We start from the raw sequence: 132,762 nt of genomic DNA, 5'->3' as shown, positions 1-132,762 counted from the left end.
GTTTAGGGTTTGACATTATATTAGTCATAACCTATAAGATACAGCAAAGACTGGGGATCTTACAGATGGCTCTAGATGTATTAATAAATAAAAAAAATAACTAATAAATCTAGGTCATCCACAGCAAATTGGTACAAATTAAAGATATAAGCAACATCTCTCCAAAATCCTAACATATTAAAAATTAACCAGTGCTGATAATCTTTTTCTTCAGATTTTTTGCTTGCTCTAAACTCCAGAAAGGTTCCCATTAATGCCCTGTGTGACAAAGAAAAGCATCAAATACTGTCTTAATTTTTTTTTTTTTCTTTGATCTGTAAAAATGCTGATTAACAGGAAGTCGTCATCACCGGGTTATTCTGGGTTGTATCAGATCAGCAGGTGAATCTTGTCGATCATTAAATTCATGGAAAGACTAACAGGACATCTGCAGCCAATCACACCTCCATTCACCTGTAATCTTCCATAATCCCTCCGACCTCGGAGCTGAAATGACTAAACTCAGCTGCCAGATAGTTTCCAGCACAGAGGAGTCAGTGAACGCCCCTTCACCCGCCAGAAACCATCTGCTGCTTAGTGTTATGGAGCGATTGTGGCTCAAGAGTTGGCAGTTTGTCTTGTAATCGGAAGGTTGCTGGTTCGAGCCCCGGCTCGGACAGTCTCAGTCGTTGTGTCCTTGGGCAAGACACTTCACCCATTGCCTACTGGTGGTGGTCAGAGGGCCCGGTGGCGCCAGTGTCCGGCAGCCTCGCCTCTGTCAGTGCGCCCCAGGGCGGCTGTGGCTACAATGTAGCTTGCCATCACCAGTGTGTGAATGGGTGGATGACTGAATGTGTAAAGTGCTTTGGGGTCCTTAGGGACTAGTAAAGCGCTATACAAATACAGGCCATTTACCATTTATGTTGATTCATCAGTTATTTATACATAAAGAAAATAATATATAAAGAAGAAAAACTAATTAAGGAACAAATATTAAGAAGAGTAGCCTTATAGAAGGTTAGAAAAGTGACCAAAAAAAATTATTTTAATGTTTTTAAGATGGACCAATTTTATTATATTTTACTATTATATTATTTAATATTATATTATTATATTTTACTATAACAGTATGACAGGTTTGGATAGGAACACTCCCCTTAATTTGTTTGTCTCAATTAGGTAAAATACCATTCAGGTGAATCAGCCATGCAATGAGCACATAATGCCCATCCAAAAGTCACTGAATAGCTCCGTGAAATCACCTGGCCTAAGATGATGTTTGGATAATGTTGGTTTCTGTTTTTACTTCTTCTGGGCCTCAAACAAAACCCATAAATATCAAAACGTTACATTCAAAATGTAGGGTTATTGTCTCAAAATTTTAGGTAATTGTCTCAACACTGTCAAAATTTGGGGTCATTATCTAAAGATTTAGGGTTATCTCAAAATTTGTGTTCACTATTCCAGATTTCAGATAGTTTACTTCAAATTTAGGGTTAGTATGTCAGGATTGTGGGTTATCTCAAAATATTGGGTCATTATCTCTTTTTTTTGTTTGTTTAGATTATCTAAAATGCTTGGTAAATGTTCTAAAAAATTGCCATTTATCTAAAAGGCCTGGGTTACCTCAAAACATGGGGTTAATATCTCAGTATTTTGGGTAAATTATATCAAATTTATAGATCATTTATCCCACATGTCTAAAATTTAGGGTTTTCTCAAGATCTTGGGTGAACATTTCAAATTTTTGAGATAGTTTACCCCAAATTTATGGTATCTCAGAATGTTTGGTTATTATTTGAAAATATTGGGTAAATAGCTCATAATTCTGGGTTATGAAAACCTTTTGGTCATCATCTCAATATTTTGAGTGAATTATCTGAAATTGTTTGGTCAATTGTCATCTCAAAATTTTGAGATTTACCCAATAGTTCTGATTAGTATCTCAAATCTCATTTTAAGATTATTGTCTCAAAATACTGGTCAATTATCTCAAAATAATAATTCACTACTGCATGTTTTTGGTTCACCAGAATTTATCAGGCTTTCTGTGAAGTGCAACCTGGTGGTGGAAAAAAAGGGATAAAGTTGTTGGGCCATTTCAACAATATAGTTAATGGAAATTTGTCTTGGTGTGCTCACACATACAGCAAAGTCAAGTTTATTTATACAGCACATTTCCAAAGTCCATGATGCAAGTGCTTAACAATGTAAAATGCCACTAAAATAAATAAAATGCACAACAACAATGCAGTAAAATATAGAAAAATTAATTAATAAATAAAATAGTCAATAAAAACAACAAAAACAACAACCACAAAAACCAAAATGTTTAGGTCAATGTGTTTTAAATGCTAGACTATAAAAATGTGTCTTTAATAAAGGTTTAAAGTGTTTGAGCATTTGTATGATCTAATATTAAGAGGAAGACTATTCCAGAGTCTGGGACCTGCCACAGAGAAGGCTCTGTCACCATGAGATTTCAGTTTAGCGCGTGGAATAGTTAAAGGGTAGTTTTGACCTGGACCTCACGGTTCTTTCTGGAGCATAATTAAATAGGAGCTCAGACAGGTAAGAAGGAGTTTGGCCGTTAAGTGATTTAAAAACAAAAAGTAAGATTTTAAATTGGATCCTGTAAGGAACAGGAAGCCAGTGTAGAGAGGCCAACACTGAGGTAATATGCAGCTGCATTTTGGACCAACTGGAGACGATACAGTAAGGCACATAACAGCACAACATGATACAAAACACAAGTGCATGCAACCCTGTCATACTACAGGGGGTGTCCCTATCTTTAAAGTGCTTTTCAGTGCAATGAGTTGCAGTCAAGATTGCAGGAGTGAAAAGCCCATACTGCAGAAGGTACAGTTAATGTTGCAAGTGCATGATGCATATGTATGAGATTCAGGGCATAATACACTCTGACTTCAAAATAAAAGCCCAGAGGGTTTTTTAAAGAAGGCTGCCAGGTAGTAAGACTTACCTATAAAGGGACTGGATTGACGCCCGAAAACAACATGCTTGATCTAAATAAAACAATGTTCTAATTTTTTTTAAATCTAAAATTGTTTTTTATACATTTTATTGAAAGTTAAAGTTTCCATTCATTTAATTTATTGCAGTTTGTCCTCTAACAGACTTCAATAAAAATGTCAGCAGGGGGCGCTGTGGTAACACCACTGTACACACACACACACACCTCATATCACTGTGCAGCAGAGTGAGTGTGTGTATGTGTCTGTGTGTGTGTGCGTGTCAGAGTGCCAATTAGTGTTTGGGAGGTTGGGCCCAGAATAATTAACACACACATACACACACCCACACACAAAAACGGTTTTCATTAGTTTGTGTGTAAATGTTTGCGTGCAGAGGAATGAAGGCAAAGTGTGAAAATTAAAGGTCAAAGGTCAGCAGCAGGAGGGGGTGGAGGAGCGTGTTTAAAGTTTTTGTGTGATTGATTGCTGATCAGTGTGTGTGTGTGTGTGTGTGTGTATTTGTACTTTAAACCTAATCCCAGCCCTCCTCTTTATGTGTGTGTGTGTGTGTGTGTGTGTGTGTGTGTGTGTGTGTGTGTGTGTGTGTGTGAGTGTGTGTTTCTTTGTGTGCGTGTCTCCGGCGTTGTCGGTGCTGTCAGGCCTCGTTTCCGTGACGGCCGGCGCTGCAGCTCTGATTATTCACCTGTCACGCCGCTTGCTCTCTCTCCCACACGATGTTTCTCGCCTGCGCGCGTGTGTCTCCCTCCTCCCTCTGCGGCTCACTGCTTTGACAGACAGTCGGAGGTTTCCACAGCCTGTACACACACACACACATGCACACATCCCAAATGTCTCTGTTATGACAGCTTTCACACATTTTCTAGGTAAATTTTTTTTTTTATCACAATCCGACCACCAGGGGGCACCAAAACAAGAACTGTATTGTTACACTAAAAAAAACACCTTTTTTGCCAAGTTAACGGCAAATAATTTATGATAATAAAAAGTAGAAGAATAAAAATTATGTTATTTATTTTACTCAAGTATCTGACCTAACATGACCTTCATGTTTGTAGCTACTGTGGTCAATATTTTTATCATCTTTCTGCCATTATTGGATTGACTGACGGATTAAATCTTTCGGGTCAATTTCCTATTTGTTAATGGGCATCCAAATGTCCAGAGTCAAGCATTGCTTTGTCACTGGCAGATGATCGCTGGTGCCCATCGAAGGTTCTAGGTGGATAAGTAACGTTTTCATTTGTCACTTAACTGTATCCCTTACTCTTATTAGTAGTCACTTAAGTCGCTTTCCTTCAAGCTGAGAAATGTTTACTTCAATTGTTCCACTTTGCATCGCCGGAAATTTCTTCACCTGCTATCTTGTGGAGCTGCTGAACATCATAAACTTTTAATGGTTCACAATCCAGCCTTGACAACCTGGCCAGAGTGTGTCCCAACTCTTGCCCAGTGACAGCTGGGATAGGCTCCATCACCCAGGCGACACTGATAAAGAAAGGAGAAAGAAAAGCAGAAGAGAATGGATGGCCGTATGGATGGATGATCATGGATGATTCATGAGCACAACATCTCTGCTAGTCACTTCCTGTGTGGACTTCCTTTTAGATTGTGTTTCTTCAAGCTAACATTACTTTAATTGCTAAGAGGAGAATGAAACACAAATATAGCTTGACATCACCCATTGGTTAGAGAAGCCCCAATCCGAAGCCTCAAAAATGAATTTGATCACCTCTGCCTAGTTTGCAGTCAAGTGACCACTAATGACATTAATTTATCCACCTTTTTGGGCGTATGACAATGTAAAGTCAATCCAGATCTGATCCATGACTGTTTGCTATGTGGTTGCTGGAGACTGATGAGAGTTAGATAGTGACTGATCAGTGAGAACCTGGTAACCTCTGCCTCCTATGGAAAAATTTGTATTCCCCGAATGGTTGGTGAATGTCTTCTGGCAAACACTTTGGTTGTTAGCAGATTGCCGTGGTTGTCTGTGCTTTCCACTGAAGACGGCTACTTTAGTGAAACACGAAAATGGAGAACATTTGCCTTCAAAGTCTAAAGTAAGTATGTAAGTAGTGGCACAATTTTACTCTGGTTGCCAGCAGAATTATTTTAAGTTTTAGTACCATTTGGCTAATAGTCAGCAAGTGCTTGCAGACAAATCACTCTCTGCCAGACAAACTATGGGAAACTGATAACCAAAAAGGGAGTGGCAAGTGTAACCTTTGTTTTTTTAACCATGGGTAGCTTGTGTTCAAAATAGTTCACAGTCACTTTCTGTTATTTAGGCAAGAGTCTGTTTGTTGACTAACATTAGTAAACATTAGTTAATGTTCCACTTGTTTTTGGCTTGTTATTGTTTTTTTTATTTATTTTTTTTTTTATTATATTTTATTTTCAGATGTTACAGACATGAGTGAGGGATAGGAAAGGGAGAAAGAAAGAGGAAGGAAAGGAAAAACAGAAGGGGAGAGGGACAGTGAGAAAGGGGGGGAGAAAAAAAATAAAAATCTCCTGGATCACCTGTTGAGAGAGGAATAGAAAACAAGCAAAAAAGACAAAAAAAAACAAAACAAAGCAACATACTAAACACAACACCATTGCATTAATCTAGCTAAGTGTAAACAGCAGTAAATACTAAATATTCAATGTTGTTGTGCAGCACGCAGGACAGATGTGCCTCGAAGTAGCAGCCAAGAAAGGTGTAATTTGGGTCTATGAGCAGTGAACACCCGTGTGCATACCTGTGTGGATCAGCGCGCTTGTATTCCAAAGGTTTCTCCATGTAACGATCTGCTAGGGAGTGTGGGGGGGCCACAGCCCTGTCCTCCAGGGTGTGAAGCGGGTATGGAGGAGATCAAAACTCCAGACATCCAGAGGCCCCCAGAACACAAGAGACCATGGAAGACCAACAGAGGGGCAGCCGCGCCACTGTTCCAGTAAGAGCTGAGGAGAGTCCCAGATGAGGGTTCACTCAGCAGCCGCGGAGCAGAAGCCAGGGGGAGTTGCAGTGACGCGCCCATGAGCTCCGCCGGCCGCCAGCTGTTCCTGAGTGACCGAGCCCCACCTCCGAAGGGGCCCGAGCGAGCCCCAGGCTCCAGGCCCCGATAAGCGGCCGCCAAGGAGTGAGCCGGTGTGTACCTGGACGCCCATCCCCAGACACAAAGAACCACCAACGCACCGACACCTGAGGGAGTCCGCCACCGGCAGGGGAAGTGGTGGTGGGTGGAGATAGGCCTCCAAACCTTGGAGGGCCTGAGATGTCCCCAGAGAGGTGGTGTCTGATACCCAACCTGACATATAGACACAGACATACAGGCACACACAGACACAAACATCCATTCCCCCCCTCATGCTCTCATATGTACTTACTCCACACTCAACCAACGTGGAGACAGACATAAAGAGACGCTGTACACACAATCACACTCCCCAAGCGTACTCTACAAACCGGGTCTAAGTACCCTTGCCCCTGGAGGGGGGAACTGCACCCAGACCCAGGTGGTGTTACCCTTTTCCCTGCGGTGGGGGGAGGCAGACCGCCCCGACTCCACAGCAGCAGGGAGGCCCCACACTCCAGACCGCAGTCGGACGGCCAACTCCTCCTAGCCCTCCCGCTCCAGCAGGCCGCAGAGAATGGGGGTGGGAGAAGACTCCAAACCTCCCTCCACCCACTCATTGTAGTGTTGATGCATATGTGTTCTAAAGTGCAATTAAAACCCAGGAGGGCATGGAGCTACCTGCCAAGGAGCAGCAGGTAAGCGCATAGTCCCTCCTGATAGCCCTCAATGTCTAAGTGTGTTTAAAATTGAGAGGTGGGCAACGACATCAGGGGTGGGGTGTACACCCTGATGGTAATTTGGACTCCGTGATTGTGCCCACCCCCAAGATCCTATATGTATGTGTAATGAGAGTGTGAATAATGTGAATGTCTAAGTTGTGGGATAAAATTGAGGCAGAGGCAGCCAGAAGGGGACAGAGGGGGGGTAGCCTCCTCTGCACCCTGGTGACATACCCCCACTCCAAGGCCCTGCATGTGTGGGTGGGTGGAGCGGGAAGAGGGAGGCAGCTGGAGATGGGGAGGGAAGGAAGGGAGGGGCAGGTAACCCCTCCCTGGGGCCAGCTCCCCCGCTGACCCCAGTAGGCACTCCCACACTCCGCGACCCGCCAGGGAAAGGGGGCCCAGGCCCATCCAGACCGGGGCCCAGTGCAGCAGCGCCCCCCAGCCCCACAGAGCCCGGGACAGTCCACCCAACCCCACCACAGAGAAAACTGCACCCACCCCACCATCCACTCATCTTCCAGACTACATAAGACAGTAAACGCCCAGGCTGAGATCTTCCTCCACCTCTCCTGTATCTCCCCCTCCTGCAGAGAGAGTTCCTGAAGAGAGGAAAGCTCCTGCAAGATGTGACCATCTCCCCCACCAGTTGAAGGGCCCCCCAGGTGGCTCGACACACCGGTGGCACCCTGCTCCAGGGCTGGGCCCCCATGCACCCACCCGCCCACAACCCTGGCAACACACCAACCAGGACCCAAGCCCCCCGAGGCCCGGCCCGGGCCCCAGCCCAGAGACGGAGCGCCCCCAGAACCTCACGCCCATCCCGGACCCACCCAGGGCCAGCCAGGCTACCAGGTCAGTAACCCACGTCCGTCAGCACAGACCCTCCCCTAGCCCCGCTGCACGCAGCCGCGAGGACACAGTCACCTGAGAGCCAACAGAGCCCCCAACCGGACATGACCGCTACCCCGGGTTGAGCCCCCCAAGGAAGATGCCTCCGGGGAACCCCCCGACGCCCTAAGCCTGTCCCTACCCCCACACCAATCACAACAGTGAATTGAGAGGTGGCTTGTTATTGTTGCCGCATCCATTTCTGCTCACCATTATGGATGTGGCTCATTACCGGTGGTGCAAGAGAAGAAGTCAAAACTGGAAATAATGTAATTGCATTTGAGTTTTTTTCCACAAACTGGATTTTTTTTCCAACCGTTGTAACATTTCTATCATGTATGATGTCAGATATCGACATTGTCAAAGCAACATCAGTGCGTCAAGTCGTAAAATCTGTGTACCACAAGTGTATGATTGAATCTCTTCAAGTTGGCAATTTCATGCAAACTGTGCAAACTTTTAATAGTGCAGTAGTATAGTAGCTACAGCCTTGTCTTTATACAGTAATATCACAGAAATACAAACAGCTGAGTTGAGTCCCATGTGGCAAAAAGGGATGATGAGTTGCTTTCATCTGAGTTACATTGATAAGCTGCGATCAGATTGATTGCAATGTGTTGGCATTTACAAATTAGACTGCAATTATTTGCACACCTTCAACAATCTGTCTGAGACTGAGCTGTAGTCAGTGTGAATCAGACCGTGATTGTTTGCAGACAGGTTGCCTCCTATCAAGCAACCTGTGCTAGTGTGTTACAAAAGTGGTCGCCCAGAGCTTCAGAGTGTTGCTCACTGAACTGTGGGATGAACAGGTGCAACTGGTTGCCTAATGCAGCGGTCCCCAACCCCCGGGCCTCGGACCGGTACCGGTCCGTGAGTCGTTTGGTACCGGGCTGCGAGAGTTGAGGCTCAGGTGTGAAATGTATAGTTTAAGGTTTTTATCGGTTTCCAGCGTTATTTTGTTATCGTTTTTATCGTTAACTCGGTTTTCCTGGGTCTTTTCACGTGTGTTATAAAATAAATCTTCTTTTTTTCGGTACCGGTACTAGTTTTGTTTTGTTGTATTTATCCGTGACACCTTAAAGGCCGGTCCGTGAAAATATTGTCGGGCATAAACCGGTCCGTGGCGCAAAATGCAATGAATTTCAATGCAAAAACAAGGCATCCACCAATTTCCCCTAGTTGCAAAGAGGTTACTGTCCTATTAGAGGGACTGAGCCATTAGAGGCAACACAGAGTTTGATCAGCCCCTCTTAACCTTTCCTTCAGTCTGTTTTCCATCTTCTTGTTTCAGTTCTTTCTCCTTCTATCTCTGCTGTATCCTGTTGGCTCCTCCTGAAAGCACACACACACTCAAACATGCACACAGTGCCTGTCAGTTGCTGCACTGGGGGAAATTTGCAGCACGGCGATCAATTTGTCACACAGAATGTGTGTGATTTATGCGACCCTGTAGACATCCATTAGCCTCCGTCTCTTTCTGTTTCCCTCCGCTCGTCCTTTCTTCTCACCTCTTTTCCATTTCTTTCCATCACCCCCTCTCTCTCTGCTACTGTTTCTCATGCCATCATCAGCGGTGATTAGATGCAAAATGAAATGAGCAGCAGAAGATCATAAAAACATGAAAAAAGAACAGCAGATTTTCACAGTTACAGTAAAGAGAAGTTTGCATGGAGAGTCGACACTGACATCATGCCGCAGCTCGTGTAGCACATGAAATCTGATAACACGTTCATCGCACAGAGAAACCCACTCCAAACACAAATCCTTAAAAGCAGGATGTAAATGTACACAATAAACTGATGGCCACATTAGTCTCATCATATTTGTTTTAAAACACCAAGATAGTGGTGGCAATATTTGACTTGAAGCTTTGTGACGGAAGTTTACTATCCAGTTAGTGAGATCACAGTACTTACATCCACATCCAGACCACATCCTCTGGTTGCTTTGGGAAGAATGTGCATTTCGTGAGTGGTTACTTACTGTTTCTAGGTAAAATCGGTAACTGAAAGGATGCTGCATCAATCCTTGCAATTAATTTTTCTAATAGATTCCCACAATTGCTCATGGTTTGCTTGGAAGATGCCAACTTGTCTGTGTAAAGTAGTCAGACTTGAACGTCAAGGAAGGTGGTAGGGAAGCAGACTATGCAGACATTTTAGGTTTCCAAGGTGAGCAATTTATTTACAGTGAACTTAATTTAATGTATAACTTAACAAAACTTCCCCCAAATCAATTCAATTAACAAAAGTCAACATAACATGGCTCTGGCGACACAGTTCTCCTCTCCTCTCCTGCATCTGGTAGAGACTGGCTTTAAATAGGGCCATCAATTTCCCTCCAATTGCCCAGCCAGTACCACTCACTCAACTGAGGGATCTAAAACTCTACACAGATTATCTAAAAACACAAAACCTCTACACACTTCTAACATGCACATTTACACAACTAAATGGCAGTATTAACAAAAGGAAAAACATTCAACAAATCTCTTTAAACATTAACACAGACAAAAGGAAGCATCTCTCTGGAAAAAGAAACCCCTCCACTTGGTTTGACCTGATGATGTCATGTGTGACATGATCAGGACTTTAAAATGAGGAAATGCCAGGCGGGCGTTTCCCCACACCTGACACTCATGATGACTGAAAAGACAAACAGCGTAAGTATGAACAAATGACTTAATCTGTAACATAATAAAGTATAAAGAAACATAACTTAGTATTTGTCTTAATTTGCAGAATGTTTGATTTGCCGGCAACAAAACGCTTACACAAACAAACCCGGGATAGTGAGTGAAGCTATGTTACTTGACAAATAGCAAATCATAGCAAATACCTAGAAACAGAATAATGTGTACAATGTGCAAAAAAAAGGTAAACACATATGGGACAAATGGAGAGAATTGCAACTGCTTCTCCACTTTGTCACAGTCTGCAAATAGTTGCCAACTGAAACTGAAAAATGCAAAACGTCAGTATAAAAGTTAAGCCTCACTGATGCGGCCAACACATTTCAAAGGCACAACTTTTATTTTGAAGGTTAGCTTTTAACAGTTTGTATTACTGCCTGGCAAGTAGTTAACAAGTCAGCAGACAAGTTGGGATCTTCCATACAATCTGTGGGCAACTGCAGCAACTTGCTAATGATAAATTCAAATTCAAATTTTATTTGTCACGTACACAGTCATACACAGTACGATATGTAGTGAAATGCTTGGACAACTGCTCGTGACCTAAAGAGAACAAAAAAGGAAAAGGCTATGAATAAGATAGGAAATAAATATGAAAAATTAAAAAGGGTAAATTTAACTAGGAAGGAATAAAATATAAATTAAGGTTAAAAATGAAATAACTGTACAACACAAATTAGAATGAAGGGTAAATTTAACTGGGAAGAATAAGATAAAGATAAATATATAAATTAAAGTTGAAAATAAAATAACTGTACAACAAAATACACAATACACAATATAGAACTATATAAGAATGTATGAAGAAATCTAAATATAAATAAATATATACACAATAACAGCAGCTGTACAAGTATTAACCGGAAATGAAGAATATAGTGACCAGTGTTGTGCAAAACCAAAGTCCAGAAAGTCCAGTGTGTGTGTAAGAACCATATGTGTGGGTCAGTACTGTGTGGTGGTGTGATTGAGAGACCGTATCGCCTGCGGGAAGAAGCTCCTCCTCAGTCTCTCTGTGTTGGTCTTCAGGGAGCGGAATCGCTTTCCTGACCTCAGCAGAGAGAACAGTCTGTTGTTGGGATGGCTGAGGTCCTTCACGATCTTCCTGGCCTTGGTCCAGCACCGCCTGCTGTAGATTGAGTGCAGGTCAGGGAGCTCGGAGCGGATGGTGCGCTCAGCTGACCGCACAACCCTCTGTAGAGCTCGTCTGTCCTGCATGGTGCTGTTCCCGAACCAGGTTAAGATGTTTCCCGCCAGGATGCTCTCTATGGTGCACGAGTAAAAGTTCCTGAGCACCTTGGAGGGCAGTTGGAAGTCTCTCAAGCGTCTGAGGTGGTAGAGACGCTGTCGGGCCTTTTTCACCATGGTGTTGATGTGACAGGACCATGACAGGTCCTGCGTGATGTGAACTCCGAGGTATTTGAAGCTGTCCACTCTCTCCACTGGGCACTCGTTGATGACGGGGGTCTGGTAGTTCCTCTCCTGCTTAGTGCTGAAGTCCACTATCAGCTCCTTTGTCTTACTGACGTTTAGAAGGAGGTTGTTCCTCTGGCACCAGTTCTCCAGATTCCTAATCTCCTTCAGGTAGGCCGTCTCGTTGTTATCAGAGATCAGGCCCACCACGACGGTGTCGTCAGCAAACTTGATGATGGTGGTGGAGCTGGTAGTGGCCACACAGTCATATGTGTACAAAGAGTACAGCAGGGGGCTCAGAACACACCCCTGGGGGGCTCCAGTGCTGAGAGTGGTGGAGGCTGAGACATGTCCGCCCATCCTTACTGCCTGTGGTCTGCCAGTTAGGAAGTTGGAGATCCACTGACACATAGATGAGCTGAGTCCCAGATGCTCCAGCTTGGTGGTGAGTGTGGAGGGAATTATGGTGTTAAATGCAGAGCTGTAGTCTATGAAGAGCATTTTAACATAATTCCCCCTTCTAGTGTCCAAGTGAGTGAGTGATGTGTGGAGGAGATGAGAGATGGCATCGTCTGTGGAACGATTTGGACGGTAAGCAAACTGTAGTGGGTCCAGTGTGTCTGGTAGTGAAGAAATGATGAAGTCTCTGACCAGGCGTTCAAAGCACTTTATCACTACTGAGGTGAGGGCTACAGGGCGATAGTCATTGAGAGAAGCAGGGTGGGGTTTCTTCGGGACAGGAACAATGATGGACTCTTTGAAGCATGTGGGGATCACCGACTGAGATAAAGAGATGTTGAATATCTCAGTGAACACAGGAGCTAGCTGGTATGCGCAGTCTCTTAGGATACGACCTGGGATGCCGTCTGGTCCTGCTGCTTTCCTGGTGTTCAAAGTAATCAAAAGTTTTTTGGTCAATTTTTACAATTTCACCTGGCTCCTAGATCATTACCCAACACGATGTTCACCGACTTCAGTGTTATCGTTGGTGTCTCAAAGTGATCAGGTCTAGAATCAAACTTTTTATCATTTTTGTGGTGACAGATTGAAGCGACTGTAAGTGACAGTGAAGGATACCAGCTTACAGAGTTACCCAAGCAACATGAACCAGAGACCCCCACATGACAATGCATTGTATGCTGAGTGAATTGCTTCATGAGTGGACGCCCGAAACAAAGAAGAGTTTAACCGCCAGGCTAAAACTGGGGTCAGTGTCAGCATAGATTGTCCGTTTTTGGGGATTAAATCCAGCTGTTGGAAAACATACATTCATGTATCAGTAAAGTAACCTGATAGAGCAGGGCAGCCTGTGGATGACTCATTAATGATTTGGTCGATGCTAGCACGTACACGGAGAGCAAATATCTGATGCGGCGTCATTAATAATGATTTATGATGGTTATGCAGAGAACCTTTAAATTCTTTCTCTCCGTCTCACCAACTAGTCCAATGTGCATTTCTATAAGGAGATGGAAAAAGGTAAGAGTGTGTGTGTGTTTGTGAGTGTGTGCGTGTGCAGAGTGATGCATGGTGGGAAATCGTTTAGCGCCCTCGCCGGTCCTCGGCGACAGCCCTCGGCGACGGGATGAGAAACGAGGCGGCAACGAGGATGTAATTTGAGAAGGAGAGAACGAGGGGGAGGAAGGAGTGACAGATCGGAGGACGAGAAGGAGGAGGAGGGGAGGAGGGGTGAGGGTGATGGAGAGAGGGATGAGGGAGAGGAAGAGGAAGGAGAGGAGGGTATAGTGAGTGACAGAGGAGACGGGGGCGGGAGAGGACAAAGGGACGGTGAATGACAGAACGAGGAGACGGAGGAGGAAGGCGGGAGGAGGGAGTGACAGATCGGGGAGCTCTCGCTCTGCCTCTCTCCCCCTCTCTTTCTCTGTTGAGGCGTAAACGAGGCGAGTGCGTCGTTTCTCCTTCGAGCCAATTTGAATAATGAGGCAGTCTAATTTCCCTCTCTCTCTCTCTCTCTCTGTCTCTCTCTCTCACACACACACACACACACACACACACACACACTTTTAGCCTTCCATGTGACGCCCTGATTGCCTGTGTGTGTGTGTGTGTGTGTGTGTGTGTGCTAATGCGCGCACACGGATGTTTTTTTTCCTCTGCAGCTGCGGGCGAAGCTCGGCTCTATTTTTCTCTTCCAGCCAGCAGCCGGCACACAGAAAAAGAAAACCCACCAGCAGGAGCAATAAATCCTGCAGGTTTGCTTAAAATACCACCTGCGACGCCTTAATGCAGCATAGCTAGGGGGCGCTACAGCGTGAAACTGTCATGTATTTAATGTTGCATGAGAGTAGCACAGCTCATTTGAATCTAAACTGTTTACAGGGTGAATAAACAACAAAAGAAAAATGCTAACATGAGCGGAACCTTGCAAAACACAGGACATTTTTTTACAAAACGTCCACTAAAACATTGTTGCACAAAGTCTGTTGTTAGCATTTTTTATGAGTACTCCAGTTGACTTCATGTTAATAAATTTGCACAAAACCTGTAGCACAGCAGAGGGCGCTGGTCCTTACTCTCTAGCTACAAATCCTTCTGCAAACATATGCCGTACCTGGCGTGCACCTCCATAGAAATGAAAGTACATGTCGTTCTGTACCTCCTACAGTGCTTGAACTGCCCATATTTCTTAAATTGACTACTAGATAACTTGGAGAGAGAAACTCCACCACCAAACTATTGTTTTGACCATGAAATCACAGAGCAACACAAGCACACTGACAGTGGCACTGGCCATGTGCACAGGCTACATCCTAGGTGCTATGATCGAGGTTTCATTAATCAGGCAACGATTATGTGTACGAACTGAAAGAAACAGTTCCCCTTTAGTTTTTCCTACAGAAAAGCTGGTTTTGACCATAAAACACTTTGTAATACATGATGATTGGCCGGTTAAAGATTTAGGACAGTCAGGACATGCTCTCTTGATTGGCGTCCATTTAGAAACGATAACTCCATAAGGCGTTCGGAGTGTTGTTAAAGCCCAGAATTAACCTCTGTCGAGTGAAACCCTGGGAATACACAAAGTAGACATCTTTGACAACAGGACTTCGGTGCAGTTTTGTTCCGTCCCTTTTCTTTTGAAAATTGCACAGATACGGCAAACTGTTCATGTGTCCAACTTCCTACTATCCTCACCTAGTCTGTGGATTGTAACATAAAAAATATACCTGCTGTTATTGTAAGTGATCTAGAGTGACAGGTGCTGCAGCATTGCATGCTGGTGATCCTGCATTGTTTTTGAGTGGGTGTGGTCAGCACTGGAGCTGGAAAGGAGGATAAGAATTCCCAGGTTGCAAAGCAGCTGGTTGGGGTGGTTAAATATTAGGCCATCAGGAGGCTCTTGCTTGCATGCCTTATACCAAAATGATGGATTGGTGGATACTATAAAGTGGCTTCAATGTAGTTCAGTATGCAAACAACATACTTGAGTTTTGCAGTGTGAATACTTACTGGAAATAATGGTGGAAAGGTGTGTCCATGATTGTCTTGCTAGAGGTCACATTTTGTAGAATTGAAGGCTTTTGGCATCTTCAAAGAGTCTTCAGTCCATCAATCCATCTTCTTCTGCTTATCCATTTCAGGGTCATAAAGGGTTGGGGGGCTGGGAGTGTGCACCTTAGTTGTCATAGAGCAAGAGGTAGGGTACGCCATGGATAGATCACCAAAACTATTGCAAGTGTAACCAGTATGTAACAAAATATATAAACAATGGGCAAATCAGAAGATTTCAGGAACGGCAGAAGCCTAGAGGATGGCTAACCACAATGAAAACACAATCACAAATGATGAAGCAATGGTTCAACTGTATTTGAAATTTGTGCACTGTATTGCATTTAACAATAATAACCAAAATTGTGTGTGCGCGCACAGATACCCAAAATAAAAGAAAAGAAAGGAATGTCAGACCAGGGTCTTTTAAAGTGTCAATAGAATCCAGTTCAGGCCTGTTTGGTGATCTGGCAGTTTATTGATGTGAGTTCAGTCCTCGATCGATGTATGTTTTGCACAGTTTTGTCCTACCACCGTTCAGGCAACCAGAAGTCAAGATTCAGTTCCATATGGGCTGTGGCTCGCCATCCATTGCAATGGAAAATTATTCCTCTTCTATGGATTTCCACAAAGTCTGTAATCCAAAGTTCTCCATGGAGTCTCAGCTCCTTTCTCCAAATCAAAAAAAAAAAACCTTACCAGTGCAAAGCACTTCGTAGTCATAAAATTAGCTTTGGATATCCAAATCTGGTGGCTAATCAAACAGCTTCACTGTTTCAACAGCAACTACGTTTTCCCACAGGTACAGCTATGGCGCGTGTGGTCTAAGCAGCCTTAGCAGCGCAACAAAACTGGAAAACACAAGGCGGGACAAACAATCCGATTGGTTGAACCGACAAAATATAACCTTTGAGAAACAAAAATAAATAAATAACACAAATAATACAATTCCATACAAAATAATTTGGGTTTTTTCTTTAGAGTCTCTCTCCAATTATGAGTGTTTTTAACTGAACAGAATAAAACCCCTTTAATAATAATTACAATAAACAGTCTCTAATTGCATCTGTTTGCCACTGGGCTACACTCTCCCCTCCTAAAGTCATGCAAGTCCCTTTGCATGGGAGATGGCTGTGACCTCACCACTTGAGAGAGTGGCTCCTGGCAAGTTCCAAACTCTTTACTCTCTTGCAAAGCATCAGTAAAAGCTAAGTTCAAGCCTTGGAATAAGAATTGCACAACAGATATCAGTGGATTTCTCAACTGGGTATACTGCAGTCTTTCTGGCGGAACTCTACTTCTCACTGAACGATGAAGAGTGTCCATTTTATCACCTTCCACACTTTGTTGCGAATCTTTGTTGTTAATGGCCTTAGGCTCAACGTCAGAGTCTTCTCTGCTTAGAAGAACATCTCCCTGAAAAGTAGATTTGTCTGCTAAGTCACTTTCACTTTCAGGAACATCAGCAGCCGAGCGTTCTTCACTCATGGCATCCAAGGCAGTATCCTCCAAAATGATTTCTGCATTTCCATGAGACAAGTCTTCTCTGACTTCTGTATCATCAACAGCTAAGCAGTCTTCAGTTAAATTCGTCTGTGCTGCCTCACCATCATCTGCATCAGAGCATGATTTTGGAACCTCGTACACTGTGGTGAATTGAATGGTTTCTTTGGGAAGCCTCTCACGAAACCAAATGGTATCCTCCTCTGTCTCAGAAGGTTCAGTCTCATCAGACTGTTTAGCTGATTGCCGTGTTACAGGCTTGCGTGTGAAGTTTGTCATAACAGGCTTCTCCTTAGTAGGTGTGACAAAACCACAAGGAAGTAGGAGGTCTCGATGGATAGTTCGCCAAGGAGCGTCCTTGTTCTCAGGTTTTGTGGTGTAAACTGGGAGTCCCGCCTGCTGTACCACATAAACATAAACATCTGATTCCCACTTATCAGCAAGTTTATTTTTCCTCTCAGGCATACAGCACGCACTAAAACTCTGTCTCCTTCTTCCAATTTAGAAGCAGTTACACGCAAGCCAAATCTGGTCTTATTCTTGTCAGCAATTTTTGCTACATTTTGTGCCGCGATCCTGTGACTCTCTTCCAGACGTGACTTCAAACTTTGCACATATTGCGAATGTGACTTGTAGCCGTTGTCTCTGAGGGGAAGACCAAAAGCCAGGTGGGCAATCTGGGTTTACGGCCGTACATTAATTCATAAGGTGAGTATCCTGTTACGTCGTTCTTTGTACAATTGTACGCATGAACCAACGGTTTCACAAAGCTATGCCACTGTGATTTGTCCTTGTTTTCCAATGTACCAAGCATGTTCAACACCGTCCTATTACAATGCTCTACAGCAGCGGTCCCCAATCCCTGGGCCTCGGACCAGTACCGGTCCGTGAGTTGTTTGGTACCGGGCCGCGACAGTTGGGGCTCAGGTCTGAAATGTATGGTTTTCGGGGTTTTTAATCGGTTTTCAGCGTTCTTTTGTCATCGTTTTTATCATTAACTCGGTTTTCCTTGGTCTTTTCACGTGTGTTATAAATAAATCTTCTTTTTTTCGGTACCGGTACTAGTTTTATTTTGTTGTATTTATCCACGACACCTTAAAGGCCGGTCCATGCAAATATTGTCGGGCATAAACCGGCAGAGGTGGGACCAAGTCATTGTTTTGCAAGTCTCAAGTAAGTCTCAAGTCTTTATCCTCAAGTCTCAAGTCAAGTCTCAAGTAATGTCAGGCAAGTCAGAGTCGAGTCTCAAGTCACTGGTGTAAAAGTCCGAGTAAAGTCACAAGTCTGAAATTTTGAATTTCAAGTCCTTTCGAGTCTTTAAAAAAAAAAAAAAAAAAAAAAAACACGAAAAAAGAATGTTGCAGTTATGCTAAATGTAAATATTAGACCATGTAATTTTTAAATCTGTGTTTTTCTCAACACATGACAAAATAGTGAACTTAGAAAATATACACAAATTGTGAAATTGCACCTCTTTAAAATGCAGCTCAATTAAACCTAGCTCCAAGAATAATTTTCACCGACAGTTCTGAGATAAGCTGCATGTTATTCTTGGATGCAGTTTGGCACGACATAGTAACTTCAGGTCACTGCAACAAGCCCAGGTACAGTTTACCGACGGATGGGTACAGGACCTTGAAATGCACCGTGTAGAACGAAAGACCATCGTACGTATCATAAGTTTACCAGTCTCACAAATCGTCTTCATAAATACACAATCGTTAACCGTTTATTAATAGGACCTTTAAGCTCAACGGTAATTAATTAGCAGTGGAAATAATTTCTGGTACGCGTTACAGAAATGTAGCAGTGACAATAATATTGTATGCTGTAATCGTACTGGGCAATTAGTGATACAAAAAACCTGTTTTATCCTGTGAATAAAAGTATATGTTTTTGTCACTGTACCATAATAACAGAAGCGAAACGCAATATTGTGTCAGGACAATTCACTATTTATGCACAATAAATAAAGGAGCATAGCGCGACAATTTCTGTTCAGCGCCAGACTTGCTTGTAACCTATATCACCAATTATGTTATGAAAATGACGCATTAACTACAACAGAAGATTTGCCTTTGTGTAAATGCTTGGAGCAGACTAACCTGTGAGCTGGAGTGTTCTGGGACGTTATATTTGGTCTTTGAATGGCTGCAATCCAGGCCACCCGTCGCGTCTTTGTTACTTCGGAAACATGGCTCGAACAATTTCTCTTCAACGACGTAATCCGATAACAGCCGATCTCTTTACCCGTCGGCTTTCCGTGGCTGTCATGCGACCGGCTATTGCAGTTAATAATACAACAGCTTCTTGCCATTTTTGTGTTTCTTTTTTATCGCTGTGATTTCAATTGAAAGCCTGCGTACGCTAGTACCTCTTGCCACGAGTTCCCAGAATCCTTTGCGGTTTTACCCCTGAATGACGTCACATTTTCAATCTCTATATAATATGCATGTTAAATTTTATATTTGGGGTAAAATATCAAGTCTTTTCAAGTAAACCGGTTCAAGTCCAATTCAAGTCCCAGGTCATTGGTGTAAAAGTCCAAGTCAAGTCACAAGTCTTAGAACATTTTTTCAAGTCAAGTCTAAAGTCATAAAATTAATGACTCGAGTCTGACTCGAGTCCAAGTCATGTGACTCGAGTCCACACCTCTGTAAACCGGTCCGTGGCGCAAAAAAGGTTGGAGACCGCTCCTCCACAGGGTTTCCCCTGAGATGGTAGGGTGTAGTATGGATCTTGTGAACACCCATGATGTTGCATAGTTCCTTGATGATGTTTGACTCAAAGTCAGGCCCTTGGTCACTATGCAAACGTTCAGGAATGCCATAGTGGACAATGAAATTATCCCACAGGCACTTAGCAACTGTTTGAGCTTTCTGATTGGGTGTTGGGACTGCAATGGCATACTTAGTAAAGTGGTCTGTAAGTACGAGAACATCCTTAATATTGCTCCTATCAGGCTCAGTGGACAAAAAGTCCATACAAACAAGCTCAAGAGGTCTGGTGGACTTTATTGTGACCAAAGGAGCAGCTCTTTCAGGGAGAGATTTTCTCAGAACACAGCGATCACAGGTTTGAACCTTTTTGTGAACATCTGCAGCCATCCTTGGCGAGTAAAACCTTGTTCTCACCAGGTCGAGAGTGCGTTGAATCCCTAAGTGGCCCATATCATCATGGAGGCTACGGAGGACTGTGTCTCGAAACTGCTCTGGAAGAACAAGTTGCCAGGTTACACAACCTCCATCTTGTTGTGTTCGGTACAGTATTTGATTGTGTAGCTCAAGGCGACTGAATTCCCTAATTAATAAGGGAATATCCAGCAGTTGCTTTCTAACGGTGGGTGGAACCTTGTTCCCAGTCTCAAATTGAGCAATAATTTCCCTCAAACATGGGTCAGCTCATTGTTCTGCTCTTAGATGCTCTACTGGCATATGGGGAATAACTGGTAAACCACCACACTGATCTTCATTCACAAACTCATCTGGTATAGCAGATGCAAACATGGCTAAAGAATCTACCAGGGTGAAAGCACAGTCCATCTCTTTGTTTTCACTTGGGCTACAGCCAATGAGGTGCCTCTCACAGATAGCTGGGACCACATCTGGGCCAAGAGTGACTGCTTGACCAGACAGATGTGTTTCAATGAACGTTCGTATACGTTCCTGCTTTTTTTGTGAAATGGTGTCATTGAGCAGTCCTCCATTTGGTCATCTTGAAAGACCGTTTGCATCAGAATTTAACCTCCCAGCTCTGATTCAAGTAGCTACTGAAGTCAATGATTTTTGTATATATTTGAATAACTCAGTGTAGCTGAAATTATGTTTTGTTTTTGTTGTTTAAAAGACGGATATTTTGGTAGAACATTTTTAACATTTTGTTAAAACTTTCAGGATAAATGTTAAAGGCTGATCCTGCACTCTTATTTCTGCTCCATATGATATGTTAAACCTTCATAAACCCTCCGCCTGCATCAGTCGCAGCACTTCTAGTTGAACATCTAAAAACTGAACGTAACAAAACACCAGAAGATCTGAAAGACGAGAAGTCGGGTCCGTGCCGGATGAAATCGCCCACATCAGAAAGGACTGAAGGGGGGAGGGAGGAGGCGGGGGGAGAAGGAGGAGGTGGGGAGTCTAATTGATTTCCTCATTTTCCCTCCCTGGAAAGAGAGCGAGCAGGTCAGACGAGTGCAGCGGCGAGCGAGCGAGCAAGTGTCTGCATTTCAGCGAGAGAGAAAAGAGACCGTTGAAGGCTTTGGCAGTGAAGCATGAAAACGTACGTGTGTGTGTGTGTGTCCTTGTCTGGCAGCGTGTGTGTGTGTATGTGCGATAGAGAGAGAGCAAGACAACGAGGGCGAGCGAGCGAATAGAAAGGGGGAGCCTTGAAACTGTCTTGATTCCCTCCTCCATTATTCTCTCTCTCTCCCACACACATGCAGACACATACTCGCTTACCCTCGTGCATTCCTCCAAACCTTTTTCCTCTCCTTCTTTTCTCTTTGTGTTTGTTTGTCTCCTGCTGTCAGCACCGCTTCGGAGGTCACCCCCACTGACCTTTGCCCTCTTGCCTTCCTGTTGACGTGTAAACATTAAACGACCTCCCTTCCTCTTTCTCTTTGAAAGATGAGAGAAGCAGCAATTATTGTGCCAGTGAAGCAAAAGCAGAGGGTGAAAGTGATGGAGGAAGTTTTTCATGACGCAAAGCCAAACTCCAGCATCCATTTCACTGAGCTGTATAGGCTGTGATTAATGGGTTTATATAATGGTTAATGCACCATTAACTTCAAATTTAGTCCCTTAATTGATGTGGAAATGCCTCCAAAAGAATGTTTTTAACTGAGCCTGATGAATCGCTATAATAAAGAAAGAGCCTACAGCTTCCACAGTAACAGTAAGTAACATTAAGATAAGTTACAGTTAAGTTACTAGCTTAGTTTAGCCAAGGGATTGTTTATAAAGATGGACGAAGCTCCTGCTTTGCAGCAACAAAACCCACATTTTTGATCACCCCTAGTGGTGGTTCTATATAGGTCATAAAACCGCATATTTAACATTCAGTTGTCAATCCCACCTCCTAAACTGGCATCTCAAGACTCGATTCAATGATTCTAACTTTATTTGCAGATTCACCCTCATGCAACTAGGCTGATTTGAAGGGATGTGTTTTTGTTGTTTGTTTGTTTGAGCTTGCTGAGCTTGTAGTAATAACTGGATGATATTGAGAAATAAAGAAAAACCCTGCAGTTTATCTAATTTCCATTTGAGGTAGACTCCTAAAGGGAGTCAGTTGCATGTTACCAGGAAATGATGGACCCGTCTTGCCTATCACCAACATCTCAGACTGCTGGTCATGTTATGGTGTGGGATATAATTTTGTGGCACTCTTTGCACTCATTAGTACCAAGGCAGCATTGTTTAACCACCAGAGCCTACCTGCTGAGTATTGTTGCTGACCATGTCCATCCCTTTATGACCACAGTCTACAACAGCTTCCAGCAGGACTCACTATTTCACAAAGCTGAAATCAAACTGGTTTCTTGATCATGTGAAGTTCACTGTACTCAAATGGCCTCCATTGTCACAAGATTTCAATTCAACAGAGTCTGTTTGGGATGGAATGTGAGACTCGCATGGATTTGCAGTTGAAGTAGCTGTCTAAGTAAGTAATCTGGGCGCTACAGCTTTAAGCAGCTGTGTGCACTCCCATGGACGGCAATCACTTTCTGGCAGACAATCACTGTTTGGCACAACACCTGGAGCTGAGGGGGCAAAACAATCGCATGAGTGCTGCTGTTTGAATGAGGAAGAATTAAAGTAATCGTGGTAAACCAATCACATGACCACTTCAAGATGACAAAGCAACAAGATGATATATACCAGTTTTTAAAATTGTGTTGATAGGCCACATAAAACCAGAGTCATGATAAACAATGTATACGCGGCGTTTTCTCCTGAATACTTTCGTCACATTTACTCTCTAAGGCCAGCGCTAGCAAGGACTCTCTGCTTATGACCAAAAAACAAAACAAACCTGTAATTTCTAACATTACACTGTGACAGGTTGCGGGTGGTAGTAACTATGTAATCAAGCTCTAAACCATTACATTTAATGAAGTCCAGGCTAGACATTCAGGACAACTGATTTGATGGTTGTAGGGCATTGCCCATGATGTGTAAATAGATTATAAGAAACTTGTCATGTTTTGACTCAAAATTAACAGAGAAAATAGACCTAAAATTTTTATTTATTTTGTTTTAATGCAAAAGTGGATTTACTTGGAAGAAGTTAATAGGTTGAAAGGGAGGTTTCACAGCAGGAACGTTACTGTAAGCTTTAACAGAGAAAAGCAAACCTGTTATAAGTGGCCAAGGTGACTATGAAGCGATAGCCTTGAACTTGTGACTTAATTCAAAGGTTACAGACTGGAATTAAAGTTTCAGAGGGGTTATCAGTAGGCAGGCAGGATTCTAACATGCCTGGGAATGCAATGGTAGAAGGTGGGCAGGCATGTGATTTACAGGTAAGTACTTTCCATTCCTTTGCAGGTACAGACATCAACATACCTGTTGATTAGGCTCAGGTTAGAGTGGCAGGTTTGTCCATTCAAACTGTCTTCCAATGGATGACTAGAAAGATAGCACAATAAACTGCTAGTTTCAAAGATTGCTTGATTACTACCATACCAGTGACGATAATCTGGTGGAGAACAGCAGTAGCCAGCCAGCCTTAAAATAGCATTCTAATGCGTTAACTCGGAGCAGGTGCAGGAAGGAAAGTACAGAAAAGAGAAGCTCCTGTGGACCAGGCCAGGCAGACCAGTGAGAAAATGCCAACCCACAACTTCATCGTGGCTCTGAGATAGGCTTCCCACGGAAGCCTATCTCAGGCCCATAACAAACAAACAAAAAAAAAAGGAAAACATCACAAATCTGGTGGGACCAAGAGAAAACTGGGAGATCTTCCACTTCTGGGGAAGTTCCTGGACATTCAGCTCCAAAGTTAATGCAGTATTTACTTTTTTAAAAACTTTTTTCATGGTTAATTGAGTCATTCTTATACAATTCTTTTCTATTCCACTTGAGCACTCAAATCACAAAATATCTTATACAGCAATTTACGCGCACATTTATACAAGCACTTTTTCCCCATGTCCAAGTGGTCTAACACATTCACACAACAATGGATTTACTGAGAGGAACTTGGGGTTCGGTATCTTGCTGAATGATACTGCAGCCTACAGACTGGAGCAGCCAGGGATGACACCACCAACCTTCCAATTAGTACCTCTAACTTCATCCAGAAAATGGAATATCATCTCCAGATGTGAACTAGCTAGCTAAATTCCTGCTAACGCTGATCTCTGTTAAACTTCATTAATTGTCTCCTTTCGTGTATGCCATGGTTGGCTGTGTGGCAGGCAGGCAAGCAGGAGTGGTGGACCCATGCGGACGGCAATGGGGAAACAGTTCTGGGGGCCGACCGTGCGGGCGGCAACGGCGGCGACGGGGAAACTGTTCTGGGGGCCGACCTCGATGGCGATGATGTCCAGCTGGTGGCCCGGAAAGTGGCCGGCGATTCCGAGGTGCAGAACGTGGCTTCGGCGGCGGCGTGGCAGCCGCAGGACCAGGCGAGGCCGACGCAGAAGCAGAGGCTGGACCAGGCGAGGCCGACGCAGAAGCAGAGGCAACGGCGTAGGCGCTGCAGGCCACGGCGTGGCAGCCCCAGGTGGTGGCTGGACGGGCTCCTCGGGCCCCCCAGCCGACGTGGCATGAGGCTGGACGGGCTCCTCGGGCCCTCCAGCTGGTGTGGCATGACCAGTAGGGGCAGAGACCACTGGCTGAACAGAAGGCTGAGCAGGTGGTGGAACAAATGACTGAGCTGAACACTGGGGAGATGGCAGAGCTGCACAGTGTGCTAAGGGCTGAGCTAACGGTAACACAGGAAATTGAACTATGGACTGGGCTGCTAACAGAGCTAATGACTGAGCTATAGACTGAAGCAGAGGATGGAGTGGTGGTTGTTGTAATGAAGTTTGTGGTGGTGGTGGATAAGCATTAAGCTGTACTAGTTCTCCTAAGCCTCCAAAACATGAGGCACCTGCTGGACACTGGACGCTCCCACCTGAGGAGTAGGTACGGGTGCGGAGACGGGCTGTATCCTGGCTGACCTCACCCTGGAGACCGGCGTGGGTGCAGGGGTGGACTGGTTCACGGCCCCCCCTCACCCTGGAAGCCGGGACAGGCACCGGCAATGGCTGGGCAGCTGCTGTTCCCACCCGAGGAGCTGGTACGGGTGCAGAAACGGACAGAGCCTCAGCCGGCCTGGAAACCAGAGCAGGGACCAACTGGACCTCAGCCTCCCTCACCCGAGGAACTGGTACGGGTGCAGGGTTACGCTGGGCCCAAGCTGCCCTGGAAGCAGGAACACGAGCAGGCAAAGGAGCAGGCTCAGAAAAAACAGTCTTAGAATGGGCAGGCTCAGGGTTAATATGTACCGGGTCAACAAAAACAGGCCTATCAAAAATACATTTTGCATCTTTCCCACCACATTTTACAGTCTTTGTTTTAGTAGAGTTTGAAGGTTTTGAAGTGTGTGACTTGTCCTTAATTAAACCCCCATCCCAGGGAGCTAAATGAAAGTAATTTTCCCAGTCAATTTCATCATCCAAAAAGGAGATTCCAACAGTGTCTGGGGTGAGTTTATTGTTCTTTTCAGTTATGGCTTCAGGTGAAATGTGTAAAAGGCAGTCATTATAACTCACCACTGGGAGTTGCTCAGCAGGTGAAAAGTGACGGCGGCATGAGTGCCGCTTCCTCTGAGGTGAGGAATATGACGGGGTGTACAGCTGAGCCTCTGACTTGCGGGACGGCAATGCAGAGGCTGGAGCGTGAGCATCAGAAGAAAAACGGAGCACTCCCACCTGAAGCGGCCCAGGCTTGGATGCGAGCGGGGCAACAGGCGGAGGCTTTTGGCAACTTCGGGGACCTCCAAAAGCCAGCCGAGTTCCACGGAATATGTGCTCAAAATCTGGAGCGTGCCATGGCTTCCACCGGAGCTCCTCCTCCAGCTGGGCAATGGCTGCTTCCTGGCGCTCATACAGCTCACTGTCTGCTGGGTCCATGTAATGGTCGCATCGTTCTGTCATGGTTGGCTGTGTGGCAGGCAGGCAAGCAGGAGTGGTGGACCCAAAATGCAGGACTCAGACTGGAGGGATGAACTCAAAATACTCAGCTTTATTTGCTGGCACGGGAAAACAAGCATACCAAGCAAGCTAAACTAAACTGGGAAACAACATAAACTCACAGGAAACACAGGGAGATCCACACAGCATGAGGGTGGACTGCCGTTAACAACGCAACAACAAGAACTAACTGACAGGGACTAAAATACACTGGCAGGCACATGAGGAAACGAGGAACAGGTGGGCACACAGCTGGGACTCATTAGGCTAGTAAGGACAAGGAAGTAAAACAGAATACGCTAACATGAGACAAGACCTTCAAAGTAAAACAGGAACTCCACAGGCAGGATTCAGAGACAATACTAACACAGTACAGAGGAAACAGGAGGAACATGAGGGTAGAACTAAACCTAAGAGCTAGAAATCACAACTCAGAAGGACAAGAAATCTAGAAAAGCAAAACAGAACCCAATAAACAATAATGTAGAATCAAAACACTGGGCCACAGGCCCAGGACCGTGACAGTGTATGTCTTTTCATTAAACTTTACTGTAACACCTGGGAGAACAGCTACACTGATCGTAGTCAAAGGATCTGACTACGATCTGACTATGACCTGGATGACTGAGAACCTTCACAGACATAGCTACACTGATCATTTTATTGGAATGTAGACTGCTTTTAACTGTTTTTAACTCTTAGGAACTTTCAGTTTTAATGACTGGACAATTGAGCAATGCTAATAACCAACCAAAAGTTGTTTATTGAAACATCTGACTTTCACAAAGTTTATGTCAGCAGTGGAACACTTTTTTGATATCAGCTCCAAACTTTTGGTTGAAACTGGTGAGTCTGGATTCAAAACAATGCTCGTAACAAATTCTTAGATGATCTAAGAAACTTTTACCAAATCTTGCAAAGATCAAGAAGATTCCTGTTCTGAAGCCTCACATTCAGGCTTCTGCAGTTTCCCATACAGCCTCAGAGTCGACTTGCGCTCGGATGCCGGCTGTTTCCAGCACACACTCCTCTCCAGCGCTGTGTACACAGACAGGCTATTCATCTTTCCCTTCACCAACATCAATAAATGATGGCTGCTCTCTCTCTCTCTCTCTCTCTGTTTAAATATTCATCGGCAGCGCTGCTCGTCTCGCTCGCTAAACAGCCTCGCATGCTTGCCAGCCAGACGAACCACATACACACACAGATACACACACGCACACAATCCCTGAGGCGCATTAGCAATTCAATCCGTCGTCTTCAGCATCGTGTTAGGCAGCCACACACACACACACAGACACACACACACGGATACGTTTAGAGACACACAATCACGATTACACACTCATTATACACACACATACACACACAGAAAACCACACACAAAAAGCCGGAGAGTAAGCGGCAGCTTTGACAGAGCTGCATGAAAGTGTGTGCCTCTGATGGGGGAGGTGAGGGTGATGAAACCCAAAGCCGCTGGACGCCTCGTTTATCATCACTTAAAGGAACAGTCCGTCACGCTAGGAAGTTTCCCAGAATTATTAATTTTAAAAAATGTATTCATGTTTTAACTCTAAACTGAATTAGTGACACAACTGAAACTGCTGCTGGAGTCATTGTGTCCTTTGAGAGGAAAAGGTGTTTAAGGCTTTAATAAAAACACTATGTGTTTGAGCAGCACTTTGAAGCAACGAAAAAAATGAAGCTGAAGCTGGAGTGCTGAAGGCATACAACATATTTCCACCAACATTAACGCCCAAACACACACACACACACACACACACACACACACACAGCTGGTTCATATTCACATCACTCTGTATTCATCTCCACCTCTTTCACTTGTTCGGTCTTTAAGACTTTTTTTTCCCCCTCGCTAATTAAGCTCAGTTTGTTGCCATGGAGTTTCACAATAATGGAATATGTCTGTGTTCATTGTTGGCGGGTCAGTGAAAACCACATTTTAAAAAGCAGGAACGCACATGAAGGTTCCTTCACAAACCAGCTAGATCACTGATTAAATGCAGGAACTAATCAATATAAAATTAAACCAACACGAAATCATAGTAAGAAAGGACATAGCCATCATTACATCACTTGCTGGTTTGTGGACTTGGCTTAATGGCTATCACCATGTTAGTTGGAAGCCAGAAGTGACTTTATTTGGAAGAGAAAATGGAGTGCTAAGTTAACAGCTGTTGCTAGCAAACTTAGTACGCTGCATCCATAAACTAATAACATTTTATTTTCACTCACAAAAACTAGAGTACAGACTTCCTAGTGAGTCTGTTAGTAAATTAACCTCACAGCATCCATATTTCTTGTAGAAATGGAGCCTTTTGGAATATCCAAAAGGCTCCATTAGGACAAAATCAGTCCAGATGTTGAGTTCAGGGACTCTGGTTAGCTGAGGTGAAGCCTAGAAGATGGCTGGGGTTCAGGTGTAACCATTTTAATTACACTATTGTTTATATATTTAAATAAAAACTTGTCAGGTGCTGTAAGCTTCCCCGCCGCGAATCGCTACCTCATCGTGGTGGAGGGGTTTGTGTGTCCCAGGGATCCCAGGGGCTAGGGTTTTATCCCCTGGTAGGGTCTCTCATGGCAAATTGGTGGTCCTGGGTGAGAGACAAGACAAAGAGCGATTCAGACCATCGAGGAAACAGTTCACCCTGCCCGGGATAGGGGCCTTAGTCCATGGGGCCCAGCCGGGCACAGCCCAAAAAAGGGACATGGGCCCACCTCCTGCAGGCCCCCCACCCGCAGGAGGCACTGTAGGGGTCAGGTGCAATGTGATCCGGGCGGCGGCCAGGAGGGGAGGTCCTGGCGGACCAATCCCCAGCTACTAAGACTGGCAATTGGGGCATAGAATGTCACCTTTCTGGTGGGGAAGGCGCCTGAGCTAATAATAATAATAATAATAATAATGGATACTTTATTGATCCCCATGGGGAAATTACTTGTTTTTCCTCTGCATTTGACCCATTCACTCAGTGAAGCAGTGGGCAGCCCACTAAGCAGGCGCCCGGGGAGCAGTGTGTAGGGACGGTACCTTGCTCAGGGGTACCTCAGGGTAGCCGTTAAGTGGATTCGAACCGCCGACCTTCCGATCATGGGGCGACCACTTTACCTACTGAGCTATCCCTGCCCCAATAATAAGCTAGTACGTGGTAGGTTGAGAGGTACCGGCTAGATATAGTCGGGCTCACCTTAAGGCCTGGGTTCTGGAACCAGCCTCCTGGAGAGGGACTGGACTCTGTCTCAGTCTGGAGTTGCCCTTGGTGAGAGGCAGCAGGCTGGGGTGGGTATCTTGGTATCCACTTGGCTTGCTGCTGGTATGTTGGGGTTTCTCCCAGTGGACGAGAGGGTTTGTTCCCTTCACCTTAGTGTCGGGGAACGGGTCCTGACCGTCGTCTGCGCTTATGCGCCGAGCGGCAGTTCAGAGTCCCCAGCCTTCTTGGAGTCCCTGGGTGGGGCAATGGAGGGTAATCCATTATTGTAAATTTAAATGTTTTTAGGATATAACAGGACAAAAGAGGGTTTTCAGGAAACACTGTTAAATGTTCAGGTTCTATGACATATGTTAGAACAAGATCTAGAGTGTGATTAAAGTGGTGGGTGGGTTCTTTTATATGTTGAGAGAAGCCAATTGAGTCTAATAATAGATTAAATACCGTGTTGAAGCTGTCATTTTTAGTATCTACATGGATGTGAAAGTCACCCACAATATTTATTTTACCTGAGCTGAGCACTAAATCACATAAAAAGTCTGCAAAATCAGACAGAAATACTGAGTAAGGTCCAGCTGGACAATAGATAACAACAAAACCAGGCACATCTGGTCCAATCATGTGGCTAAAGGTCATATTAGGAAAAAGCTTTAGTTTTAGTATAGCCCTTGCTCTTGTTTAATCTGAGCCTCCCCTCACCCCTCTCCGAAAACCCCCCAAAACATCTGCTGCAGTAATACTAATCAATATAATACTAACGGTTATGTTTTTCAGCAGAATAAGCAGCTTTACTTTTGATAATATGTGTACAATTTGCTAACAGTACAGTTTTTATATGTAGTTCTTCACCCAGGAAGGAAGGAGTGAAGAAGAACTGTATCTGTCAGCAGTGTGGTCATCGTCTCTGCTAGTCTTTGTGTAAAAGTCATGGCTCACCACAAATGTGTAGATCTCTGTTGATCTAGACTAAAGTATCACCAACAAATTAATCTAATTAACGAGACTGACAACTTCCCAATTTATTGATCCACCAAATTAATATTTATCACAAGCAAGCCCACTAATTCATCACCCAATGCTCAACTACCATTCAACATCCAACAAAATGACATCAGTTTAATATACCAAGAGATTCACTGTCAACTGACCAACAAAATGAAGTAATTTATCACACAAAATATTTGACTCAGGAACTTTTATCTTGTAGTTTGTATGCGTTTAAAAGACTGGATATCTATAGTTTTAGTTTTATTCTGACAAGTCTATTAGTATTCTCAGGGAGAAAACCACAGATTGTGTGAGTGTTTGCTTTCTCCTTCCCACACCTTTGTATTGTGTTTTGTGAGTACACCTGTGAGGACATTGTTTTGTGAGGACATTGTGTGTGGTTTCAGACTGATCGATGGGCCTCACAAGGAGAGAAGACCAAATGCGTGTGTCTTTGAGAGAAAAGTGAATAATGTGTGAATGACTCATCTCTCTCTCTCTCTCTTTTTCTATCAGGATAAATAGGGTGTGGGCGATCAAAAGTGAAGACAGCTGAGTGAGGGAGGGCGTGCGAGGCCAGCAGACACAGAGGAGAGAAAACATCCAGGATGCATGAATGGCCTCGCTCTCTTTCATATAAGAGAAAGTAGTTTGTCCCAGTTTCTGAGAATCCAGTGAGTCACCTCGTTTGCACTTTCCGTGTCTTTGTGAGGAACATCGGTCTCTGACTATCACAGCTAAACGTTGAAGGCTGTTAATGTAAAGAATGCAGCTTTAAACTTCCTGAATAAAATGCATTCAGCATGTCTGTGAGGCTTTGAGGACACATTGAGTGAGCGCGGTCAACAACTATGGGGTAAAAACTTCACACGTGTTTACATTCTTTTCCGTCAGCAACACCACGAGGAGGTGTCTGATCATTCCTGATTTCCTGTCCAAGACAGGGCCTGACATCGAAAAACACGACAGCCACTGTTTGAAAGCCAGATTTTAAACCAGTTCAAATGCCAAAAAAACACTCCAATATAGTGTAAAACCTAGTTTGAGCCAAAGTCAAAATAGTCTGAAACAAACAAATGAACCAAAAAAGTGCATAATGAGTCTCAAACCAAGTCTAACGCTAAGTCTGACAAAAAGTCTCAAAAATGAGTGTAAAACCATCCCAGAGCCATATTCCAAACTAATCTAATCCACAACTGAAGCCAAGGAAATGGTCAGAAAAGAAACTGGACATAAGGTCCCAAAGCTTCAGTATTAAACAGCCTGATATCAAACTGGTATTAGGACCACTGTGGGTTAATCTTTGTAGTGATACTCACTCCTTTTTTTTATTTAGACCTGGTTTAATTCTGGGATAGTTGAATATTTGTATATAATCACCACTGACTGTTTTAGATTATATCTAATATATCCTTATAATTACAAAATGTTTTATGTAAGATTTATGTTTTGTAATTTGTAATTTTGTAATTTCAATAATGTATTTTGTAACTGCAGTACACATAATACTCATTTTAAACAATTTTGTCCAGGTTCCTTGCCACCGGGGACTCCTTCAGGACCATCGCGTTCAGTTTTCGAGTCGGTGTGTCCACGGTGAGCTAGATCATCCCCCAGGTAGCGACAGCCATCTGGGACTGTCTAGTGGACGATTTCATGGCTGTGCCTTCAACTGAAGACTGGCGGTCCATCGCAGAGGGATTCCAGGAGCGCTGAAACTTCCCTCTCTGCTGTGGAGCTCTGGATGGGAAGCACGTCCAGACGAAGGCACCCCCCAACTCAGGATCCATGTTCCACAACTACAAGGAAACTTTTTCCATTGTTCTCCTTGCAGTTGTGGATGCAGAGCATCGCTTCCGCGTCATTGATGTTGGGGGGTACAGGAGGACCAGCGACGGTGATATTCTGGCCAACTCCACCTTTGGTCAGGCTCTTCGGGCTGGGACTCTCCATCTGCCTCCTGACCAGCCTCTACCTGGTGGAGAACACCAGGTAGAGGCTGGAAAGGCGTGGGTCATCGCGCCTTTCCATTGACTTTACATGTGAACCTGACGCTCTTCATCAGCCCCATGTCTTTGTGGCTGATGAAGCATTCCCGCTGCGGCGTGAGCTCATGAGACCTTTCCCTGGACGCCTCCTCCCTTTAGAGAAGAGGATCTTTAACTATCGCCTTTCCAGGGCCAGGATGATAGTGGAGGGTGCCTTCGGTATCCTCTCCTCACAGTGGAGGTTGTATCGGCGCGCTATGGAGCGCCGTCCTGAAATTGCGGAGAAGTGTGCTCTGTGTGGACGAGAGAGGGGCACCTGCTGTGAGAGGTGTGGCACCTGCTGTGGTGGAGCCGTTGCAAGGCCTGGGTCGTATGGCAGCAAACAACTCCTCCAGAGAGGCTGTCCTGGTGAGGGAGAAATTCATGGCTCACTTCTCGACAGAGGGAGCTGTGTCTTGGCAACCAAAGGAGTAGCCTGTTTGAAGTCCGAGTGACTTCCCCACAACGGCTCTTTTAAGAGCCACCCACAAACCTCTAAAGAGTGTTCCTGTCTTTTTAAATTTTTCATAATAAATGGAGCTCTACTCCAAAATAAACTAACCTCTTTTTACTCTCTTAAGTAACTTGTCTTCACTATGTTCCTATATACAGTGTGGTACGCTAACCAGATAATGCGTTTATTCAGAGGACATCTGCAGGAGAAAGTGGAAGAGCCTCAGGGACACATATAATAAGGAGAAGAGGACAGAGAAGGAGAAGAGGAGTGGGTCTGCAGCAGGATCGGGGAGGAGATGGAAGTTCTTCGCGGTCATGGGGTTTCTGGACCCCTTCCTCACCCCGCGGGAGACTAGCGGCAATATGGTGCGGACCGTGGAGAACTTCTCCCCCGAGGACCAGGGACAGCCCGAAGAGGCAGCAGGGGTGTGTCAGTCAGAAGGTATGTTTACAATGATGTAAGATGTAAGATGGCGCCGGTGAGGTCGGCTGCCGTCACGACTGCTCTGACCACTTTTTCTTTGTCTTTGTTTTTTAAGTTAGTTTTCAGCGTTTCTAAATCGGCAAAATCATCACCATTGGGTACATTAGGTATGACAGTGACACTCTTGTTTCTATTGGTATACAATGTACTCATAATTCGAAGTTTTTAACTCCGGATCCGAGCTGGCCGAGTGAGATCTTGAGGGAGAACAAAGGGAAGCGGCGGCGGCCTAGAGGGAAGCGAGCCGGCGTCAGGAACAGGCTGAGAGCTCGTGCACACCGCACACCTCTGCCTAGCATCCTGCTCGCCAACGTCCAGTCACTGGAGAACAAGCTTGATGACCTCAGGGCCAGGATAAAGTTCCAGAGAGACATTCGGGACTGCAATCTCCTCTGCTTCACCGAGACATGGCTGAACCCAGCGGTGCCGGACCACGCCATCCAGCCGGCCGAGTTCTTCTCGGTTCACCGCATGGACAGGACACGGGACTCGGGGAAGTCAAGGGGAGGCGGCGTATGTTTAATGGTGAACAACAACTGGTGCAACAGTGCGAACGTCGTTCCTCTCACACGCTCCTGCACACCAAATCTGGAACTACTGTCCATCATGTGTCATCCTTTTTATCTACCTCGGGAATTTACATCGGTCATTATAAGTGCCGTTTATATTCCACCACAAGCGGACACGGTCACCGCCTTATGCGAGCTGCATGAGGCACTCACACAGCATCAGACACAACACCGGGACGCTGCGCTTATTGTGACGGGGGACTTTAATAGCGCCAACCTCAAACGCACAGCGCTGAACTTTTGTCAACACATCACCTGCCCCACCAGAGGTGAAAGGACACTGGACCACTGCTACACTACGGTCAAGGATGGCTACAAGGCACAATCCCGCCCTCCGTTTGGCAAATCTGATCACGCCGCCATCTTCCTCATGCCAAAATACAAACAAAGGCTGAAACAGGAAGTTCCGGTTCAGAGGAAGGTCGCGCGCTGGACGGATCAATCGGTGGCCGCGTTACAGGACGCACTCGATGACGCAGACTGGGGCATGTTCAGAAACAGCTCCGATGATGATGTCAACGTGTTTACGGAAGCGGTTGTGGGATTCATCGGGAAACTAGCGGATGATACCGTGGAGACAAAGACTATCACAACGTTTCCCAACCAGAAGCCGTGGGTGGATAAAACCATCCGCGACGCTCTGAGATCCCGCACCGCTGCCTACAACACGGGACTCACGATGGGGGACATGGACCCGTACAAAGCCGCGTCATATAACGTGCGGAGGGCGGTGAAAGAGGCGAAGCAGCGCTACGGGAGGAAACTAGAGTCACAACTCCAACAGAGTGACTCTAGGAGCCTATGGCGGGGACTAAGGACAATAACGGACTATAAAGCACCAACAACCGGTATGACGAACGCGACCGTGACTCTGGCAGACAAGCTGAACACTTTCTATGCTCGCTTCGAGGCTGCAGCTAAGGACTCCAACAATGCTAGTGCTAGCGGCGCTAACGGCTGCAGACAGGAAGATACTGCCAGCACCGGAAACGTGCTCGTCATCTCCGAGCATGAAGTAAGGAGAGCCTTCAAAAGAGTGAACACCAGGAAAGCAGCAGGACCAGACGGCATCCCAGGTCGCATCCTAAGAGACTGCGCATACCAGCTAGCTCCTGTGTTCACTGAGATATTCAACATCTCTTTATCTCAGTCGGTGATCCCCACATGCTTCAAAGAGTCCATCATTGTTCCTGTCCCGAAGAAACCCCACCCTGCTTCTCTCAATGACTATCGCCCTGTAGCCCTCACCTCAGTAGTGATGAAGTGCTTTGAACGCCTGGTCAGAGACTTCATCATTTCTTCACTACCAGACACACTGGACCCACTACAGTTCGCTTACCGTCCAAATCGTTCCACAGACGATGCCATCTCTCATCTCCTCCACACATCACTCACTCACTTGGACACTAGAAGGGGGAACAGAGGAACAACCTCCTTCTAAACGTCAGTAAGACAAAGGAGCTGATAGTGGACTTCAGCACTAAGCAGGAGAGGAACTACCAGACCCCCGTCATCAACGAGTGCCCAGTGGAGAGAGTGGACAGCTTCAAATACCTCGGAGTTCACATCACGCAGGACCTGTCATGGTCCTGTCACATCAACACCGTGGTGAAAAAGGCCCGACAGCGTCTCTACCACCTCAGACGCTTGAGAGACTTCCAACTGCCCTCCAAGGTGCTCAGGAACTTTTACTCGTGCACCATAGAGAGCATCCTGACGGGAAACATCTTAACCTGGTTCGGGAACAGCACCATGCAGGACAGACGAGCTCTACAGAGGGTTGTGCGGTCAGCTGAGCGCACCATCCGCTCCGAGCTCCCTGACCTGCACTCAATCTACAGCAGGCGGTGCTGGACCAAGGCCAGGAAGATCGTGAAGGACCTCAGCCATCCCAACAACAGACTGTTCTCTCTGTTGAGGTCAGGAAAGCGATTCCGCTCCCTGAAGACCAACACAGAGAGACTGAGGAGGAGCTTCTTCCCGCAGGCGATACGGTCTCTCAATCACACCACCACACAGTACTGACCCACACTCACAGTTCTTACACACACTGGACATTCTGGACATTGTTTTCACTTCATCACTTAACCTCTGGGTGGTCTTGGGTCGATTTGTGCCATTTTTCATTGTTCGTATACACGCCATTTGCACTGTGTTGAATGGAATATAGCGAAAGTCTGCAAAAAAAAGTTTGGTCACATTTACTGTTAAAATTTCAGTATGACTTCCGGAAATTAGCTTCAGTGGCTAAGCTACAGACAAACTTACACTATTGGTCTTAGTGGTCGATTTGTGCCCCATTGAAACCCATTATAAACGCTATTTTTCACTGCAGATTAATTACGGTTAAAGGGATCGTGATCGTTCCACCTTCAGTCTTTGTGGGGAGCTTGCCAGCAGCTGGCCGCCTGGAGGGCTTTTTATGCTCCTGCAAAAAAAAAAAAAAAAGTGGATCGAAATACATGTTGGTGCTAACCCTAACCCTAACCCTAACCCTTACAACAACGAAACTATAATTAAAACTTTGTATGAATATTTCAGGGAGAAGTAGTTTTAAAAGACTGGCTAATTTAAAGTGGAAAGAAATATTAATATATAATCTTTTTATAGCACTTTTTATGGCGTGGTCGATTTGTGGCTCTAAGACCAATAGTGTATGCATTTTTCTAGGACCTCCCAGAGGTTAAATCACTTTAAGCATATTTGCACTGCACAAGACATAATGTGGATTGCACAACACTGGTCACTACATTCTTCATTTCCGGTTAATACTTGTACAGCTGCTGTTATTGTGTATATATTTATTTATATTTATATTTCTTCATACATTCTTATATAGTTCTATATTGTGTATTTTGTTGTACAGTTATTTTATTTTCAACTTTAATTTATATATTTTATCTTATTCTTTCCCAGTTAAATTTACCCTTCATTCTAATTTGTGTTGTACAGTTATTTCATTTTTAACCTTAACTCATTCACTGCCAATGGCTGGCAGTGAATGAGTTAATTTATATTTTATCCCTTCCTAGTTAAATTTACCCTTTTTAATTTTTCATATTTATTTCCTATCTTATTCATAGCCTTTTCCTTTTTTGTTTTCTTTAGGTCACGAGCAGTTGTCCAAGCATTTCATTACATATCGTACTGTGTATGACTGTGTACGTGACAAATAAAATTTGAATTTGAATTTGAATTAATGTAGGCAGTTAATTTATGCGTGTTGTCATACAGGAATATATTTTGTTTATTAATAAACAGTATACAGTAGTCCCGCTGATGGACCGTCACTGCCTCGCCTTTTCGCTGATTTTTTTTTATTGCACCGTACAGCTTTCAACAATGCGCATTGCATTCTGCAGCCCAAATGACAAATGTCCTCCGTGTCGTGTCTCCTGCGCTTGCCAAACTTATCATGTTTGGTTTTGATAACCATCACGTCCAATAGGAAAAAACAGCACAAAAACACTCTTAACTATGACCCTCATTCGGAAATAGACACCTGCACCGGGAGCGAAAAAGGCACACAAAAGTGGCGCCGCAGACGGAGAAAAAGCGCGGCATAATACTTTTACGTTTTAACATCGACAAAGGTTTGCACTTTGAGAATCAACTTGTGAGAACTGTGACTACTGTTCATGTGCTGCAATAAATGAGAGACCACTATATATAATAATAAGTATATAATAATATAATATTCTCTATGACTATTGTCTTCAACCTGTTAACATTTAATATTGTCTTGATAGAGTCAAGTAATCATGCAGCAGAGTCCTCCCCTGTTGCTTCTCCTGGCTCCCCAGTCCCTGGTCCCTCAGCTCCTGCTGCTGCACCCACAGGTATGAACATCAAGCACTGATAGCTTTTTACTTGCTTGAATCCCCTTGTGATCACCTTTACTAAATATCTACAACCAATCTGTTCATATCCTGTTTTTTTTTTTCAATTTTGAAAATGAAAATCTGGTTGCAGCCTTCTCATTACTTTGTGGTGTTTTGTGCTGTGTTTTACAGGCCCACAGAGGAGGACAGCTCGAAGGCGGGCGAGGGACGGGTCCCAGGACGGTCCATCAGCGGTGGAGCTGACTATCCTGGAGTCCCTAAAGGCGAGGCAGTGACGGTCCATCAGCGGGACTACTGTATACTGTTTATTAATAAACAAAATATATTCCTGTATGACAACACGCATAAATTAACTGCCTACATTAATTCATTGTAAACATACCTTCTGACTGACACACCCCTGCTGCCTCTTCGGGCTGTCCCTGGTCCTCGGGGGAGAAGTTCTCCACGGTCCGCACCATATTGCCGCTAGTCTCCCGCGGGGTGAGGAAGGGGTCTAGAAACCCCATGACCGCGAAGAGCTTCCATCTCCTCCCCGATCCTGCTGCAGACCCACTCCTCTTCTCCTTCTCTGTCCTCTTCTCCTTATTATATGTGTCCCTGAGGCTCTTCCACTTTCTCCTGCAGATGTCCTCTGAATAAACGCATTATCTGGTTAGCGTACCACACTGTATATAGGAACATAGTGAAGACAAGTTACTTAAGAGAGTAAAAAGAGGTTAGTTTATTTTGAAGTAGAGCTCCATTTATTATGAAAAATTTAAAAAGACAGGAACACTCGTTAGAGGTTTGTGGGTGGCTCTTAAAAGAGCCGTTGTGGGGAAGTCACTCGGACTTCAAACAGGCTACTCCTTTGGTTGCCAAGACACAGCTCCCTCTGTCGAGAAGTGAGCCCTCCCTCACCAGGACAGCCTCTCTGGAGGAGTTGTTTGCTGCCATACGACCCAGGCCTTGCAATGGCTCCACCACAGCAGGTGCCACACCTCTCACAGCAGGTGCCCCTCTCTCGTCCACACAGCGCAGAAAATTGTGGAGAACACAAGTTGCCTTCACACACTTCTCCGCAATTTCAGGACGGAGCTCCATAGCGCGCCGATACAACCTCCACTGTGAGGAGAGGATACCGAAGGCACCCTCCACTATCATCCTGGCCCTGGAAAGGCGATAGTTAAAGATCTTCTTCTCTAAAGGGAGGAGGCGTCCAGGGAAAGGTCTCATGAGCTCACGCCGCAGCGGGAACGCTTCATCAGCCACAAAGACATGGGGCTGGGCTCCACGGTGTTCTCCACCAGGTAGAGGCTGGTCAGGAGGCAGATGGAGAGTCCCAGCCCGAAGAGCCTGACCAAAGGTGGAGTTGGCCAGAATACCACCGTCGCTGGTCCTCCCGTACCCCCCAACATCAATGACGCGGAAGCGATGCTCTGCACTGTACAACAGTGGGAAAATCGCGGGACAGTAGGCGGGCTTGCTAGCTTTTGCGTGGCTTCATCGGGTCAGTCTGAAAATTAAAAAGAAGAAGGAATGAACTTACCAGGTTGCCCGATCTCCTCACTTATGTGTCTCCAAGCTAGGTCCTTTTTATTCCTGTCTCGGTAGAAATAGTATCTAGCATCATAGAGCTCGGGATGATTTGCCACGGCACTGATTAGCTTTTCCTCCATATTGAATGAAGAATGAAGGGCTTTGGCTGGATCTGCCCCTTTGACCTAGGTCAGAGCCATGTCACCAGCAGTGTTGGGGAGTAACGGAATACATGTACCGCCGTTACGTATTTAGAATACAAAATATGAGTAACTGTATTCCGTTACAGTTACCGTTTAAAAAGGTGGTATTCAGAATACAGTTACTTTGTTGAAATAAATGGAATACACTGGGGTACTTTCCTGTTTCATTTTGTCGCGGGTCAGGACTGTTTGGGTTTTGTTTGACAGCTACGATCTGTTGTTCCAGGCGGCAGCGTTACGGTTGCCATGGTTACAGGGCGACGCTCTCTCTCTCTGCGACTGTGTGTTTCCTGGGTGAGAGAGCGCCCTTTCGTTGTTGTTGTTGTTGTGCTAAGCTAACAGGCAGAATGCTACAAGCATAGCTCTAAAGAATGTAGCATCATGTTCAGTGTAGTCCGTGCTGCTGGGAGAATGGACTGCCATACCTGTTATGTGTCTGTGAGCGCTAGGAGGGAGAAAAAGGGGAGTGGAAAGGTACGAGCAGTCATCGAGCAAAAACGGGAGCTGGAAGCATGTAAATATAATAATAACCACTGCAGCCAAGAAGAGTGCCTGACGAGCCCAGTTGTAAGTAAGCTATTAAGACTCGACTGTACACTGTGTTCGTGTTTTCCTCCGAAAACAACAAGTTCCGTTGGAGCAGCCTTTCAACGCCTCTCTCTGTCTGTAGAAAAGTTGACCCACACAACAAAGTAGAGCTATTTTTCGGCTACCAGCCGACAGGGACCCCGCCGTATTATGCTGGGCTTACACTGTGCGATTTTTTCAGTCGCGCGATTCAGCTCCTGCTCAAACTGTACGATTGACTCGCAGGGGTTATTAGTTCATAGGTCACGATGCAGGGTCTCACACTATACGGCCCGATGCTCTGATGCGACCTGAGTGCTCACACTGTGCGTCCATAAAAATGAAGGTTATAACAGAAATTCTGTCGCTCGCTCTCCCTCTCCGTCTTTCACTCACACAGACACACCACCACCATCAACTTTGCTAAATTGCTAATGAAAAACATTGGTCAGGCAGCTGTGATTGAGCAGCAGTGTCGATCCAACTATTTTCACGGTTGTTGTGGTCGTGATAATTTTGTGAGGCCACATCGAAAGGGCTCGGATGGTTCTACAGGTTGTGCCTCCATCGCTTGTGTCCAGATCACACGCTGCACTGCCGTGCTACGCAGTCTTTTTCGCTGACATTTGTGTTTGCGCGTGCGCAGTGTGGCAAACTGCGGTGACACCCTCACGACCAAGCGATTGATGATCGGGAGCTGGTCGTGAGGTGTCAATCGCTTCTCGTTACCCCACGTATACTACACAATGCACGACGCACGATGAAGGCCAAAATCGGGCCGATCGCCAAAACGATCGCACGACTCAAAAATCGGCTCAAAATGGGCCAAAAATCGCACAGTGTGAGCCCAGCATTAGTCAGAGGTCCCTTTACTACAGTTCGGAGTCGCGGACCTTCAGTAATAGTAATAAATCACACAGCAATAGTACATTCACGTTGTTGTAAAAAGCATGATAATATTGTAGCGGGTCAGGGCTGTTCGGGGTTCTGCTTGTACAGTTATGTTTTGTGTATGTTGCCATGGTGACGGGTGACGCCCTCTCGCTGCGACGGTGTGTCCTTCCGGGGTCAGAGGGCGCCCTATGTGTGTTGTGGTTGCCGCGCTGAGCAGTTAGCTAGTGGCAGTGTGTTCTTCTGCAAATGTAATAAACGGCTGTGCTCCCTGGCTAGCTCACGGGAAGCAAGACCAAATACCTCCGTCTCCTCCTTGTCTGAACTCGCCACAATATATTAAGTAATCCAAAGTATTCAGAACACGTTACTGTCATTGAGTAACGTAACGGAATAGGTTACAGAATACATTTTGGGGCATGTATTCTGTATTCTGTAATGGAATACATTTTAAAAGTAACCTTCCCAACACTGGTCACCAGGCTCCTGATTGGTTGTCGCGGCGCGATTTGACGCTGGAGTTCAGATTTTTCCAACTCAAGCGGTAGACGCGTAACGCGCGTATGCACAAAATGCAACACAAAAACTGACACGCGTGGTTTTTTTCGCGAGTCAAACACTCCAAACGTGCTACACTGACGCACATTTCAGGCGTTTTGGCATTTTAGCGACGCAAATCTGCTTCCCAATTTTCGCGGGAGCCGCAAACGCGGGTCATCGCGCCTTTCCATTGACTTTACATGTGAACCTGACGCTCTATTCGCATCCATCGCGTTCGGTGTGAACACACCGTTAGAGTCGACTCTTTGAAGTGAACAACGTGAGCGTGTTTTTTCTCTCTCTTTCTCTCACTCTCTCACACTTTTTTTCGCTTCACTCCGCACACGAGCCTTGTGCTTGCGCTGGGGAGAGGGGGGAAGGGCGGTAGTTACACTGGCCGTAGCACAGGAACAGAGCCGGCGGGACACAACAGATAACAGGCAACAATACATTTATTACATTTTAATGAAATTTGCAGACTGTTTCGGTGGAGTTTAATAAACTCAGCCGTCTGCTCCTTGCTATCTAAAATGTAACAGGACACCGGAGTATGTTCTCGAGCATCTCACATTTCTGATAATCATTTGACTGCTTGACGTTTATTCAGCTGTGTAAAAACTAGAAGTTTAATCTCAGCCAAACCGATTTACTCAGGAACAAATAAATACAAAAAACAAAACAAAAACGAACATTTTTAAGTTATCTAAGTGACTTCTATATCATGTTTAACCTGAGTAGCGAAAGACAGCGGCGGGTTTGAAAACGATTTGCCGGGAGTCCGGTGTTCTCACCGGCTCTAGTGAGCCTTGAACCCCGGCTAACTATCGAGCTGGTGGGTAACAGACGTCTCCAAAAACATCTGAACGCTTTTGAAAATATGTGGTGTCTTGATAAACTGAGCAGATATTTGAAGTTTACACAGCTACATTCTCGCCTGAAAATATGTTAAACATTTATTTTGTGACTGAGAAAGAATAATAAGAATAATATTAAAACTAACTAGCATCCGCCATTGTTGGAAACTGAGCAGGGCCGTGCTATGAATTCTGGGATAGGTTGGGCAGCAAAGTATACACCCGACCCATCTTTCAAATCTGGGGAAATGAAGGGCACATTTGTCGGCCGCATTTGTCAGAGTCTTCGAATTTGGACAGTCTTCGTCGTGTCGCTGTAACATAATTGGCCTACAAATGTGGGCACAGGAGGATGCGGTTCCTGAATTTGGACACAGCTACGATACCGGACACTGCTTCTTCTTCTTTGGGGTTTAACGGCAGCTGGCATCCTTGTACATGCAGTGCTGCCATCTTCTGTTTCAGTCCGTTATTACACTCTTAAATCCTACTACTTATTCCTGCGTCTTTTGGGATTTTGCAAAGCTTCAAGCGATGAGTCGACTATTAAATTAGCCGTCTACGATTTTGATAGTCGACATAATTGTGACTAGTCGACTAATTGTGGCAGCCCTAATCTAGGGGCCACCATATATATTTATAGATATTGGGTTGGCATTCTCTCAGCTTTAAAATCACTCTGGGTCCTTGGTTAGCTTTGCATTAGCATGCCCCTTTGCAGTTGTTTGCAAAGAGCGGAAGTTCAGTTAGCAGCATAATGCAGTTTTTCTATCATGGCCCCTGTTGCAATTTACAATCACATCATACCTCAACATCACTGAAATGCTGAAATTAGGACCTTAATAGAGCTGTTAATTAATGAATGCCAACAAACCTCAGTGAATGTAAGTAATGCTGTAAAGAAAAGTGAGCCAGTAGTGCTCAACAAAGATACAAGGGAATAATACAGTTATACATAAAAAAGACTGCATCAAGTTATTGCTACTGACGGTGGTTCTACGAGCTACTGGATCATGAGGTGTACCTAATTTGCACCGGATTACAAAATCCGGTGCAAATTTTATTTTTTACATGACTGTAAAAATGAGTATATAAACTCAAGTCTTTGCAGTTTGCTCAGGATAATTCAGACAGTTAACTCATTTGTTTTCTTTCCTCATATTTATTGGACAGTAATAGATTGGTGACAAAAGCCAACAGGATGCTGAATACAAAATTACACACAAAGGTAACAAACAGCTTCCCAGACGTGAACCAACAATCTTAGCATGTCAACAGGAATGCCATTGTATTTACACCAGACTGCATTTACAAAGAAAAAAAATGATCCGTCAATTCTGTGCTCATAAATTAAAAAACAAACAAAACCCCGAAACAAACAAAGACTATTTACAGTTTACATATAACACACATTTAATACTGGTACAGTCTTGCCACAGAGTTAACTGTCTTTTCAATGTCCAGATATTAATTTACAATGTTTTTACATGTATGTTGGAATGCTTCTCAGTTTATTTCTGTCAGGATATGTCTCTTCAAATTTCCTGGTGTTTTGTCATTTCATGACTTCCCTTTGATCCTGGCACCCTTCCCAACCACTTTACCTGGCTCTTTCTTTAAGTCTCTTGGAACAGTGCCAACTTTCATTCCCAAGTCCCTGATATGAACTCTAACATTCGTCAAGTTCCTCTGCCAAGCAGGGTCCATCTTTATGTTCTTAGTGCATTCACCTTGGGTGACACAGGGATTAGCCTCTCTTTTTGGTGCTCCACTGTTGCTGCCCATTCTCTTTATTCCTTGACATTCCCATGTGGTGGCATCCACCCTGACATCCGACTTTGCAGGGCCAGAGATCCCAGCATTCTTACTTCGCAGTCGCTGGGGTTCCCAAGCACTACAGTCAACTGCAGCAGCTGGGTTTGTAGAGTCCAAAACCCTGTTGCTTATGTTTCCTTGATTTTCCCGTTTCCACACATTAGCATCCACTGCACCATTTGAATGAGTGGGAGTGGAATTCCCAATGTTCTTATTCCGAAGTCGTGGTGTTTCTAATACTGCTGTGTCCAATTTAGCATCAGAAATCCCAGGATTTCGACTTCGTAGTCGCTGTGGTTCCCACATGCTAGTCCCAGCCATCACATCAGATTTGACCGAAGTGATTTGGACCGTTTTATTGCCTTGCTGCGGTTGTTCCCACAGGTTTGAGTCCATCTTAGAGTCCGGATTAGCAGAACCCATGACCTGAGGATTCTTAGAACGCTGTCTTTGTGGTTCCCACAGGCTAGCATTCAATGTCATGTTTGGCTTAGTGGTTGAAGGACCCACAGCAATTTTAATTCCTTGCTTTTGTGGTTCCCATATGCTGGGATTTAGTTTAGTTTCTGCCTTTTCTGCTGGAGTAGAATATCCCAGGTTTTTAAATCCCTGACCCCTGGACTCAGTCTGGCTCAGCACCACATTTCCCACCTTAGGACCAGCATCTGGTCCATGTTGCTCTGGGGATAATGGTGGTGGAACACGCTGCAGCGGTCTTGGTGAATGTGGTGGAGATGGAGTTGGTGGTGGCGAAGCTTCCAGTGAGTCCCAGCGACTATCCACAAACTCCACTGAAGAGCCTAGCATGCCAGCCAGCTCGGGTGTGGCCTCCACCAGCTCCAGAGGGTCTTTGACATCTGGCCTGAAGGAGGCCAACTCCTGTTCATCAGGACCTGTCAGGAGCTGTGACAAGGATGCCTGCCGGTAGAACTCGTCTTCAGGGATGGACTGGACGTTGAGCTGTGGGAAGAGGCGGCGAAAGGACCGAGAAGTCATCCGAAGGCGACCCAAGACATCTGCAAGAAGGAGCCAGTTCCTGGGACTGGAGGAAACAAGAAGGGGAAATGTACAGATCAATTTCAAATGGTGTTTTAAAAGGCTCATAGAGTGATAAGTTCGATGTCAATATATATATATATTTTAATTTTTTTAACACATTGAACAGGTTCCTATGATTTGAACAACTTGAGTGAGATTAGTGCGTGTAGCCCTAATTTTGTCCCTGTGCTTTTGGCCTCTTGGAGCAAAATAATAAGAATTCAGGGGTGCCAAAAGGTTGATCCTGTTCATCTGGACATAAGTGTTTTCAGTGGGAGAAACTTTTCGTCACTCATCCACGTGACCTCTTCAGTCTCAGCTGACTGCAGGTTTCCCCAACCTTATAAACAATAAGCCGTTAAACATTTCATTCCCCACTCCCACTGAAAATGCTACGCCCCGATGAACAAAATCAACCTATTGGGATTTTCTCACCCGGAATGATTGAGCATGCATCAAGACAATTCAGGGGTGTCTCGATACTTTTCCATGGTACGCTATCATGTCAAAACTTGAGGAAAATTTTTTGTTTTATTGGTAAAAATCTGGTCAAGTGGCTTGAATATGCCACTACAAAAAGTTGTCAAACTTGCAGCTCCCGCATTAGGCTTCCACTACATGTAACAGTTTTTAAGAACACATGTATCGTGTTTAACAAGTAAGCAAGTTAATTTTACTGTGTCACTATTGTGCAATTTTTTACACTGACACAATCTCCCAATGCATCCTGATTGGCCAGTAATCACTACAACTGAAACCACTAAAAGTGAAATGAATTCTACTGCAGTTTCACAGGGCCCTATCTTGAGAGTACCGCGCGTGAAACCAACAATCCAGTCGTGACATATTAGTGAGTGTTCTCTACTGCCGCATAGTGTACATTGAAAAAATAAGACTTCAGGTTTGAAGAGGTCTACATTGCCCATAATAAAACCCCTCACCCACTCATTGCTGCTCGAGCCCATAATTTAATATTGAACACTTTGGGCTGCTGTATAATGACTGCAGTGGTGCTTGACAGATTATATATTATATATTCAGCTGAGGCAAAATTTTAAATTTGGCTTCCACGGATGCCAAAGAGGGAAGAGGAAGGTGGGAGGAAAAAAGAAGGTGACAGCTCCTCTTTTATTTATTCTGCTGTAGCAACTGAAAACATCAATGGAGCTGTTATTGATTCACAATGTCTGTCAATGTGTGCGCGTGTCAAGGGCAGATTAACACACACACACACACACACACACACACACACACACACACACACACACACATTCAGTGCCATGGACAAGGCCACATGTTGCTTTAAAGCCAGTTGCTGCCTGAATTTTAAACAGCTCGGTGAAATGTGTGTCGCTGCCCGGTGGCCTTGTATCCAGGAAGAGCCATTAATACAACATCAGACGGCAGAGAGGAAAAAAGAGAGTGAGCGAAGAAGAGAAAGAGAGAGGCGGAGAAAAGCGACAGGGGAGGAAGACGGAGTGGAAGCCAATTAGCTGCGTCGCCACAGCGATGCAATCCTCGTTAACGACCTCTCCGTCTGTCCTCCCTCTCCTCCGCCGAGGATCTTTTTTCTCTCCTTCTCGCACCACCCTTCATCCATTCTCCCTCCTCCGCTGCTCCCTTCTTTCCTTTCCGAGCTGCTTTCCGCTGCCTTAATTGGTGTCTGAGTGTGTGCGAGTGTGAAAAGACGTGTTAGAACAACACTGAGGAGGAATGTGTGAGTGTGAAGAAGATAAAATGAGTGTGAATAAGAAACACAAAGTGTGTACACAGGTGGGGTATTTGCTAGTCCCTCTTTCTTTAGTCACATCCATTTAGCACTATTTCCTGTAGCCCTTGGTCTTTTAGAATTAGTGCCTGTAGCCCTAATTTAGTCCCAGTGTGTTTGTCCTAGTTCTGTAGCCCCAATATTATTAATAAATTAGTCTTTGGTCTTTTTTTTTTTTAATCTCAGGTTAGACTTACTTAACCTTGCTGCTTTAGTTTGAGTTTGTTAAGCCCAGTTCTCCTGTACTATGTAGTCCTTAAACCTAATATTTGGTGTTTCTTTTAGTCTTAGTCCTTTTGGTTATACACGGGTTAGTCCCCGTTCCTTTAACCTACATTTTTTTTGTCCCTAGTCCTCTTAGCTTTCTACCTAATATACTTAGTTACGTTTCTGTTTTCTTTACCTCCTGTAGTCATTTTTTTGTCCTTTGTCCTTTAACTCTGTCACAATCTGCGGAGGCAGACCGTGCGGTGGTGTGTGTGGTGGACCCAGGTGCGAACACACGAGAGTAGACTGGAGTAAACTTAACTGAAAGCGAGCCTTTATTGTGGCTGGTGACAAGGAGTGCAGACAAGGCAGAAAGGCAGTGACAAACTAAACTATGACTAAACTGGGAAAGTAAAACAATAAAAAAAACTATGAAGACACAGGAAACCATAACTATGAATACTAAGACTGGCTGTGACAACATGGCGGGTGGGAACACAGACGACGCGACACAGACTATATGAAACACAGAGACTAAATACACATGAGGGATGATCAGGGGAAGTGGCCACACATGGGAGCACAGCTGACACACATGAACCTAACGACAGGACAGGAGAATTGAAACTAAATACACTGACATTGAATACAGACTTTCAAAGTAAAACAGGAAACATGGAGATTAGACATGACATGAACTAAACATAACCACGCAGACATGACGCATGAACCAGGGAGACTTAGTACAGGGGGAGATGACTTAAACAACTAAGGAACAAGACTAAACAGCAATCTAGAAATTAACTAGGTGAGCTAAACTAGGGCACAAATGAATACAAAAGATACATATAAGAACTCAAACACTGGGTCACAGACCTAGCCCATGACACTAACATTCAGTCCTGAATTTAGTTCTAGTTCAGTTTCTTACGGTACATGTTGTTTAAGCCTGTTCGATCCTTGTTTGTTTAACGCATACATTTTAAGTTCTCGTTCATCTCGCTTTGGCTTTTGTCTTAGATCCTTTGGTCCTTTTGGATTTAGCCCTGGTTCTTCTCATCCCAGCCTTCTTAGTCTTGGCCTGGATCTTTTAATCATAACCCTAACACACTTATGGCCCTTTTGTTTATCCTATTTCCTTTACTTCTAATTCCTTGACCCAGTGGTCCTGTAGTACTTCTAGGCATTTCATTCTCTGTCAGTGCGCCCCAGGGCAGCTGTGGCTACAATGTACATGTTGTTTTAGTTAGAAAAGACTAGGCTATTTTATATAGACATCCTCCATGGTTACACATGCATATATATTTAGCATATATATATCTATATCTATATCTATCTATACCTATCTATCTATCTATCTATATATATATATATATATATATATATATATATATATATATATATATATATATATAGATAGATAGATAGATAGATATTATTATAATTAATTTTTTTTTTTTTAACTTATGTCCCAGACACTAGTTTATTGAGGTCTAATTTATTTTATCCACCTAGTACCTACAGTAATAGTTAATCAGGAGCACCACTAATCCTAATCCCATTCTAATGCCTGTTAATTCTAATACAGTCGATCCAAGTTTCTGTTTCCGCTATTCCGATGTGTTTAATCTACATCCTTGAGTCCAAGATCTTTTACGACAACAAAATTTGACATTTGTCCCTTTTCTCCATCTTTTAGGCCCATCAGGTTTTATCCTCTATATCCACCTCGCATTGTTCTAACAAGCTTTAGTCTTTCATGTCATTTACCTCTTTTCCAACAATGAGCTGCAGGTGCCCAATAAGGAAACATTTATTTCATTTCCACCAACAAGATCTGGTGCCAGCACCAAAAAGCTGGCATGAGCATGACACCACAAAAGGCACACAGCTGCAACCCGCAGTTCCTTGTTCACATGGATATTTTCCCACCTTTATATGTAATGTTTGTTTCTCAGAGCTGTCAAAATGCAGGTTGATGTCAAAGGCATCAAGCCAGAGCTGGCTCTGCATGGACAAGTATACTGTGCTGGTGGAAAAAGCTACCTAAACTCTTGCTCTATTAAATCTGTCCTCATTATTAGATTCTTAAGTTGATATTCTGAGCATACTTGCTCCTGTTTTTGACCTTTACGTTCTGGTTATGTAAGCTTCTAAGAGGGACATAAGGACGGTGGGTATTTTGGACTTACCCTTGGGAAAGTGACACCTGGATGTTGTAGCAGGGAAGCAACGGTCGGTCGGAGAGTTCAAACTCAAACACTTCCCTCCTAGCACGTTGCTCCTCCTCCTCCTCCTCTTCTTCATCTTCTTCCTCCTCCTCTGGTCCCGGTGGATCAGCAAGGATATTATATACACCTTCTTCACTGGATGGCTCTGCACAAACAAGAGTCCACAACAACACATAAAAATCATCATCGAAGGTCCTTTTCTGCACTAGTCCCAGTTTTAGTCTGGCTTTCTTTCCCTATTGTGAGTTGCTTTAACACCAATGGCCTCCTTGTAAATACTCTGGGAGCTAGCAGTTTGACTTGGTCACCTGTGATTTCCATGGTTGATGCTGACGTGATGGCAAACAGCTGTCTACTGCTCACTACCATGTGGTCTTAATTCTTTAATTGTAACTTTCCAAAGACCATTAATTCTCGAGCCCCAAACCTTCAGTTTAAATTTCTTAGTCCTATCCTAAACTTCAGTTCAATTGTTACTGGACAACGAGCTGCTCTTGTATTTACACTTAATTCTCATTTAACTGTTAACTGAAATATCGATAAATGCAAATGTTTTCAGTACCAGTGTCTTAGAGTTGGAATCATTACACACAGGTTTAGTAGTTATGAGTGGTGTAATGGTAGTTCTTGTCATTGCAGTTGGGTTAGGGGTAATTATATATTCCTAATTAAATTCATGGCAGTGCCTTTACTCTTAACTGGTTTAGAGGTTAGAGGTTAGCTCTAACCGGTTTTGTTGTAGTTCCATCAGCTGTAATTGAGTTTGCTGTGGTTCTTTTAGTCCCGGCTGGTTTATCAAAGCTTCCTTTTGTCCTGATTTTTTCTGAGTCCCTGGATTTTTTTTTTTTTTTTTAACAAAAGTTCAACTGCATTTCTTTTCATCTAACTTTTGTCTTCAGCTGCAGGCCATGCAATTCCTTTAATCCTAAATTATTTATCTTTCCCAGCCTTCCTGCCTTTCTCCTCTGACGATGTCATTAGTGTGTATGTGTGTGCACGTGTGTGTGTGTTTGTGTGTAAACTAACCGCAGACTGAGCTGCCGTAAAATTCCCAGTAGATTCCCGGATCGCCCTCCGACCTTCCATGGAGGTCAGAGAGATAGTCTGCAGGGAGAGAACGGCAGAGTCAGTGGCTTTTGTGGCTGATCAAAGAGCCGACCAATCAGAGAGGATGAAGGCAGCGAGATGAAAACAATAGAGCCACACACAGACGCACACGCATAGACACGCACACACAGACTCGCACACACAGACCCACAGTGAAAGATGGGAAGAAGAAGATGAGTGTTTGTGTTCAGACGGTGCCGGCTCGTCGCCGCGGCGCTTGGCGCTGAGTAGACGGATGCTGGCAGGAGTGTGTGTGTGTGTGTGTGTGTCTGTGTGTGTAGCAGTAAGCTGTTCTGGGATTCAGTAGCCAAGCCTCATTAAACCCCTCTGGAGAGAGAGAGAGGGAAAAAAGGGAGATGGAGAGAGAGAACAAATAGAGGCAGGGAATGGTAATCAGACAGGCTGGCGAGCGCACACACTAACACACAGAAACACACACACTCAGGCTGCATCGCTTTCCTTTCTGTTTCCTCCTTGTTTACTCCACTGTTTTTCTCGCTCTCACGATATGTTTAATTCTTTGTTTTTTCCACTTTCTTTTGTTCATTTTTCTTCGGAGGACAAAGGACTTTTTATGTGTAAATTTTAATGACTTTTGTAAACACAGCGAAGCGCATCAGGACAGAAAATGGGAGCAAGTGGGACAGTCGGTGGTTTTATCCTGTTTTGTGGATCTGAGTGTTGACAGCTGGCAGCCTGACTGCTTCATGAGGTCCCTTCAAAAAGGCAAGCCTTTCAGAAATGTAGATTCTTGACTGTGACCAGAAAAAAGCAAGGAAAGACAACATATATGGTGTTCTGAGTGCACCTTATCGATTCATCTACAGTAGTTCCTGTTTCAGGACACCACTCTGTGGCTCTGTTATGTCTCTCAGCAAAGAAATTCTGACTTGATAATCGTTTATAGGGAACCTTACAGGAAAAGCACTGGTGGAGCAAGATGAAGCTATTTCCTACTAATAACTACATCCCTACAGTGAAGCATGGTGGTGGTAGCATCGTGCTGAAGGAATGGTTTTTGGTGACCAGGGCTGAGAAAAGATGAATTTAGAAATATACAGAGCGATCCTGAAAACCTTTTCAGGAGGACAAACGATCTCAGGGTTTAGGTGTACATTTTAAGACAAAAACAAACTGAAGAATACTGCCTGGCTTTACGAAAAAATTCATCACAATCTTGGACACGAACTCAGCTAGAGTCCAGACCTGAGCATGTGAAAACGTCTGTGTAGTGATGCTCCATATTCATAACTGGCAGAGTATGCAAGACCTGAAACTGTCACTGCCACCTAAAACTTTTAGTCAATTAATGGCTCTGAAAACTTAAGTCCATCTGACCAGATAAGAAAGTGACAGATGTCAAAACATTATCATCAGCAGCACTTGATTTATGTGTAAAAAACAGCAACAGTTAACAGACAGCACACACAAATGTTCTTCCTTCTCCTTATTGTCCTACCCTCCAGAAAGGTTTCCATGGCAGCGCTGTGGGTCATGTTGATTGGTGCTCGTCCTGAGTAGGAGGTCAGAGTAGGGTCAGCGCCACAGGCCAACAGGAAGCGCACCACCTCCACGTGGTCGTTTTCCACAGCGTCATGAAGTGGCCTGATGAGAAAAGAAGAAAGAGAGACTGAATCTGTCCTCATCACTTGAAGGACTTTTTAAAATCTGTTTCAGCAGCAGCTGTTGCTACCTGACTTTAAATTACTTTATTTTGTGCTTAACAGTTTCTAATATTAATGTGCTCACTGGAAGAAGACACATAACCCATTATATTCACATAACCTTATTTAATTTAGATAAGGTAGATAATAAGATGTGAATCTGGACTGGATTTGAGTTCTTGGACTAGCTCAAACATAATAAGGCATCTAAAACACTTCTGACTCTGTATTCACATGGACAAACAATAAAAGCAATTTCTAAATTTATAAAGGTTATTCATTTCTAAAATTTGGTTCAAATGTGATTAAGCCTGCAAAACATTTACGTTTGCTGCAAGTCCATCTGATTTTTCATGACCTCAGTTTCAGCTTTGTCCCCATTTACACATCTTTCATGAATTACCGATAGTGGATAGGATTCAAACATCCAGGAAACCTGTGCAAGAACTCATATTACACTTTAATTTTATATTTTAATCTAACAAATGCAGAAATCTCCTTTGATGCAAGGTACCTGGTTCCATCTTGAGCACTGCAGTTGACATTGGCTCCATGCTCCACCAAGTGGCGTACAATGCCCAGCCAGCCACGGGCACAGGCCTCATGTAGGGCACAGTACCCAGCATTGTCTCTATGGTTGACATCACAGATTCGCCGCTCGAGACAATACAAGACCACCTCCTGCAAATGTGGAAACAAATTGAGACCACAGTAAATTTTCCCTCCTGTCACAAACCCATCACAGAATATGAACAACTTTTCATCTTGCATTCATTCTAATGTTGTAATCCTTCTGCAATAGTCCAGTGTGCACAATTTTGGCTATACACACAAGATGTTGTGTCAGGCTGCAGTCACACAAGCCTTGAGACCTCTGTGAATACATCCCCTATGATACCCTGGAAACCACAGGTCACAAGGGGGAAAAAAGTGTATTTTCTTGCCAGTTGTTGTGTGGTTGCTCAGGGCCGATGGTAGTCACCACATGGAATTTGTTCTAAAAGGGATGCTGCATCAAAAACTTTCTAGTAGACTGCCATAGTCCTCTGCAGTTTGCATGGAAAATGGTGATTTGTCTACAAAGACACAAAGTTTGATACAAACCATAAAAGGGGACTAGTCACCTTCAAAGTAAAGGTTGTACTTTTTAAATTGTGCTGGTTGCAGTTGTAAGGCTCAACCTTACCTTGAAGGTGAATGTTTGCCATTTCTGTTTTGCTTTGCACTTTATCAGGTCTCACTATTATTTGGCAAGTAGCTGGTAAGTATTTGCAGACTGCAGCAATCTGCCAGTGAACAAAGCAATTTCAAAGAGCTTTTTAGTTCAGCATCAAATACCACCTTATGACTAATTTTACCTAGTTACTGCCAGTAAGTACTTGCCAACCATTCAGGAAATACAGATTTTCTCTTAGTGACCAGTGGGTTTCTGGCTGTTTTCTAGGTCTGTGTGACTTAGCCAAACGTGGCCACCAGTAGCAACTCTGGTTTTAGAAAGAGGTGATTTTTGGCTACATTTACCAACCAGTGCCACCAGAAAAATTTACTGTCTTTAAAAGATGTCCCCAAGTTAACAGTGCAAATGATAACTACAAATTGTACAACAAATGTAGAAACGTCTCAACATTCATTTCCATCTTCCCTGAATGTGACTTCAATTCATCATGGGAATATTAATTCTGTTAGCTGCACCATATGTTATCAATCCACAAACATCGTGCACTGTTGCTGGAACCAATCAGCAAATGACCACAAGAAGTTACTGAAATCCAGGAGAGAAAAAAATGACCTAAAAACAACAGAATGCCTAATATTATTTCCAAAATAAAGAAAAGAGTTTACCAATAAAATACATATAAAATTGACTTATTGTGAATATCATTTCCACTCTTTACTCATGCTGACTCCCCCCCCTTACACATCCCACTTGACCTTCTGCAAGAATTGCACAGGACTAAATATATATCACCACAAACACACAAAAAAGTGATCAGATAAACAATGTTTTGTTGGGTTAATGTGGTAATATTTAGTTGTCTCTATGTAGATGATACAGTCATCTATACAAACAATAAAACCAACCACCTCAATCAAATTGTCCTTAGCTCTAAAAAATATATAGTAGCCCTTAAAGACACACTTTTGTTTCACAGGGCTTTATTATTCCACACTATATGGAGAACATACCAACATGGAAACATCATGTTACAAGTAAAGAGCAGTTCCACCTTAAGAATATAATTAAAGCCTCACTGTTTCTGTTCTTCTATACGTGTGCACGGAAACCTGTGTGTTAATGTGTGTGTGTATGCGATGATGGATGATGGCTTCATATGCAAACTGAGCTCATTAGCTTCACTGCTGCACCTCAATGAGAGAGAGAGAGCGAGCGAGAAGCTAGGCGACACCTGTGAGCCCTGACAGGAGCCGTCACACAGAGCATGAAATATTCACACCATGTGAATGTGTGTGTGACCCTGAAAACCCCCCAAAACAAAACAAAAATCCCAAACTAATTTTCAAGCCCATTGAGTGAATTTGAGTGAAATAACAAAAAAAAAAAAAAGTGCTGTGATGTTTGTAACACAATGTCACAAATTCAAGTTGATGTTACCTGAGATGACAGCCAGGAAAGCGGGACAGTAATATCAGCCTGCTTCCAACAATAGTTTACAACATATATTTACTAGCAGGTGGATATTTTTATCAGACTTTTCTGAATCAGATGTTTAATGTTAAAATTATTAAAAACAACAATAAAAATAAAAACCTTCATTAATCATCAGTTCAGCATCATTTAGAGGTAATTTTGGTAGTTGGCTGGTTTTCTTGGCATTCTGATGGTGAAGGAAAACCAAGAAGTCAAGGGAACGGGACCAAAGCTAAATATGGTCCAATATAATATTACACTGTCTGATACACTGTAGATAACTTTAAGAAAACCAATTATCATGAGGTTAATCAGAAAAAAAGGCTTTAGTTTGCTAGGGAACATACATAGACCGGACTCTCAAGCAATGGAAAATGTCATGGCGTTTGATGAGTTCACATTTAGCCTGTTCAGAGGTATGGGTGCATAAAGGTACGACGAGAGGTGGATGAAGTGAAGCACCCATCACGCCTGTTGCCTAATTTACAAATCTAAGTGGGCAACAATATTATCTGTTGCATCAGTTGGTCAGGTCGAGGTTCAGTGATATTATGTGCACAAAAAATGACGTCAGCTGACTATCGGACTGAATAATCAACAGTTTTTTCCCCTGATGGCGCGGGCATCTTCCCAGAAAACAATGGCAGGATTCATCGGGCTCACACTGAGTGTTTCAGGGAGCATGTGACATCATTTTATATTTTATTTATTTTTTTACACATGATTTGGCCGGCACAGAGTTCAGTCCTTCACCCTACTGAGAATCTTTGGGATGTGCTGTAGAAGTCTTTATACAACAGTCTTACTCATCATCTGTTCATGTGTTCACAATCCTGGTGAAAAATTATGCAAAACTGGACAGAAGCTTATTGAAACGATGCCATGATGCACTTGTGTTGTCATCAAAGCTAAACATGGTCCAATATAATATTACACTGTCTGATTTTTTTTTTCTTGGTCATGCAGTGTTTTAAAATGGTTCTGCATCTGATGAGTATTTTCATTTCCAATTATCATTCAAGAACACAGAGGAGCCTTTCCATTTTTTGTACAATCAGCAAAAAAAAAGAAAAGAAAAGAAAAACCCATTCACTTTACAGCAAAATTTCACATTTGAGAACAGAACATGAAAGCATCAGTTTTTTGCTTTGATTATGAACTGCAGTCATCTTGATCAACTGTTGCTGCTCTGAAATGCGGCAAAGAAAAGCTGAGACTCTTTACACACTTTTTCACTATTTCTGCACTTGCAATAACGAGACCAGTGCCTGATTTTTATCTCTTTTAACTGTTCCTTTCGGACCCAATTATTGCTTCGGTAATTTGAAAATATTGTTGCTGTAGATCGGTACACACGTGCGTTTCAGTTTGTGTTTAGATGAAGGTGAGACTTCATTTTTATGAAAAATGAATCAAACCAGGGAAAAAGAGGAATGAGTGAGTGGTGAGCCGAGGGCTAATTCAATTAGAGAGAGAGGGGATGTGAAAGGATGGGAAGCAAGTCTCTCTCTAATCTTTTTCATCTGGAAGCGGGGGATTAAAGTTCAAGGAAGGCGAGAAGAGGAGTGTGTGAATTAATGATCTCCGCTAAGAAAAAGAGTGAGTGAGGCAGAACAATGCTCAGCGGAGGAGGATGAATGGATGAATGTGTGAAAACGTCCAAGTGTATTTCGGTGTACATGTCTGATGTTCATAATGCCAAACTAAAATCTAAAAAACGAAAAGATTTTCTTTTAGCCTGACATCAAAGATAAAAAAAAAACATTTATTTTTAAAGCATTTTGATGCAACAATCCAGAAGCCATGAATTCAGTGATGTTTGTTCTTGTTCTTAGAGTTTATAATCAGAACTGAATTTACTGATGAGAATGACATTTAAAAAAACCACTGAAGACAGTTGGATACAAATATAACAAAGAATAACTGGACTGGAAAACTAGACTTACATGTCAGAGAGGAAAACTGGACTCAGATTTTCATGTAAGAGAGGCAGCAGTTTAAGCAAAGATGCCAATTCTTCAGACAACAGGGACAGCAAGGCAACAGACTTAATCTCTCCAACATGTCCTGGGTCTCCTACCAGTTGAACATCTCACCAAGGAGGCATCTACAGCTGGCTGTGATAAGCTTTCTTGTGGTCACTACTCACAGCTCATGTTTATGTTTGAGGGCAAATCAACCAGTAAATCTACAGCATCTTCACCAATCTGTCTGTCAATGTCTTGCTCGAATCTTCCCTCAATTATGAACTTCTGAACAGCTTTACTTCATGTGAAACTTGCTGTCATCCTGGAGTGGGCTTCATCCTTTTCCAGCTGAGAACCTCAGAATTGAATGTGCTAATTATCGTTCCAGCCACTTCGCACTTGGCTGCACACCACCTCAGTGTGAGCTAGAGGTCAAGGCAGCACTCCACCCCCTCCACATAAACAGGAAACTACACATGAACAGGAAACAAATTCTCCAGAGTTGCCTGATGGGTTGCCAGAATCAATGCTGACCAGAAGTGTTGTTCAATGGTTTCATCAAACTTCAGTTTTTGCTTCAACCTCTGCCAAAACCCCGCTCAAAGAGGAAAACTGGACTAAGATGGTAAAGGCACCAGTTGTACCTCTTTACTCTTAACTATCCTTTACGTGCTTTTTACACTGCAAGACACACAACATGCAGTTTACTTACCACATGCACACGTGCACACTGATGGAGGGAAACTGGACTAAAATAGCTCTCAAGGGGAAAATGGACTACATTGTCCTCGAGGGAAACTAGCCAAAAATGGCCCCGATAAATAAATGGACTAAAATGTTACAAACTGAACTAAAGTCAATCAAATTTGCACGTACAACCAACAGTTGTGACTGCCTAATTTAAAACTGTTACCCACCTCTCCGCACACCTGTGCGTGTGTGTGTGTCTGCATTTTATTACCTCGTATCCCAGCCGGGCGGCTCGCTGTAGCAGCGTCTCTCCGGCGTTTTTGTTCACAATGAGCCGGCGCACCTCTGGAGGGACGGGACGGGCGTTGTGGGTGTGTTGTGGGGAAGGAGGTCGATGACTGGGCGAGCGAGATGAGTCTGACAGAGCGACCTGTGTGTGTGTTTGGAGGAAAAAAAGGTGACATTTAAAGTGATTAACATGTGCTTGAGTTTTTTTTTTATACCCACAAAACAATTAAACACACACAAAAACATGTGCTCACTGTCTTTCTACATCTGTCATTGCCACATCCCCCCCCCCCCTCGAAAGCACACATGCACAGCCCTACTTTTTCAGGCTCGGTTGAAAATAGCACTGTCACCACCTCTGCTCCCGCGACTCTGTTTTCGTGTGATTTGTGTGTGTGTGTGTGTTTTCCTTTGTGAGTATGTGTGTGAAGCCTGAGGCTGATGACAGAAAGCTCAGGAGGAGATGGAGGAGGAGAAGGAGGAAGAGGAGGAGGGAGTGATGGTTTGTCTTAAAGTAAAAGACAGAGCAAAGGAGGAACAAATTAGGATTCTCTCTCCCTCTCCTCGCTGTTGGCATGCCTCTCTCGCCCCTCTCCCTACTGTTCCCCTTCATGTGTTTCCTCTTTATCTTGTTTCCTCAGGCGTGTTGTTGTGCGTTGTTGCCACTCAGGATCACACTTTGACTCTAACGCACAACAAAGAAAAGCTTTAGCAGGATTAGTAACGTCTTTTTTCTTGTGAGGGGTTCCACGTGGTGTCATTTTAGGTCCTCATGTGTTCTTGATGATCAGTTCTCTGCACAACTTTTTGGACTTGGAGAACTTGCTGCAGCTCCTGTGTGAATTTTTTCACATCATCTCATAAAATTAGATAATTTTTGGAGCTCAGGGTTTTGGCTTCACATTTGGTTAATATGTTATTAGTTTTAAGGTGGTATTTACAAGGTTTTTTGGACCACTGTTGTATAGATTTTAACTTGGTTTTCATCTGGTTTTGGACTAAATATTGGAACTGGTTTTGAGCTTATTTTACTACTTTTAGACTTTCGAACATGTACAGTATTCAGTGTTGGGGAGTAACGGAATACATGAACTGCTGTTACGTATTTAAAATACAAAATATGAGTAACTGTATTCCGTTACAGTTACCGTTTAAAAAGGTGGTATTCAGAATACAGTTACTTTGTTGAAATAAATGGATTACACGGCGGTATTTTCCTGTTTCATATTGTCGCGGGTCAGGACTGTTTGGGTTTTGTTTGACAGCTACGTTCTGTTGTTCCAGGCGGCAGCGTTACGGTTGCCATGGTTACAGGGTGACGCGCATTCTCTCTGCGACTGTGTGTTTCCTGGGTGAGAGAGCGCCTTTTTGTTGTTGTTGTTGTGCTAAGCTAATAGGCAGAATGCTACAGGCATAGCCCTAAAGAATGTAGCTTCATGGGCAGTGTAGTCCATGTTGCAGGGAGAATGGACTGCCATACCTGTTATGTGTCTGTGAGCGCGAGGAGGGAGAAAAAGGCGTGTGGAAAACTACGAGTTGTCATCGAGCAGAAACGGGAGCTGGAAGCATGTAAATATAATAATAACCACTGCAGCCAAGAAGAGTGCCTGACGAGCCCAGTTGTAAGTAAGCTATTAAGACTCGACTGCATTTTTTGGCTACAAGCCCAACACGGAACCGACGTATTAGCCAGAGGTCCCTTTACCATGGTTCAGACCTTCAGTAATAGTAATAAATCACACAGCAATAGTACATTCATGTAGTTGTAAAAAGAATGATAATATATTAAGTAATCCAAAGTATTCAGAATACGTTACTCTCATTGAGTAACGTAACGGAATACGTTACAAAATACATTTTGGGGCATGTATTCTGTAATCTGTAGTGGAATACATTTTAAAAGTAACCTTCCCAACACTGACAGTATTGGACTGATTTTAAACAAATTGTGATTTCGACCTTGGACTGGTTTCTGGGTTTAGAATAGATTTGCAGTTGTTTTGGAATTGTTCCAGAGTGTGTAGTGGACTGGCTGCAAATTTGATCTTGGAACTGGTTTTAAACTGGTTTTAGACACGGTCTGGACTAATTTTCGAAAAAAATAATTGAGTTTAGTTTTGGACTGATTCTGATTATGACTTTGGACCAGGCTTTAGACGGCAGTGGATTTGGTCTTTGGCTCAAGATGTATTTGAGATGTATTTTGGGGTTGGTTGTGGATTTTATCTTGGAATTGGATTTTGACCTACTTTTGAAGTCTTTGATGTCTTTTAAGCTTGTTTTAGACTGGTTGTACATACTACCATCTACCAACTTTAGCTTATTTGGCTTACTATACTGTAATCATTTTGCTAAAAGAACATGCAACATCTGGCATTTTTGGTGTACTTTTTGAATCTTCTACACACCCACCAGCTAATTAATTACCCAGTTCACTGGATTGGACCCCAATTTGCATCCAGATGCCTTAATTGACCATGGCACAGATTCAACAAGGTGCTGGAAACATTCCTCAGAGATTTTGGTCCATGTTGACACGATAGCATTAAACAGTTACTGCAGATTTTTCAACTCCACACCCATGATGGAAATTTCCCATTCCACCACAAAGCTGATCTTTTGGATTAATGGTGTTTAAACAATGCCCCACCAGTAAGGGGCCCAATATGTGCCAAGAAATGACTCCGCAACACATGCTGTTTAACATAAGCACAGTCAGATCCAATCAGCTGGATATTTTCTTCTTCTTCATCTTTAGACTGCTCCTAAGGGATCATCTGCCTCCATCACAGTCTTCCTCTAGCCTCTTCTTTTGTTGCACCAATCTTCTGCCTCTGTCCTCTTTCACTACATCCATGAATCTTCTCTGAGTTTTTCCTCTTTTCTTCCTGCCTGGCAGCTCCATCTCCATCCTTTGCTCTATCCACTATCCCTCCTCTGGACATGTCCAAACCATCTCAGCCTTGCTTCTCTGTCTCCAGAATGCTCAACCTCAGCAGCTCAACCGCAGATGTACTCATTTCTAATCTTGTCCAGTCTCTAATCTTGTCAATTAAAATCTAAACATCTTCAGCTCAGCCTCCTGTCTTTTCACCAGTGCCATCATCTCCAAACCATACATCACAGCAATTCTTACTACCATCTTGTAAACATTCCATTTCAGTCTTGCTGCTGTCCTGTCACAAATCCCCCTGCACACCTGTCTCCACCCACTCCACCCTCCCTGCACTCTCTTCTTCAGCTCTCTTATGCACCGTCTTTTATTTTGGATGGTTGACCCCCAGGAATTTAAACTCATCAACTTTCACTACTTCTAATGTCTACTCTGACTACAGATCACAGTGTCATCTTTAAACATCACAGTCCATGGAGACTCCTGCCTGACCACATCTATCAGCCTGTCCATCATGCAAACAACAAGGAGGTCAGAATTGGATGATTTGGCGAAAAATCAAGATGACTTCTCTCTTTTGTATCGGCAGAGTAAACTGGATATAGCAGCAAACTGGGAAATCAGATCAAAACTAACAATGCAATTACTACTACTGCACCACACTACACAACTATCAGCCAACCAGAGGATACTGGGTCCTGCAAAGAGTTAATTATTTCGACATTAAGGTTCAAGGCTGTGAGTTCAACAAGTGTTCATCGCTCAGGAGCTCTTTGGCAGAACTGCCAGATTAATGAAAAACAAAACCAAGACCAACAAACACTAAACATTCACAATATTGGCAGAAGCAATTTGATAATGGTCCTAATATATTTACATTAAAATTAACTGGTCACTTTAATAAATGAGGACATTTTCTTGATCTTTTTCCAGTGATGAAAAGTATTTTCTGTGGTATTCAAGCAGAAACAAACCTAAATATACACAAATATATTCTTACTTTTAATCAAATCAGAAGCAGGTAGAGCTGGATGAAAATGCAGCGCTGAGCTGCTGACGCCACCGTAACAGCCTCCACCGCTTAGCAGCCAGACGGTGTGTGCGTGTTAATGTTTTTATGTGTGTCAGGGTGTTTGTGTGAGTGTGTAATGTGCGTGTGCAGGCGTCTGTCAAACGAAGCCGCTCGCCGCCACGCATCGGCAAACAGGATGCGAGCTTTGCCCTGGAGGTGTGTGTGTGTGTGTTTTCTAGCGCAGCAGACTCCAACAAGGAGGAGGAGGGCTGAGCGAGAAGAGAGAGAAAGTGTGTGCGTGTGTGAGCGTGTGTTTGTGTCCTCGCTGCCCGGAGGAAATCTCCGGTGCAGCAGCTGTCAAAACGACACAATCCTCCGCCCGCACACACACACAGTATGAACACACACACGCACACCAGCAGTACATGTGGAGAATATTATTCTTCCTTCATAACCTTCAGTCACTCCATCCCTCCCTCCTTCCTTCGCTCGCTCTCTCCTTCAGTTTAATCTGCAGCGAATTGAATTACACGCGCATGCACACACACATACACGCAGACAGTAAAAACACACATACGTCCCTGCTGAGTTTTCCCAGTGAGCTCCAATCAGGACGATAATTGCAGCAATTAACAGAGACGGAAAAGAGACGAGAGGGAGGACAAACAACAAGACCGAAAAATAGAGTGTTGGAAAACCGTCCTGGCCATTTCTGCAGAAATTATGTTTTTACTTGGACTTGTTGCCATCTTGTTTTAGTCATGTGCGACTCGTTTAGGTTTTGTCATTATACCAAGACAGTTTTATGGGTATCTTGAACTGGTTACTGGTTTTATGGGCATTTTAGCTTAGACTTCTCTTGAGGATTAGGATATCTCACACTTATCTCATAGACTTTGACTTCTAGCCATCGTATTTCAAACCTATAGGGACCATTTTGTCCAGAGAGACTGGTGGGTGTTGTGACCTGGACTTGTTTTACCAAATATAAAACAACGGTTCCAGATGCCCTTTTCTTTTCGGTCCACAGACGAGCACCTGATTTAGACACTTAGATTTTACCTTCAGCTGTGGTGTATTACTACAGATATAAAACGATATCAAGGAGTTAAACAAGCGCTCCCTCTTGACATCATCCCTCTGGGTGAGTGTGTGGGCGTTTGAGTCATTCTGAGTCACATCATTTGCATGTGTTACCATTTCTGCATTTAAGTAAACAAGAAAACCAAAAACAAACTCAATTTCTCCACATTTGTGTGCATTTGAAGGGTGCAGTTTAAATCTAAGGTGGCCTGCCTGTCTCATTATTTTTATGTGTGATGGCAAAATAAAATGAATCACACTTTTCTATTTTCATATTTTGAGAGGAAATGAGTCAGAGGTCTTGTCCTCTATTCTTTTGATGTGGCCAGTAATCCCCTTGCTAATACGCAGCGGAAGAAATAGAGCACATAAACTAAGCATATACACAGATGACCTCTTGCACTTTCTCTCAGATGCTCACAGTTCTATTCAAGGTGTCCTTCAAAAATCCATTCGTTCTAAATAAATAATAAATAAATCACATTTTATAAAGAAAAAAAAACAAAAAAACTGACCTTCCCGTTCCTTTCTTCCTCATCACTTCCACCCTCGTCTTGTCCCTCCGCCTTTGCTGCTTCTCCTCTGGTGTGTTTCGTCTTGCAGGGACGCTTGCCTTTCGGCTTGTCTGGGTCATCATCATGGCAGCGGAATGGATGGGGGTCAGGTGATGAAGAGAAAGAGGGAGGAAGAGAAGGCAAGGAAGGAAGGAAATTTGACACCTTGTGGCTCTCCTTCAACTTCTGATGCTTGTCCTGAAGGTGGAAGGAAGTGAAGGTGGCAAAAGATGTGGGAGCAGGTTGCCGAGGTACAGAGCTGGATGGTTGCCGGGGTAGATGGGTAGGAGATGAGGGATGGGGGGCCATGTGGAAAACTGAAAGAAAAAACAAAAGACAAATCAGGGATGAATTGTTTCTGGTCAAAACATAAATTCTGGCAGAACTGATTCAAAATTACAAATGATATTAATAATAATTTTTTTAAAAAGTCATCAGGTATCAACTTGTTTATCGTGGTGGAAATACTTGAACAATGACTAAAAGCATTATGTTAGGTATAAAATCACTGTTTTGGCTGTGAACAGAACGCATGTCCTGCAGGTATCTGGTCACTAATTAAAGTTACATTAAAATGCTGACGGTCACAGTGATTCCAATTTATCCAGAGATAAGAATGACTTTTTATCACAATCCATCTAACAGATATCTCAGTCTTGAATCAGAGGTTGTTAATTCTATTTTAGTTTTTATAAATCCTGAAGTGCAATTTATATGATGCTAGGAGAAAATATAATGGATTCAGTAATCTCTAGAAACAAATTTGTAGGTGAAAGTACAACATTCTCTTCTCTCCAGGGGAACATCCTAGGCATCTCCAGGCCGGCAGAGCGATATAACCTCGCGCGTGTCCTGGGTCTTCCTCAGGGCCTCCTCCCGGTTGGACATGGCTGGGATATCTCACCCAGGAGGCACCCTTGTCAGATGTCCAAACTACCTCAATAGGCTCCTTTCGCTGTGGAAGAGTAGCAGCTCTATTCTGAGCTGCTCTCAAATGACTGAACTCTTCATCCTATCTCTAAGGGAGATGCTAGCCACCACAACCTGACTTTGGATAAGCCAAGATAATAGATGGATGGATGAGGGTTAAAGAGACAGGATGGCTTGTTTCTGACAGAGAATATATTGAAGACCTAGAGTTGTTGTGAAAAAGTGTTTGGCCCCTTTCTGATCTCCTATTTTTTATGTTTGTAACACTTTTTTTTCCCAGATCATTAAACAAATTCAAATATTAGACAACGATAACACAAGCAAACACAAAATTCACTTTCTAAACTAAGGTGTTTATTATTAAGGGGGGAAAAAAATCCAAAACTATACAGCTCTGTGTGAAAAAGTGATTGCCCCCTAAACCTAATAACTGGTTAGGCCACCCTTAGCAGTGACAACTGCAATTCAAGTGTTTGTCATAACTGAGTCTTTTACAGCACTGTGGAGATTTTTTGACCTACTCATCTTGGCAGAATTATTGTAATTCAGTGAAAGTGGAGCGTTTTGGGGCATGAACCAGCTTTTTAAGGTCATGCAACAGCATTTCAATCAGATTCAGGTCAGGTCTTTGACTAGGCCACTCCAAATTCTTCAGTTTGTTCTTCTTCAGAGATGGACTGAAGTGCACTTCTTCTTGAGGTCATGAACAGATGCCTGGACATTCTTCTTAGGATGTTTTTGTAGACAGCAAAATTCCTGGTTCCATGAACCATGAATGTTGTTTCTTATGGAAGAGCCATGAACAGTGACTTTAACTGAGGCCTGCAATTCTTTGGATGTTGTTCTGGGGTCTTTGTGACCTCTTGGATGAGTCCTCACTGCACTCTTGGGGTAATTTTGGTTGGCCAGCCACTCCAGGGAAGGTTCACCACTGTTCCATGCTTTCGCCATTTGTGGATAATGGCTCTCACTGTGGTTTACTGGAATCCCACAGTTTTAGAAATGGCTTTATAATATTTTCCAGACTGATAGATCACAATTACCTTTCTCATTTGTTCCTGAATTTCCTTGGATTATGCTTGATGTCTAGCTTTTGAGGAGCTTTTGGTCTACTCCACTTTGTCAAACAGGTCCTATTTAAGTTATTTCTTGATTGACAACAGGTGTGGCAGTAAACAGGCCTAAGTATGGCTAGAAAAACGAAACTTCCAAAGATGTGATACACCACAGTTAATTTATTTTAGAACAATATGTCGTGTTCTAAGATTTTTCAGGGACTTGATGGAGATTTAGGCTGGATGGACATCAAGGATGATGATATCCCTTAGAAGTGCTGAGTTAGAGTTATGAATGAAAATGAGGACAGTTTAAAACACAGATCACACCAGATATGATAGAAAAATTAGTTCCATGGCTTTGTGTTAATGGTATTTTTTATCCAAGTTGCCAGCTGTCAACGTATGTCCAACCTAAATGTGGATGTCACTTAAAAATTGTATTCTGTTAATCGGAGTCAATACATTTTCAGGGTGACCTTAAAAATGGCCAATTTGTGCGACAAACTTAAACTTTTCTTGCAGCTTGTGATCATTCTCCTGTTTGTGCAAAGACTCTATTCATCGCCCAAAATGAGCCGCCGTCTGTCCTTCAGCCGGGGACGGGTTAGATAATAAGAGACAGAGCAAGAGAGAGCGTGAGAGAGGAACAAAGAAACACACAGCTTCCTCGCTTGAGTGGAGCAGCGAGCAAGCAGGCGTGCGAGCGAGCGAGTGAACGGGCGAACGAGGTAGCAAATAGTGGGGGAGGGGAGGAGAGAGAGAGTGCTTGCAATGTTTTCCATTGCAGACGCCTGGAGGAAACACTCACACAGAAAAACACACACATGCTGTGCCGTCTCACACGCTCACGCACACACACACAACCGCTAATGTGTAAATGCCACTGCACGCGCATGCACACAGACACACACACAGCCAGAGGTTTTTTCTGAGAGCCGACGGGGAGTCACGCCGCTTCCATCTGCTGAATTATTTATCAGCCTGGACACACACAAACTCACACACACACACACACACACACACACACACACACACACACACACACACACACACACACACACACACTTTATTCACCTACGTACTCATTCTCTGTGAATAGGATTAACATATACAGCACATAATGAGGGCGCACGTGAATGTGTGAAGCTACTAAACAGGAATTTATCATTTACTGGAAGCTAGTTTGCGCAGACGCACAAAATTAGAGACACGTGTAAAGACCCACACACATACAGGGCTAATACTGAGTGTGTGTGTCTGTGCGAATCCCTCTGGATGTGTCGCAGTAAAACAGCTCCTCATTTTAATCATCAAACTGCAGCATTCATTGTTTTCTCAAGCATGACATGATCATTATCTGGAATCACTGGCCACGCCCCTCTTGCAAACACCTGGTGCTTTCAGGTGCGACTGTGCATATCGATCGATCGTAGAAGAAAATTCTACTGTGTTCCCCAAGTTCCATTATCTCAGTTGTAAAGATCAGTGAACTGAATAAAACTAGGATTGAACATAGTCTTTATAGAACAGAATGGAGATGGCTATCTTTCAATATAGTTCAAAGTACACAGTAAATAGTAATTTTCCTTCAAATGCCCACGACCACACTCACTAGGAGAGGTTGCCTATAAATAATGTCACAACTGGTGACATTATCCCCATGTCTAAAAAGTCATGAAATTGACCAACAAACGTTTTTCTTGAGCTTGTGAAGAAGAAGAGCCTTACGAATAGAATTCAACAGGAGCGTTTCTATCACTTTGTATCTTCCTCACTTGGCTTCAGGTTACAATGAGAACTTTTTAGAGTTGGAGCTTTTAATCTTTTCGCTCCTTTTGACACAATGAAGTAGTGACTCTGCTCCAATTTCCCTCCCATTATCTGAACTCTGCAATATATCTCATGGTGTTTTCACACCTTCGGTATTTAATCTGTTTTCCCCCTTGGCGCGGTTTGTTTGTGCAGGTGTGAACATAGTAATCGCACTGGGTCCAAAACAGCAGCACTGAGACCCTTTGAACAAGAGAGTTACAAATGAACTGTTACCAGTTATGTTGCAAGTTTTTTTAAATATATATTTTTGGCCCTTTTGACTAGCTTTATTGGATAAATACAGTGAATATATACTGGAAAGCGGAGGGGAAGAGAGAGGGGATGACATGCAGCAAAGGGCCACGGGCCAGACCCGAACCCGGGCTGGCTGCTTTCAACTAGGGCTGCCACGATTAGTCGAAGAGTCACGATTACGTCGACGATTTCGTCAACGATTTCGTCAACGACTGATTTGATAGTCGATGCGTCGTTTGAAGCTTTATGAGATCACAAAAGACGCAGGGATAAGTAGTAGGATTTAAGAGTGTAATAATGGACTGAAACAGAAGATGGCAGCACTGCATGTACAAGGATGCCAGCTGCCGTTAAACCCCGAAGAAGAAGAAACTGTATCACAGAATTAATAGCGCAGCCCAGCTCAGTTTCCAACAATGGTGGCTGCTAGTTAGTTTTAATATTACTCTTATTATTCTTTCTGGGTCACAAAATAAACGTTTAACATATTTTCAGACGAGAATGTAGCCGTGTAAATCTCAAATATCTGCTCAGTTTATCAAGACACCACATATTTTCAAAAGCGCTCCGACGTTTTCGGAGACGTCTGTTACCCACCAGCTCGATAGCTAGCCGGGGGCAAGGCTCACTAGAGCCCGTGAGAACAATGGACTCCCGGCAAATCGTTTTCAAACCCACCACTACTCAGGTTAAACATATATAAGTCACTTAGATAACTTAAATATGTTATTGTTTGGCTTTTTGTAGTATTTTATTTGTTCCTGAGTAAATCGGTTTGGCTGAGATTAAACTTCTAGTTTTTACACAGCTGAATAAACGTCAAGCAGACAAATGATTATCAGAAGTGTGAGATGCTGGAGAATATACTCCGGTGTCCTGTTATATTTTAGATAGCAAGGAGTTTATTAAACTTCACCAAAACAATCTGCAAATTTCATTAAAATTTAATAAACTATCATCTTGTCTTTATTTTTAGTTAGCACATACCTTACACACTTAAAGCTGTAAGCTAATGATAGTTATATAAGAGCAGATGCATGCTTGTGCAGTAAGCTGTACTTTTACGTCCAATGGATGCATGATCTGATTAGTCGACTAATCGCTAAAATAATCGGTGACTAGTCGACTATCAAAATAATAGTTTGTGGCAGCCCTACTTTCAACCATGCGGAACATGGTCGCTCGTTCATCCGACTGAGCCAAACCGGCACCCTAGTATGTTGTAAGTTTGAGCTAAAAAACTTACTTGTATGCTTTGCATTCTGGAATACTGAATTGCACTATGATGTACAAAGTTGTGTATGGACCAGCAACTAGCTGTGAGATGAACATGAATTCTCAGTGTTCTCGGATACATCAGAAGACTGCAATGTGTTCCTGTATTTACTTTTGTTGCTCCCAACCCAGACATCTCAGTAATAAGCGGACTGAACATTCTCACGTATTTCATTGTCATGTATTTTGGTTAACTTTGAGTTCACTCTGATTTTTCTCTGTGTGAAAACAACCCAAACCACATGGAAAAGCTACAAGGTTACAAACTCACCAACTGATTCAGACCAAAGTAATCAAACTATAGGTATGAAAACACCCTCAAAGAGTGATCCCAGATAAGGGTAGGGTGTCTGGTTGTCTGGTCTGGTACAACTCCCCTGTGGCTGTGAATGCAGCACTGGTCAATCTCATGGTCCACATTATCATCCTCTATAAACAAGATAAACTCTTTTACTTGGGGCAGCAACTCTCCTGCATCATAGAAGAACTTATCTGCTCTTTTCCTGCAGAGAATTATGGACTCAGACTAGAAATGTTGACACTCATATTAGTTGCTTCATACTCTGCTTCAGACGTCCCAGTATGTGTCAAAAGTATGTTCTGAGGCCTACAGAACCAGACCATCTGCAAAAATCAGATGCTATCCTGAAGTTCCCAAAATGGACACTCTCCACTTCCCAGCTATGCCTGAGATCCTGTCCATGAATAACAGAAATGGCAACAAGGGACATCCTCTATGGAGTTTAACACCCACCAAGACATGCTTGATATTATGTCAAGGCTTGCTTATACTGAGGTATGACCACAGGTAACTGTGACTCATGAAACCTGTAGTTATACAGTTAAGAGGACCTCTTACTTCACCTCAGGGAACCTGGAAAAAAATATTCTCCAAATTTATAAGACACATGCAGACTTGATTGTCAAACTCCCATGATCCCATGGGTACAGAGCTTTCCCACTGTTCCAAGGTGGAATTTTTTGGAGAAGGAAAAGAGGGTCCAAGCTTCCGTCTCAGCTTTCTCCAACAGGCTGAACAGTGTGTTACCATGACAATTGAATCACATATGAGGGAACCCTTTTGCAAATGAGAACCACAATCTCTCCCAGCTACCTCATAGGTACTGTTCCAGATGTTCATGTATCCCTGAAAAGGTGTGTCTGAAGACTGCCCAACAATTTCTAGAGCTTTTAGGGGGAAACTTTTGCAACTTTTGCCCAGATATTCAGCAAGTTTTCAGTCTCTGCTTCCTTTGGTAAACTTGACCAACAACAGTGTTGTTGCAGGAAGGAAGGAGCTTTTCAAAGTACCACTTCCACCACATGGCAGTATTCACAATGTGCACCAGCAACTCCCCGACCAAAAATACCAAGCCCTGCTTTCCCTTCCTGAGTTTCTGAATGGTTTACTGGAACCTCTTTAAGGCCAACAAAAAGTCCTTCTGTATAGCCTCTGTTTTTGTCACGGCAGCAGTCTTTCTCGACCCCAGGTATTGGTGGTTTTTCAGGAGTCCCCTGGCCCAACAAAATTTGAAAGTACTCTTTCTACAGCCTGATGGCTTCTATTACCACCAACAACCATTAGTGGTTTCTTAGGTTACCACCAAGATTCACACCAATGACTGTCCTACGGGCTGCTTCTTAAATTGAGTATCATGGCCCAGTCAGATTCCATGTTACCCCATACATGCAGGAGGAGTTCTTATATGGCTTCAGTCTTATATAGAATGAGGCGTTTTTCATAAAAACAATATTACCTTATTTTGAGTGTAATGACAGAAAGACATGTCAATAAAGTTGGGAAGTGCCTGAAAAATCATTGGTGCTATAAAGAAACAATTGGAGGGCATTGTTATTAAGTTAACTGACTACATATCATTAATACGACTGGGTATAAAAAGAGCATCCATGAGAGGCAGATTTCACCAGTCTGTAAAAAATTGCAGTTATTAATAGTTTATCAATATAAAATTGAAAAGAGTTGAAGATCTCTCATATAACATACACAATATCATCAAAAGATTCACTGAATTTGGAGGAATCTCTGTGTGTGAGGAAAAAGGCTTAAAATCAGTAATGAATGCTTCTGATCTCTGGGCTGTCAGGAAGCACTGCATTAAAAACAAAGATAATTCTGTCATGAAAACCACCTTACAGACTCAGGAACGCATCCAGAAATAGATAAAAAGAGTTTACCATGCCATCCACCATTGCAGGTTAAAGCTCTATCATGCAAAGAAGCTTTATGTGAACATTATACAGAAATGGGCAAAAGCTCATTTAAAATTGAGGCAAAATGGAAAACTGTTCTGTGATCAGACACATTGAAATAGTTTTTTTTTTTTTTTTTTTTTTAAACATGGAACACACAGCATCCTCTGGACTAAAAGAAGGGGGACCATCTGGCTTGTTATCAGTGCTCAGTTCAAAAGCCTGCGTCTCTGATGGTATGGTGGCATATTAGGCCATCAGTGCTAAATGCAATAAACAGGTTTAGAGCAACATATGTTCCCATCTAGACAATGTCTTTATCAAAGAAGGCCTTGCCTATATCTTCAAAGTGCTTTAAGTCATTGGTAAAGTTAATCTTCTGGACAACAAAAACTGACATAACTTCAGTATTTACAGATTCATTCATACAGAGAAACAATCAGTGTGAGCAAAATCCTTGCAGTGCATGCTTTGGTAAATATAACTGCTCAGCGCTCCCAGCAAACTCCACGACAGCAGAAAAGTAACCATAAGCAGCCAATGGCTGTTCAAATTAAACACCTAAATTATTTCATAAATCTGGTGTACCACAGGGTGCTCCATTTGGTCCATTCCTATTTTGATGTAAATGGATCACATTTAAATCAATGCTTTTGATTGTATCATCTTGACAAATCAAGTTCCAACAGCATTCAAATGTGCTGCATTTGGGTTTATTTAAATTAATTACGTGTTGGTCTGCAATAATTCCAACTTGTTTCTCCTAAAAAGTAATAGCTTTACAGACCTTGTTATCAGCATCATTAGCATGTAGTAAATTTGCAGATCTTAGGCAAGTGCATGAAATCAGCAGAGACTTTGTAAGTCAGATGCACCAATACCACCACCACCACCACTAATGGCAGGTTTGGATTTAATTGGATTTATTTGGTTTGAGTTAAAGTGAATTTGACATCCTGAAGAGAACAAGCACAGACTGTGAGTGCCACTCCGAGCAGCCTTCAACAAACAGAGCAAGGAGACAAGGAGGAGGAGGCTGCTAACACATTCCCTATGTATTACTGCGAGTGTGACAGCTCCATCTGGGAGATGTTAGACGGCTATTAGCACGCCACGAGGCCGCACGGGTTCATACACACACAGATTTACACACACGCTCACATACACATACGTCGTTGGTGTAATTCCACTCGTGTGCTCCGGCAATCACAGAGAGAGGAAAAAGAGCTGTGAGGGAGAGACGAGAGGGGGTGGAGGAGGAAATGGAGAGGTGGAGGACTGATGACAGCAGAGAGACGCAGAGAGAGATTTCATCAGCACGAGCAGCAACAGCAGCAGAGCTTTCTGCTCTGAACCCACAGCTCTGCCTTCAGAATAAAAGTTGTTAGAGGTCTGCCGCTGACACATAAATGTGTGCCTCATGCAGCGTGGGTTAGAAGTGTGGTTTAATAAGTGAAACAAGTCCAAATCATCATGAAACTTGACATGGGCTGTCAGCTTATAGACATGTCTCTACTCGTGTCTAAACACATTTTATTCTTTAGTTTCCAGTTTCACAGTACATTAAATTTTTTTATTGTTCTTTAGTCGGATCCTGAATACACGTAGAATCATCTGAGGCAAAGTGTCAAGTTTAAAGAGCAAAATTTGAGGGTTTACCTCTCGTTCCATCCCTTCTCATAAATGTGGGCTCACACCAGCCTTCGCTGATGTCTGACCTCGCCCTGATGGATGGGACATCTGTTCTGAACTTCCTGTTGGCCTCTGCTGATCTCTGACCAGTGGGAAGCCATTGGTTGAACTCCCCGGGTAGGCGGGGCTTGTTGAGCCGAAGGCCATTCAACTCGATGCAGACCTTCAGCTTCTTCACGTCTTCCAGAGATGACTCTGTAATCAAGACCAGTGAGTCAGTAGGAGAAGACTCCAGCATCCCAACAGAAAAAGATAAAATCACAGACATGAAGACTTTCTGAATTCTTACCGTTTGTGAATTTGGCTTTCTTGCTCAGATTTTCCGTCCCCTCCTCCACCTCCATCTCCTCCTCTCTGTCCTCCTCCCTCCCTCTCTTCAGCCGGCTGTTTATGATGCTGCTCTGATGGAAAGGCTCAAGGCTGAAGATACGCCGCCGACTTATCTCCATATTCAGATTCGAACCTGTGAGGCCTGGGCTGGACATAAGGGTGGAGGTGTTTCCCTGAAACAGGCCTCTGGATGGGGGGAAAAACCTTTGTTGTTGTTCTGTCTGTGAGCCAAAACAAGTGTTCTCTGTCTTTTTCTCCTGACCAGTTCCTCTTTCATGTTCATTCTTTTTCTCTTTCTCCATAAAGCCATCATTCTTCTCCTTGGGGATGGGAAGGTTGTCGGAGTTGCAACAAAGTGGCAAGACAGGGAGGTGGTTGTGAGGGCAGGGAGAGTGTAAACCTGCATGAAAAACAAAAAAAACAAACAAAAAATGTACATCTTAGTTTAACACCACTATTCATGTACAGGGCCTGAATCTTAAAATGACTGAGGGAAGACACTAACTACTGAAAACACATTGGCATAATTTGTAATAGTTTGAAGACACTGATTTCAATAAGTGATTTAAAGAAGAAGAAGAATGCACAGAAAAGACAGACAGCTAAGATTTTTGGTGGCGCTCCATAAGCCAAATGAAAATAGTTGCATTCAGTGCCAACAGACCTTGCATTATTAGTTACAACCAAAGACAACGACAGTTAGAGCTATGCATTCAGGTTGGTCAACTGGAGACAACTGATGTCAGTCGGTTAGTATTATTTCCAGTTGTTTCTGGGGTGTTTTTTTGTCATTTTACTTTGGAAAGTTTATGGCCTGCCTCTTACGAAATGTGACTTGGTAAATAATTGATCTAAAAAAACCTCAACTGAGACCATACATTAAAAACTGGAAGTTAGACTTAGGCGATATTACAGTATATGTGTTCTTGTTGCTCTTAACTGAACCAAAACCTACACAGCTGTGTGCCCTCATCATTTAACAGCATATGTTATCCCAACTTCCTTTATTTATGGTCTGCAAGCAGAGGAGTCCTTCATCTTGCAGCTTAATTTCAGGGGTTTATCCAGCTGCTTTCTTATAATTTTATTTGAAACATTTTTAATCTTCCCCTGGACACCACCACCACTGACCCAGATGGCATCCAGGACCTTCTGAAAAACCAGGGAAAAATGATGCCTTAACCTCATCTTCATCTTCAAGTGTCCTGATTTACCTTTTGCTTGTTTTTTGTCCCCATAAGGAAGCTGAGTCCTCACAAAGTGAGCAATACAAACACAGCTGTGTTCTGTTTTTCCGCTGAGAGGATCAAAGACAGGCGCCTTATACTCTCCCTCATCTTTTATGTCTCTCGCTCACTCTTTCCATCTTCATCTTCACATTTTCTCTTCTTCTCCTCATTCCTTTCTTTCTCTCTTCTGTCATCTTTTTTATTCTTCTTTCATCCTGTCTTTAATCATCCCGCCTCCCTATCTTTCTCCCTCCATATATTCCCATGCTCTCTCTTCTCTGAATCATCTGACTTGCCCTGCTTCCCGTTGCTTCCAGGCACATTATGCGCTATGGCAACGGGCCATCAAAGCAATCGTCATGGAAACGTTGTTGTCTGGCTGCGTGCACTAAAGACCGCCGCTTAGCACGCACACAGAGAATAAAACTGCCCTGAGAACAGCAGCGGCAGATTTGAGCAACTCTTGATTTTCCCGAAAACTTTTTAAGTTGCTGATTTGAATTTTGTCAAAAAAATACTTTCAATGTTTCTGAGATCCTTTCATTAGTTTAGGATTTCATTAAAAATCTTTTTTTGCAGCAGAGGTCAGCAATAATCTGACATAAAATCCCCTCCCAAAAAGTTGCCATATGTAAGGCAACACTATAATTCAAATGGAAAATGTTTGCATTCAAGGAAATGATTTTTGCACAGTCACAAAGTCAGATATATTTATAAAGGAGGCTTCCCCTAATCCTAAAATGTAATCCCACATTGCCTATAAAGCCATAAAAGCACAACTGTATCACCTTTCTGACAAAGCCAGCAAAACTGAAAATGCAGTAAGGCAGTAAAAGCACAACAGTGTATAGATGTTCACCGGTCTTTTATTTATTTGCTCTGTAGAAGCATGAGCCTGAACTTGTGTGACAGATCGAGAGATACTGGCTGGATATAGTGGGGGTCACCTCAACATGTTGCACTGGTTCTGAAACCAATCTCCTAGAGAGGGAATGGAGAGGGGATTTCCAAGGCTGAGAAGCAGCTACAAAGGGCAGGTTCACCTTTATTCCCTTTGCAGATCAGGGAACAAGCTCTGACTATTCTTTCACTTGTGTGTCAAGCAACAGTTAGGAGTACCTGAACCTTTACACAGTTCTTGGGTTGGGTGCTGGAGAGCGCACAATAGGTGATAACGGTGAAACCTGGAGGGGTTAGATTTGGAGAAACAGCCTGCCTGATCTGAACATGAGTGGTCTTCTGTGCTAACTACAGATGTGCAAAACAAACACGGTGTTCATGCATATGAGTGTTATTCAATACACATGGCACCAAGACACCTTTGGCTGCACATCAATAGTCAATACTGTAATAGAATAATTGGCTTTGCACGGCTGGGCCCCTCGGATGAAGACAGGAGAAGAGCTGACAGCCGATTGCAACCTGGTGATGCTTTGCATCAAGTAACAACGGTGGAGGAGGATGCTGGAGAGGCCTGGTGTGCCCAGTTGTGTAGGAAGGATACATTGTACGTGTCTAGCAGAAGTCGTGGTCCAGAAGATCTTCAAATTCCACCAGAACATCAAAGACCAGCAACACCGAGTCCAAACAGGCCAGGTCTGCCTCTATGTTGCTAGGGTCTGTAGCAAGATGGTAGGTGCTTTCTGTAGCAGAAATCCCCAAACCCAATTAGGGACACCACAAGTTAAAAATGAGTCCTATCAAACTTATCTATCTTGTGGGGCTCTGGAAGAAGCTTACTACTACCAGCATACCAAGTGGAAAGTTGCTCTAGCAGTAGCTGAAGCAAATACATGGTTATGGAAGAAGTGGGGATCAGGTAGAGGACTTGATTGTAAGGGCAGAAGTTACTGGTTGCTGAAGTTTTCAAAGCACTCCTCTCTGGCAGGCCCCTGGGGCTGGATGATATTTGCCCTGAGGTCCTTAAAGCTCTGGCTGATGTGGGTTTTTCCTGGTTGACACGCTTGAGCCTACATTTGATCACATCCCTCAGATGTTCTGTCCGAGTATGCTTAGGGAGAATGGGGTATCTGGCTCACTTTAATGGCTTATAAGTTCCCTGTTCAGACTGTCAGACTCGTTGCTGGTGGATAAGGAGAACACTCCATACTTATAACACAACCACAGTTTTGCAGAGCCTTTGCAGAGCCTACCACGTTCCCTTTGTAACTGTCTGACACTTTTATCAGCATTCATACTTTTCTTCCCCTCACCCCTATCCATTTGGGGTAGATGGCTGGTTCTGCTGGCGGTGTTTTCCTATTGAAAAGGAGTTTTTCCTTCCCACCGTTGCCAATTATTAAAGATTTTTGTAGGTTTTGCATTTTGTTTTCGTTACATATATGAGTCTTTATATTGAGACAATGAGTGTACTCTTACCGATAAATAAACTGTAAAAAACAACAACAAAAAAACCCCTGCTAAAATGTTGAAAATGCTCAGGAGGAATCTACGGCACTGGTCAGGTCAACCACAATAGTCAGAGCCTGCACCAGCGCAGTGTGTAGTTACAAAGACACACTTTAGGATATGTTGTAGGGTTTCAGAGGGGCGTGTGGTTACAACGTATCTACAGTGTAGCTTTAACACAGAACTAAAAATTGTAATTTTACACTGCAAACAAAATAAACTGCTATATACCCAAGAATGACTCAATCTGAAACAAAAAAACAAACAAAAAACTGACAGCAGGTTAAACATAAGAATCCAGCCATGAGTAACACAACTGAACCTTAAAATGTCTCAGATTTCAGCCTGTGGAGCTGTGACTGCAAGAAATGCAAGTTAAAAATGACTTAAAGTGAATCATCACAGTCAGACTTGTTTGGTTAGTTTGAAAAACTCATTGAAACAAGCCAAAACCGACCACCTAAAAAACACCTACTGAATGATCCTGAAATAGCGTTTTGGGACTTTTTTTGTTTTTAGCAGCGTGAACCGAGCGTGAAACAAAACAAATCGGGACTCTGCGCTTAAAACTTTTACTTTTAAAAATGTGGAAGAGAAACCGCTGATGGTTTGTGTGTGCGACTGAACGGGCACGCTTGGCTTTCTAGAGAAAATGAGGGCAGCGGTTCGCTCAGTTTAAAAGGAGAGAAGTGCACCCAGAGTTCAAATGTGTGCGTGTATGTGAGATACACACACACACAAACAGACACACACACACAGATGGAGAGAGAGCACAAAAAGGAGAGAAAGAGACAAAGAAATTGAGCGACTTCAAGCGAGTGAGATCAACTGGAAAAAAGAAAGGCGTGTGTTTTTATGTCTTTGTGGGTCTGTGATGTGTGCATGTGTCTGTGTGCGTGTGCATGTGTGTGCGTCATCCTGCAGAACTCTCAGGAAATCCTCTTACCTCTTGGAGCCTCAGCAGCGGCTGCAGTGGGAGTTCTTCCTCCTCCCCCTCCTCGCCTCCCTTCACTCTGCTGGCAGCGTTCCCAACCCGCCTCATCTGTCTTCTTCTCCCCCTCCTCCTCCTCTTTTTCTTCTTCTTCTCCCTGCTGGCCTTCTGCCAGCTCCTTCTCCACTTCTTCTTCATCTCCTTCTCCTCCTCCTCGTCCTCTGTCTCCATCTTTCTCTTTCAGCTCCAGCTCGGAGAAGCGAAGCATGGCACGCTGAGAAAAACAGAAAAGCACATATGAGAGTTTGCGTCGGTCGAGCCTGAAACACGACTAAGTGTCAACATGTTGCTTTAGCCTGGAGGCGTTTGGACCCTCTTGACCTTCATTACACATCTTAAATTTATTATTTCCCCAGAAACCAACCAGCACTCCTAAAGCTGGATGGATCAGTACATTAATTAGTCCACTTATTCTGATTGATTTAGCCAACAGACAGCAGCTTATTCAATGAAACAAACAAACACACAAAAAAACAAAAAACAAGTGAGCTCAATAAAAAATGAAGGATAGAGGACTAGTTAAAAAAATTTAGATTGATCAAGCAGCAAAGTCTGGAGATAAAAATGTTAAATGTCCACATTTATGAAATAAACTTGTTTACAGCTTGATACAACGACTGTGTTGGTCTCTGTAGCTAATGTTCTCCTTTCCAAAGACTGTACTCAAAGTTTGCATTCTTAGGGACGTGGCCTCTTTGACTGATAGGTGGGTGGCGACACAGGTGGCTCTGGCTGCTCAGCTATCTGGAGTCCTTGAATTGGACCTCTGGACTATCTAACCAATGATGGGCTGCTGTGTGGTTAACTGTACTAACAGAGAAGAACACTGAGCTCCAGTTTTTGATTTTACTTCACACTAATTTGAAGGTATCTGTGTTTGTGTGTTTGTGTGATGCTTCCATACGGACTGTAGATGCAGCTTGCAAAACAAACCACCTGATATGAGGAGAAAAATTACAACTTGACCTTCTCGTCCAAAGATGGTCATTTCTGGCTTCAGAAAACCAACAGGACAACAAAGTAAACATATAGTAGGGTTGATGCTTTAAAAATTAGAGTCATAAAGAATCTTTTACATGGAGTTTATGCAGTACATACTGAGTTGATACCTGAGTTTTTAGAACCCTGGGCTTTTAATGTAAAGCATCATCCACACACGGTGAAGCAACATGGCAACCAGAGATGTAAGAAAGTCCATGACATTTACTGACTTTTCGTGATAATGGAGGACACATTTGCTGGCGTTGGATTGGTCTAGAGTTAAACTGTTCATTAAGTTACACAATTAAAGCGACTACCAATAAGTGCTAAGGATACCGCCAATATATGACTGGGTAGTAAATACTAGAGGGTTACCTAGGCAACCAGATTGAAACCCTGTGTGGACGGGGGTTTAGGCCCATCAAAACTGGAGTCATGCAGCGTTACTGTTTTGTTTCCATGTGAATATACGAAACCAAACAACCAGTACAGCACAGGTTTGATCTGTTTTCCTTGTTTTCAGTAATACATATTATTAAATGTAAACATTTCAGGAGTTTCAAATGAGGTAACTAAGGATGAAAGTGATCCCTATGAACCCAAAGCTGTGGTACTTTCAATATTGACCAGCTAACAAGCACTCGGTGCTGCTCCCAGGCAGACTTCCATGAGCTAGCCAATCAGAAGAAAGTGAACTTTTAATGAGGGCTTTAAGACACAGGACCCTAATACGGAGTGTGAACTGAGGAGATATATAAAGGGCTAGTATATAATACATGCGGATTATTCTGTACTGTCATTCAGAGTCCATCTTGGCATAGAAATATACGCAAGTAATTTTCAGGTAACATAATGAGCCCGCTAGAGGTTAGAGGTTTGTTTATTTGACAAATCTTAATCTTTTTAGATTTTGGGTCACCTTCCAGCTCTCAGGAAGAAGAGCTTCTGCTTTTGAACTGGATCCTGTTCACATTTGGTATTTGACCTCTTTCAGTCAATATTTGTAGGATTGGTCCCTAAAAAAGAATCAGCATTTGGTCGCCATCACATTCCCTTCTTGACCTCTAACTCCGGACTTTCAGTGATCCTCACAGGCGGCGGCAGCTGTCAGCCAGAGGTACTCACCTCTGTTTCTCTGTGGCAGCTGGAGCCTCGAGAAGCTTCATGATTTCACTGCCTCAGAACACAAACACACCACAAATCCTAAACACTCAGAAGTCGCTCTGTGACCCCCCGACTCTGCTGCTTTGAAAGATAAAAAATACTCCCTGCTGGCATTGCAACAGACAAACGCAGAGAAATATGTGAAGCTGCTCCAAACAAACAGTGAACAGGTGCTGCTGGGATGAAGTCCAGAAAACAGCATCATATTTTGGAGAATCTTTCTTTCCTTCAAACGATCAACCAAAGGCAGCAAATTTAATGCATTTCTGTAAAATAACTGCATATGCTGTTAGTGACCAATCATTTATGACCAATTAAAGTACACTCATACTTTGATTCCTTTCAGGAAGCTTCAAACACAACAAAGTCCCTCAGTTCTTCTCCTCACAATCTGTCAGATTGTTTTTTTCAGTTCAACTGGGATCACAGTTTGCTTGAAACTTTTAGCATTTACACCTCAACTCCTTTCAGCATGTTCATCTCTTTTCATTTTTTTTTTTTAACTTTATCTAACCTCTTTCACCTCTAACGCTTTCAAACTCAGCGCAATGATTTTGAATTTAGGGTTTTTAAAATCAGTTCATTCATTCATTTGAACTATGGATTAACAGTTCTGTTTAATAAAATCATAGTTCAGTGTTGGTATTTATGTATATGTCTGTCTCCACTTGGGCTTGTTTAACGTCACCTGTACGTAACTTAATGGTCAACAAAATTTTTATCCCTGCGTATTGTGTGACAGAATTTTATTTGAGTCACCGCAAAATACAGAATAAGGATTTTGAAAAAACACTGAAATCCTGGCAAAAATACCTACTTGGCTTGATTCGATGCAGCTTGACTCAGTTTTTGTCTTTTTCTATTTCAATGCAGTCACACAAGTACTGTTCTCTTAGCAACCACCAAACCCAGACTCATCCATTAGATTTCTAGACCATTTGATTTGTCACGCCAGAGAACACTTTTCCACTGCTCTAGAGTCCAGTGGGAGTGTGGTTTACACCACTGCATCCACTTGGAAACCCATTCCATGAAGGTCTCTGCCACTGTTCTTGAGCGAATCTGAAGGTCACATGAAGTTTGGAGGTCTGTAGCGACTGACTCTTCAGAAAGTTGGCAAGCTCTGCACTCTATGTGCTTCAGCATCTGCTGAGCCTGCTGCGTGAGTACTTAACTCCAAATGTTATTTTCTTTACATGATCAGATTTTCTTATTTACTGATTATTACATAAACCTCCGTAATGTAAAGTTTTTATTGCCTTTAAAGAGTTATTAATGGCATTAATAGTTGTTTTTTTTCTGTGCTTAACAGCAATTTGTCATTTGAGATTCTTTTAAAGACAGAGTTTCATGGCCATTTTAATAATAAAAAAAGACCTCGGCTTATTTTATTACTTAAATTCTAACCATTGGCAAGCGTTCTTGCAGTGCTCATCTCAAAAATCGCTTTATACTCCTTAAGTATTTTACCATCACCCGCCTCTCCCCATTCACTGTTACCGATGTCTTTTCAGATGCTCTTGTTTAGGATATTCTGTAGCCACCAGCACGTGATATTTTCTTTCAGAATTTAAATATTTGCCACTCCTGTTCTGCTCTGTTACCTGAACTAAGATACCAGAGACAAATCAAGAAACCTCCAATCATGTCTGAAAGACATTTTGTTATGATCCTAAAGAAGAAGATGCATGTTTACAGCTTACATCCCAAGATGCACCACACTCATTTCTGAAAGCTTCATCTTTGGTTTTACAGGCTTGTTATGCCCTTACTAACCATTGGTGCCTGCTCCCCTGATCCGCTGCCTGACATCCTGGTATTAGTCACTCACCTCACTCTGCCCTGACCGCAAACCCATTTTAAAAATTAATGGCCCGTGAAACGATCTACAAATCCATCCAACGCTGCTGCCCAGAGCTGAGAGCACCCAGGGGCGTAGGAGCAAAAATGTGAGTTAATTTGAGCCGGCACCCTCCTTCAGGAGCCACGATTGACTGAGCAAACAGCTTTGTACAGGGAATAAACAGATGGACAGGAAACACATGAAAACATGGAGCCCAACATGAAGAATCAGTGCAACAATAAACCTGCATGTGCAACAGTAATGGCTAAATGTAATATTGCGTAATTAGTTTATCTGGTGCCTGGGCTTCAAGTGTCACCTGAAAAAAAAAGTTTAAAAAAAAAAATAGTTAATAGAATTTTACTGAAAACACAAGACCCTGAAGTTGTTGTTTATCCTTGTGGAGCTGTTGGTTTAATGCTAAACTCAACACTGTAATTGATGAAGAATGGAACAAAAAGAGACACAAAATGAATAAAAATAAGTTAAAAATGACCATAAAGAAATAAAAAAAGACCAGAAAATGGCACAAAATGAAATAAACAGAAAATGATCAGAAAGCGATGCAAAATGATCACAAAGAGATAAAAAAACAAGAAATTGAAAGGCAAAATGACTGTAAATAGATATAAAATGACAACAAAGATGAAGAGAGTTAAAACACAGAGATAAAAAAGGACCACAAAAAGGCAAAAAATGACCATAAAACAAAGAGACATCAAATGATGACAAATTTAGGCAAATTGACCACAAAAAATTTATGCAAAAGAAAGGCAGAATTACCATAAGGACATATAAAATGACAACAAAGATGAAAAAGTACTACAAAGATACAGAAAATGAACAGAAAGAGATAAAAAGGACCACAAAAAGAAAATGACCATAAGACGGTATAACGACCATAATAGAAAGAGTTAGAAAGTAGCCACAAAGAAAAGATGGAAAAATGACTGTAACAAAAAAGACATTCAAGAGATCCAGAAAGATGAAAAAGATAGAAGACGGAAAATGTCCATAAAAAGATACAAAACAACCACAAAAGATACAAATGTCTAGAAAGAGATCTAAAACAACAACGAATAGACTTAACAGAAGTGTGGTGCTTTTTGGGCTCAACCTTTCGTCTCACTATCTATTTGCCTGAATGTGGATATATATCTGAAAACTAATATATTAATTATAGAAATATTAATCACGTTATTTTAGACAGCTAATATTTTATTTTGCGTCCCAAATAATTCAATAGCGTTACATCAGCTGTAATGTAAAGTATAGGCTTTCTAAAGCTGCCTGTCTGGAAATGTACTTCATTATTCATTTAGCAGCTTCCATCAGTAAATAAAAAACAAAACAAAAACAAAAACTTTAAAGAAGTGAAAGCTAATCTGGGACTGCAGGATGAAGATGAGGACTTCTTAGGAAAAAAACCCAAAACAAAACAATGAATTCATCCTCTTCCATCTACTGAGAGGAGGATGAAGAGGAGGAGGTGAAGGAGGAACAAAGAAAGCAAAAATGATGTTCAGAGAGAAAGATGAAGAGAAAAAATAGAAAAAGCCAAGATAAACATATAAAAATAGAGACAGAAAGGAAGAAAAAACGCAAAAGAGACTTCTTCCTTCCTTCCTTCCTTCCACTGTTTCCTTCACAGTTTGGGGAAAAACCATCAGGTTAACAGTCGCCTGGAGCCACAGAGCCGCTGAGTTATCCTAACTTGACCTCAGCTCGACCCCAAATATCAGCAGGCAGAAAAGCAAAAGAGAGGAGGAGAAGGCAGCCACTCTCCTCCTAAATACCTCCTCATATCCGACCACTCTTCACTGCAGATTCAAACAAACCTCCTCTCCCGATTTACGGTTAAAATCCCATATTATGTCTGCTAAGTCTGTTGTTGACATTCTAGGTTGTTTTTCTTTGTATGGTTGGATTAGATCTGAACACTCTATGATCAGGGTTAACAATAAAAAAACAGAAGCATTAACAGTAGACTCTGGCCCTGTGAGCGCAGCTGAAAGTGCTGATTTCTTTAAATGCAGACCAAAAATCCACCAGCTGGGGCTAACTTTAAGGTTGTGGCTTATAGTTGCTTTTTAAAGCAACATTTTACTGTTTCTGTTTTACTTACCTCCTCTTTAACTGCCACATCACTGAATTAATTCAAATTCAAAATATTTTTCACTCATTAGCCACCTCATATAAGCCCATATTTACATTCAGTTTTTGTACATTGGGTCCTGTATAAACAAGGTTTAAGTGACTTGACTGTGCATGAAAGCAAAAGAAACAACCAACAATGAAAATGAACTTTAGAATCAGTCGGAGGGTTTTAGTTGTTCAGACATCTGCAAACGGTGATTCTATCCGAATGTTCATGTCCTTAACTGTCCACCACTTCCACAATAATTTAAAACTGCTGACGCTATGCTGTGGTTGTTTTGTTTTTGTTTTTTTCTTATTGAACAATCAGTTGATAAATCAAAACCGTAATTTAAAGACCAGCGCTCTGCAGCATATGCTGAGATTCACTCCTCCTACATAGAAGCCATAACAATCACAGCATTCTCTTTTTACTCCTCCTGCAACTTCCAAAGATAATTTGTAGGTGGGAAGCTAGTGAGGGACCGCATCCTCAGAGAAAACCAATTCCTGCTTCCTCCTACAAATATCTCCTTGGCTGCGCATCAGCAGGCAAAACTGACACATATGTTCATATTTAATTTCTTAATAAAACCGAGAAACACCACAACAGTTGAGTTAAAAGCTGCATTCCAACCATATTTTAGCCAAAATGGCAAAGGAACTTAGCCACATATGAATGTTCATAAAAACCTATGATAAAGCTTTTTGATGCATGCTCAATCATCCAGCTAAGGAAATCTCAATTTTTTAGGCTATCATAATGTTATAACTGCACAAGAAATTATTGAAATGACCTTCTTTCAGGCACAATTTATTATTTGGTAAATATTCTCAGTCTCCTGTGCATTTCCCTGCTCCAGGACTTTATTAGATAATGTCATTTTTAAAAAAGTAACCCTGGTTTAAAATACTTTTTCCATGTTTACAAGAAGCTTCACACTGTGGAATTGGACCACAGTGAATGGGGAGTCTGTTTCCTTTCAGTGAGTGTGACTTAAATTACCTTAATGAACAGTAAGCTGAAAAATCAATATCAGAAAACAAACCCAAAGAGGCAGCAGTGGTGTAATCATAGCACACCAGACCACCAGAGAAAATCTGATTTGCTCTCTCTGTCTCACCATACCATCATTGAATAACGAAGGGATGAGGACATGATGCCTTACCTGAAGTGCTCTCTGTTCTCTGCTCAGCTTGCTCGAGTCAGCGTAAAGCTCTGTGGTCACACATTTGAATCGGTCTCCCACGTAGCCAGATGAATTGGCAATGCGTTTGGTGAGGCCAGAGACACGGGATTTGCTGTGACCATCCTCTTCATCTGCCAGGGGATCCACGCAGTCTTGCATGTTGAATTCCTTCTCATTTCCACAGCTAATAGTAGAGGAAAGGTCTTTGTTAACTAACAGCTCCAGCATCGGATCCACTGGCATCGTGTTCAGACCATCACTGGTTGGTGAAAGGTGTTGACAGGTTGGGCCCTGGATAAAACTATTTCCATATGTGGGAACCCTGAGGGTGCTGCTTGCACCGGCTGTTTGGTAATTTCCAGAAGGCTGGCTCTTAGAGAGGGATCTTCCATAACTCTGACTACTAAACTTTCCAAATGCAGGAGCTCTGGCATTAGCATTTGATTGTACTGCATTGCAGTTCTCACCATGAGGGCTGTTGCTCCTGTAGCTTGTAGGCATAGAGTTAACATTTTCACGAGTTGGGCTGCTGAAAAGTTTCGGTTCAAAAGTTGGTGCCCTCACAGTCAGATTTCTGCAGCATGGCCCAACAAAATTTCTAAAATTTGGACTGTTTGCATTTCCGTTACATGATGAGGGGCCTCTTGGGTTGCTGTTGGCATATAGTTGGGCTCCTCCAGGTGATGGCCTGGAATTAAAACTTCTGGATGCTGGAACCTGAGGACTGAAGTCTCTACTACTCTGTCCCATACTGCTGTAAACGGGACTTTCTGATTGAGTGCTACCATGGTGAGCTGAGCTCTTTGGGCTCATTGTACAGACTACTCCCATGCTGTTGTTGGAACTAGTACAATCACTAGAACTATTTTCTCTGCTTCCAGGAACCAAAGAGCTTACGTTTCTGGAAGGGCTTTGCTGAGGTTGAATATTTTTACTGCTTGAAACTTCTGATCTAACCTCACTTGTAACACTTTTCCCACCACCAGTAGCATTCAACGTTTGATTCCCAGAACCAGCAGAGGCTCCAGTTTTACATTTTCTAGAAAACTGCTGTGGAGACGTTCGGGCACATCGCATTGTCTCCTCCTCTGGGATATCTGGGAATGGACTAATTGCTTCTTCCTCCTCCTCCTCTGGGATTTCCACTGTGCTATCCTGACCAGTAGGAGGAGGTGAGGAAGAGGTGTGATGAGAAGTGTGGGATAGTGAACCTAGTCTCTGCTCTGTACCTTGAGTTGAAAGGATGCCTTTTGGAGGCCCTGGCTCTGTTTCTCTGATTTGTACATGTTTGGAGAAATCTTCGGTTCTGGTAGATGTGGAGCCACAATTACTGGTGGAAAAATCATCTTCTGCCTCATCATGCACCAGGTCAATGCAAACTATATCATCTCTTACGGCAGACAGGCCTTTACCTGAGGCCTTGGACTTGTCTTTCTCATTATCACGTGTGCGAGAGCTGTCAACATCTGGCTTTTCTAAAGTCCAGAGTTTATCCTGGCTCTTGGACCTGATCTCAAGCTGTTCTTTGCTTGTAAGACTTGAATATTTTGAAACTGGAGTTGAGGTAATCTCTTGGGAATTTGGATATGAATGAACTCCATATGGGAGGCCGTGTCTTGGTGGAATGTAAGATGAGTAAAAGCTGCTGCTACCGAGTAATAGTGGATGCGGGTACACATGTCCTTTACTTGCTATTGACAGTCGCTGCATGGATATATTTTCTGCAACTGAGTACGGGACATAGCGATTAGTATAACCTAAGCCAGGAGGAAGATAGGAATCACTATACATCTGGCTGGAGCCATTTCCATTTTCTAAACGAAATGGCTGCTGATGCTTAGTCTGGCTCTCTTTAACCTCTGGCTTAGCAGAAGTTAAGATTTGTTTTCCAGAGTGAGTTTCCCCTTTGCTGTTTGGAGGGACTTTGTCAGAGTCAGTAGGTGGGACTTGTGGCCACCCAACTTTGGCATTTAAAGAAGGAGATGCTGCAGAAGGTTGCCCTCCTGAGACAGTACTGGAAATACTGGCTAACTCAACTCTCTTAGAGCCAGGTGAGCCAGAAGGGTGCTGTTGGTGAACAGTATTGTCCACACTTCGGTTTTTCATAGACTGAGAGCCTCTGCTGTGGTCAGAGATGACAGCAGAGGAAGGACCTGGAGTAGCCCAGCTGGGGCCTGCAGTGCTGATCATTTCGGGATGATCTGAAGTCTTAGCTGATGTGCTAACAGGTCGGGTTAAACTCTCTTTGATCTGTTGGTCTTGACTAGTTAACAGCTTGTAATGAGATGGTGGCACATACCCCAACTTGGACAGAGTCTCTAATCTGGTTGGGAATCCACTTGGAAAACCTTCCATCTCTTTAGCAGACAAATCCAAAGGTTTTTCTCTGGGGTTTTTGGCAGCCTTATGAGGTCCTACTCTGTCAAGTGATGTCTTTGCAGGTGATATACACTTTTCTTTATTACTGCAGTCAGAGGTGACATCTTTGGTTTTACTGCTGCCTGAGTGTATAGGGGAGGAGCGCTCAGAGCTCATGTAAAAAGGGTGACACACTGAAATTGAGGTTGAGGATAAGGAAGTGCTTCTGCTAAGGGACTTTTGGAGTTCTGCAGAACTGTTGCTGAGATGGTGGGGTGTTGGAAGTGAGGAAGAAGGAAGGGTAACTGGGGATGACTCTAAGGCATCAGTACCAGCTGAGCTGGAAACATGGGTGCTACTGTTTCCACCAGTAGTTTTGCTGAGAGTATTTTTGGTAGAAGTGGTCTGAGTGGACTTTCCACCACTGCTGCTGCTACTCTCATGTTGTTGCTCTGTATGGTGAACAGCGTGAGCTTGGGTATCCTGATGATTCTGAGGACTGGTGCTGAAGGCAGAGGGTTCTTGATGTACCTGAGAACCAATGCCCTGCAATGTCTTGTCCTGGCAGTGGGGTAATGGTGAAAGTACTGTAGAAGCTGGGGTGGCTGTAGAAATCCTTATTGGAGGGCCTAGTGGAGAAGAGATATGGGCCGGTAAATAAGGAGGCAGGTAGAAAAGTCTCTCCTCTCCAGGCGTGCTGTTCCCAAGCCTGGAGGCACACAACGATTGATATGCCAGCTGTTGGTGGATGAAGGGTGGCTGCTGAGACAGGAATGAGGCCTTGTATGCCATGTCCAGGAAGGGGTACATTGTAGCATCGGTATAGGGGCTGATCCAAGGTAGTCTAAGAAAGCTACTGGTACCATTCAAACCCAGCTCTGGCTGTTTGTCACTGGATCCTACTCTGCGGTCCAAGCCCAAGCCATCACCAGCTGCAGCAGGAACAAGTAAAGGTTTCTGCAGTCCTGGTGCTGGGCTTTTATACAGTCCAACATATCCATTTGCAGATTTCTGGCCTTCAAGCAGGGATACATCTGGTTTATACAGGAGATCATAGCCAAGTGGCAGTGAGGTACCAGGCTCCTGGGGTTTTTCAGAAGACAGAGGATGGATGCCAGGATAAAAAATTCCTCCATGGGGGCGAAGGTTTTCCCCCACCAGAGCATTGCGGTCAATACTAAGGGCAGCTAACGGGTTCATCCTGTGAGCTGCACTGGCATCCACCTGTAACAGAGAGTAAGAGAAAATAATGAATAACTGTATTCTTTTGTAAAATCCTCAAGAACTGTTTTCTACAATAATCATTAATTCTGACTAACAGAAAGTCAGAAAAACTTTCATGCACAAAAAAGGCAACAACCTTTCTGATTCTCAGATTGATACAGAAAATGCTAAGAATAATAGCAAATCTTTATATTTGAGTCACGAAACAGTTTTTGAAATTTTATCTTATAATATTTTGCGATCCATTTCTTCATACGACATTTTGCAATGTGATGCAGCACACTGTGAAGCATTAAGTTGATACAATATTTTGTGATGAAATTTTGTGATCCAACTTTTCATGATATGACATTTTTCAATATGAGATTCCGCAGTGCATTTAATGGTTATATTTTATGATATGACATTTTGTGATATGAAATTACATATATGACTTTTGCTGAAGACTAAGTATCCCACACTGTCAGCTGGATGTTAGTGGGCTCTGCAGTGCAGACGATTCTCCCTTTAGTACAGTACATACTCTGAAATATATGGTTAAGCACCACATGGTTAAATTCGCACTTCAAGGACAAACGGGAATGAAGAGAGGAAAAAAGAATTTTGTCTATTTAGGGGATCTCAACTGCAAGACATAAAGCCTGTGATTTCATTTTCCTGTCATGGAGAAAAATAAGAGCACTCTTTCCTTTTATTTATTTATTTTAGTATTCCTGGATGACATACGACGCCCGGAGCTACTCTTTCACTCTCTCTCTCTCGGCAGATCCAGGAAACAGAGAGATGAAAAAAAGAGAGGAGGCAGGGGGTGAGAGAGAAGAGCCAGAGACAGAGGGGGAAAAGAGGAAATGCTATAAACAAAGAGAGGGCAAGAGACAAAGGGAAAGCATGGCAGAAAAAGAGAGAGAGTCAGGGAGCGCAATATTGAAAGAAAAAAAGCAGCCTAATTGAATTTCCTGTCACACGGCGTGGTGAACCATCTCTGATTGGCTATCAGCCGCAGGGCCATTAGGAAATTATCCAGACAGCTGGGTTGCCGCCTGAGATGAGAAGGAGGAGGCAGAGATCCTTCACTCGCTCTGTTTTTTAAGGCACCGAGAAAGGAGAATGGTAGAGACTGAAAAGTGTAGCTAAAGGAAAATTAGGGTTAGAAAGCAGCTCGGAACAAAAATTAAACAAGATAAATCAGGCATTTATTTATTATAGTTAGACGATAACAGATCTATTTTCAAATTGCCATTAATTTCAAAAATCCTTGTGAAAGTTGTCGCTCGTCTTCTCCTTCAGCTGATTGAGGGAAACAGTTTCTTTGATAGATTCCAATCTTGAACCGATGAAGCCACAACAATGAAACAGCATACCTGAAAATCACTAATGATATATTTACTTTTATCTGAGGGCATAAGAATATAATATTCCATTTTAGTTCCTTAGTTCCATTTTAGACTCATTTGAAGCCATTTAACACGTTAGTGTAATCTGTAACAGATTACAGAATTGGGTTGGCAAGAATGTCACAGTTCTAAATGGTTTTCATTTTTATCTGACCAATTTCATTCAATAATTTGGATATTTTCGTTATTTTAGATATTTAGCATTTTAATTTTCTCCTGGCTTGATTAATATAGCTCACTATAGCTCATGTCTTTCTCAAGCCTTTCTCTTCAGTTGGCCAAGAAATGATGCAAAAATTAGGTGGTGCTTGGGCATAACCTCTATTCTTGCTTCTCTTTGGCTTCCACTAAAATTTAAAATAAAAAATAAATTTAAAATAATCCATCTTAAAATTCTATTATTAACATAAAAAGCTCTATATGCCCAGGCTCCTGCTTATATGGCCGAGCTCTCAAGTCACCTGACCAGGGTCTTTTAACTGTCCCACGTTCTTATTTTAAATCCAGAGGTGAACACTAGGGCTGGGCAATGCGTTGCCCTTAAGGCATTTCTCTGAATAAATAGGTTCATAAGTTTGAAATAAATAATTCTAAAAAGATTTGCCATTAAAAAATTAATATGTGTTGTTAAAATGAATAATTCATGCTTTACATACGTTTTAGTTAAAAGGAAAATTTCGCTAAAATGTATTTCCTGTTCTGGCGGGGCACTTCCGGTTCCGGTCAAGTACTTCCACATGCAGGTGCTTCCATACAGCACCTGCATGTGGATCAATAGCTTCCTCTCGGGCCGTAGACAGAGAGTCAGAGTTGGCCATCACACATCCTCAGCCCTGAGTCTCAGCACTGGCTCACCCCAGGGCTGTGTGCTCAGTCCACTGCTCTACTCTCTCTACACACACGACTGCACTCCTCGCCACCACAGCAACATCTTTGTGAAATTTGCAGATGACACCACAGTGGTGGGGCTCATTTCCAAGGGAGACGAGTCTACGTACAGAGACGAGGTGGAGCAGCTGACGTCATGGTGTAAGGCCAATAACCTCCTCCTCAACACTTCAAAAACCAAAGAACTCATAATAGACTTCAGAAGGAAAAAGGCAGAGATCCAACCACTATTCATAAATGGGGACTGTGTAGAAAGGGTGGCAAGCTTCCGCTTCCTGGGAGTCAATATAGAGGAGAACCTTTCCTGGAGTGTGAACACCTCCGAGCTGCTGAAAAAGGCCCAACAGAGACTGTACTTCCTGAGAATTCTCAGGAGGAATAACATCACACAGAGACTGCTGGTGTCCTTCTACAGAGCCACCATTGAGAGTGTTCTAACTTACTGCATATGCATCTGGTACACTAGCTGCACAGGGGCTCAGAGGAAAGCACTCCAAGGGATCATTAACACCGCCCAAAAGATCACTGGCTGCCCTCTCCCCACACTGGAAGTTCTACACAACGCCCACTGTTTTAAAAAGGCCCAAAACATCATAAAAGACACCTCACATCCTGGCCACTCCCTGTTCGAACTGTTGCCCTCAGGCAGACGGTACAGGGCAATCAGAGCAAGGACTAATAGACTCAAACACAGCTGTTATCCAACTGCAATAACACATCTGAATACTACAAAAAAATGTCCATCACGCCACTCTTGTGTTAATCTATGCACGGTCTGAAGCATGTGTGTGGGAATGTATGTGAATGTTTTACTGTTATATCTTATTAGTATTTTAAGTATTCTATCTATTTTATTTATTGAATTTTATTGTTTTATTTATATTTTGATATTGCTAGGGATGATGCAATGATCGGGGACCATTCTTAATTTCGTTGTTCTCATGACAATGACAATAAAGTTTCTGATTCTGATTCTGATTTTGGTCAAGCACTCGGTTTTGCTGAGAAACAGGCTCCTCATGCTAAAGGCAGTATGGAGATGTAATCAAATGCCATCTCCTCCGAATTATCAGGCTGGAATGCCGTAAGTTGCTTTATATGACAGTTTATACAGATAACTTTGGATATTGATGTATATTTTTCTAACATGAATGTTTTAGTAATGCACTTTATTGATGTAAACATCCATCTGCCTGTTGAGATGGAGTTTATTTTCTGTCATTTCAGTTTTCACCACATGTTCATGGAGACAATTAAACAAGCTGCAACTAAACTCCAGGGTCTTCATTTGTGGTTTAACTCGGTGTCACCAACATCCTCGTTGAAAACACTACAGTGAAAAGGCGCCTACTGATGATTCATCACGGTCAAAATGGCATCCAGTAACAAGTCTGCATACAGTTTAAGGACCAGCCGCTCATCTGGATCAGCAGTAAGCGCTGCCCATGCTCGAGCTAAAGCAGAGGCTGCCAAGGTGAGAGCATGCTATGCAACAAAAGAAGCACAGTTAAAGGTTGAAAAAGCTCAAAGCGAACTGAAAAAGGCAAAAATAGATGCGGAATTAGAAGTGTTAACATTACAGAGGGAAGCTGATACTGCTGTAGCTGAAGCAGAAGTGCTAGAGGAAGCTGAAGCAATACAAGAAGAACCTGAGAGTAGAAAATCTCCATCAGAAAGTGTAAAATTAGAACATACAAATGAATATGTACGATCTCAAATGCTATCTCCCAGTCCACAAAAATTACCAACCACTTCTTGCCCCCAAGCAAGCTCACCCAACACATTTGTAACGTGGCATCCCTCTGAAGAAGGCAATTTAGAGCCACAACCCATCGACTCTGAAACAAGGCTTACCAAAGATAATATCGCTGCTCTAAATAAGCCAACCCAGCTGAAAGGTGAAACAAAACCTAAAGTGGAGAAACAAAATACCCCTCTCAACCCATGCGGCTCACCATTCATACCTCAACATAACTATAACACCACAGCCAGCATTTTAAATCCAGCAGAGCCCTTTGCCCAATACATGGCACGTCGAGATTTAATAATCTCAGGCCTTTACCAGTTCGACGATAGGCCAGAGAACTACAGAGCATGGTGCTCTTCGTTTACCAGTGCAACAGCTGAGGTCCGACTCACCCCCATTCAAGAGCTAGATCTCATGACGAAGTGGTTAGGGAGGGAGTCAAGTGATCAGGTGAAATGCATACAGTGGGGCAAAAAAGTATTTAGTCAGCCACCGATTGTGCAAGTTCCCCCACCTAAAATGATGACAGAGGTCAGTAATTTGCACCAGAGGTACACTTCAACTGTGAGAGACAGAATGTGAAAAAAAAATCCATGAATCCACATGGTAGGATTTGTAAAGAATTTATTCGTAAATCAGGGTGGAAAATAAGTATTTGGTCAATAACAAAAATACAACTCAATACTTTGTAACATAACCTTTGTTGGCAATAACAGAGGTCAAACATTTACTATAGGTCTTTACCAGGTTTGCACACACAGTAGCTGGTATTTTGGCCCATTCCTCCATGCAGATCTTCTCGAGAGCAGTGATGTTTTGGGGCTGTCGCCGAGCAACACGGACTTTCAACTCCCGCCACAGATTTTCTATGGGGTTGAGGTCTGGAGACTGGCTAGGCCACTCCAGGACTTTCAAATGCTTCTTACGGAGCCACTCCTTTGTTGCCCGGGCGGTGTGTTTTGGATCATTGTCATGTTGGAAGACCCAGCCTCGTTTCATCTTCAAAGTTCTCACTGATGGAAGGAGGTTTTGGCTCAAAATCTCACGATACATGGCCCCATTCATTCTGTCCTTAACACGGATCAGTCGTCCTGTCCCCTTGGCAGAAAAACAGCCCCATAGCATGATGTTTCCACCCCCATGCTTCACAGTAGGTATGGTGTTCTTGGGATGCAACTCAGTATTCTTCTTCCTCCAAACACGACGAGTTGAGTTTATACCAAAAAGTTCTACTTTGGTTTCATCTGACCACATGACATTCTCCCAATCCTCTGCTGTATCATCCATGTGCTCTCTGGCAAACTTCAGACGGGCCTGGACATGCACTGGCTTCAGCAGCGGAACACGTCTGGCACTGCGGGATTTGATTCCCTGCCGTTGTAGTGTGTTACTGATGGTGACCTTTGTTACTTTGGTCCCAGCTCTCTGCAGGTCATTCACCAGGTCCCCCCGTGTGGTTCTGGGATCTTTGCTCACCGTTCTCATGATCATTTTGACCCCACGGGATGAGATCTTGCGTGGAGCCCCAGATCGAGGGAGATTATCAGTGGTCTTGTATGTCTTCCATTTTCTGATGATTGCTCCCACAGTTGATTTTTTCACACCAAGCTGCTTGCCTATTGTAGATTCACTCTTCCCAGTCTGGTGCAGGTCTACAATACTTTTCCTGGTGTCCTTCGAAAGCTCTTTGGTCTTGGCCATGGCGGAGTTTGGAGTCTGACTGTTTGAGGCTGTGGACAGGTGTCTTTTATACAGATGATGAGTTCAAACAGGTGCCATTCATACAGGTAACGAGTGGGGGACAGAAAAGCTTCTTACAGAAGACGTTACAGGTCTGTGAGAGCCAGAGATTTTCCTTGTTTGAGGTGACCAAATACTTATTTTCCACCCTGATTTACGAATAAATTCTTTACAAATCCTACCATGTGAATTCATGGATTTTTTTTTTTCACATTCTGTCTCTCACAGTTGAAATGTACCTCTGGTGCAAATTACTGACCTCTGTCATCATTTTAGGTGGGGGAACTTGCACAATCGGTGGCTGACTAAATACTTTTTTGCCCCACTGTACGTTCAGTATATGTCAACAACCCCACATTAGCTCTATGCAAAGCATGGGAAAGACTGAATGAATGTTATGCAGCATCAGAAACAATCGAATGGTCACTTTTCCAACGGTTGGACAGTTTCCCCAAAATAACAGTCAAAGATCATGTCAAGCTACGTGAACTAGGAGATTTACTGCAAGAGATTCAAGGCGCTAAGGAAGACGGCCATCTGCCTGGTCTACTCTATCTGGACACTTCTCGTGGAATTAGCCCAATCGTAGACAAACTCCCATATGGACTTCAGGAGAGGTGGATGTCACACGGCTCTCAATATAAAGAGAACAACCAAGGCTGTTTCCCACCTATTGAGTACTTCTGTGAATTCATATGTAAAGAGGCAAAGAAATGCAATGATCCAAGTTTCCAACAGCAAAACTTAAAACCAGAAAAACCTTTTGCAAAAACTTAAATTCCAGCAAGCCAATTACTGTACACAAAACCAATATTTCTCCCCCTAACAAGGACTTTAACCGGAACTGCCCACTGCATAACAAGCCACACCCGCTCAAAAGATGCAGAACATTGAGGAATAAACCACTGGACGAAAGAAAGGCCTTCCTCAAAGAGAAAGGAATATGCTTCAGATGCTGTTCTTCAGACACTCATCTTGCGAAGGAATGCAAATCTTCAGTAAAGTGTTCTGAATGTGACAGCACAAGTCACAACGCAGTCATGCATCCCGGTCCTCCACCACAGACCAACAAGGCTCCACCTCCAGCACAAAAGAATGGCGGGGAGAGAGAAAACAGTCATGACACGGTTGATGTCACAACAAGCTGCACAGACGTGTGCGGTCCAGGTCAGTGGGGACGTTCATGTTCCAAGATATGTCTCACATGGGTGTACCCTAAAGGTTACAAAGACAGAGCTGTTAAGGCATATGTAATACTAGACGATCAGAGCAATCGTTCTTTAGCCAAGCCTGAGTTCTTCGAACTTTTTGACATTAAAAGTGAACCTTTCTCCTACAATCTTAGAACATGCTCTGGTGTTTTAGAAACATGGGGTAAAATAGCTGAAGGCTTTCATATCGAGTCACTGGATAGGTCAATGGTGATCCCTCTACCATCGCTCATAGAGTGTCAGGACATTCCTAACAATAGGAATGAAATCCCAACTCCCAGCGCAGTGCTACACCAGCCGCACCTCCGTACCATAGCAAAGTACATCCCTGAGCTAGACCCTAAAGCCGAAATACTCCTGCTACTAGGGAGAGACATTTTACAGGCACACAAGGTCAGGCAGAGAATTAACGGCCCCCATAACGCCCCCTTCGCCCAGCGCCTAGACCTAGAGTGGGTTGTAGTTGGGGAGGTCTGTCTGGGTAATGTTCATAGGCCTACAGTCAGCACACTGAAGACAGTCGTTCTGGAAGATGGCCGCCCTACAGTTTTCAAACCATGCAATAGCCTTCTGCAAGTCAAAGAAATGCCACACACAAACAGGCCAGGTAAAGCGCCCGAACAAACTCTGGGTCAAACGGTTTTTAACCGGACAGATAACGACAACAAACCAGCTCACTCAAAACAGGACACTCTCTTTCTAAAAATGATGGACAATGCTATTTACAGAGACGTGGACAACAGTTGGGTCGCCCCACTTCCATTTAAGGAACCCCGCCAGCAATTAACAAACAACAGACAGCAGGCGGCCACAAGGTTCTCCTCCTTAAAACGCACCCTTAATAGGAAACCTGAAATGCAGGAGCATTATGTGGCCTTCATGAAAAAAATCCTCTCCAATGGTCATGCCGAGGTGGCCCCCCCACTGGAAAAGGGAGAAGAGTGCTGGTATCTTCCAACATTTGGAGTCTACCACCCACAAAAACCCAATCAGATCAGGGTTGTCTTCGATTCTAGCGCCCAGTACTTGGGTGTCTCACTTAACAATGTCCTCCTTACTGGCCCTGATTTAAACAGCACACTTGTCAGAGTTCTTCTCCGCTTCCGGACAGAAAGTGTTGCAATCATGGCAGATATACAGCAAATGTTTCACTGTTTTATGGTACGCGAAGACCACCGCAACTTCCTCCGTTTTCTGTGGCATAGGGACAACGACCTAAACAATGAAGTTGTCGAGTACCGGATGAAAGTCCACGTGTTTGGCAACTCAACATCCCCCGCTGTTGCCATTTATGGACTATGCAAGGCCATCAGAGCAGGTTCGAAAGACTATGGTGCAGATACAGTAAAGTTCATGGAGAGGCACTTTTACGTAGATGGCGGCTTGATCTCTGTCCCCTCTCCTGCTGAGGCTATAGACTTGCTTCAAAGAACACAAGCCTCACTCGCTGAATCCAACCTATGCCTGCATAAGTTCATTTCCAACTCTCAGGCAGTTATGCAGGCCTTCTGCCCAGAAGATTGTGCTCCTGTCATTAAAAACTTAGATTTAAGTGGTGAAGAGACACAATCCCAGCGAAGCCTTGGACTCATTTGGGAAATAACAAGAGACACATTCACTTACTCAGTGGCCACCTCAAGCAAGCCATTCACTCGCCGTGGCGTATTGTCCTCTGTCAATAGCGTCTTCGATCCCCTGGGCCTATTGGCACCCGTTACAATCCAAGGAAGGGCCCTACGCAGAGAGCTTACTTCAGAATGTTCAGATTGGGACGTACCCCTTCCAGAGGACAAACAAAGCAGATGGAAACGTGGAGAAATTCCCTTCAGGATCTAAGAGAACTACATGTTCCCAGAACCTACACATCCACCTCACTAAGTCGAGCAAAGCGAAAGGAACTGTGTTTATTCTCAGATGCATCTACTAAGGCCATAGGAGCTGTAGCCTACTTAAAGGCAGTTCAAACAGATGGGAAGGTCGAGGTTGGGTTCATAATGGGCAAAGCAAAACTAGCCCCACTGTCAGAACCTACAATACCAAGACTTGAACTATGTGCAGCCGTCTTGGCAGCAGAAATGGCTGACCTCATTCAAGATGAGTTGGACTTAGACTTTGATGCAGTGCACTTCTATACGGACAGTAAGGTAGTGCTTGGCTACATTTGTAATGAGTCAAAAAGGTTTTACACATACGTTCACAACAGAGTACAGCGCATTCGCCAGTCATCAAAGCCAGAACAGTGGCATTATGTGCGCACAGAGGAAAATCCAGCAGACCATGCGTCTAGGTCACTGTCGGCATTCCAACTAAAAAAGTCCAGTTGGTTCACCGGACCACCCTTCATCCACCATCCTGCCGCAGAGACAACACAACTGAGTGGAAGGTTTGACCTGATTGAACCAGATAAGGACTCAGAAATTAGACCAGAAGTAAAAACTTACGTCATTCACCTCCAAGTACTCATCTGTAAGCGTTTTGAGCACTTTTCTACTTTTCAGTCTTTAGTCAGAGCCATAGCAAATCTTATCCACATTGCAAAGTCCTTCAATGGGACTAATCCAAACAAAAAATGCAAAGGCTGGCACAAATGTCATCTGCCTCAAACTCCAGAAGAGAATGCTCAAGCAAAAACTGTAATCTTCAAAGAGACACAGAAGGCATACTTTGAAAAGGAACTTTCTGCCCTTGATGCTGGCAAGCCAATCTCAAAACAGAGCCCCCTCAAGAAGCTCAGCCCAATGTTACAGGACAGTCTCATTTCTGTTGGAGGCCGACTCAAACACGCAGAAATTGAGAGTGTTGAAAAGAGCCCAGTAATTCTTCCAAAAAACAGTCACATCTCCCTTCTGCTCACTCGCCATTACCACGAGCTAACAAGGCACCAAGGTCGTCATCTGACGGAAGGAGCAATCAGAGCTGCTGGGCTGTGGCTTTTAGGCGGCAAAAAACTAGTCAATTCAGTAATCCACAAATGTTTAACCTGCCGCAAACTACGTGGAAAACAAGAACAACAACTCATGGCGGACCTACCCCTACCACCTGAACGCCTAAAAACTTGTCCTCCTTTCACCTACGTCGGCCTTGATGTCTTCGGACCGTGGTCCATAACAACCAGGCGTACCAGGGGCAGAGTAGCTGAAAGTAAGCAGTGGGCCATCATGTTTACCTGCATGAGTTCGAGAGCTGTGCATATTGAGGTAATCGAATCTCTGGACACATCCAGCTGCATAAACGCCCTCCGCCGCTTCTTCGCTCTGAGAGGCCCCGCCAAACAGCTGCTATCTGACCGTGGCACCAATTTTATTAGCACTTCAAAGGAACTTGGAATGGATAAATCACTCCAACCGTACCTAACTATCCAAGGCGGCAGTTGGGAGTTTAATCCACCACACGCATCCCACTTGGGAGGCTCTTGGGAGCGCATGATCGGAGTCGCCCGCAGAATCCTGGACTCCATGCTACTACAAAATAAGGTTCAACTGACTCACGACGTGTTATGCACACTCATGGCTGAGGTTACAGCCATAATAAATGCAAGGCCGCTCGTCCCAGTGTCCTCTGATCCAGAGAACCCTTTCGTCCTATCCCCTTCAATGCTCCTTACGCAGAAATCTTGCCTCCTATCCCCACCTGGAGACTTTTCGGATAAAGACCTCTACAACAAACAATGGAGACGGGTCCAAGCCCTTTCCAACCAGTTGTGGACACGCTGGAGGCGAGAGTATCTACCCACATTGCAGCAAAGGCAGAAATGGACCGGGTCACGCAGAAACCTCCAAGTTGGTGACCTGGTTCTGCTCAAGGACAAGCAGGTTGCACGAAACAGCTGGCCCATGGCCAGGGTCACTGCCACATTCCCAAGCAAGGACGATCGAGTAAGGAAAATTGAGGTAAAGACATGCAATCAAGGGTGCATAAAGACATTTATGCGACCAGAAGTTATCCTCCTCATGCCAAAAGACTGAATGCATAATGTTTGTTTAGCTTAGTGGCCTCCCGAAGCCAGGCGGGGAGTGTGTTGCCCTTAAGGCATTTCTCTGAATAAATAGGTTCATAAGTTTGAAATAAATAATTCTAAAAAGATTTGCCATTAAAAAATTAATATGTGTTGTTAAAATGAATAATTCATGCTTTACATACGTTTTAGTTAAAAGGAAAATTTCGCTAAAATATATTTCCTGTTCTGGCGGGGCACTTCCGGTTCCGGTCAAGTACTTCCGGTTTTTGGTCAAGCACTCGGTTTTGCTGAGAAACAGGCTCCTCATGCTAAAGGCAGTATGGAGATGTAATCAAATGCCATCTCCTCCGAATTATCAGGCTGGAACGCCGTAAGTTACTTTATATGACAGTTTATACAGATAACTTTGGATATTAATGTATATTTTTCTAACATGAATGTTTTAGTAATGTACTTTATTGATGTAAACATGCTTCTGCCTGTTGAGATGGAGTTTATTTTCTGTCATTTCAGTTTTCACCACATGTTCATGGAGACAATTAAACAAGCTGCAACTAAACTCCAGGGTCTTCATTTGTGGTTTAACTCGGTGTCACCAACATCCTCGTTGAAAACACTACAGGCAATATGGCCTACAATCCAAATTGCGGTATAATTTGAAGCATGTGCGGTAACGATATATATTGCGATAAATAGATCTTTTCTGTATACCAGCGGTCCCCAACCCCCGGGCCTCGGACCGGTACCGGTCCGTGAGTCGTTTGGTACCGGGCCGCGAGAGTTGAGGCTCAGGTGTGAAATGTATAGTTTTCAGGGTTTTTATTGGTTTTCAGCGTTATTTTGTTATCGATTTTATCGTTAACTCGGTTTTCCTGGGTCTTTTCACGTGTGTTATGAATAAATCTTCGGTACCGGTACTAGTTTTATTTTGTTGCATTTAACCTTAAAGGCCGGTCTGTGAAAATATTGTCGGGCATAAACCGGTCCGTGGCGCAAAAAAGGTTGGGGACTGCTGCTGTATACCATATTTTCTGCACTAAATGGCGCACTTAAAATCCTTCAATTTTCTCAAAAATTGACAGTGTGCCTTATAATCCGGTGTGCTTTATGTATGAATTCTGGTTGTGCTTACTGACCTCAAATTTTATATGTGCGATTTTACGTGGTACATGGCGCTCAAAAATCTGTCAAAAATGTTTTACTACGACTTTGGTAAGCTACGACACTGTACCGCTTGATGGATTGTTGGAGCATTACAGCTACCATAGTCAGGAGCCTCGTGCAGTGTCGCCAACTTAGCGACTTTGTGGCTATATTTAAAATGTACAGCTCTGCTATCACTTCCAACATAAATGAAGACAGAAAACTAAACAGCAGTGACTTTTTTAGGGTTACTGATGTTGGGCTAGCTGGTATATAATGATGTGCTACGTGATTGCTAGCAACACAGCTATGTTAGCATAACATAAACACAGTGACGCTGGAGGATGAATGTTAACTTTTTTCCACTCGATGAAAGTTAACGGGAGGGTTCCTGATGATTAGGGACAAATGCAATCGCATGGCAAGATGCTGTAAACTAACTAAACTTCAGTCAGGAGAACAGCTGAGTAAATCCATCCACAATATGAGGCTAGTCATTAATATGCTGCAACAACATGGGAATAGAGCAGCTGCGAGAGAATTCAACATTAATGAATCAATGGTATGAAAGTGGAGGAAGCGCAGTTTTTGGCTTTCCTCATATTCCAAAACGTGCTTCGTCTCTTTGCTATTACTGTCGCCAGGCATAATTTGCAGATAATATTTTTCTGCTTAACATCCAACTGCTTAAACCCAAACCAGGTGCATATGACCGGCATCGCACCGTTCTTCTTTATGAGCACCGTCTTCACCTCTTCATGCTTGCAGCCGCTGTGATGCTTTCAGTCAAAACAGGTGCAGCTTGATGACACCATCAACATGTGCTATCGTGGTAGAGCAGTATAGTCAAAATCTCTATCGTTGGCCAAATTCATATTGTTTCTACCGTATACCGTTTATACCGCCCACCCCTAGTGAACACACTTGAGGTTGTAGCGCCCAAACTTTTGACCATTCTGCCAATAAGGTTTGCTGTTTTTTCTAAACGCACTCTAAACAGCACCTATTTGCTTGTTGCTGTGTTGTGCTACAGTGTTGAGATGTACGCAGACACCAACAGATATATACCAACAAACAACAACAAAGCAACACCACAATTAAGGAAATTTGATTCACATGTCCAAATTTAGAAGCAAACAAGCTACCCCAGGGCATGCAGCCTGATTATTTAATATCATATGTCCTTCCTCATTTAGGAAGGACATATGATTTAATTAAATCAAATTGCTGATTTAATTCTCTTCAGTGTTGCCCCTCACCTAGAAGCTTTTATGGTATAAATCCTAGTTCAGATCTTTCTCTGAGAGAGTTACTGCATTCACAAGATTTTCAGAACTTGTAACCTCAAATTTAAAGTTGAGGTCAAAGTCACTGATATTTTTAGTAGCTACATCTATGGCATCAATTTAAAAATTATACTTGACTTATTGTGGTCACAAAGCTGGTCATCCCCATTGCCCACCGGTGTGGTGAAGACAATATGCAATCAGCCTTTCAGGTGTGACGGAAAATACTGTATGCAATTTTTGGTTTTGTTAATTATATCTAAAATCACCAACCTTTGTTCTTGTTTTTTGATGTTTTACTTTGGTAATTGTGGTCACTTCCTTGAAAATTCAACTCAACAAATAATTAGCTTCTAAAGAGTAACTGCCAAACAGTTACTCTGAAACCACTGAGGTCATGGCTTAGACTGCTATTTCATGTCACGAAAAACTCTTGGAAATATTGGCTACAGTAGCTGTCTAGGGGAACAACAATCGACCGGTCAATCTTTGTTGCTTATCCAACATTTTCATTTATGTTTCCCGACTCCTGTATCGTAAATACCAAACTCAGACTTTCTCTAAAAATCTTACATTAAGTTGAAAAAGTTTCATCATCATTTCAACTTCATTCTGCATGGAGTGATTATCACTTAACCCTTTACAGCCGATCGGAGCGGGCACGCTCCATTTTGCGTAACTATTTTTAAATCCCGGTAGCTCTGCAACCACGTAAGCTAGCGCAATAATTTTTTTTGTATATGAAACCGGAGGAGTTGTACTTACATCTGATGCCATCAGCTTGTCCTAGGTCACAGTTTCCTTCCACATATAGCTTTGCAAAAACTGCATAAAAATCACTTGCAGCAACAAAAACATGATATTCCAGAAACACGCTTCGCCGATCCGATCAGCTGTTTGTAACACTTCCTACGTCCATCAGCGCGAACTATCACATGACCGCATGACCTGCCCGAAACCGGAAGTGACGTCATTTTGCGGAAATGTAGTTTTTTTTACGATCGGGGCCTTATGAGCCTATACTTGTGTTTTAAAAAGTTATGTTTGAGTTTATGACTTTCTGTGTCGTTTCTGGGATGCTTAGGACTCATATTGCACTGCTGGAAATAGTTTATTTTGATGCATATGCTGTTATTTTGCAAATTTGCACTATAATATTTATTTTCGTTTTTCCTGCAGTGTATAAAAATTGGTGTATTTCAAAAATAAAACTATGAAGACACTCAAAATAAATTTCCTGTGGTGGGAAACTAGTTTGTGCAACTTTTTTGTATTTACAGTTTTGAGGGATGAGCCTCTTAAATTTCTCTAACTAGAAATATATGTTAAAAAAACAAAAACGATTTTCAATTTTTTTGTAGTTTATTGCACTTTTTTGCAATTTATGTAATTACTATGCACCTAATGCAGACATATTATTAAAATTTAGGCTGTAATGGTTGTATTGATGTATAGCAACTTGAAATGCTCCCAAAAATGGCTCCACAGCATGTAAAAATATAATATAAGCTCTGGCGGACTTGGTTCTATGGTAGGTCTTAAAGGGTTAAGTTCAGTCTGTAGGTAAAGCTCCGACAGCTCAGAGGAAAATAAACTTGAAATTGAACTTTAACCTTACCATGCTGCGGGCCTGCCTTCCGCTGGTTTCTGCTTCAGACGGAGCCGTCTGCCTCAAGGACGCCGCTCAGCCCACCATGTCTGTAGATGGAGAGAAAAACCACATGAGAGCAGGTCAGACTGAAACCACATGAGGTTTCTGCAAAGAAAAAGGTCTCACTGTGTAACACAAATCATTTCCTTTGACATTTTCACTACATTTCTTTCTTTCTTTTTAACCAGAGCAGGGATACTTCCGAAAACAGACTCCGTTTGATTTGTTGTACACACTTTTACACACACTACACACAAATTTTAACCTTTGTGTTTTAATTAAGCTGATGAACTAAAAGATCAGTGAATTCATAGAATTGCATTAAATATAAAAACTCCAGAGATTGTCATGGGCATTTAATGTGTGAATAGCAAGAAATATCATCTGTAGTGCTGTGCAATTTGTTCACATGCCTGAAAAACACGAGTTCAAACAGGCAGGAGTTGTTGCCTCCTTTTCAAGTAAGAACTTCACATAAAGTTTGGAAGCATTCCAGCTGCTGTTGTACAAAAGCAAACCTAATGAAGGTCTGAGAAGACGATACTTTGATAAAGTGAGCACAGGTGTTTGGAGGGTTGTGAAAAAAGTCAGTAGTAACTGGAACATCTGGTTTAACTATGCATTTTTCTTTCTATTCACTTCAGACTTTTGTCCATGTCCATGTCAGATTTCACTGAAAGTTCTTCAGTATTAAAACTTTAAATGAAGTCAATCAGTTACACTCATACACAAGTTGACCTGAAGAAGATCTGAGAACCAAAATGTTGAATAAAACACCAGGTGGTGAGCTGTTGACAGCTCAGCACCTCTCTTTACCCACGTATCCAAGAAATATGGCTGCAGGTGTGATGATATGATTACAAAATCAGTCATCGATCCGATGTGGGTACAGGTGCCAATTGGACTTATGAATACCTTCATTATGGATAAGCTGTGGTTAGAACAGAAGTTCAATAACAGAACACCAATAGGGGTACAGATCAGACAGGTCGTTCCTTTCATTCACAACCCTCAAGGTATAACCATCAATGCCCATGTGAGAGTTGAAGTCCCCCAGCAGAGCAATAGAGTCCGTAGATGAAGCACTCTCCAGCACTCCACCCAGTGACTCTAAGAAGGCTGGGTACGTTGAACTGTTGTTTGGTGCATAGGCATAAACAACAGTCAGGACCCGCTCCCTTACTGAAGGCAGACCTGGGGACCACAACAACATAGTTGTTGGGGAAAGAGGGGAAAACCTCTGTCAGAGACGTGACTTTCTGATAAAAAGACAAATGTTCCAAATTCTACAATAATGTCAATAGATTTTTTTATGCATCTGAGCTACAGTGCTGTGCAGAGTGTTGAGACAGCCTTCAATCCTCCAAGTTTTTTATTGGCTGTTTTTTTCACTTCTTTTCAGTCCAGTCCTTGTACCTGGCCATTTTCAGAGGGGTGTTTTTTGTTTGTTTACCCACTTAACACCGGCCTATGAATCATTCAAGCAGAAAAAAGTGTGTCAACACATAACACACACATCTTAAATTGTGTCTCTGGGTTAGTAGCAGCATGTCACAAAAGCACATAATTTCTTCCAATTTCTTGAATGGCTGAAACATTGAATCTTGTTAGAAGCTGAATTCTGTAAAATGCCAAAAACAACAGTCTGATAGAGATAAAATAGTGTTTCTGCACTAACAAGTTGATTCCCAAAGAATTATTAGCTCAGGGGTGGCCAACTCCAGGCCTCGAGGGCCGGTGTCCTGCAGGTTTTAGATATCACGCTGGGTCAACACATCTGAATCACATGATTGCTTCGTTACCAGGCCTCTGAAGAACTTCCAGACATGTTGAGGAGGTAATTTAGCCATTTAAATCAGCTGTGTTGGATGAAGTACACACCTAAAACCTGCAGGACACTGGCCCTCGAGGCCTGGAGTTTGACACCTGTGTATTAGCTGAAAGCTTGAGATATCTCAGCATGGTGTGCAGCGAGTACTTACAAAAATTCGAGGGAAGAATGGTTTCAGTGGAAGGAAAGAAGCTATTCTTAAGAAAGGGAAATTGGAAGAAAGGGCTGAGGTATGCCAAATTATACAAGAACTGGATTTAAAATCAGTGTGTGATGTATGCGACACACACACACAGACACACACACACACACCGTTTTTGCTCACGTTTACGTTTTTATTTATAATAACAATGCGCCGTGACAGCTCGTCCCGGTCCAGCCCGCCTCCCACTCGACTGTGCTGTCACTATATAGACACACAGAAGGAAAACACTCATGACACAATCGCCACCACCTGTGGCTCACCTGCGTCCCGGTACCACCCCCCTGAGCTCACCGCTCCACCCCTTCCCTGCAGCTACGCCAGGGACCACACCTCCGCCACACACCCCCACCGCCCGACTGAGGCTGGGGAGCCGTCCGGCCAAACCTACCCCCCGCGAGCGAGAGAGGAAATCGTCCACACCCATCTGCGCCCCGGCCTATGGAGCACCTTGAACTTAAAGGGCTGTAAAGCCAGATACCACCGGGTGATCCGGGCGTTGGCATGCGGTGGAGCCACTGCAGCGGGGCATGGTCCGAGCAGGGGGTGAATGAGCGCCCCAGGAGGTAATAGCAAAGGGAGTCGACTGCCCACCATATAGCCAAGGACTCCTCCACAGTGCTGTACCGCTTGGACAGCTTCCAGCTAATGTAGAGCATGGGCCGGTCAACCCCCCGTACCTGCTGGGACAAAACGGCCCCCAGCCCTCTGTTCGAGGCGTCAGTCTGCAGAACAAAAGGGAGGGAAAAGTCAGGAGTGTGGAGCAGCGGCTCTCCACAGAGAGCTTTCTTCACCTGCACAAACACTGCCTGGCACGGCCCCATCCACTGGACCAGATCCAGAGCACCCTTGCGGGTGAGATCAGTCAAGGGGCTGGTCAGCTCCGCAAACCCCGGCGCGAAACGGCGGTAGTAACCCGCCAGCCCCAGGAATCGTCTCACCTCCTTTTTCGTCTTGGGGCGCGGGCAGGATGCTAGAGCCGCCGTTTTCTCTACCTGTGCCTACCCCCCAAGTGGCACCTCAAATACTGAACCACCCTCCGTCCAACCGCACACTTCTTCGGGTTGGCCGTGAGCTCCGCCTGCCTCAGGGACTCCAGTACCGCGGCCACCCGCTACACATGCTCCGCCCAGGTGTCACTATGGATGATCACGTCATCCAAGTAGGCGGCAGCATACGCAGCGTGTGGACGCAGCACCCGGTCCATGAGGCGCTGAAAGGTGGCTGGGGCTCCGAACAAGCCGAATGGAAGCGTGATGAACTGGTACAAACCATATGGAGTGGAGAAGGCCGTTTTCTCCTTGGACTCTGCAGACAAAGGAATCTGTCAGTAGCCCTTGGTTAAATCCAGTGTCGTGAAAAAATGGGCCGTGCCTAACCGGTCCAGGAGCTCGTCGACCCAGGGCATGGAATAAGCATCAAACAGTGACACCTCATTCACTTTGCAATAGTCGACACAGAACCGTATAGACCCATCATTCTTCACCACGAGAACGATGGGACTACACCAGGCGCTGTGTGACTCTTCTATTACTCCCATCTTCAGCATTTCAGCCAATTCCCTCTGAACAATTTGCCTTTTGTGTTCAGGGAGCCTGTAGGGCCGTGAACGCACTGTCACGCCAGGCTGTGTTTCAAAATGACGCTCAATGAGAGACGTTCGGCCGGGCAGGGGGGAGAACACGTCCGCAAAGTGCTGTTGCAACGCTGCAACATCCACTCTCTGGGCCTGTGTGAGATGGTCATCACAATGGAGGAAGGCGGGAATGATAGAATTTGGTACCTCCAGCCCCAACTCATCTCTCCCCTTAACCAGGCTCACCAGAGAAGCAGACTCAGCCTCCCTCCATGCTTTCAGGTGGTTGAGGTGATAAATCTGCGTGGCCCCTCCCCTGTCCGACCGTGCGACCTCATAGTCAACGTCCCCCACTCGCCGTGTGACCACAAAGGGACCTTGCCATTTGGCGAGTAACTTTGAGCTAGAAGAAGGGAGTAATACAAGCACTCTGTCTCCCGGTGAAAATTGCCTGAGTCTAGCCCCTCTGTTATACAGGCGCTGCTGACGCTGCTGAGCCTGGAGCAAATTCTCCCATGATAACCTCCCCAAAGTGTGGAGTTTCGCTCTCAGGTCCAACACGTACTGAATCTCGTTTTTTGCGGGACTCGGACCATCCTCCCAGCTTTCTTTAATTAGGTCGAGCACCCCACGTGGCTTCCTGCCGAACAGCAGTTCAAAGGGAGAAAATCCCGTGGAGGCCTAGGGCACCTCCCACACTGCATATAACAGAGGGTCTAACCAACGATCCCAATTGCGTTCATCCTCGTGAATGAACTTTCGAATCATGGACTTTAAAGTCTTATTCAGTCGCTCCACCAGCCCGTCAGTCTGAGGGTGGTAGACGCTGGTCCGAATAGATTTAATGCCCAACAAGTCATACAGTTCACACAGTGTGCGAGACATGAACGACGTGCCCTGGTAGGTCAGTATCTCTTTCGGGATACCGACTTGGGAGATGACCTGAAACAGGGCCTGCGCCACGCTCTTCACAGAGATGGTTCGCAGTGGCACGGCTTCCAGGTATTTCATTGCATAATCCACCAGAACTAGTACAAAGCGATAACCGCGTGCACTCCGGGGAAACGGCCCGATGAGGTCCATGCCAATACTGTACGTTCAAACAGGACCTCCATTAGAGGGAGCGGGCGCAAAGGCGCTTTTGGAATGGCCAGCTGATTAACAAGTTGGCATTCCGGGCAGGACACACACCAGTGGCGCACATCCACAGGTGTTTGGAGGGTTGTGAAAAAAGCCAGTAGCATTTCACTTGTATGGGAAGCTTAAAATGTACTGGAACATCTGGTGCATTTTTCTTTCTATTCACATCAGACTTTTGTCCATGTCCATGTCAGATTTCACTGAAAGTTCTTCAGTATTAAAACTTTAAATGAGGTCAATCAGTTACACTCATACACAAGTTGACCTGAAGAAGATCTGAGAACCAAAATGTTGAATAAAACACCAGGTGGTGAGCTGTTGACAGCTCAGCACCTCTCTTTACCCACGTATCCAAGAAATATGGCTGCAGGTGTGATGATATGATTACAAAATCAGTCATCGATCCGATGTGGGTACAGGTGCCAATTGGACTTATGAATACCTTCATTATGGATAAGCTGTGGTTAGAACAGAAGTTCAATAACAGAACACCAATAGGGGTACAGATCAGACAGGTCGTTCCTTTCATTCACAACCCTCAAGGTATAACCATCAATGGAGTCCAAATTATACAAGAACTGGATTTAAAATCAGTGTGTGATGTATGCGACACACACACACACACAGACACACACACCGTTTTTGCTCACGTTTACGTTTTTATTTATAATAACAATGCGCCGTGACAGCTCGTCCCGGTCCAGCCCGCCTCCCGCTCGACTCTGCCGTCACTATATAGACACACAGAAGGAAAACACTCATGACACAATCGCCACCACCTGTGGCTCACCGCTCCACCCCTCCCCTGCAGCTACGCCAGGGACCACACCTCCGTCACACAGTGGTAACAGGTCTGATAGAGTGATTTTTAGGATCAAATCATCATCAGTATGTACAGAAGAGGTCCAACATTGTCTACAGCCATCTGTAAAACATGGTGAAGGCTCTGTCATGGTTTGGGGCTGCATTTCAGCCAAGGGTGTTCGGGAGCTTTGTTAAAATTGCTGAATTATGAACACAGAAAAGTACGGTGAGATTTTCAACCACAGTGCAATTTAATTTGGAAAGCATCTGATTAGCAACAGTTTCATTCATTTTTCAGCATGACAATAATCCCAAACACACTGTTAATGCAGTAAAAAACATACCTAGATAGAAAAACATACAATGGAACCCTATCAGTCATGGATTGGCGTCCCCAGAGCCCAGACCTCAACATTGTTGAAACAGTGTGGGATCATGCTGACAGAGAACAGAACAAAAGGCAGAAACATCCAAAGAAGAGCTTTTATTGTCCTTCAAGAAGCCTGGAGAACTATTCCTGAAGACTACTGAAAGAAATTATAAGCTTGCCTATAAGAGTTCAGGCTGTGCTGAAGAGTGAAGGTGTAAAAGTGTCAAGGTTGCAAAACAGCTGCAAGCTGTGTTAATGCAGCTGAAGTGTTGCACAAAAGCCTGCTGCATAATGTGAGCCCACCTGTACCTTATGATTTTACTTTCACTCATAAAAGGTTAAAAAATGTAACGAGTTAGAGAAAGTCAATGTAGTCTGGTGCACGGTTTGGGCTTCATTTCAGCTGCGCTGACAGTGAAGCACACACACTCGCAGACACACACACCGTTCTCTGTCTGCAGCCACATAACGACGCTCGACATCTGTGTGTGCGCGCTGTGTTTTATCGCCCAGCCGGAGGACTGATAAGGCACGTCGCCTCTTTTCCCGAGGAACTCATAATCCAGCGGAGAGAGAAAACGTATCAGCGCTGCTCGGCAGACACGCACAGAGCTGCCTGACGAGCTGCCACACACACACTCACACACACACACAGAGTAATTGATGGCTGTTAGGGAGCTGGGATTTCAATAACGGCTCTTATCTCCAGACCGCTGAAGGACAGCTGTGTGTGTGTGTCTGTGTGTGCACACGTGAGTTTGAGTGTGTATGTTCAAGTCTTTGTATGCTTGTGTGCACACATTGCAGTACAAAAACCGTCAAAGTGAGGACATCGTGGCTGCTTCAGACTTGGCATTAGCATTCACGTTAGCCTGGGAAAGCATTACGTCAAGTGTTACCAACACAGCTGGATCTGCTCACTGGGAAATTTATTGGCACAATTTGAGCCAAATTCTCAGAAGAGGAGGAAAGTTTTCTTTCATGTTTTTTAGATCTGTATTTTGAGTTTGTGCATAAAAACACAAGAGTCTGATTTACTTTTCACAGTATAAAAAAGATGTTTTTAACAAAAATACAAATTTTTTTCTTTGTCATCTCTTATCTATGTATTATTTTCCATATCTCAATTGGGACAGCAGCATTGTGACGTCTTTAAGCCTTCTCAGGCAAGAGATGATCTTCAATAATTTCACTGGACATCCAAATTAGCCAGCATCCCCTCTCTGTAAGGTTGTAGTGTCACATGAATTTCTTGTAACCATTTACTGAAGATCAGGCTACGTCACAGACTCTAAAGTAAAATAAAATGTATAATATCTTCCAATAAAACTCTGTGACTAGTTTAAAAATGTTGAAATACTAAAACATCAAAGCGCACAGTAAACTCACATAGGCTACAATAAGCCAACTAACAAGTTTTCATATTTTTTTCTGGTAAACATATTAAAAATGTGTCAAAAATCTCCTCCTTGAATCGCTACCTTATCATGGTGGAGGGGTTTGTGTGTCCCAGGGATCCCAGGGGCTATGTTGTCTGGGGGCTTTTGCCCCATGGTAGGGTCTCCCATGGCAAATTGGTCCTGGGTGAGGGACCAGACAAAGAGCGATTCAGAAGACCCTTATGAAAAGGATATCGAGGGAACAGTTTACCCTGCCCGGGACAGGGTTACCGGGGCCCCGCCCTGGAGCCAGGCCCGGGGAGGGTGCCCGAGGGCGAGCGTCTGGTGGCCGGGCCTTAGTCCATGGGGCCCGGCCGGGCACAGCCCGAAGAGGAGACATGGGCCCATCCTCCCGCAGGCCCACCACCCGCAGGAGGCGCCATAGGGGTCGGGTGCATTGTGTGCCGGGTGGCGGCCAGGAGCGGAGGCCCTGGCGGACTGACCCCCGGCTGCCAAGACTGGCAATAGGGACATGGAATGTCACCTCTCTGGTGGGGAAGGAGCCTGAGTTAGTGCGTGAGGTTGAGAGGTACCGGCTAGATATAGTCGGGCTCACCTCTACGCATGGCTTGGGCTCTGGAACCAGTCTCCTGGAGAGGGGCTGGACTCTGTCTCAGTCTGGAGTTGCCCCTGGTGAGAGGCGGCGGGCTGGGGTGGGTATTCTAATATCCCCTCAGCTTGCTGCCGGTACGTTGGGGTTTTTCCCGGTGGACGAGAGGGTTTGTTCCCTGCGCCTTAGGGTCAGGGAACGGGTCCTGACTGTCATCTGCGCTTATGCGCCGAGTGGCAGTTTGGAGTACCCAGCCTTCTTAGAGTCCCTGGGGGGGGGGGGGGGGGGGTGCTGGAAGGTGCTCCACCTGGAGACTCTGTTGTCCTGCTGGGAGACTTCAATGCTCACGTGGGTAACGACAGCGAGACCTGGAGGGGCGTGATTGGGAGGAACGGCCTCCCTGATCTGAACCCGAGCGGTGCTTTGTTATTGGACTTCTGTGCTAATCACAGTTTGGCCACAACGAACACCCTGTTCGAACATAAGAGTGTCCATAAGTGCACGTGGCACCAGGACGCTCTAGGCCGTAGGTCGATGATCGATTTTGTAATCGTATCACCAGACCTGCGACCATATGTTCTGGACACTCGGGTAAAGAGAGGGGCTGAGCTGTCAACTGATCACCACCTGGTGGTGAGTTGGATCAGGTGGCGGGGGAGGACGCTGGACAGACCTGGTGCACCTAAACGCGTAGTGAGGGTGTGCTGGGAACGTCTAGCAGAGGCCCCAGTCCGCGAGATCTTCAACGCACACCTCCGGCAGAGCTTCAACAGCATTCCGAGGGAGACTGGGGACATTGAGTCCGAATGGACCATGTTCAGCGTCTCCATTGCCGAAGCTGCTGCATTGAGCTGTGGCCGCAAGGTGGTTGGTGCCTGCCATGGTGGTAATCCCCGAACCAAATGGTGGACACCAGAGGTGAAGGGATCCACCAGGCTGAAGAAGGAGTCCTATCGGGCTTGGTTAGCCTGTGGGACTCCGGAGGCAGCCGACAGGTATCGACAGGCCAAGCGGAATGCGGCTCGGGCAGTGGCTGAAGCAAAAACTCGGGTGTGGGAGTAGTTCAGAGAGGCCATGGAAAAAGACTTTCGGACTGCCTCGAAGAGATTCTGGCAAACCGTCAGGCGTATCAGGAGGGGAAAGCGGTGCTCTACCTGCACTGTGTATAGTGCTGGCGGAGCGCTGCTGACGTCAGGCGGTGGAAGGAATACTTCAAGGACCTCCTTAATCCCACTGACACGTCTTCCGAGGAGGAAGCAGAGTCTGGGGATGAGGGGAATGACCCACCAATTTCCGGGGGCGAGGTCACTGAGGCAGTTAAACAACTTCTTGGTGGCAGAGCCCCTGGTGTTGATGAGGTCCGCCCCGAGTTCCTGAAGGCTCTGAACGTTGTAGGGCTGTCCTGGTTGACACGCCTCTGCAATGTTGCGTGGAGATCAGGGGCAGTACCTGTGGACTGGCAGACCGGGGTGGTGGTCCCCATCTTTAAGAAAGGGGACCGGAGGGTGTGTTCCAACTACAGGGGGATCACACTCCTCAGCCTCCCTGGGAAAGTCTATGCCAGGGTGCTGGAAAGGAGAGTTCATCCGCTAGTCGAACCTCGGATACAGGAGGAACAATGCGGTTTTCGTCCTGGTCGCGGAACACTGGACCAGCTCTTTATCCTCTCCAGGATACTTGAGGGTGCATGGGAGTTTGCCCAACCAGTCTACATGTGTTTTGTGGACTTGGAGAAGGCGTTCGACCGTGTCCCTCGGGGTGTCCTGTGGGAGGTGTTGCGGGAGTATGGGGTGTCTGGCCCATTGCTACGGGCCATTCGATCCCTATACAACCGTTGCAAGAGCTTGGTTCGCATTGCCGGCAATAAGTTGGACTCGTTCCCGGTGGGTGATGGGCTACGCCAGGGCTGCCCTTTGTCTCCGGTTCTGTTCATAATTTTTATGGACAGGATTTCTAGGCGCAGCCAAGTGGCGGAGGGCTTTCGCTTTGGTGGCCTCAGAATCTCATCTCAGATTTTTGCAGATGATGTGGTTCTGTTGGCTACATCGGGTGAGGGCCTCCAGCTCGCACTGGAACGGTTCGCAGCCGAGTGTGAAGCAGCGGGAATGAGGATCAGCACCTCCAAATCTGAGGCCATGGTTCTCAGCCGGAAAAGGGTGGAGTGCCCACTCCGGGTCGGGGATGAGTTCCTGCCCCAAGTGGAGGAGTTCAAGTATCTCGGGGTCTTGTACGCGAGTGATGGGAGAAGGGAGCCGGAGATCGACAGACGGATTGGGGCTGCAGCTGCAGTAATGCGGACGCTGCACCGGTCCGTCGTGGTGAAGAGGGAGCTGAGTGTAAAAGCGAAGCTCTCAATTTACCGGTTGATCTACGTCCCTACCCTCACCTATGGCCACGAGCTGTGGGTAGTGACCGAAAGAACGAGATCGCGGATACAAGCTGCAGAAATGAGCTTCCTCCGAAGGGTGGCTGGCCTCTCCCTTAGAGATAGGGTGAGAAGTTCGGCCATCCGGGAGGGGCTCAGAGTAGAGCAGCTGCTGCTCCCAATCGAAAGGAGCCAGCTGAGGTGGTTCGGGCATCTGACAAGGATGCCCCCTGGGCGCCTCCTGGGTGAGGTGTTCCAGGCATGTCCCACCGGGAGGAGGCCCCGGGGCAGACCCAGGACACGCTGGAGAGATTATATCTCTCGGCTGGCCTGGGAACGCCTTGCTATTCCCCCGGATAAGCTGGAGGAGGTGGCTGGGGAGAGGGAGGTCTGGGTCTCTTTGCTTAGGCTGCTGCCCCCGCGACCCGGCCTCGGATAAAGCGGATGAAGATGGATGGATGGATGGATGGACATATTAAAAATCTTCTTTTTTTTTCATGTGCCAGACCAGATCATTTCTTATCCAAATTATTCTATAATTTCTTCAGGACTTTATCCTCATAATCATGTGAAATGCAAAATATAAAATCTACAATCAACACTTTAGAAGCTCAAACTTGAACTAGCTGTAGCAGTGCTGTTAGCATTATGCTAGTAGATCGGTTGGCACACATGTCAAACTCAAGGCTCTGCAAACAAACCTGGGCCTTTGTAGATTTTAATTCAACCCACAAATGAACTTAGATTTGGACTATTTTTACACTCAAAGACAAGACTATGATCAATGACACTTTACCTTTTCATTGAAATGTCTAACAAAATAATAGAATTGTATCCCTTTTAGCTTTTCCACGATGAATTTTCTTATTCTCCATAGTGCTGGAAGTAGCTAGAAGTGATGATGAAGTTATTTTTTATTCATTCTTTAGAGATTTTATGTAGACAGAAGGTCACATAGCACATAAGTCCAGGATAATTACTAAAGCATATAAATAAATTACATAAATATCAGGCAAGCGTTGAGATTAGATGCTAAAAACATGCAATGTTATAAACGTCTGTGTGGAACCTCTTCAAACAATAAGCCAAAAATTTATTCCCGTTTAAACTGCTCATATGGAAAAGAAATAGTAAAAACATATATGTGATTACTCATGAAAGTGGCCACTTTCTCATTACTTTCATACATTGTTTTAGTAAGTATCCAAAACATACAAGTTTCATTATATAATTTTTCAAGGGATCTTATATCTGTTTTCACTCTTATATGCTTTTCATACAAGTTTCACACAAGACAGATACAAACTTTATAAGATTTATATATATCTTTTCCATATGGGTGGACAGGTAAAGCTAGCAGGTCACAGGACCGCCACTGCTATATCTTTGCTACATCTTTACTCAAAAGGGTGGATTAAGTATGACTGAAACTGACTGATCTATTCACTTCTTTGTTGCTACATATGTGACAATGCATCAGCAGCAGGAGGGTCTGTTAGGCTTTGCTAGTATTTCACCTCTGCTACATTAACAGATTTTTTGTTTGAACAAAATTTTCATTGGAGTCAGGGGAGTGGGACAGACTGAAAAATGCCAGTGTTAAGAAGCTTTTTATTACACTTCCGGTAACATAAAGTGTTGTTTTTAACCTGATCAACATTATTTCTCTTCTCCAGTTTCTGTCTGCTCCACTCTGTGTGTGCGGTGGTGCAAACACAGGGAGAGCAGGAAAAGAAGAAACTAACAAGGCTCTAGATACCAGCAATCGAGACTCCCACACTGAGCTGAAATCTGACCAGTGACAATGAATTAGCAGGAAAAATAAATTTTTAAACGTTACCTTATCTTCATCTCGTCGTTTAAAGTTAGCAAATTTATATTCTTGACTTGTTATATTGGACTTTACAAAGTTAGGAAAGCAATATTTTAGTGCAGCCTGGTGTTACTTCACAGATAAAAAAAAAAAAAAAAGATTTCTAGCCTCTTCCTCACAGTGAGGAATACAGATGACCTTCATTCTACGCTGTCAGAAAATATCACGTTCCCCCCTCCAAAGTCTTGGCAGTCAGCAGACACAGAAAGTAATCATTATAAGTAATCATTATTGTCTGCTGCTAGGTCCAGGTCCAGGTCTAGATCACAGGGGCAGCAGAGTCAACAAAGATGCTCCTCCTCCAGCGCTCCTGGGAGGGCACTAAGGCATTCCCAAGCCAGCTGAGAGGTATAATATCTCACGTGTGAGTTTTCATTCTAGTTGGACATACTCGAAACCCCTCACATAGGAGGCGTCCAGGAGCAACCTAATTAAATGCTTCAGCCACCTCAGCTGGCTGCTTTTGATGTGGAGGTGCAGCAACTCCACAGCATCTCAAAAGGAGAACCAGATAGCCTTCAATGACAAATCCCATTTCTACATCCTATATCTGTGATCTTATTATTTCAGTCATCATGAAAAGCTACATCACAGGTGTGGGTGACTTAGACAATGATGACTTAGACCTAAGGGGGTCTGCAGATACCTGAATCCAAGTTATGTACACTGGATTGTGAATGGAAAAGGTTGGATTTGTATGTCCTTACATTTAAGCCCTTAAATGCCTATAGTGTTTTGTATTTGATGCCTTTTTTAATGCATTTTTGAGACTTTACATCATCAGTGTGATTTTTCCCTTCGAAACCCAAACCTAATTACACACATACATTAAAAAAATGCATTTTTAAGGAAAAAAAATTGCTAGATTTAGTAAACGAGTTACAAATTAAAAGTAATTTATGGAAATTAAAATGTAATTATCTTTTTAACAAATTTCTCAGATGGTTCAATAAACTCTCAATGTTACAAAAAAAAAGATTTTTCCACAATTATTTCATATTTCAGGCTTTAAGGGTTAAGAGTGACACAGTACAAGAAAAACAAGGCTTTTATGTTGTTGTGAATTAGCTATTCTAGCTGATTCTCAGACTAAGATGTTATACCTGGAATCTTCAAGAGCCCTGTTTGCTTTTGTGAGAAAATCTGACGAACACCAAATTACTTTGCATTTCTCAGCCACATAATTTTCTCTTAGATGTTAAAATCTCAAAGATAATGGAAACTGCAAGCCCTTCTTAGAAATATTATGTAATATTTTAAACCAAATCGGAGCTATTTTTTAAAGAAAGTCTCGAGAAAATGCAGCATATGACAACAAAATGCATATTTGACATTTTTTGTATGACTTTTTCAGAGTGGCTTCGTCCTTTATTCCTCTTCTTCCTTTATAAGTTACTTTTTCAAACTAAGCACATTTAAATTGTTGCTCAGATGAACTTAAACTACTCAGACATTTTTAGTTATGACGTGAGTGTATCTTTCCTCTTTCAGCTGCCTTCAGTTATATGCTTTGAAACATCTCTAAAATCTCTCCCTCCTCTCATTCCCTCACAGATGTAGATGTTACAGTTGCGAACGTCAGCTCCAGATTGCTGTGTTTGCAGCCAGCTGCACGTGGAGCTCCTCTCTCAAACTCCTGATGATCCAGCTGTGCTGCTGGCCACCGAGGCCAATCTGAGCTGCAATTTTCTGGACGCGTTCATTACCTTCGTGCTCTCCGCTCAGCTTTGTTTTAATTTTACGAGACGAGAGACTGAGATGAAACTTTAATGACCCCTGCAGGGAAAACGCTGTTTATTTAACCTGGATTTATCTGGACTGCCCTGCTGATGGCTGGGAAATCTCTCTGGTAATGAGAAAGGAGGAAATAAAGTCCCTTTAAAAGGTACTAAAATCATCTTTAACCCTCCTGTTTTAACCTCAAACTGAAGGCGACAGCGAAACATAAGGATTGATTTTCATTAATCGATTCTACCAGGATCTAAAGATCACATTCATCTTTTTAGATTTCAATGCCTGGTGCAAAGCAGTATAAAATAGCTTTTTTTGACCTAAGGATTGCAAGAAATACAGAAGAGAGAGTGGAAAAAGGCATGGCTACTGCATAACAGAAGGCCACATGGGATCAAATGAAGGCCATGTCCAAACTAATACGTTTTTGTTTGAAAACACATATTTTTCTCTCTGTTTTGGCCTTCCATCCACACTGTGATGGCGTTTTTGGTCAAGGAAAACTGAGCTTTTTTAAAACGCTCTCCAAAGTGAATAAATTTGAAAATGCTGTTTTCGCGTCGCAGTGTGGACAGCGAAAACGGAGGCTTTCGAAGACGATGTCGCAATTTAGTCATGTGATGCAGTCATGTGACCAATTCAACTAAGATGGCAATGGCATTGTACAGCAGTTGTTTTGTTTGGTCTCAATTTTGACAGCCTTATTAAAAATTAATATCAGTTTATACATGATCCAGATAGCTTTTCTTCAAAGACGACGGAATGTTTACTCAGAGCTGTTGTTCAGCAACTTTGTACTTTTGTGTTACTCGCAGCAACAACTCCACCTCATTGTCGGTCCATTTAAAAAAACTTTAAAAAAACTTTCCCATCTTGCCACAACATTTCAAAGAACTGGAAAATAAATAAACGGCAGACGGAAATGACGCAGGTCGAATCGTCTTACGTTTCACGCATCCGCAGTAAACGTTTTCAGTGTGCATGAAAACGATTGAAAACGATAGTGTGGACACGGAGCGTTTTTAGACAAAAACACTGCTTTCAAATTTACCCGGATTAGTGTAGAAGTAGCCAAAAATCTATTTTGCCCAAGATTTAAATGAGTAGCTGCAAAGAGAATGAGTCTGCCCCCAAAACTGGGTTTCTTTCTTCTTTTTCAGAAACACAGTGGAAGGTCTGGAAATATTAGGACAGAATGAAGACCAGAAAAAAAAAACAGCTGAAAGCCCAGGAAAATCTTTGGGAGATTCATCAAAATATGTGACTTCAATTAAAGTTCCCTAATTGTTTTTAAAACTGATTACTGGTGTATGTGACTTCAGATAGTGACGCTCGATTATGGTAACAATAAAAAAATAAATATGACAGTTATTTTGGTCAATACTGCGATTACAGTTACTTTAAGACTTGTTTTTTTTTTAAAGAATAAGCCTTGTCTTTTGTAATTTAGTTAATTTCCTCGATCTTTAATTATAATTAAGATGGATTGACTAACTAAACAAAGAAATACATAAATAATTGTGAGCTGACCTAAAGCTCACAATGGGGGAGAGAAGCTGACTTTCACATTCTCTTCCTTTACATTTTCCCTAATGTGTGTAATGCATTATTGCAAAACAGAATGTGGCAGAATAATCTCAACCAGTTTATTTTAATAAGCAAATGAAGACAGAATTACAGAATTAAATTTAGCTGATTGCACAGCTCTGCCAGACAAGGCCTGAAAAATAAAACTATAGAAATCAAAACCACAAAGATAATCAGTTAATGAACGAAACACAAATAAAAATGACTAAAATAAATTTTCAGATGAGTTTAAACTTTGAAAAACTCTCTCACAGCAATTATGGCTGTAATCCGAGTACAGACGGTTGGATACATTACATAAGCGATATTTTTACACTCTGGGAACCTTGTGGGTTTTACATGATTTAGGAAGAAGTACTGAAGTGTCACAGCAAACTCAGAGCGTGAGTCATTGCAGGAACACAACAAGAGATAATTCACTGGGCTGAGAGAAATATTCTGAGAACGTGACACTGAAGAAAATCAGACAGAGATATAAAGAAGCGCAGACTCATTTAATAATAAACAGCATGTGATTTCTACCACTAGGGGTCTCCAAAGCAAACAATACGACATATCTTACTGGTGTTGGAAAGAAACACGGGATTATGAGTTTATTGTTCTCAAAGCCTTTGCCAAAGAAATCTGGTGCAGGCTTAACATCACGGTTTGTTCAATCTAAATAGCCACATCTGATGATAGTTAACATATTGCCAGTTTGCCTTATGATGACCTGACAACTAGCAAAGATACTGTAGCTAATGTAACCCAGTGAATTTATTTGTGGCTAACTGGACATATTTTCCAACTGGCCACCCACCATCCAATAAATGGTGATTCCAAATATATCTCTGAAGGTGGTTTGGGTGTTTGTTGTCTTTGGGGTTAAACTGGACGAAACTAGCAAGCTGAGAGCCCCCGAACATAGTAAGTTATTAAAGGTTTGCTTGTTTGTTTTTTTAAATACTGATACATCATCATTTTCTTTCTACAATACTGTACAAAAATCTCTAGCCACCCCTCATTTCTTTATATTTTGCTTGAAAAATTGGAAATAGGTGCAGTGATTTGTTGAAATACCTGCAAACATACATGGAAATACATTCCATAAGGCAAAAACAGTTCTTGAACAATTTAACAAGCTTAAAATCAATATTTGGTATGACCACCTTTATTCTTCAACACAGCCTTAACTATTTTAGGTAAGCCTTCTTGTCATTTCTTTAAGCAGTTTTCAGGAATTGTTCTCCTGGCTTCTTGAAGGAGAACAAAGCCAGACCAAAGCTCTTCTTTGGATGCTGTCTGCCTTTGGTTCTGTTCTCTATCAAGATGATCCCACACTGCTTCAACAACATTTAGGTCTGGGCTCTGGGGAGGCCAATCCATAACTGATTGTTTTCCCTTGTGTGCTTTTTCGACCCAGGTATGATTTTACTGCCTTGCAGTGGGTTTCAGATCACAGTAATGCTCAGAAATGCCAGTGGTGTTGTCACTCAGATCCCCAACACCAGTGGCATTTCAATCTTGTTTTTTCATTAAGTGGCTTAACAACAACAGCAACAACAACAATAAAAAAAAGACTTTCCTCTGAAAATGGTCAGTTACAACCCGCAGCCTGAAAATGAGTGAAAAAGCAGCCAATGTCCAAAGAAAGAGCTTCAAAAAGCCTGAAGAACTTACAGCTGCTAGGTCTGGTTGCTTGGAAGCAAAATATAAACTCATGAGATGTGTCTCAATCATTTTGCACTGTGCTGCATGTTTGGAAATGTTTTGACTTAATCATAGCAGGGCTCTAGAGCGCGACCAATTTGGTCGCAAATGCGACCAAATTTTTCAGTGGTGCAACTAAAAAAAATATTTGGTTGCACCTGTGCGACCAACTGTTCGGGTAGCAAAAAAAAAAAAAATCTGCAACCTTCCCTGTGGTCAACAACAGACACACATTATGCCCCTATCGTGGACTAAACCAATAAGAGATAGTAAGGAGCGGGACCTCTCTGATTGGCCGTGGTCCAGTTGAAAGTGCAGGTGGAAGTGGGAGGTGAGTAGCTTGAATAAAGCGATATCAATTCATTAAATCCTGAATCGACTTTTAAATATAACTGTGTTTTGCCAGAAACGCCAGATTCTCAGATTAAAGCTCACAAAACCATTTCAACAACAACCAAACAGCAAATGAGAGCAGGTACACGGATTCCACACAAAGACGTAAACACAGAGGACCGACGCATCAGAATCAGCTTTGTCTTTCTCGGCTTTCTCACCCGACGGCCCGTAGACGGACACGCTGTCGGAGCTTAGCGGTTCTGATGCGTCCGGTCCGCGCTGTAATTACGTCTTTTTGCGCTGATTCTGAGCTGCAGGTTTTGTCTCTCTCCAACCAAAATTCACCGAGCAAGCAGCAAAAGAAGCAGCAAACTGCGCTTCACATTTGATCAATGTCGTCATGAATTTTGCCGTTTTGCTTCCACGACTATTAAAAATCACACTTCATGCACAGCTAGCTCTCTCTCTCTCTGTATTTCAAGAACAGTTTCCCGTCTCCAATCTCTGTTTTCTGTATTATTCATTCGCTTATTACCCACCAGTCTACCGTTGTTTACAGCGCTGTGGCTGCTGTCTTTTCCTTTTTTCACTTAAATGACCTCGGACAAGAAAGCCTATTTTTTCTGTTGTTCAATACTGAAGAAATTTAAACTTTATATGCAGAACATTGTAGAATATTTTTAAGGTTATCTGCTATAAAAAGCCAGACCAGGAAAATCTCCTTCATGTTTTTCTGTGTTTTATTCTCAGTTACTTTCACACAAAGGCATCTGCTGTGATGTTCACAATTCTGATGAAGTCAGTACTGATAAATGATCAGAAATAATATTTCTGACTGTCTGAGGCTAAGTTGAATCGAATCGGGACTTTGAAAACCGGAATCGAATGGATTATAGAAATCAGTGATGATACCCAGCCCTAGTGAGCAGCCTAGGCACGACAGAAGTGGATGTAGCTGTAATAGGAAAAGAACTATTGCTAACTTTTCTGTTAAGTTAAGGCCTGATCCTTCTGAAATTCATAGCCAGTGCTCTGACACGGTGTCATCAATCTTTGAATGGTGAAAAAGCACAGTGTATCCAGAAAAACACATTATATTATATAAATTATTATAAAATTTGTGTGCGCCTAACTTTTGTGCCGGTACGCCTAACTTTTTAAAGTTAGGCGTACCGGTACGCCCATGGCAAAAAGTTAGTCTAGAGCCCTGCATAGACTGTGGACAAGCAAGTTGACACACTCCATCAAACGATGGCGCTTCTTTTAAACCACTCACATTAATCCAGTCTAATCTTGTGGCAAACACTGAGGTCAGGTAAAAAATTCCATCATCACTTAATTTAAGACTAATATTGGCCAATACTTTGTGTCAGTAAATAACCATGGCTGAGGTATTGGTATTATAACTGGCAAGAATTGAGCCTGTCCACCCAGTTTGATTCTGTGAAAAACATATGAGCTGAAGTTTTGATCAGCAATCAGAAATTAACCCCACTCCCCTCAATTGCAATCATGGAATTATTTTGGTTTTCAAAAGGACCAACCCAGCAAATTATAGAACAAAAAATGCCTTGGTTAAACATCTCTGTATAAACAAAATTTAGCTATTAAATGATCCACATTCAAAAACACACTTCAAATGGTCCATTCCTAACATTGCTAATTTCAATTTTCAGCACCAATCGACTGGACAGAGCACTCTAAAGACATCTTTGCTGGTGTTTACTGCAAGAGAGACTCGAATCAGGGCAGGCCCAACTTAAACTGCTACTGCCTGCTGTAATGGTGCTTTTCAGGTTTATGCTTTCAAACTGACCAGAAGTCGTACTTTTACATTAGCAAAACAAAAATAGAAAAATCACCTAAAAGAAACATCTGCAAACAAATCATTAGACAATGCACTCTCATAACTTGGTTGTCTAATTAACCTACTCTGTGGGGAAGTGCACTACTGTTTCCACAGGTCAAAATAACCACACTAAAAATAACCCACTGATGCACACTTAGGTACTCTCTAAGCGTGCATCACCTCGGGAACTGTTCCATCAAGTGACTTTAATTCCACCATAAAGTAGGGAACACAAGCAGGGCTGGACTGGGACAAAAAATCGGCCCCGGCATTTTAACTAGAGACTGGCCCACCAGGTATTATAGGAAAAACCATAAAGCCTTTGAATGAAAACAAATGCTGTTGTGACAGTGATGTACACTGTCTTGTTGGGATTTATGTATTAATCCAATGAACTTAAACCTACACCATCCTTCCTATTCTGATATTATAAAAAAAAGACTGCTTGGTCGAATTAACCTCCTAAACCATCTATAACACATGGTGGAAACCTGAAATTAAGACAGAGAAGACATGATCATTACTGAATATTAAAAATAATAAATGACAGATTTAGTGATATTTTCATAAACTATTTACCACATCAATGGCAGGGCAAATATCTTTTCTAACATGGCAACCTTTAAAAAGTGAAAGGAAACAGATGGCCAGGTGAGAAAGAATAAAACTTACACACAGTACTGGTACAGCATCTAGAAAATGTGGGAAAATACTGGCATCATATACAGTACTTTCTTCTGAAGAAATTATGATGGGACCCCGAAAAAAGATTACAATAATCTAATGTACAATAATGGATTTCTATACATTTTACATCAAATGAAAACGTTGGTTGTACGATTCAGATAATTGTTTAATAAAAGCGAGACATTTTAAATTAGAATAAGAAAGAAAAGTATTTCCTTGTGCCCCCCTTTCCCTGGTAATGCCCTACCTGGCCCCCTGGCAAAACTTTGCTAGACCCGCCCCTGCACAGTTACCAGCTGTCAGCTACGTAGAAAAAGGATCCTGGTGTTATTTGTCTCTCAGAAACAGTTCATAACTTCCCTTCAACTCATTCATGTCACCTAAAAGGTAAACCTGTTTCTCCATCACCTGTTCAGCTCTGATGATTCAGTAAGGACATCTCCTGGTTTCATCTTCATGTTTCCCTCTCACCACATATCCAAACCGATATCATGACCAGCAGCTTTTACAGCTGTGGCTCCAGCAAACATCAGCTGATACTACAAAGTAATATTAATTAAATTCTAACAACAGCTGATCAAACGTGCTGCTGTTGTTTAGCGCGACATCCACTGATTTCCTCTTTTTCCACTGGTTTTCTCTTTCTGGCGCAAAGTGGGCGATAAACAAACAGCTGACGGGACTTGCGACAGAAAAGCCGATCAGCTGATCATTGATCAGTTTCTTGATTGAAGCAGCAACAGGAGAAGGAGGGGGAGAGAATGAGAGAAGAAGAGGCAGCTGTGCAGCGTAAAGACGCAGAATAACTCCAGCTTTGTGTCTTTTTTTTCTAGCTGAAGTCCGGGACAAATCGCGTTCCTTTTCACCTCAATACGAAACGCATAATATTTTCTCTGAATACGAGACGATTCCGTTCTCTAATAACTAACCTTATGAAAAAAATAAAGCACCCGCCCAGAAACTTCATCATGCTAGCTAGTACGCAGTACGAATTTTTGTAACTGACTGTAAAAAGTCAGCACAACGAAAATAAACTCCACCTAAACTTGGTTCATATCTGACCCAGAGAGACTGCAGGTCATAACTTCTCACCTGAAGTTCAGTTCACCTGATACTCGGCCGGCGGCCGCCTCGGGTCTCTTCTCCTCCTGCCTCACCTTTCCCACCTTTCCAAGTGGTGGAGACCAGCCACTTGCTAATGTTACTGAATCTGTGGAAGCTCTGGCATAGCCACCACGAAGCAACTGAGTTATTTTTACACATCTGCCAGCATCTGGCCAATCCACCGCCTTTCATTGTTTATACCATTACGTAAAAAAACCAAAAAAAACATCAGCCCATAAAAACAAAAAATCACCATCGGCCCCCCGGGCAAATGCCCGGTATGCCCGATGGCCAGTCCAGCTATGAGCACAAGGTTCTTTGCAGACCTTGTGTGTACAATTTTTTTAGAGTATAAACTCATTCTCAGAGTCTCTGTACTGAAGTCCACCTTCTGCGCGTGTCCGTCGGGACCTCAAAGAATGTTTTGTGGTGTCTGCAGGTGTCCACATGCAGGTCTTTAACTGAGTCTAACCCAGGGGTGGGCAATTCCAGGCCTGGGTCAGCACACCTGAATTACATGATCAGTTCCTTACCAGGCCTCTGGAGAACTTCAGGACATGTTGAGGAGCTAATTTAGCCATTTAAATCAGCTGTGTTGGTTCAAGGACACATCTAAAACCTGGAGTTGCTCACCCCTGGTCTAACCCCTGCTTAAGCCTGGTGGCTGGCATGAGTAACCCAGAAAGTAGACTGGGTGTGGATGAGGTTTCGTTCTGTCCTTTACATCAATTATACCAAGAACGCTTCGTAAGCAGTGCACATATGTTCTTTTATTCTGGAAATTGACTGGATTCTTTGTGCTGGTCCTGTGTTCGCCCTCTTTTGCTTTGTGCAGCAAAGGTGTTAATTTTACCTGGGATAAAAATAGTTTGCCACAATATGTGCATGCTCTCCACTCCATGTCGCTTAAAACAGTGAAAGGTCTACTTTTTATTTACAGAGAGTAGCAGCGTCAGATAATCTGGTTAAATTCCAGTACAAAAGCCGCTTTGCAGACTCTCCACTTTTGAAAGGCTCCTGATGAGACTCAATGCCATACAGAGGACAAACCAAAGGTATGACTTCAGAGGTACATACCCGGGATTCATGATGAGGAGTGCGTCAGATGTAATTGCAAGCTTTGCCGCAGTGATCAGCAGCTGCGCCAGAACTAAAGTGTGAAACAGCCGCACTCGAGTATTCCCGGGTTGTGCTCCTGTGCACTCTTACCAAAATCAAAACTGCTTGACATGGATGACACTGCAGGTTGTGCGAATGCTGAAGTGGTCCAGAACAAGGAAGGGAGGCGACACCGGAGTTCACTAAGAACAGAAGAACTGCCAACAAAACCCCCCAAAAACCCCATCAAATATCAAAAGAATGTAGGAGGAGAACGCACAAATTTCATTGTTTTTAACACAGAGAACACACTGTAGTTCTCTGTCGCTGGCTGATGCACAAGCAAGAGTCGTCCACAGACCTGTGGCATCATATTTTTGATGCTGACCCCACCTGACAGCAGAAGCTTTTGGCCAGTAGACTGCCAGTTTGTGTCTGCACTCAGGCTGTCAACGAGCTTCCAACGCTGAACCATAATTTCCCCATTATGTAGGACTTTTACTTCTGCATAGAGCCCAGGTGTATCCTTCCCACATGGCTAATGACCTTGCTATTGCGAGCATTTATAGTTGTGGTGGTGAGCAAGTGCTGCTCTGCAATTTAGGTGCTAAAACACAAGGCTGGTCGTGAACTTTCACTCTTCTAGTTGATCCATTCTCTTCACTCAATTTGAAAAATGACAGCAGAAGAAGAAGTAGCTGGAAGTGTACGAGGAAACAACGGCAGGCAACTGTCTCCGCGCAATGTGTATCTACATTTCTGGGGAGGTGCATGTCAGGTTAGGGCGAAGGTATGTTACGACGTACCTGCAGCATAGGTTTACTGAACATGTTCCAAAAGTAACAACGAAACTACACCAATGAGAGGCAACGAAATGAACAGCATTGTTATGTGACACAAAAACATGGACGGCACACATCTCCAATGATGGTATCACACAAGTGATTTCATGAGAAACTTTAATGTGGAACGCTCTGAAAAGGTTATAACAAGTTATAACAAGTTCACAAGAAAAGCAGCAAATTCTTACATTTAGAAAACTCTAAAAGCTGTCCTGAAATAAAACACAAACGCACTAGGTCAGGAGATAGCGCTCTCTGCGCTTGTGAATGTGACAAAAAGTGCAATAAAAGTCATAAAAAAAATGTCGGAGATGAGCAGGAAAATTCTCAAACTGCAGGAAAAAATTATATCAGCAATGTAAAGAATATTTTCTTCAGCCTGAGGAATAACTGAGTGTTTTAAAGTGAATTAAAAGCAGGATAATATGAAGACGTCAGTGTCTGTTTATTGGTGCAAAGTTATATACAGACATGTTAATCATCAGTGGAACATTAGAGGATTAACAGAAGAGTTTAAATGTAAACTTAGCTCTATTTTATTTCAAAGATAACTCTAAAACTTACCGTGTTCTTCTCCTGAGCTGTAAAATCCAGTTTTTTCTTACTTCCGACTGAACATCCATCCGCTCCAAGCAGGTGAGATTAAAACAAACAAAAAAAAAAACCATCAAGGTAAATAAATCCACAAATCCATCCTCCTCATCGATCCGCCGCGTGCGGGCGCAGGACGGGGTCGTGTGCGCGCACGTGCACGCTCATGGACACGCTGTCACACACTCAGCGGGATTCGGTTTCCTCCCAGAATTAAATTAAAAATAAAAGAAGATTAAAAAAAACGCTCCAAAGTCATTACAAAGAGCACGAGCGCGTCGTGTGCGCCCGCGCACGCACAGGTCACAAACAAGGTGTCCCGTGCTGCGCAGAACTCCGCTGGAAAAACGCCAAATTTAACCCCGAACAGCAGACACGTACACACACTCACAAACACACAGACAACCGCGCACACCTGGGCACGCACCCACCGTCTTGCACACGTGCTGTCCGGCACCGGACTGAGCCCTGAGTGCGTATGTGTGTGTGTGTGTGTTTGTGTGTCCCTCCGCGGAGTCCCGGCTGGGAGCGACAGCAGCAGATCAGATCCAAACACTTTGAGCCCCAAAACAAAAAACAAAAAAACAAACAAACAAAAAAAAGGAGAAAAATATCCCTCCGGGCGCCTCGCGCGCAGCTCGCAGGTTATTCCACCTTTTCTTTCTTTGCCGTCCCGTCGTCCGTGCGTCTGCTGGGTTTATCCCGCTCTTCCTCCACCTCCTCCTCCTCCTCCTCTCCACCCGCCGCTGTCTTTTCTGTTTTCCTCCACGCGAACACGGACAGGGACTCTTTCTTTTTTTTCTCTTTCTTTACGTCTTTCTCCGCCGCGCTCGCGCTCCACTGTCAAATTTCAGTCAATTAACAAATTTCGGTTCCGGTGGGAGATTCCAAAATAAAACCAAACCGTGTCGTTTGTGTCATTTTCATGTGGAAGTAACCGAGGTGGGAAAAAGTGTTTATTCATGAGGCAGTATTTTTTCTTTTATTGCTGTGGATGAAACAACAACAACAACAACAAATAAAAGCCACTGCAACCTAAATATAAAAACTTTAGTATATTAATTATTACAATTCTTTAAAAAAATCCAGCACAGGACTCTCAAATATGTGTTATCCATAAGGCACTTTCTATTCCATATGTATCACAAAATGAACAGAGAGGCATAAACATATAAATACAATAAATAAGAATAAGCATGATCAATAAAAACAAACTAAAAGAAAATAATAGAGGAGTGAAAATGCCAAAAAAAACATATTAAAGCCTTAAGCCTGACTGAAATTTGATGAGGTGATCAGAAGAGAAGCCAATAACAAGGAGAACCATCCACAGAAGAGTGAAACTTATTTTTAAACACTTGATTAAAATCAAAGGTAATAAACCCCACAAGCAACAAAAGTAAACAACATTTCAGACGAGAAACTAGATGACAAACAAGAGTGTTCTGAGTTTAAAGGAGTGGTTTGAAACCCTGCACCTGATGTGATCCAGTGTTCTGCTTTTAGCAGGCTGAAGCAGAAGAGTTAAAAACAGATTCACCTGTATCACTTTCTGATATATATGCCCTGCAGATCCTTTCTAGATAAAACCCGTGTTTCCCTCCTCAGTGCACATTGTAAATATAACTTTAGGATGTTACATAATATGCAGTGAAAGTTCTTCCATTGATTGATTTCAAACAGTCCACTACCCCATTTTCCTTTGCCTAATGGCTTACAGGGGTTTGGTCCACTTGACTTTTATATTTTTTTTAAAAAAAAGTTTTAAACATCAAACTAAAGATAGAATTTTACTGTTGAACCAAAGTGTATTTTGTTAGCTTCAGTTAAAGCTTTGAAAAGCGGGAGGTGTGCCAGTTGAACTGATCATAATTCGATGAATAAAAAGAAAATCAGCTGGTTTGTGTTGGTTTTTAATTATTATTATTTTTAATTTCTCACTGAAGTTTCTGATTTTCCCGTGAAGCCCCTGAGTTATTGCTGGTCCTCTCCTGCCTCTTTTAAATATCCTGGGAACATCTCTGCTGAAGGTTGGATTCACTATTCAGTTTTCTTGTGTTTGTTTAGTACCATCTGCAGTTGTGGTATTACTGCAGGCACAAATCTATCTAAGAAAAACATTCTGTGACAGCTGGTATGGACTCCCACCCTTCTGTGAACGAAATTGAAATGGTTAAGAAAATGTAAGCTGGGTCATAAGGCAACAAAGAACCAGTCTAATAATGAAAATAGCGCTTATTGTGATCACACTTTAAGTTACTGTGGATACGTTGCACTGATGTATCTATCTATGCAGGGGCGGTCCTGGCCTGTTTGGTGCCCCAGGCGAACACTCCCTCTGGCCCCCAGTGTCTACTGTTTACTATCATAGCCAAGTGGCTAACAGTGATGGGAATAACGGCGTTACAAATAACAGCGTTACTAATGGCGTTACTTTTTTCAGTAACGAGTAATCTAAATAATTACTATTCCTATTGTTACAACGCTGTTACAGTTACTAACAAGAAAATGCGGTCGCGTTACTATTTTTAAACAAACAGACAGTTGAAGCTGTGTTCAGCTTACCGCACTTTATATCAGTTGCACGGAAGCTGTCTACGTAAGTAATCTGGGTGCTACAGCTTTAGGCAGCTGTGCGCGCTCCTGCGGACGGTAATCATGATCACTTTCTGGCACAACACCTGGAGCTGAGGGGGCAAAAAAATCGCATGAGTGCTGCTGTTTGACTGAGGAAGAATAAAGTAGTCATGGTAAGCCAATCACACGACCACTTAAAGACAAAGCAACAAGGTGACATATACCAGTTTTTAAATTGTGTTGATAGGCCACGTAAAACCAGAGTCGTGATAAACAATATATACCCAAAGTTTTTTCCTCAATAGTTTTGTCACGTTTACAGTCCAAGGACAGCGCAGCAAGCACTCTCTGCTTATGAGCAAAAAACTCAAAACAAAGCAAAACAAAAACTGATCTTTCGTGTTGGTGGAAAAATGTACAATGTCGACCAATCAAAAAATGATATGGCAACATGACATTTGGTTGTTTAGGAGGAGGGGGAAGTTTTAGGAGTGATGGCGAGACAGAGAGAGAGAGAGAGAGAGAGAGAGAGAGAGAGAGAAAAGAAAGACAGCAGAAAAAGAGAGAGAGCGAGTTTTGAGATGTGAGAGATTTGTGACGTTTAGCGTGTTTCGAGTGTGTAGTTAATGTGTTATCTTGTGTAGTTAGTGTGTAGTGTTGTGGATAGTTTTGTGTTGTGTGTCAGAACAATGAGGCGACTGCTGGTAGAAACAGGAGTGATACACTTGCTGCTGTCAGACCTGCAGGTATCAGGCTGTGATATTCTCCTTTATAGTGGACAAAAAGTTTTTTTTGGAGTGGCACAAATAATTTGTGTGGCATTTTATTGAATGTAGAACAGCTGATTGTTCTGTAAAACTGAATGGTTATTTTAAAAATCAAGGTAAAAGGTAAATGGATGCAAATAACTTTGTTGTTTGCAAAACTTGTGCATAGGATTTTAAAATTGACAATTTATATTTGCATTTCAAGTTATGAAATATGATTCATTAGAAAGATAATCTAACCCTAACCCTAAGATAAAAAGTAATCTTTTGCTTGTTTCTCCTCTTCTTTTCTCTTTTTTTTCTATACTGATGACCCAATGGCTTTGACCTTTTCTTGTCCATTTTCCATCAGTAATTTTGCACTCCAGTGTCAACAGTCGACCCCACAACATAAACTAAGAGACTAATAGATCTACACCATGTATATTTTTTTCTGGGATTTCACAAAACCCAGGAAAAATAATTAATACATAATGGGCTTGGATTGACAACATTGTGAATGAAGTGTGCACTATTTGGAAGCAGCCCCTCCCCTTTCGACAGGTTTTGTGTGAGACTTCAGCCCAGCAGCAGCAGCAAGCAGGCGCATCGAGGGCCCTCGTGCTCACTTTTCATGTCTATGTGTGTGAAAGAATTTAGAAAACACATCGGTGTAAACTATAAGTCTACATCATAATGTCTTCAGTTTTTGTGTTTGTTGTAGGGTTGTCGACGTTAACGCGTTAACGCCTTCATCACAATTAATTATGCGATTACAATTTTTAACGCAATCAACCCATCTGGAGTGCAGAATGGACAAACTTTGGACAAACTGCCCAAAATGCGTTGACAGAGACATTTCAGGGATTTTGAGTCATTCTGCGCTCCAAATGGATTAATTGCGTTAAAATTTTTAATCGCACTAATCAGTTGATAACTGCATTAACAACCCTAGTTTGTTGGTTGGGTTTTATTTTGTTTTATTTTGCACGCTGGCTATAGATGTCAGCCAGAGAATCCCCCACCGCCCGCCCCTCTCCTCACTGTGTGGCAAGCAGCAGGCGCACCTTACAAATGGAGGGCGCCTTTTCTCCCAGCAAATTGGCAATAGAAAACTGATCGTTGCCCATTCAACCACCAAAATGCGCTGGCATGATGTGGGGGCAGCATGGGTGCGACCAACTTTTTTTTGCCAATGCCATGATGCCGCCCCCACCACGATGCCGCTCTGGGCAACCGCCCATTTCGTCTATATCAAAAACCACTGATGGATCTATGATCTGCTAATTTAATTCAGTTTTATTTATAGAGAACCAATTTAAACCACAGTGAATTCAGTATGCTTTATACTGCAATATCAGAGAAAAAAAACCCAACAATTAGCTGACTCCCTTTGAACAGCACTAGGCAAAAGTGGGGAGAATGAAATCCTTTTTAACAGGAAGAAACCTGAATGAGAGCCAGGATCAGTATCGTGTGATTCAGCCTAACCTTTCCTAATCCAATCTTTAATGCAGACAGTGTCAAACTGTGAGCTGGTTCTACAAGACAGCTGAAAGCTGAAGAAGCTTTACTCTTAGAAATTCAGGAACCTGAAGTAAGCCAGCAGTCTGAGTGAAGTGCTCTGTCGGGATATCACATTACCCCAAGGTCTTTAACATGAGAAATTATTATTACACAACATTCAAGGAAGAGCCTATTTCAAGAAAAAAAAAGAACGCCCAGTTTATCATGAACACGCAAAAGAAACAGTGCTTTTATTTTGACAGCCTCACACCTTTACTTCCGTTGTTATCGTGGCGCAAGGACTCTGGCTTCATTCAGATCTATACTCAGTGAAACACTTCACATTTCTGTTTACTTTGTTTTAATATAACTTAGAGCTGTTTTGTTTATTTGCATTTTTGCCGTTGTTTGCTGTTTCAGAAAAAACCCAACACCATCAGGAACTCCCCTGAAGCTGGTGTGAGTACCACAGCTGCTCCAACACTGAGTGATAATACTACAACGTTTACTACGACTCTCTAAATCTCTAAAGTACATGCGCTTAATGCTGGTACTCCTGGGTGATTGGAGTAATACTGTGTGACCAGAAAGACTAGTGTTGCATCTGCCATCTAAAAACTACTTCTACTACTGCTATAGCTGCAGTACTTATTAAACTCACTATATGCACTTCTCCTTTCGATGCTAGTACTACTTTTAGTTCAACATTTTTACTGCAAACACTTCTAAAAACACTCTGCTTGTGCTATTGGAACTCTGTTCAGTTGAGCTGCACACCTTCTTTTGTAAAACCACAGCGCCCCCAAGTGGATTCACAGAGTGTTGCAGTATATTACAGGACTGTAACGAGCCAAAAGTCCTGAAACGTCATCCAGGGTTAAAACTTAAAAATAAATAAATAAATAAAATCATTTTACTTTAAATGCTTGTTTGTTTTTGTAGGTCAGGAGTTAAAGCAGCTCATCTGCTAAAGGTTGGTGATTCAATCCCTGGCTGCTCCACTCAAATATCCTTGGGCAAGATACTAACCCCTAGTTACTCTGTGTGTGAATGTTGGACAGAAAGCATAGACA

The 132,762-nt window shown here is 43.3% G+C and overlaps 1 protein-coding gene, 1 long non-coding RNA gene and 1 pseudogene across 2 annotated transcripts; 1 reads left to right on the top strand and 2 right to left on the bottom strand.

Moving 5' to 3' along the window:
- Positions 1-37,909: 37,909 nt before the first annotated feature.
- On the bottom strand, positions 37,910-39,208 carry LOC146641759 (uncharacterized; annotated as a pseudogene).
- A 4,071-nt stretch (positions 39,209-43,279) lies between these two features.
- LOC146641757 (BCL-6 corepressor-like) lies at positions 43,280-127,633 on the bottom strand. The gene is made up of 13 exons (XM_085397900.1): positions 126,834-127,633; positions 103,164-103,243; positions 84,576-88,178; positions 77,238-77,496; positions 72,613-73,053; positions 72,291-72,518; positions 63,052-63,407; positions 57,532-57,690; positions 52,468-52,634; positions 51,749-51,894; positions 50,209-50,286; positions 49,144-49,327; positions 43,280-44,980 (listed from the first exon to the last, which is right to left on the bottom strand). The coding sequence occupies exons 2-13, from the start codon at positions 103,164-103,166 to the stop codon at positions 43,684-43,686; spliced, it is 6,921 nt and encodes a 2,306-aa protein (XP_085254026.1). The 5' UTR covers positions 103,167-103,243; positions 126,834-127,633; the 3' UTR covers positions 43,280-43,683.
- Positions 91,453-99,738, top strand: LOC146641758 (uncharacterized). The gene is made up of 3 exons (XR_014909608.1): positions 91,453-91,544; positions 91,688-91,934; positions 99,630-99,738. It is a non-coding gene; the product is annotated as an uncharacterized LOC146641758 (long non-coding RNA).
- Positions 127,634-132,762: the final 5,129 nt, after the last annotated feature.

Source organism: Rhamphochromis longiceps, linkage group LG23, assembly GCF_057381845.1.
Source record: "Rhamphochromis longiceps isolate RC_006_pf linkage group LG23, R_longiceps_female_GT1.1, whole genome shotgun sequence".
NCBI lineage: Eukaryota > Metazoa > Chordata > Actinopteri > Cichliformes > Cichlidae > Rhamphochromis > Rhamphochromis longiceps.
This window is presented reverse-complemented; position numbering and strand designations above follow the sequence as displayed.

What these genes read in the sequence shown, in the direction of transcription:
- LOC146641757 (XM_085397900.1), bottom strand. An exon ending in GAAAGCCAAATTCACAAACG is followed by an intron (nt 72,519 to 72,612) that starts GTAAGAATTCAG and finishes TCTTGATTACAG; the next exon opens with AGTCATCTCTGGAAGACGTG. An exon ending in CATGGAAACCTTTCTGGAGG is followed by an intron (nt 50,287 to 51,748) that starts GTAGGACAATAA and finishes CTCTCCCTGCAG; the next exon opens with ACTATCTCTCTGACCTCCAT.